The 113,600-nt window shown below is 42.7% G+C and overlaps 3 protein-coding genes and 1 pseudogene across 4 annotated transcripts; 1 reads left to right on the top strand and 3 right to left on the bottom strand.

Moving 5' to 3' along the window:
• The first annotated feature begins 5,566 nt into the window (after window positions 1–5,566).
• On the top strand, window positions 5,567–11,058 carry LOC311105540 (synaptotagmin-like protein 2). The gene is made up of 12 exons (XM_084147717.1): window positions 5,567–6,439; window positions 7,436–7,549; window positions 7,685–7,735; window positions 7,974–8,068; window positions 8,179–8,289; window positions 8,506–8,675; window positions 8,850–8,952; window positions 9,073–9,234; window positions 9,509–9,587; window positions 9,786–9,888; window positions 10,228–10,433; window positions 10,553–11,058. The coding sequence occupies exons 1-12, from the start codon at window positions 5,623–5,625 to the stop codon at window positions 10,699–10,701; spliced, it is 2,160 nt and encodes a 719-aa protein (XP_084003843.1). The 5' UTR covers window positions 5,567–5,622; the 3' UTR covers window positions 10,702–11,058.
• Window positions 11,059–15,669: 4,611 nt separating this feature from the next.
• LOC311106140 (heat shock cognate 70 kDa protein-like) lies at window positions 15,670–23,590 on the bottom strand. The gene is made up of 9 exons (XM_084148466.1): window positions 22,995–23,590; window positions 21,078–21,287; window positions 20,760–20,965; window positions 20,390–20,542; window positions 19,683–20,238; window positions 19,288–19,490; window positions 18,860–19,058; window positions 16,403–16,635; window positions 15,670–16,196 (listed from the first exon to the last, which is right to left on the bottom strand). The coding sequence occupies exons 2-9, from the start codon at window positions 21,280–21,282 to the stop codon at window positions 16,008–16,010; spliced, it is 1,944 nt and encodes a 647-aa protein (XP_084004592.1). The 5' UTR covers window positions 21,283–21,287; window positions 22,995–23,590; the 3' UTR covers window positions 15,670–16,007.
• A 10,365-nt stretch (window positions 23,591–33,955) lies between these two features.
• LOC311105497 (lens fiber membrane intrinsic protein-like) lies at window positions 33,956–35,579 on the bottom strand (the record flags this gene model as incomplete). Its single annotated transcript, XM_084147666.1, has 5 exons — window positions 35,542–35,579; window positions 35,057–35,244; window positions 34,555–34,704; window positions 34,262–34,396; window positions 33,956–34,017 (listed from the first exon to the last, which is right to left on the bottom strand). The coding sequence occupies exons 1-5, from the start codon at window positions 35,547–35,549 to the stop codon at window positions 33,956–33,958; spliced, it is 543 nt and encodes a 180-aa protein (XP_084003792.1). The 5' UTR covers window positions 35,550–35,579.
• A 22,174-nt stretch (window positions 35,580–57,753) lies between these two features.
• LOC311106176 (roundabout homolog 2-like) lies at window positions 57,754–112,774 on the bottom strand (annotated as a pseudogene). The gene is made up of 26 exons: window positions 112,696–112,774; window positions 90,536–90,862; window positions 83,828–83,985; window positions 82,473–82,593; window positions 82,255–82,393; window positions 78,358–78,485; window positions 76,425–76,549; window positions 75,085–75,256; window positions 74,655–74,860; window positions 73,304–73,385; window positions 72,873–73,047; window positions 69,313–69,479; window positions 69,006–69,127; window positions 68,657–68,873; window positions 68,249–68,367; window positions 67,338–67,521; window positions 66,882–67,100; window positions 66,336–66,378; window positions 66,084–66,226; window positions 65,404–65,859; window positions 65,047–65,185; window positions 61,390–61,748; window positions 61,008–61,124; window positions 60,428–60,598; window positions 58,413–58,552; window positions 57,754–57,818 (listed from the first exon to the last, which is right to left on the bottom strand). The product of its transcript is annotated as a roundabout homolog 2-like (transcript).
• Window positions 112,775–113,600: the final 826 nt, after the last annotated feature.

Below are 113,600 nucleotides of genomic sequence, written 5' to 3'. Positions count from 1 at the left end.
AGGTAGAGAAGACAGAAAAACAGTTATCCAATGGAAATCAAGAGGCTGAGAAAGCATCTGATGCAGGTTAGAGTGCAGTGCATATACCTTTTTACACAATCAAGCATTATGTAAACATAGAGGTACATTGTAGAATAGGAGGTTGAGTCAAATCGAGTAACATGATCTTTCAGGATGCTATGAGAACTTATTTTGGCTGATTCACAATAGTGATTTACAGATGTAGGATCTTCATTTGGTCATTATTTTGTTGCTGAGAATGTTCCTGCACTGCAGATGAGCTTTGTGATTTACATTAATTCAGAAAAAACACACAGTTATATTAACAGTATTGCACTTTTCATGTAGCCTACTTTTGGCTAGCTAATAGCATAATCACGATCAAGCAACATTATGGACTAAACGTTCAAATCCTGTTGCTGCAGGATTCTTTTTGCTGTGGCAATATAGGTCAAATTAAGATCCTACATCTGTAGTAAGGTGATACTGATGCCAACCAGGCCTGTGACATGGCAAGAACTTATCACAGTAAATAATCATAATCTCCTCATGTTCCACCATTGTGGTCTCACACACACAGAGCCCTTATCTCCCCTGAAGATTCACATGACAGCAGACTCCACCAGTCACAACTCAGCAGGCTCTGCCACCTCCGAAGGGTCCTCTCTAGGATTCAGGCCCGTGCCCAAGAAGAGAACCTTCCTCTCCCGGCGCTCTCAGAGCTCTCTCACAGGCAGTGATGCCTCCATCCCTGGGCAGCAAAGTCATCCAGCTGGGTCAAAGGTTACCGCCCCTGCCCCTCAGGGAAGTCTCCAACATGGCTCCAGCTGTGGCTCCAACCAGTCCAGCCAGGGGGCATTGGACGTTCAGTCACAGAAAATTACTCCATCTCCCATCTCTGAGATACAGAACAATGCAAATCCAGTTTCTCCCTCCAGTCAGCAACTGAACACTTTGAGTCACCTCTCCCATAAGCCACTGAAGGATTTAACCATAGTCTCCACCAATACTGAGCTGGAGAGAGAGAAAGAGGCCCATGAGAGAGAGAGGACAGCAGAGGAGCCCTCAGATAACTCACTTGTCAGACCACCAGTGAGGACTCCCTCTCCTCTTAGGGAAACTGAGAGTTCCAAAGTTCAATTGAGGCCCCTGAGTGAGCCAAAGCCTCTCAGACTATTGGACCTTAGACCAGTCACACACTCTGATAATGACAGACACACAGATAAATCCTACAGAGGTGGTCAGAAGAGTAGCGATGGTCTCATCCAGAGAGAGTTTGTCAATGTGCGTCCTCCTCAGGGCAGAGAGAGGTCTGATGGTCAATTTTCAGAACCTCTGTCCATATCACTCTCTCCGAGTTCAGAACTAAAAGCCCCTACTCACCACCAGCCTTCTCAGCACGCAACCTTTCAACTCATTGAGATGCAGGACAAGGAGATGATAAGAACCCGCAGGATGGGCACCGCAATCAGACAGGAGGACCTTAGTCTGCCTCCAAGCACTGTGGGTAAGTCCAAAGACAGAAAGTGAGAATAAATGGAGCCCACACTACAATCTAAAACCAGTGTGAAAATATATTCAAAGTCATTCAAGTTCTTGGCCCAAGGGTACTGTTTATACAGTTGAAGTCGGAAGTTTACATACACTTAGGTTGGAGTCATTAAAACTCGTTTTTCAACCACTCCACAAATGTCTACTTTGTGCATGACACAAGTAATTTTTCCAACAATTGTTTACAGACAGATTATTTCACTTATAATTCACTGTATCACAATTCCAGTGGGTCAGAAGTTTACATACACTAAGTTGACTGTGCCTTTAAACAGCTTGGAAAATTCCAGAAAATGATGTCATGGCTTTAGAAGCTTCTGATAGGCTAATTGACATAATTTGAGTCAATTGGAGGTGTACCTGTGGATGTATTTCAAGGCCTACCTTCAAACTCAGTGCCTCTTTGCTTGACATCATGGGAAAATCAAAATAAATCAGCCAAGACCTCAGAAAAATAATTGTAGACCTCCACAAGTCTGGTTCATCCTTGGGAGCAATTTCCAAATGCCTGAAGGTACCACGTTCATCTGTACAAACAATAGTACGCAAGTATAAATACCATGGGACCACGCAGCCTTCATACCGCTCAGGAAGGAGACGCGTGTCTCCTAGAGATGAACGTACATTGGTGCGAAAAGTGCAAATCAATCCCAGAACAACAGCAATGGACTTGTGAAGATGCTGGAGGAAACAGGTACAAAAGTATCAATATCCACAGTAAAACGAGTCCTATATCGACATAACCTGAAAGGCCGCTCAGCAAGGAAGAAGTCACTGCTCCAAAACCGCCATAAAAAAGCCAGACTACAGTTTGCAACTGCACATGGGGACAAAGATTGTACTTTTTGGAGAAATGTCCTCTGGTCTGATGAAACAAAAATAGAACTGTTTGGCCATAATGACCATCGTTATGTTTGGAGGAAAAAGGGGGTTGCTTGCAAGCCAAAGAACACCATCCCAACTGTGAAGCATGGGGGTGGCAGCATCACGCTGTGGGGGTACTTTGCTGCAGGAGGGACTGGTGCACTTTCACAAAATAGATGGCATCATGAGGAAGGAAAATTATGTGGATATATTGAAGCAACATCTCAAGACATCAGTCAGGAAGTAAAAGCTTGGTCGCAAATGGGTCTTCCAAATGGACAATGACCCCAAGCATACTTCCAAAGTTTTGGCAAAATGGCTTAAGGACAACAAAGTCAAGGTATTGGAGTGGCCATCACAAAGCCCTGACCTCAATCCTATTGAACATTTGTGGGCAGAACTGAAAAAGCGTGTGCAAGCAAGGAGGCCTACAAACCTGACTCAGTTACACCAGCTCTTATTGTGTGAAGCTTCTGGAAGGCTCCCCGAAACGTTTGACCCAAGTTAAACAATTTAAAGGCAATGCTACCAAATACTAATTGAGTGTATGTAAACTTCTGACCCACTGGGAATGTGATGAAAGAAATAAAAGCTGAAATAAATCATTCTCTCTACTATTATTCTGACATTTCACATTCTTAAAATAAAGTGGTGATCCTAACTGACCTAAGACAGGGAGTGTCAGGAATTGTGAAATTAAATGTCAGGAATTGTGAAAAACTGAGTTTAAATGTATTTGGCTAAGGTGTATGTAAACTTCCGACTTCAACTGTACATGAATGTGATCAGTCAATGGAATTCTCACTAATGATGAAGGGTATTACTAGGCCACTGTTGAAATGTCTAATCTTGAGTTTTTCAGCTTATTTTTTCATTCATCATAACACTTTTATTAACTTTCTTTTTTCAGATCAATGGACGCATCATGAACTCCATAACTCTGGGGATAAGCCTGATAAGCATGTTCATAAAAAACCAGTAGGGCGCAAACCTGCCTCTAAATCAGCCCCCCGTAGTCCCCAACCCACAGGGGAGGAGGGCGACTCCATCTCTAAAGTCTTAGAGTGGTTCAGCCGCAGCACAGACAGCAACGACTGGCTGGAGACTGAGAGCGATCAACCAGACATAGAGGAAGACGTGATTGGCTCTGTGAAAACAGATACAGATGATCAGCCTACCTTTGAGAGCAGGTCTCAGCAGATGGAGAGGAAAGCTCCAGAGGTGAAGAGAAAGCTTCTACATGTTGACCCCAGACTGGATATACAAAGTATTGGAGAAGGAATGTCAGTGTGTTTAACACCAGAGGTAGAGGATGGATCTCAGTCTGAATCCTCTGTGGATCAACCTCCGGACCAGTCACCTCTGAATACAGAAAGATCATACCAGCCCAAGAGACGCTTGTCTGAGGCTGAGAGGCTGAGAGCAGCATATAGGAAGGAGTTCAAGCAAGTGATGTTAGATAGAGAACAGGATGTGGTAGATAGGCAAGAGGATGTGAAGGTCAGTGGCCCTCCAGCCAAAGCTGCTGGTCCACAGGTCACAACACAGGAAGTAAAACAGAAGGAGGAGGTCCAAGATGAGAACCAACCACCCAAAATCTCCCACCTGAAGTCCTTCTGGGAGAAGGGCAACACCGGTCCCAAGATACTCATCAGCAGATCAATCATTGACAAAGGACAGAAACAAATGGAGAAAGAGAAAGAGAGAGAACTAGCAGAGAAGTCTCATAGAACTGTTCCTGGCCCAGAGTCATACGGTGTAGAGGAGTCATCCAGGAAGAATCTTGGGGATGGAAAAGAAAATGAACGGTTAAGCCTAGATACTCAACAAAACCCTGCTAGTCAAGATGTGAGAAGTGTACAGCCGAGTGTTAGCCCTTACAAACAGGAGGTATACACACCCCAAAAGAGTGTTGTTATTGCTCCCTCTGTAGAGATATGTACACTGCCAACCTGGGATGTTAGCTACACTCCTGGGGCTCAAAGTGAGGAGGACGATTTGACTTTAAAAGAAGAAGATCTCAGAAGATCCCCAATGACAGTAGACAGAAGAAGCTCAGAGGCAGAAATAGTCTTCCTAACTAGACTCCATCCTCAGCCTGACACGCTGTCCAAGTCCAGACTCAGCCCAGAACCTCAGAGATTCTCCCCATCCACACTCAGTCCTCAGCCTGAACTGCTCCTCCAGCCCACAGTCAACCCCCAGCCTGTGAAGCTCTCACCTGCCACACCAAAACCCCAGCCTGAAATGCCATCCAGGGCCAGGTCCAAGTCCAGTCCCAATCCACTGCCTGAACTACTCGTCCAGCCTGCAACCAGCCCAGACTCTAAGAAGTTCCATCAGTCTAGACACAAGGTTGAAAAAGAAAGTGAACAGTTTGCCCCCAAAACTCAGCAGAGCAATGTCAATGAAGAAACAAAGGGGGGTAAAGAATTGAAAGGAGATTTTGTACAGTCAAGTGTGTCCAGTAAAAAACAAGACCACACCATTAAAGATCAAGGAAATAGCCCACACACTCTGAAGCAGGTTCCCCCTCGGCAGGACAGCAAGGCAGTCAAGATAAAGCAGCTCAAGTCCTTCTGGGAGCAGGAGAAGAACAGGCCTATATTTTACACTGGTAAATCAAAAGAGGCAGGGGACTCCAGCGTAACTCAAATTCCATCATCGGCCCCAGGAAAGCTGAATAAAAGGTTTACCAAGTCAGAGTTTGACCTGAGGTCAATCTGCAAAGAATCTGACAGCGACCACGAAGGGGATTCCAACCTTTCCTCTGACAGAAAAATACAGAATTTCACAGTCTTCACGATGAATCAGAGACTGGAGAAGTCGTCCCCAGGTCTCGGAGCAAACCGCTCACAGTTTAAGAATCTCCGTAACTTCTGGGGTGAGGCCACTTCGAATAGCAGAGGGCCAATCTCTTCTGACGAACCCAAAAGCCCCAAAAAGAAGGAGCCAATGGATGCCCAGAACTCAATGCTGGAGTTAAAGCAATGTGTTGACCCTGATTTCTATAGCAAATCTGCCCCCAGCCAGTCACAAAAGGTCAGTGCTAGACCACCTTTGGATGAGAGCCGGCTCAAGAAAACATCTTCACCTTCTTCACCATCTTCTCCATCTTCTCCATCTCCCCCTCCATCTTTAGTCAGGGGGAACAAAGACAGAGAGCACCAGTCAAGGTCTAAATCGATTGGAGTGGGTTCAGGAGCTATGATTGACACTAAAGAGCACCAGTCTAAATCTAGATCAGTTGGGGTGGGATCAGGAGCTATGATTGACACTAAAGCTAACTTCTCACCTCAAATCACCGTAGAGTCAGAGCAGCAAAGAGTCCCTGGTGTAACAAGGGGCTCAGAACAGGACTTCACCAAAGAGGAAAAGGCCCTAAAGCCCCAAAGCACCTCAGGAAAGGAATCTTGGTCTCACAAAGCTAGAAAATACAGTTTTGGAAACTCAAGTGGAAGTGGACGTGCAAGTTCCCTTCGGCGCGCCACCAGTATGTTCACATTAGACATGAATGAAGAACAGGACCAAACTTCTCTGTTGTACCCTAAAAAGACACTGGATATTAGTCCTGTTCAAGCTAAGAGGACACAGGGTAGACGACAGAGTGCTGACAAGCAAGCACTTCCTGGTCCAAGGAGGTCCTCAAAATCATCAGACGAGTCTGAATCTCTGACCCCTCGCGCTCGGGCCTTTGTTCCCAGAGACTACCGCCATTACCTGGGCATCACAGAGAAGACCAGCGTCCACACTGCTCTGGCCCCGGCAGTGAAGGAGCAGAGGGAGGCAGAAGGCCCGCCTGGGGCTGAACTTGACCAGAGTGGTGGCCTTGTCAGGTCCAGCACCCTAGTGGGCTCAGAGGAGCGCTACAGCAGAAGGAGCAGCAAGATAACACAACGCCCCCTGGCCCTCTGGTCAAACCAGGGCAGCACTGACACCGGACGAGAGTCATCATTCAGTGAGTCTGAGAGAGCATCGAGCAGCGCGTCTGAAACTTGGTCCAACTCCAGGACCAGTTCAAGCCGTGAGTTTTGATGATCTACTGCAAGACTGCCCAACCCTGTTCCTGGAGAGCTACCGTCCTGTAGGTTTTTGCTCCAACACTAATCTAGCACACCTGATTCTAATAATTAGCAGGTTGATAAGATGAATCAGGTTAGTAACACCTGGGGTTTGAGTGAAAACCTACAGGAGGGTAGCTCTCCAGGAACAGGGTTGGGCAGTCCTGATCTACTGTATACTATAACACCCTGTTGTCTTTGTGCAAGTTTTATGTAACCTGTGTAATTTCATGAAAACATACAATAGTTATTTGTTTATCTGGATTCCCTGTGAAGTCATCTTCTTGTAGGTGTTTTTGTAGATGAGGCAGCATCCAGGATGCAGTGTCCTTGTCTGGCTATCTGTGTCAGTGTAAATAGAGTGTGTGCAGGGAATGAGCTGCCTGTGTTTAATTTGTGGGTTGGACGATACGCTTTTGGAACTTTATTGACATCACATGGTGCTTTGATAGAGCCAACAGCCAAGTAGGCAAGTTTTGTTTTGTTTGAGTTAAGCATTCCTGTTCAGGATAGACCTAGAACATTCTTGAGTTTACGTTTATGAGTGATGATATTTACAATATCGCCAGTAAAACAAATGATTTTCTACAACCTCAAATATATTTTTCTCTTCCAACTTAAAAATTCTAGCAAAGCTTTCTAAACAACAGACTATATACACTGAGTGTACAAAACATTATGAACACCTGCTCTTTCCATGACATATAGACTGACCAGGTGAATCCAGATGGAAGCTATGATCCCTTATTGATGTAATTTGTTAAATCCACTTCAATCAGTGTAACTCAATGCAACTCAATATTAGGAAGGTGTTCTTAATGTTTTGTACACTCATTGTAAATGATCAGTGTATAGAGGCCGCATGTAATGTTTTTTTTAACACGTCAATGTGTGGTCTTTGTTGAAGGCATCTCCATGTACAGTATGAGCAACTCTTTCTCTAATGTCTGATATTTTAGGTGAAAATTATGATGCGGATCAGGACCCTGTACAGAAGGCATTGAGGAGAGCTCAGGCCCGCCCACGAAATCTGGCTAAAAGTCTTGAGGACATCACAGCATCCATGCCACCACGTGAGAAATGTCCATTGTCTCTTCAACCACTATACAAGCATTATAGTGGTGCTGTCAGGATGGCTCAGGTACCAGTATTAATTCATGTTGGGGTGAAAGTGTAATGCTGTCTTTGTTTTCCACCATTCCCTACAGGACAAGATAGAAGACTAGCTCCTCTTCATGACCTCAGGCGAAGCAGTGATGGTTAAGATTTGTTTTGTACCTTTCTTAGAACTTTGATTTGCCTTTGGATTGATATTGGGTTAGACAGTTTATACCAAATATAATGTAGAATACAGGCTTTTTATTATATGTTGTAGAATGCTAGCATTGCTGGGTAATTCAATAGCTATAGTAAGTGATCTATGATAAGGTTATGAGAGTATTATGGGACCTTAAAAAATTAACCTCTCATCCATCTCTTTGTTCTGTCCTCCCTCAGCATCCACCCTCCCCTCTCCCTCCTCATCCCTCTGCTCTGACCCTGAACATTTAAAGAAGATGAGCAAATCTGTTCCCTCGTTCCTGCAGAATGAGGTAAAGCCACCGCAGCTTTATTCCATGCGAGCGCTTTAGGTCAAAGAACACTGATTGTCTGTATGTCTGTATGTGCACTGGGCATTCTAGCTCTGCTGTCTGTGTTCTAGAGCAATGGCAGAGACACTAACTCTGAGGACAGTTACCATGGAGGCAGGCAGAAGACGGGCAGATCTATGACTAACCTCAGCAGCTCCTCTGGCATGGCATCTGTGTCCTCTGTATGTTCACAGCACGCACATTTTCTGCCTAACCAAGCTGAACTTTCTATTGGCAACTATCATGATTATACAATATTAACAGTCTAATTAAATCTCTTAATTGTCCCATTAACCACACATTTTATAGTTTTTCACATCATGATTTTAATGAGAACTGCCTGAAAGGCTATGGTTTTATGTAAACTGTTTAAAAGGTTTTACCTCTGTGTGTGTTAGCTGAGTGGCAGTGTGCTGACCATGTACAGTGGGGACTATGGAGGTGTGGAGGTGCAGGGGAACATCCAGTTCTCCATCAACTACGTCCAGAAGCTCAGGGAGTTCCATATCTTTGTGGCTCAGTGCCGAGACCTGGCCGCCGTCGACCCCAAGAGGGGCCGCTCTGACCCGTGAGTACGGTACCAACTATTATACTAGGCCCCTGATAGAACTCCTTATGGTCCCTGAATATTGGGAATTCCTAATATATAGCCTTGCTTTCTTATTTACTACTCCATAATTGATTGGACACTGCTGAAATACATGGTACTTTGTGTGTATGATTCTTGTGTTTCTTGTCGTAGGTATGTTAAAAGTTACCTGGTGCCTGACAAAGCCAATCTAGGGAAGAGGAAAACTTCTGTGAAGAAGAAGACTGTCAACCCCATTTTCAACGAGCTCCTCAGAGTAAGAGAGTTTCTAAAAACTCTATATGATTTAAGTTGAATAGATAAATGTATAATTACATGTACATCAGGTCTGACATAAAGTGCTTTTAACAAAAACTCTCTCCTGTTCCTTCATCAGTATCGGCTTCGTATAGAGTACCTCCGAACTCAGACCCTCATTCTCTCCGTCTGGCACCACGACACCTTTGGCAGGAACAGTTTTCTGGGCGAGGTGGATGTGGACCTGTCCAAATGGGACTTTGACCACACCCAGATGAACTACTTAGCGCTGAAATCCAGGGTAAGACAACAACACACCTGCTTTGTCTGTGTACTGGGCTCATTCAGTACTGTACTAAAACATTAATCCAAGACTGAAATCCTTTTGCTAATTATTTCAATGGCTGTGCGTGTTAGTATTGTGTGACATGACGTGTGTGTGCTGCTATACACAGTAGGTTGTGGAGGTGTGAGTGTGGTTTGGAGTGTATCCAGTGAGGTGGTGGTGCTATATAGTAAATTGGGGTGTGCTCACTGTACTCTCTGTGCTGACTGTCTCCCCCTGGTCTCCTCAGCCCACCTCCAGTCTGCAGCCCTCAGATGACAGAGGGGAGATGAAACTGGCCATACGCTTCCTGCCTCAAGTCTCCCACAGTAAGAGTCTGCACGCCTCACATGTCTTTAACTGTCACCAGTGTCTATAAGGAATGTATTATATTGAAAAGGTATATTTTATCAAGAAAATGTGTTGCTTTCGTTAACTAGTTACCATACATTAAAATATGACTTTTGTGCAATAGAAAGATACAGGGCACACAAGTTCACTGAATCATGCTTGATTCTGACCCCTAGGCAAGGACCCCCTCTCTAACAAAGGTGAGGTTCACATTTGGGTGAAAGACTGCAAGAACCTTCCCCTCATCAGAGGGGTCACCATCGACCCATATGTCAAGTGGTACGTACGACACATGCCATAAATGATATCAACATTTGAAATGTATGAATTGCTAAATATGATCAAGGAGAACTACAGTATCTGGGGAGAACAGAAGATGTGGAGCCCTATCATAAAGCCATATCCCCTTCTTAGAACAGAAGATGTGGAGCCCTATCATAAAGCCATATCCCCTTCTTAGAACAGAAGATGTGGAGCCCTATCATAAAGCCATATCCCCTTCTTAGCCTCAATTTCCAGCCTTTCAAATTTGCTTTGCTCAGGATAGTTATAGGTAGGTATATGTCATATTTCTGAAACAATTGCCTTGTGAGACTTGTGAGACTATCTCCTCCGTAGCTTCGTGCTCCCAGACACGAGCAGAAAGAGTCGTCAGAAGACGCGGGTGCTGAGGAGGACGGTGGAGCCGGTGTTTAACCACACCATGGTGTACGACGGCTTCAGACAGGAAGACCTGAAGGAGGCCTGCGTGGAGCTGACCGTGTGGGACCGTGACAAGCTGGCCAGTAACCTCCTGGGCGGTCTAAGACTGGGGCCTGGCACAGGTACTAATGGACTATTCTATTATTTTATATTATATTCTAGATTTCTCCATACAAACACATTCATTTTATTCCATTGACTTCATTGGCTAAGCCTAGGTTCTCTCCATCTCTCCATATAGGCAGAAGTTATGGGGCGGTGGTGAATTGGATGGACTCGAATGCTGACGAGGTAGCTCTATGGGAACGAATGATGACCTCTCCAAACGAATGGGTGGAGGATGTGCTGCCACTGAGAATGCTGACCACAGCAAAGACTGTGCTGAAATGAGAACGACTCTGAGAGAGTCTTCAACCTGCCACAGTTCAAATAACTTTGTTGCTTTTTATGTCATATACTGTACATGTGATGTGTAATCTAGAATAATCAAATACATGTTATATTGAAATATATAGGAATGAAGAAGCACTTGATGATCAAATGTATCTTTAATTAATTTCTTGTTATATTAATGATAATCATAGAACCCAAATATTATTATCAGCCAAAACACACTTATTTTCTGTGTTTAATCCTCAATTACAACAAGTTTACTCACTCCATTATTTATATTTGATATGACAGAATGTTCCATGACATTAATGTGCATCCTAACATTATTAACCACAATTAAAAAATCTGCAATGATGAGTATTCAAAGTTTTGATTATTGATAGTTAGTCCAGAAGATGTGAAGAGTTTTAGTAGATCCATGTTCTGTCTGTGTGTGTTGGTAATGTACAGTCTACGCTGTACCCATCTTTTCAAACATCACTGACTTTGTACGTGGTGTGCCAGATCACTTTGGCCAGAAAGCACTAAACGCTCTGGATCAGCAGCCCCACCTGGTGGACAGATACACAAACAGCAGGCACTTATTTTACCATATATGGTCAGGAAATGGTTGGTTTGGGAACCTAATGACTGATTTTAATTCTTTATCAAACGGTTGATAAAGCCCTAGTCAAAAGTACTGCACTATAAACGGAATAGGGTGCCATTTGGGACGCAGCCAGGAGTAGGTCCCGTGTAGCTCAATTGGTAGAACATGGCGTGTGCAACACCAGGGTTGTGGGTTCGTTTCCCACGGGGGGCCAGTATGAAAAATGTATGCACTCACTAACTGTAAATTGCTCTGGATAAGAGCGTCTGCTAAATGAAAAAAAATGGCATGGGGTAAATATAAGTATGAAACTGTTAGCGGCAGAGACGCAGAGCTATATGCATGTCCTCATCTAGAAGTTTCCCACAGTGCAATATTGTATAGTACAATCTTCGTACATACGTGTATACCATCCCCTGCTACATTTTGAATTGCTTTACGTTTGTCACCTATGGGATAATATATTAACTCTCTTTGGATACCGTTTTGATGACCTTGCCTTTTTTTATTTTGCCCAAAAAGTCCATCTGGTCCTATTTGTCTTGTGGGTTTGAAGGGTGGTGGACTACTAGCTAGACTACTAGTACTTAAATCTGTTACCAAAACTGTACTTTGTTATGCTGCTGGTTTAGGTTTTCTTTAGACTTTTTACGTGTTCCTTGACTGAACTAATTTTGTATTTAGGCTACTGAATATACAGAAACCAAAAGATAGGTGCCAGGTGAAATTGATTAAATAAGACAAATAGTCTGAATAATTACCTGTGTAGATCCTGTGAAAGCTTTTCAACATGCTGTTCTTATGTCTTGTTGCACAATGGGAGAACATTCTCTACAACCAAGCTGAAGCTGCACTTGAACATTTGTATGAGACATCTGCATAACCAACCAATCAAGACTTCCGTGATACTCTCCCCACTGACAGTCCATGGCTGCTTTCCCAGTAATACAGCACCCATTGTCACAAAATACAAGATAGGAGAATGAAACTAGTACAACTATTCTTAGGTAAAGGCCTAGACTAGTGTTGCCAGTTTTGTTGGCCCAAGAGCAAACATCTCAAAATGACATGGAGGATAGACAATTATTTCACACACAATAAAATATTAATAAAATACTTTCAAATGAATCTGTCAAGCAAGTGCATACAACATTTGCTCTGGCCTTTAGCTAGCATACATTTACTCTGACTAGTTGTCAGCTATCATACAAAAGATTCTTACAAAAATCTGTACATGCCATATTTAGGAACTTTACATTTAGGTGTGTAGATGTTTACCTCTAGTCCCCTGCTGCCACTTTATTACAATTATAAAATGCTATGTTTCTGTAACATTATGCATGAAATGTTGCTTAATACTTTCTCACTAACATGTATAACATTGTAATCCATGAACTGAGAACTAACTATCCTTTACTCATGTTACTGAGAACTAACCATCCTTTACTCATGAACTGAGAACCAACAATCCTTTACTCATGTTACTGAGAACTAAACATCCTTTACTAATTTCCCTCATAACCTGCCACTGTATCATGTCTTCACAACAGCTGTCTACGTGCTCTGGGGATGTAAAGTTAGCTAGGAGACTGGTCCCAGTCTTCAGCCATGTCAGGAGAGACGGTGTCCCTAGTCCTAGACCCCATCTCATTGGAGAATGGATAACCTTCTCCTCAGGAACAGACCAATGAACAGGGCCATGGAGAGACAGATGACTGTGATTATCAAGGGAAACTTAGAAGAATGTCTTACATTGTGAAGCTGTTGGAAGACCTGTAGCAGAGGGAAACAGAATAAGATGGTCAAGAATGAAGCCTTACATTACGATCCATTTAATTACTCATACTGTATGAGCAATGAGGTGACTAATCATTTTCACTCTCATCAACTGTCATTAATTAATGTCTGATATATCATTAATGTCTGATATCATATCACACCACTGGTCCAGTATGGCCGCACCGTTGTCCTCTCTTTCTCCTGGAGAAACCTGAACAGTTCTGGGATCAAACAGGCAGACAGGAAGTCAGTTTTCATTTCCTATCGGTTTGAAACATTTGTCTATTCAGTTGGATAAGCTTAGAATATCATAGGGTTGTCTCTGAAATTAGGGTTCTTCAGAGCAGAGGGCAATATTGTCTGGGAGACTCTAGGCAACAGGTGTTAACCCAGAACATTAGAACGTTGTTGTAGGCAACCCAGATGTCTAGAGAGTCAAAGGGCAATATGATGAATGTGACCGTGACCGCTACAATGTACTGTCGCAAAATGTTTCGTTTTGTTTCTCTGAAGGCAGTGACCTGTGTGTTATTTTCTAATTGTTGATACTTACAGGCATTAAGGACGAGCAGGAGGACACCTCACAGAGTCGGGTGACAGTGCAGGTAGAAAGTGTCGACGGTCATGTTCTTGTGTTCAATGAAACGGAAGGCCTCAAAGGAGAAGTGTGCATGCTGAGACGCTCCGTTCAACTCGATCCTGGTTTGTCCATCACGTGTACACATTCGATGAGACAAGAGATATGAGTCATACACATACACGAATTAGGCGTGACCGGAAACCAAAACTACTTCCGTTTCAGTTACAGATTTATCATAAATCTACAGAAATGAAACTGGGTGAATAATACTGACTCACCCAACAAAGAGATCATAGTAGGAGCTGTTGTTGGGAACGGGATTTGTTGTTGCATAACATCGGTCAAGCAGAACCTTTAGAGGAAGAGAGGGACAGATTGTAGAATGCAGTATAGCTACAGCACTTTTTTTCTTAAAGATATTTGTTTTTATTTGTGATACATTGTACGTTTTGCAGTATGGTACTTTACAAAAGGCTTTCACACAGTTAGATTTCAGCTGCGTACTGTAGTCCTATCTCTGTTAGATTGGTGGCTTTCACCCCCACAAAGATTCTGGTATTCAGATTTATTCCATTCTCTGGGACAATTAGTTTCTGAGTGTAGTCAGTGTCATGTTTCACAGCAAAACACCAGTCTATTATAAGCACAACACAATTGCTTCATATCCTGTAGAAGTGCACTCTGTACTTCTGGCAACCATGTGCTCAAGGTAGACACAAAGACAGACCACTTACACTGTAGTGCCACATACTCAGAGCACTGACGAAGCTGCCGTTGACTCACACCCGATCTGTGGAAAATCAAGGGGAGGGAATGTTACAGAGACACAGACTGTACATGGTTTACACACAATAATGAATAGGCTAGTTGAGTCATTAGACAAAATGATGCAGAATTATACTGGGAGTTACAGTAGAGTAGGTGGTGAATTTATTAAGGATCAGACTTTTGATTTCAATTTTCGCCTAAAATGACATACCCAAATCTAACTGCCTGTAGCTCAGGACCTGAAGCAAGGATATGCATATTCTTGATATCATTTGAAAGGAAACACTTTGAAGTTTGTGGAAATGTGAAATTAATGTTGGATATAACACATTAGATCTGGTAAAAGATAATACAAACAAAAACACATTCGTTTTCTATTTTTTGTTTTGTTGCATCAGCTTTGAAATGCAAGAGAAAGGCCAGACAGTGATGTAGGAATCTAGACGTTATTTAGATGTTGTCCACAATCTGGCAGCATTGTGTGTGCAAAGTTTCAGACTGATCCAGTGAAGGATTACATCACTACACACTATTTTGTATTAAGTCTGCCAGGAGTTTTCCCAAATGTTCTGAATTTATACATTTTCAAGTACATAACTAGAGAACCTACAAAATTGCTATGGTTATAAAAAAATGATGTTCACAAACTGTAGAACCCAGTTCCTACATTTGAATATAAAAATGGATTTTATCAAACAAAACCATGCTACATTTGATCTCTGGGACCCTCAGGATTACTGAATGTAAGTACATTATTTACCTTCAGAGGTGAATGTATCAAACCAGTTGCCGTGACAAGTGTTTTGTTGTTGTGCATGATCCTCAAACAATAGCATGGTATTTTTTAGCTGTAATAGCTACTGTAAATTGGACACTGCAGTTCGATTAACAAGAATGTAAGCTTTCTACCCATATAAGACATGTCTATGTCCCGGAAAGTTGGCTGTTGTTTACAACGCCATTCTAGACACATATCGCATATTAAGCAGCAACTGTCCCGGTATAGGGACACCGATCCTGTAGAGGATATTTTTGGTTATGGAAATATATTTCAGCGGTTTAGATGGTACAATGATTCTCTACACTATACGTGCTTCACAAACTGAAATTAGGCAAACTACTATAATTTTAGCAACCAGGAAATGGCGAGTGATTTCTGCATAGCGCAGCTTTAACATCTAAATTATTAACCCTGATGGTCATCAAGACTGTCAAAGGTGTCAAAATTAAAGAAGGATCTGGAAGAATGTGATTTCAAGAGATTCTTTATTTTTTTAAAGAGTTATCTTAAGCAAACAGTGCAGTGCAAAAACATTTTGCAGTCACAGAATTCCACTTGTGAAAAACATGCTCTGTATAGTAAACATTCACTGGTTAAACTGAAAACATTTACCAATAGGTAGAACAGTGCCCATTAAAAAGATTCAATCCATGGTTGCTTTCAGCATAAAAAGATTAATGACCAAAAACAAACAAAAGTAGTCAATGCAGATTGTGAAAATAAAAGGTTCAGCCCATTCCAAGCTATAGAATGTGGACCACTATTTAGACATATCCAATCAGGAGTAAAGGAATACTCTGTATGTTTTAGTCGACTTCCTCAATGGTTGGTCCAGAGGATCCGCCTCCTCCGGGTGTGGCACCACCAGGCCCTGGCATCCCCCCAGGCATCCCCCCGGGCATCCCCCCTGCACCCTGGTACAGTTTGGTGATGATTGGGTTACACAGCTTCTCCAGCTCCTTCTGGTGGTGCTCAAACTCCTCCTTCTCTGCAGACTACAAGGAGAGATCGAGGAGAAAGGAAGAGATAGAGAGGAAGAGAGAAAGATAGACAACATTAGTGCTCCAACCTCCTTGTTGAACCACCAGATATTTGTTTAATCAAATTACAATGAAGTGAGGGACTCAGTGCTATACTTGACTTTAGATTTGAACATTAACCCACTCTATTCTGGTTGAAAGACCCTGAGCCCGTACTGTACCTGGTTCTTGTCCAGCCAGTTGATGACCTCATTGCACTTGTCCAGGATCTTCTGTTTGTCCTCGTCGCTGAGCTTGCCCTTGAGCTTCTCATCCTCCACGGTGGACTTCATGTTAAAGGCGTACGACTCCAGGCCGTTTTTGGACGCCACCTTGTCCCTCTGGACGTCGTCCGCAGCTTTGTACTGCTCAGCCTCCTGGACCATGCGCTCTATGTCCTCCTTACTCAGACGACCTGTGGAGAGAGGGACAGACAATGAGAAGGAGGCTTTGTTAAAGCAATTGTTGGAGAAGACATCCCTATTTAAAATGGTGTGCATACTTTACAATGGCATAGTGTATAAAGATACATTCTGGGATTCAGATGTTCAAGAATCAATGGGTAAATATCAATAATTGAATTGACCATGAACAGATTCCCAGATCCCAGACTATAGATTTACAAGGCAATCTGATTGGTTAATCTGTTTGGACATACATCTATACAGTTGAAGTCGGAAGTTTACATACACCTTAGCCAAATACATTTAAACTCAGTTTTTCACAATTCCTGACATTTAATTTCACAATTCCTGACACTCCCTGTCTTAGGTCAGTTAGGATCACCACTTTATTTTAAGAATGTGAAATGTCAGAATAATAGTAGAGAGAATGATTTATTTCAGCTTTTATTTCTTTCATCACATTCCCAATGGGTCAGCAGTTTACATACACTCAATTAGTATTTGGTAGCATTGCCTTTAAATTGTTTAACTTGGGTCAAACGTTTCGGGTAGCCTTCCACAAGCTCCCACAATAAGTTAGGCGAATTTTGGCCCATTCCTCCTGACAGAGCTGGTGTAACTGAGTCAGGTTTGTAGGCCTCCTTGCTCACGCACGCTTTTTCAGTTCTGCACACAAATGTTCAGTATAATTGAGGTCAGGGCTTTGTGATGGCCACTCCAATACCTTGACTTTGTTGTCCTTAAGCCATTTTGCCACAACTTTGGAAGTATGCTTGGGGTCATTGTCCATTTGGAAGACCCATTTGCGACCAAGCTTTAACTTCCTGACTGATGTCTTGAGATGTTGCTTCAAGATATCCACATAATTTTCCTTCCTCATGATGCCATCTATTTTGTGAAGTGCACCAGTCCCTCCTGCAGCAAAGCACCCCCACAGCATGATGCTGCCACCCCCGTGCTTCACAGTTGGGATGGTGTTCTTTGGCTTGCAAGCAACCCCTTTTTCCTCCAAACAAAACTAAGGTCATTATGGCCAAACAGTTCTATTTTTGTTTCATCAGACCAGAGGACATTTCTCCAAAAAGTACAATCTTTGTCCCCATGTGCAGTTGCAAACCGTAGTCTGGCTTTTAATGGCGGTTTTGGAGCAGTGGCTTCTTCCTTGCTGAGCGGCCTTTCAGATTATGTAGCTATAGGACTGGTTTTACTGTGGATATAGATACTTTTGTACCTGTTTCCTCCAGCATCTTCACAAGGTCCTTTGCTGTTGTTCTGGGATTGATTTGAACTTTTCGCACCAACGTACGTTCATCTCTAGGAGACAGAACGCGTCTCCTTCCTGAGCGGTATGACGGCTACGTGGTCCCATGGTGTTTATACTTGCGTACTATTGTTTGTACAGATGAACGTGGTACCTTCAGGCATTTGGAAATTGCTCCCAAGGATGAACCAGACTTGTGGTCTACAATTTTTTTTCTGAGGTCGTGGCTGATTTCGTTTGATTTTCCCATGATGTCAAGCGAAGAGGCACTGAAGGTAGGCCTTGAAATACATCCGCAGGTACACCTCCAATTGACTCAAATTATGTCAATCAGAAGCTTCTAAAGCCATGACATCATTTTCTGGAATTTTCCAAGCTGTTTAAAGGCACAGTCAACTTAGTGTATGTAAACTTCTGACCCACTGGAATTGTGATACAGTGAATTATAAGTGAAATAATCTGTCTGTAAATAATTGTTGGGAAAATTACTTGTGTCATGCACAAAGTAGATGTCCTAACCGACTTGCCAAAACTATAGTTTGTTAAAAATAAATTTGTGGAGTAGTTGAAAAACAAGTTAATGACTCCAACCTATGTGTATGTAAACTTCCAACTTCAACTGTACACCCCCCCACCCCCCGCCAAATTGATTCTTGAAGAATATACAACTTATAAATGCCTCATGAGCTTAGTTGAACAGTATTACCCCACCGGAACCAAAAATACAAGCTTGTTTAACTCCTTTGTTTGTAAACAATGTAATTGTAAACAAACACTGTATAGCCTCAAAATATGGTTAAAACTATAATTTTGACATCATGGATGGTCAATCCTTGCATCCATAGCTAGGTCTATACATTTGAGAGTGCTTACATTTCTACAGCCCCATCCCTCAACTTTTCCCCCAAAACAGTGGCTTTGTTATTGTTTGAAAAGCAGATTTCCCCTTTAACTGTAACTACTATTAAGTGTACCTTTGTCATTGGTGATGGTGATCTTATTCTCCTTGCCGGTGCTCTTGTCAGAGGCGGACACATTCATGATGCCGTTGGCGTCGATGTCAAAGGTGACCTCTATCTGAGGCACACCCCGGGGGGCTGGTGGGATCCCACACAGCTCAAACTTCCCCAGTAAGTTGTTGTCTTTGGTCATGGCTCTTTCCCCCTCATACACCTGAGGACAGGAAACAGACACACACTCAGGTCAACACTCATGTGCATTCATTCAAAGTATCATCTCAAGTTTTAATATAAACACTAACAAATAAATGTGTGTGGGTCAATATTGATTCAGATCCAGTTTCAAGTTAAATATCAACCAGAGTATACGCTAACATTTTGACACTGATGGACATATAATCCATTGAGGTACCTAGGAATGAGTCATAGTACGTCCCCCTCACCTGAATTAGCACCCCAGGCTGGTTGTCTGAGTATGTGGTGAAGGTCTGCGTCTGCTTGGTGGGGATGGTGGTGTTCCTCTTGATGAGCACGGTCATGACCCCTCCGGCCGTCTCAATACCCAGGGACAGTGGCGTGACGTCCAGCAGCAGCAGGTCCTGCACATTCTCAGACTTGTCTCCGGACAAGATGGCCGCCTGGACAGCTGTCAACAGACACAGGGGTTGTCACTCATTCTTAGAACAAACCATCAAAGCATTTACAATGTCCTTATCCATATTAGGGCTTCTCTGGATGAAGGTTAGAGAGGGTAGAACAGGAAAAGACAGCTGACCAGAGGGTTTACTGGGCAAAGCTTTAGATAGAAGAGGGAGCTACCATAAAAAAAACGCCTCACCTGCACCATAGGCGACAGCCTCATCAGGGTTGATGCTCTTGTTGAGCTCCTTCCCGTTGAATAAGTCCTGCAGCAACTTCTGGATCTTGGGGATGCGCGTGGAGCCTCCCACCAGGACAATGTCGTGGACCTGGGCCTTGTCCATTTTGGCATCCCTCAGAGACTTCTCCACAGGGTCCAGGGTGCCTCTGAACAGGTCAGCGTTCAGCTCCTCAAAGCGAGCCCTGGTGATGGAGGTGTAGAAGTCAACGCCCTCATACAGAGAGTCGATCTCGATACTGGCCTGGGTGCTGGAGGACAGGGTGCGCTTGGCACGCTCACAGGCAGTGCGCAGACGACGCACGGCCCTCTTGTTGTCGCTGATGTCCTTCTTGTATTTGCGCTTGAACTCTGAGATGAAGTGGTTGACCATGCGGTTGTCGAAGTCCTCTCCTCCAAGATGGGTGTCTCCGGCCGTGGACTTCACCTCAAAGATCCCGTCTTCAATGGTCAGGATGGACACATCAAACGTACCGCCGCCCAGGTCGAAGATTAGGACGTTTCTCTCCATTCCCACCTAAAAACATGTTTTATTTTAAGTGAGTTAAATATGATTTTTTTGTGAAGCTTGTCTCTCAAATCACATGGTCAATGGGCCTCAGGTATGCATTATAGTCCTGAGTTCTAAGTACAGTTGTTAGTGTTGATATATATATAAATAAATTAACCTTCTTGTCCAGGCCATAGGCGATAGCAGCAGCGGTTGGCTCATTGATGATGCGGAGTACGTTGAGTCCTGAGATAGTCCCTGCGTCTTTGGTGGCCTGGCGCTGAGAGTCGTTGAAGTAAGCTGGCACAGTGACCACTGCATTGGTTATAGTCTGCAGGAGGAAATATTTACAGAATACATTAATTAGTAATGCTTCCCTTAAAGTGACAACTAAGTGAACAGACAAGACAGTCTTAATTTTTGAAAGTCACCTCTACAGTGTGAGAAAAACACATTTATATTTTGTTAAACCATTCGGTAACACCCAAAAGAACATAACATGCGTTGCTATAAAGACAGAGTGATAGGACTGTTGTGCACATGCTCACCTTGCCCAGGTAGGCCTCTGCGATCTCCTTCATCTTGACCAGCACCATGGAGGAGATCTCCTCTGGGTAGAAGGCCTTTGTCTCTCCCTTGTACTCCACTTGGACCTTGGGCCGTGTCGAGTCGTTGATCACTGTAAACGGCCAGTGTTTCATGTCTGCCTGGACGACACTGTCGTCAAACTTCCGCCCTATCAGCCGCTTTGCATCTGGGAAAAGATAAGGGTGTAAACATCAGTTAATGCCACAGACTCTCCATGTAAAGTACATCTTATATACCGTACATGGTATTTGATCAATTTCTCTAAGTTCAATTCTTACCAAACACAGTGTTTGTGGGGTTCATGGCCACTTGGTTCTTGGCGGCGTCCCCAATCAGCCTTTCTGTGTCTGTGAAGGCGACGTAGCTGGGTGTGGTCCTATTGCCCTGGTCGTTGGCGATGATCTCCACTTTCCCATGCTGGAACACACCCACACAGGAGTAGGTGGTGCCCAGGTCAATGCCAACTGCTGGTCCCTTTGACATTGTGTCTGAAAATGAAGAGGCGATAACATTAAAACAAGCCGTGTTGTGGCAAAGTACACATTTTTAAGAGATCTAGGTATGAACTCATTGACCCAGGTGAGTGATCCTGAGGGTAGACTCTAGGGGACAACTCTGTACAACTGGTCAAGTTGGGTCTATTTTAGTATAGGCCTGTGACACATGATGCTATTTTCAGAAAAGTTCATACAATAGTAGCTAATTGTGTCATTGAAAGACCCCTGGACCACCTGTTCAAAAGGGAGTATCGCATTAGTGGACACACTGCTCTCAAGGCAGGTCTGCTGGTTTTGACTAGCAGAAGTGACTTTTCGTAGCAGGTTTATGAAAACTTAAGCAGCAGGTTAGGAGAATGAATGTGGCATGTTAGGATAATTAGATTAAGGTTAGGAAAAGGGTTAGCTAAATGCTAAAATAGTCTCAACCCCACATATCTAGCTACAAACAGGTCTGCCCTGAGAACAGCCTTGGTTTCCACTAATGAGTTTGTGTTCAAAATACTCATCCTTGTCTTGACCTTCAGCACAACAGCTGTCTTTCAACTGGACACTTAACAGCACTTTGTCTTGATACAGACAGTTATTTTAGTAGCAGGTTAGGAGAGCATTTTCGCTAACCTTAACCTCAGTCTCCTAACCTGCTATGTTAATTATTCTAACCTGCTACGAAAAAGTAATTTAGGTATCGAAGCGGCGTGAAAATAGTGTTTCCCTAGTTACAGGCTGGGAGTGGGAGTGGGCGGTGTAAAGAAGACGTGCTTTATGACAGCATTTACATTTTAGTCATTTAGCAGACACTTATCAAGAGCGACTTACAGTTAGTGCATTCATCTTAAGATAGCTAGGTGGGACAACCACATATCACAGGCATAGAAAGTATTCCTCAATAAAGTAGCTATCAGCAGAGTCAGAGCTAGAAAGAGGGGGGCCGGTTAAGTGCAAGTGCTGATTTAGTTATATATTTTTATGTCCGCCTGTTTTAACTGAATAGCTAAAGCAACTCCATGCTTATTAACACTTTAACCAAATGAACATGATACAACAAATCCTGGAATCTATTCCTCACTATCACCTATTCAAATATAAAACAAAAATGTTGCCGGGAGTTTGTGTCACTGAGGGCGCGCCCCAGCTCCGCCGCGGGTGGGTTGGGAAATTGCTGGAACATTCCGTTCAGCTTCATCAACATCCAGCACCAGCCAACATAGGCTAGAATAGGTAGGGTTGCCATTAAAATAAGTTTCACACGCAATTATTTAAACTCGAACATATTTTACCAGTACATTAGGCTACATCGATCGAGCAAGCCAATGGTTCAACTGAATAAGTTAATGTTGGAAGGCAAGCCCATGCCTTCTTCACACACTGTGTGACACAGTTAGCCTAACAAGAGACGGTCTTTTTAAACTGCTAGCAAGCAAACTGAAACTGACATCCGATGATGCAATCGTTGAAACTATTGTTGCATTAAAAAAATGATGTAACCACTTTTAAATCAGAATCTGGGTTTACAGGAGACGTTGAATATGAAACCCAACCGTTGGTAACGTTTCCTGTAAACCCAAATTATGCCTAATATAGCCACCTATGCTTGCTGTTTCAGTATTGCTTCAAGCTTGTTAGCCTAATTTACTGTTCATCATTTCCAACTATTGTAATGGTGATATTCAACAACCTCCATTTCAAAATGCTTACCTTGTTAAAGATTACAAAAATCAGCCAGAAAATGTCGCTTAACCCTGAACAGTACAGAAGGGCTCTGCCTCTACCGTATCCTCGTGGAAGCTGTCCGGGCTGGTGATTTCTGAGGAATATGAAGATTTCCGCAGAACAGTCTAGAACAAACTGAGCGATGTAGCCAATCAAGTGCCAACAGTTCTTTCACCACGAGCTCAAATAGTACATAAAATAAGTTAGTCGCTACAGTGTTACCCATTTTTAGAGAAACAATGTTGGGCCGTTCCACCAATTGGGTGTCTTTTGAGTAGTGTAACTTGGTGAATTTTTTAAAATTGTATTTCACCTAATTATAACATTCGATCATAAAGATCACATGTTCCACTTAATAAAAAACACATTTTCCTATCTCAAGAGATACAAAAAAAAAAAAAAGACTATAGCAAGTGCCTAATAAAGCAACAAGGTTGACTAACTCTTCCTGGGGTCCAGCAGAATTAAGGCAGTTATATCCAATTAAAAACATTACATTACATTTCACAACACATTAAGGGTGCGTTCATAAATTCACTCTGGTTATCTACTCCGATTTCAGAGCACTCTTGTCTGAGTGTGCCAGAGCGCAGAATAACTGATGAATTTATGAACGCTCAACACCTGTTGAATATAGCCGGTGTCAGCAAAAAAAAAAAAAAAAAAAAAAAAAAAAAAAAGGGTAATTAAATTGTTGCGAGCAGCACAGTTACATGCTGACCAGATCACACACGCATGTTGATTTTGTCCACCCACACCAGACGCAATCAGGACACGCAGGTTGAAATATCAAAACGAACTCTGAACCAACTATATTCATTTCGGGACAGGTCGAAAAGCATTAAACATGTATGGCAATGTAGCTAGCTAGCTTGCTGTTGCTAGCTAATTTGTCTTGGGATATAAACATTGGGTTGTTAGTTTGTTTTTGTTTTTTTTGTCATTTAGCAGACGCTCTTATCCAGAGCGACTTACAGTTAGTGAATACATATATATTTTATACTGGCCCCCCGTGGGAATCGAACCCACAACCCTGGCGTTGCAAACGCCATGCTCTATCAACTGAGCTACATCCCTGCCGGCCATTCCCTCCCCTACCCTGGACGACGCTGGGCCAATTGTGCGCCGCCCATGAGTCTCCCGGTCGCGGCCGGCTGCGACAGAGCCTGGATTCGAACCAGGATCTCTAGTGGCACAGTTAGCACTGCGATGCAGTGCCTTAGACCACTGCGCCACTCAGGAGACGAAATGCACAAGGTCCTCTACTCCGACAATTAATACACAGATAAAATGGTAAAAAGTTTGTTTTCTAGTGTTCTAGGCTTCTTCTTCTTTAGACTTTATATGGCGGTTGGCAACAAACTTTATGGCGCATTACCACAACCAACTGGACTGGAGCGTAGACCTCAGTTCATCTTGCAATCACCCACGTGGGTAGATGCTCCTAAAAACCAATGAGGAGATGGGAGAGGCAGGACTTGCAGCGCGTTGAGCGTCACAAATAGAACCGACTTATTTTTAGCGCCTGGCCACGCAGACGCTCATTGACGTAAGCGAGCAGTGTGGATGCAATGATTGAATAACATGTTCGTGTACGTTTGTTTTGCAACGCTCGCGCACGCGACGCTCCGAGAGCGAAACGCTCTGAATTTACGAACGGACAATCTGACAACGCTCTGAATACCTGTGTTCGTGAATTCAATCCGGAGTGCCAGAATAGGCTCAGAGTGTACTCTTGGCGTTCGTAAATTCAGAGCGTTGTCAGATTGTCCGTTCGTAAATTCAGAGCGTTTCGCGCTCGGAGCGTTCAAAGCGCACACTGAACGCTCTGGCAGAGGAGTAGGGTTGACCGGAGGGTTCTGACCTCACAACGGCAGTCATGCACCAAAGCTAACTGGCTAACGTTGGCTAGCTTGCTAGCAATTTCCAGAAACAAATGAGAGAACACTTCACTCTGACCATTATATTCGCCCTAGCTGAGCTGGATGGCTGTTTTTATTTTATCCAGAGCGTTGGTGACTGTAACTCGGCTGTTGGCAACAATTTAATAACGCTTTTTTGCCGACGTTTACTGACACTGGCCATATTCAACTGGTGTTGAGCGTTCGTAAATGCGTCAGTTATTCTGCGCTCTGGCACACTCAGACGAGTGTGCTCTGAAATCGGAGTAGATAGCCAGAGTGAATTTACCAAGTGTGTGCCCTCTGGCCACTACTCTACTATTACATATCTACAACACAAAATCCATGTGTAGATGTGTGTATAGTGCGTATGTTATCATATGTGTGTATGCGTGTGCCTGTGTGTGTCTCTATTCACAGTCCCCGCTGTTCCATAAGGTGTATTTATATCTGTTTTTTAAAATCCGATTTTACTGCTTGCATGAGTTACTTGATGTGGAATAGAGTTTAATGTAGTCATGGCTCAATGTAGTACTGTGCGCCTCTCATAGTCTGTTCTGGACTTGGGGACTGTGAAGAGACCTCTGTTGGCATGTCTTGTGGTATGGATGGGTGTCTGAGCTGTGTGCTAGTAGTTTAAACAGACAGCTCGGTCCATTCAACATGTCAATCTCTCTTCTTACTTTGGGCCAGGAGAGATTGACATGCATATTATTGTTAGTTCTCCGTGTACATTTAAGAGCCAGCCGTGCTGCCCTATTCTGGTCCAATATTAATTTTCCTAAGTCCCTTTTTATGACACCTGACCACACGACTGGACAGTAGTCTAGTTGCGACAAAACTAGGGCCTGTAGGACCTGCCTTGATATCGATGTTAATAAAGCAGAGCAGCGCTTTATTATGGACAGACCTCTCCCCATTTTAGCTACTCTTGTATATGTTTAGACCATGACCGTTTACAATTTGCACATCTTCTTCTGCACATCTATCACTCCAGTGTTAATACTAAATTGTAATTATTTTGCACTATGGCCTATTTATTGCCTTACCTCCATAACTTACTACATTTGCGCACACTGTATATAGATGTTCTATTGTGTTATTGACTGTATGTTTTGTTTTATCCCATGTGTAACTCTGTGTTCTTGTTGTTTTTATCGCACTGCTTTGCTTTATCTTGGCCAGGTTGCAGTTGTAAATGAGAACTTGTTCTCAACTGGCTTACCTGGTTAAATAAAGGTTAAATAAAAATAAATAACAAATAAAAAACAATCCAGGGTTACTTCAAGCAGTTTAGTCTCCTCAACATGCTCAATTTCCACATTATTCATTACAAGATTTAGTTGAGGTTTAGTGAATGATTTTTCCCAAATACAATGCTTTTAGTTTTATAAATATTTAGGACTAAGGTATTTATTTGAAGTTATGCTCGACCCGCTCAGATTTCCACCACAAAACACAAAAAAAATGTGCCCAAAACAGTAAAACCAGCTCACCTGCTTTTACACTATGATTTGACACAGGTTTCCATCTAACCTTTCAATGCGAGTAAAGTCGGATAAAAAATGTAATTACAGGCCTGATGGAAACAACATTTTTCGGTAAACTTTCCAAATGTCGACAAAACAAAATATGCTAGACGAGGTGGGATCTTTTTGTGTCGGTAAAATGAATTATGCGAAAAATGTCGGTGTAAACGCTTTTATGCGCAAATATTGATATAGGTTAATAACCATCATATCAAAGTAAATTTGGAGTCAAGTGATGACGTCTGTTCCTCCAACAACGACTCATCGGGAAAGCATGCAGTTATAGGTTACAGATTAATAAATAAATCAGTTGGTAGAGCATGGCGCTTGCAACGCCAGGGTTGTGGGTTCGTTTCCCACGGGGGGACAGTATGAAAATGTATGCACTCACTAACTGTAAATCGCTCTGGATAAGAGCGTCTGCTAAATGACTAAAATGTAAATGTAATGAACTTCACAGGGTGGGGAAAGTGCAAGGTGATGAGCCTTATTCTCCTTTCCAATAAATAACGATGGTCTTATTCTGGTGACATGATAATCGATGCTTGGCTACCGTTTGGAAAATACAAATAATCTCGCTCTTTTGTCCATAATAATCTCATCATATAGGCTATACATTCACTCTAGCCAACAGCCCGCAGATAGCGCTGTGGCTAGAGCGCACGTGCCAATACCAGAGTGGGCACACTCGCTATATAACACAACATTTGTTGTGAGAAAATCAGTAGAGATTTAACTTGTATTTTTTTATTCGGTACATTGGAATTGAACTGCAAAAAGGTATTTTTATGTGCACTACGTCATCACGCACAGTCTTAGTAAACGTAATGGAAACACATCTTTGGTGCGAAAATTAGCATATTGTTTTAATGCAGATTTTAGAATATTCGCATGAAAATCTGTCACTAATTGGATGGAAACCTAGCTACTGAGATAAATATTGAAAAAAATAATATTAAAACGAGAGTTCAGTTCACATAACAGGGTTGACCTTAAAATATTATATTATTATTATTATTATATTATATTATTATTATTATATTATTATATTATATTAAAATGAGGGACAGGTTGTTTAAAAAAAAAATATATATATATATATATATATATATATATATATATATATATGAATCACTAATACCATTAAATAAATAATAATCTTCAGAAATGACTTTGTCAAAGCAACAAAATAACTAGGGCTTTACAATGATGGTAAAAACTTAGAGAAATGTTGGGCTTAAGTGGGTGAAAATCTTACTAGTGGTCACAGAGGATGCAAAGAGGGACATGTCAAAATGCAGAATTTCTGCACTTTAGCAAGTCTTTGTTCGGAGTTATTGAATTTTCCATGCCATGTGGTCTATATTAAAGGGCACTTCATTTAATATAACAGGCTTTAAAAATGCAATATTTGTGCACAGCTTCTACTTAAAATACCAAAGGGATGCAAAATACACTCATTTCGTGGAATGACCCTGTGGTGCCCTTTTCACCTCTCATGGTCTTCACTTTAGTTGTTTGATTTATACTGTCAGCAAAGAGTATAGGCCTATCATGTAAATGTAATATGCATTGCATTTTGCATATCAACAACACAATGTGAGTCTGGTTTTATATAATTAATGACACTGAACTGAATGAATAATATTTATTGTTATTCTACCGTTCGAAAGGTCAGGTGTCATATCATGAAAAAGGAACCGAAGCAAGCCAAAAACATGTAAACAGTCCCCTGTTGCTATTTGGGGTTTGTTTGTCCATTGCTCATGTTGTTTGTGCTTGGATGGAATGGAACAGGCTAACTAGAGTACACGAAATGAGAGCAGAGAACACGTTCTTGCTTTGTCTCCTCTCCTGCCATCTGCTTGTATCAAATGTATATGTCTCTGCTCCCATGGGAGGTGTGAAGTATAGTTTACTGGCACAGGGGAGCTACAGCTCACAGTACAGTAGCCTAGACATTATTGTACTGTGGGAGAGATACATTCCTTAAATAAAGGACAGCTCAGCAGAAACCTCGACACAAGACAGAGAGCGAGAGAGAGAGAGAGAGAGAGAGAGAGAGAGAGAGAGAGACAAACACCATTGTAAATACAACCCATATTTATGTTTATTTATTTTCCCATTTGTACTTTAACTATTTGCACATTGTTACAACACTGTATATATACATAGTATAACATTTGAAATGTCTTTTTTCTTTTGAAACTTCTGAGTGTAATGTTTACTGTTAATATTTATTGTTTATTTCACTTTTGTTTACTATCTACTTCACTTGCTTTGGCAATGTTAACACACGTTTCCCATGCCAATAAAGCCCTTAAATTGAAATTGAATTGAGAGAGAGAGAGAGAAAATCACATCACTCTGTGAAAGAAGGTTGGGATTGCTGCCAATTGGCCTTTGTGTCTGGCCTGGAACAGGTTGTTAGAGAAAGCCTGCAGAGAAATAAGAAATAGTGCTAAGCATAGCTACAGAGCGGAGCACTGTTATCAGAGAACCCTTCAAATTATAGACAGTGGTGTAAAGTACTTAAGTAAAAATACTTTAAAGTACTACTTAAGTAGTTTTTTGGGGTATCTGTACTTTACTTTACTATTTATATTTTGGACAACTTTTACTTCACTACATTCCTAAAGAAAATAATGTACTTTTTACTCCATACATTTTCCCTGACACCCAAAAGTACTTGTTACATTTTGACAGGAAAATGGTCCAATTCACACACTTATCAAGAGAACATCCCTGGTCATCCCTACTGCCTCTGATCTGGTGGACTCACTAAACACAAATGCTTCGTTTGTAAATTATGTCTGAGTGTTGGAGTATGCCCCTGGCTATCCGTCAATAAAAAAAAGAAGAAGATTGTGTCCTCTGTTTTGCTTAATATAAGGAATTTGAAATGATTTATACTTTTACTTTTACTTTTGATACTTCAGTACATTTTAGAAATTCCATTTACTTTTGATACTTAAGTATATTTAAAACCAAATACTTTTAGACTTTTACTCAAGTAGTATTTTACTGGGTACTTTCACTTTTACTTGACTTATTTTCTATTAAGGTATCTTTACTTTTACTCAAATATGACAATTGAGTACTTTTTCCACCACTGATTATGATGAAAAATAATGAAAGACACATGACAGATACATGATGGTGGGCAGTCCTATAAATGTGTTGTTTGTATATGGTTTTTATGTAACGGTAAAAACATCTCTAGGCAACAGTAAACAACACCAATGGCCTTGGAGAAAAATAGATGTATAGTCAACAAAGGCAAGATCCAAACTGATATTTATCCTTGGATACCTCAAGAGTAATCTAACATGTCTTTATTGGGCTGTCCTCATACAGGCTATTGTAGTGCTGTCTCTGGCGGATCCAGGGATGTTAGAAGTCCCTTTCATGTTGGGGTGCCACACAAAAGACCCTGGCTCTCTCTCTTCAATAGTTGTGTCTTTTATTCCTGGACAGGGAGAAAATTGAAAGATTTTCTACATAAAATGTAGATGCCTAACCGCAAAACCTGACACATTACGAAAACCATGCTGTAACGAATAATAATGACATGTTTATCACCATACAAAAACATCTCATAGGAGAACACTTGGCAGACTAAATAGCCTTGGTTTCTCAAATGACTGCCTCGCCTGGTTCACCAACTACTTCTCAGATAGAGTTCAGTGTGTCAAATCGGAGGGCCTGTTGTCTGGACCTATGGCAGTCTCTATGGGGGTGCCACAGGGTTCAATTCTTGGGCCGACTCTTTTCTCCGTGTATATCAATGATGTCGCTCTTGCTGCTGGTGACTCTCAGATCCACCTCTACGCAGACGACACCATTTTGTATACATCTGGCCCTTCATTGGACACTGTGTTAACAAACCTCCAAACGAGCTTCAATGCCATACAACACTCCTTCAGTAGCCTCCAACTGCTCTTAAACACTAGTAAAACTAAATGCATGCTCTTCAATCGAACGCTGCTAGCACCCGCCCACCCGACTAGAATCACCACTCTCGACGGGTCTGACCTAGAGTATGTGGACAACTACAAATACCTAGGTGTCTGGTTAGACTGTAAACTCTCCTTCCAGACTCACATTAAGAATCTCCAATCCAAAGTTAAATCTAGAATCGGCTTCCTATTTCGCAACAAAGCCTCCTTCACTCATGCTGCCAAACATGCCCTTGTAAAACTGACTATCCTACCGATCCTTGACTTCGGCGATGTCATTTACAAAATAGCCTCCAACACTCTACTCAGCAAATTGGATGTAGTCTATCACAGTGCCATCCGTTTTGTCTCCAAAGCCCCATACACTACCCACCACTGTGACCTGTACGCTCTTGTTGGCTGGTCCTCACTACATGTTCGTCGTCAAACCCACTGGCTCCAGGCCATCTATAAATCACTACTAGGCAAATCCCCGCCTTATCTTAGCTCATTGGTCACCATAGCAGCACCCACCCGTAGTCTGCGCTCCAGCAGGTATATCTCACTGGTCATTCCCAAAGCCAACACCTCCTTTGGCCGCCATTCCTTCCAGTTCTCTGCTGCCAATGACTGGAACGAATTGCAAAAATCTCTGAAGCTGGAGACTCTTATCTCCCTCACTAACTTTAAGCATCAGTTGTCAGAGCACCTTACCGATCACTGCACCTGTACACAGCCCATCTGAAATTAGCCCACCCAACTACCTCATCCCTATATTGTTATTTATTTTGCTCTTTTGCACCCCAGTATCTCTATTTGCACATAATCTCTTGCACATCTAGCATTCCAGTGTTAATACTAATTGTAATTATTTTGCACTATAGCCTATTTATTGCCTTACCTCCATAACTTGCTACATTTGCACACACTGTATATATATTTTCTGTTGTATTTTTTTGACTTTATGTTTTTTTTACCCCATATGTACCTCTGTGTTGTTGTTTTTATCGCACTACTATGCTTTATCTTGGCCAGGTCGCAGTTGTAAATGAGAACTTGTTCTCAACTGGCTTACCTGGTTAAATAAAGGTTAAATAAAAATAAAATAAAATAAAAAGAACACGCAGTATCAAGAGTGGAATGTTCCTCTTTGATATGCAATGGCAACACAATATCTGATGACATCACTCTGTACCCATTCCGTCTGCTGGTCCCGGGGATCAAGAGCATAATTACGATAATCATTGTAGAGTGTAGAATGTCCTTAATATATACTTGAATTGAATGTGCTTGTTACATTATGCCCAAGACTATTCATTATGTAGTCTTTACATAACACCATTAATGGCTACTCACACCTTCATAATAACACCTTCCATCCCACCTACCATCACGTCACCCTTTCCCATGGACAGTATGTGCTTGGTGTGGACTCAATTGAGACAGACATAAAATTACATGAATTATGTCATCAAGTTGTTCCTCGAGCACTGAGCTTATCCTGTGGCTATCTATCTCAGATCCACAACTCTGTTGAAGTCAATTGGCTTTAATCCACACAAAATCATACAATTACTGTCAGAGGATATGTAATGAAATTGTCTGACTTTAAAGTGCATCCGTGCCCTTCATGTCACCCCATGTTGATAAATCACTTTTAGTCTTGCATTCTAAATCAACATTGTAGGTATGTCTACTGACAGAGATCATTGCCAAAATATGAAACATTTATAATAAAAATACTTAATAATCTAAGTAAATAGCCATGTTGAAAATACAACAACATACAGTAGTGAGATGTTTCTGAACATCCATATCTCATGTTACTATGTCTTTTGTTAGGGATATTTGCTCTCACCCCCCTCTGCTCCTAAGGAGGCCAGTATAAATACAGGGAGCTGGAGAAAGCGATAAAGACAAGACAAACACTTACAGGTGAGTCTTTGACATCTTTCTTTAGCCATATCACTGGAATGTCATCAACCAGAAGAATATTAGCTTATTTTCTTAATAATATATGTATACAAATGTGTGCTTTTTAATTAGTGCACAAATGTAAGAAGCGTGTTTGTCTTTAATCTATCAATGTACAAGATTATTTCGTAAAATCTATAATTTTCTGTTTATTTGGGATTTTGTAATTGGCTAGCCTTTTCAAAAGTGGATTGTGAGTTTATAAACAAAGTCATATCAATGTGTGATGTTTTTTCAGATAATGGCCTCAGAAGAGGTTGGTGAATGCCTTGGTCCTCATTGTGGTGTGTCTTGTACTTACAGACTAAGAACAATGTGGTTGCCCCTGCTACTGTGCCAGCTTGGCATGATTTTGCAGAACGAGGCCCAGACACCCAGCACTTTTTGCAACACACACTCAACATTCAGACCACCAGGTTAGAGAATACACTGCTCAGGTGATACAAGTACTTCCATCCCCTCTTATTTCAACAGAGGTTAGGGTGATGATAAAACAAACTTTTCACACACATCAACATCACCAAAATGTCAGGTAATTACTATTATAGTATTACAGTATTATTGTACCACATTGTACACTATTCCTTTGTCTTATCTAATGGTTCATATCTCTGGTCTTTCCCAGTGAACTCTGACATCACAGTGACCTGTGGTACTAAGGTTATGGAGATGAGTATCTTGTTATGCCCAGTCTACTTTGGTGGATACAACGAAACCCTGATGGCCCTCAATGCCCAGTTCATCCTCCCAGAGTGCAATGGAATGCCTGACTGGAACGTTGACCCTCCGATCCTAAAATTCAATCTGTCAATAACTGCTGATGCTGTGGCTGTCTGCTCCAACACATTCCGGGTAAATAAACTACAGGAATGTATTTACCTGCTTGGTTAATTAGAGGATATCAGTTTAACTTCAGTATGGTGAGACAAAATTAGTATTTGATTCTGATTCATCGAGTTGCCCCTATTGTTCTAACTGGGTGTTTTAAATCTCTTTGTCTTGACTACACATAACCAATGAAGTTGGGACTGGGTTATTTTCTGACTTCTCAAATGTCCAGTTAGTTAATATATCTGGCATCATCAACTCGTTGGACCCCAGTGTGACTATTGTCACCTACCGCCAGCAGATCATGTACATGTTCTCCTGTCGCTACCCTCAGCAGTATCTGGTCAACAACAGTAAAGTTGCAATGTGAGTACTTTGAGAGGATATTCAGCTGTTTAAAGCTGGTGTACAAAACTGAAAGTAAAAGAGCCAAAAATAAAACTTAAAAATGGGAAGCATAGAAATGGTGCAAATAGAACAGATTGACAAATTCTTAGATTTGCATTGAATGCGAATGACTGATCTATAACTCACATTTCTATGTGAATTTGGTCGGGTCACCCAAAAAGTGACATATTGCAGCTTTAATGAAACGTTGTAACTTATAACTGAACATAATCATAACTGTGGTGTATACCACTCAATAGAAAGAAGAAACAGACAATTGGTTTGACCCTTTTTATTATGGTTATTCAATAGTGGTCAGGGAAACAGGAAATTACGTAGCTAGGTGTGTAAACCCAGGTGTGAGCTGTGTGTTTTCTTTTTTTGTCAGATCAGCGGGAGTTGGAGTTTCTCGGGCATTCATGCATCCTGTAGGCACACATGTAGAAGATACCTGTAAAAAAAAAATAGGAAGACATTACCATTCAGTTCATGGACATAGGATTATCCACTTATGTGAAAAATGTTTTTCTTCAAATGAATTGTGTTGGACTGAGCCATCTCAAATGGCAGCCTACTCCTTATATAGTGCACTACTTTTGACCAGAGTAGAACACTAAAGGGAATAGGGTGCCATTTGGGACACACAATAGTAAATGAAGTGCTTTAGCTCTATAGGCAAAACCACATCATCCTACCTGAGAAGAAGGTGAGGACCACGGCCACCCAACCCATGATGTAGGACCAGGAGAAGCGCCAGTTTCCATATCGTTTCCCGTAGTAGTTAACCGTCACCCCAGTGTACACAGCCATCGCCATCAGTACAAAGAAACCTGTGGAGAGTAGTCAATCAAATGCTGCTTTATTCTTTTCATCACATCCCTCAACAGAGACTTGATAGCATAGAAATAGAATGAATTCATTCTATTTCTATGCTTGATATAGAGAGTGATAGGGAGAAATGACAGTAGGAGGAGGAGGAAACACTTACAGGAGATGAAGAAGAGGATGCCGGCAGCAAACGTCTTGTCAAACCCACTGAAGGAGGAGGAGCGTATGAAGGCCATGACGCCGATCACGATGCCAATGAAGCAGGCCAGCAGGGAGAGGATCATGAAGGCACGGGTGGCATCCCAGTATGCTGGTGACAGAGCGAGAACAGAGAGGACAATGCTGACACTCAGTAGAGTACAGGTACTTACCCAATAAGCATTACTACTATTCCTGTCTACAACTGAATTACTTTTCACACTTTACTCAAATGTGACATCATTTTCTTATTACACAATATTCAATATATTGCACCAAATATTGAAATATGGTGATTTATTCCCATCTAAACCTGCTCAAATAAAAGGAGCTTATTCCTTTCTTGTGGAAATGATTTTATACTAGATATTCACAGCATGAAACAAATTACTGAATGTGACCTCATAAAGACCTTTCTTTCACTTATAGTACATTTGATGACAAAGGGGACATGTTGCTCTTACCAATGCTATCTGTGTGTGTCATGCATTTCCCAGGCACACAGTAGCGCCACAGGCCCTGATGCATGTAGTTGTTAGATTGACGATACTGCATCCAGTAATCGGTTGTCGTGGAGATAATAAGGAGTATGTTCCCGACTCCTGCGCAGAACAACCCACCGCCCATGAAGCTGTACATCCTGCCAAGCACACTGACAGAGGAGACAGTTAGCCTACAGCACAACTGGCTGGGACACTGAAGCATCTCTATACACTACCATCTCATGGCTGGTGAATACAGCATAGAGTAACACAACATATAGTACATTGTTTGCTTTGAATAGTTGAAAGGGTCTGAATCAATTATATTTTCCAACGAATAATCTTACAAGGTACACATTCATATTCCACTTGTTTTACCACAGGCCTACTGCTTTTAGACAGTTTGTTAGAGCAATGTCTTTTCAAATGGCCATCACATAGTTATAGCTTTGATACGCTGTATTTACCCTGACATGACTGATCTGTCTCTCTTCTGTCCTCTCTCTTCTGTCCTGTCTATGAAGAAATATTAACTTTAAGTCACCTACATTATGTCAAAGCACACATTACGTCACATTTTACTTACACCACTCAGGTAAGTAATAACTTACCTTTATTACCTTTATTATCCAGAGATTCCAATAATACAGGGGGGTTGTCAAAGCACTCCGGAGCCCAATATTGCCCAGGCTGGCAGTAAAGTTTTGTTTGTGCGTTGAAAACCCGACGAACAAACGGCCTTGAGGCACAATAGAGCATGCTGAGCTACAACCAATCACAGGGGATGAGTTTTGTGTTTTAGGGAATCTGCTGAAAATACAAAACTATTAAAGTGCTGGGTAAGTCACAGTAAAACTGATGACACAGGGGTTTCAATTCAAAATGCTGCACTACCATCCACAGTGGACATGGGTTGGTAATAGGCTCCCACACTATGCAGTAAAAGTTAATTTCACATAGTTATTTCACACAGAAAATAACAAAAGTATAGTTGGGGAACTCATGTTGGATAAGTTCATTTGAGATCATCTTATCTCTCACAAGATCAGATGTTAAGGTATTAAAATCTTTATCAAAACTACAATTGAACTCCCAAAATTGCTTTCAATTCATTGAATTGAAACTGGCCAGTAATTCTCCGACCATGATCCAAAAAGCAGCTTCAAACACACAATGTGATGAATATGAGTCACTATCTAACACTTTCCTCTGCTAGGGTAGCAGGTGTCTTGAACAAATTATGGTAAATGTATTTTATAATCACAAAACAGTGACTAAAGTTATTCAGTGCTATTCCATGATTAATAATTCATAAATTTTCAGTAAAAGCAATCAATAATTATGCATTCGACATTTTCGGTGGAGAGTTAAGTCATTTGGGAGGCGGGAACATAATCAGGAGAAACTTTATCAGTGAGTGTTTTTTATTTTTATATACACAGTTGGGTCTGAAATTATTGACAGCTTTGATAAAGATGAGCAAAAATGACTGTATGAAATAAATAAATCAAATACTGAGCTATGCTCAAATAAATGGTGAAATTATATTATTTTAAACTAATACAATTGCTCAGAGAGAGATTTTGTTTAACAAGTAATACTTTTTTTCTCAAAAAGGCAGGGGTCAAAATTATTGACACCCCTGTTTTCAATACCTCGCCTTGCGAGTAACAGCGCAAAGTATTTTTCTAAAATGTTTTATATGTTGGAGAACACATCAGGAGGGATCTTAAGGCCATTCCTCCTTACAGCATCAAATCAAATCCAATTTTATTTGTCACATGCACCGAATACAATAGGTTTAGACCTTACAGTGAAATGCTTGCTTACAAGCCCTTAACCAACAATGCAGTTTTAAGAAAGAATACCAAAAAATATATAAAAAAATAAGAAGAAAGAAAAGTAACAAATAATTAACGAGCAGCAGTAAAATAACAATAGCGAGGCTATATACAGGGGGTACTGGTACCGGGTCAATGTGCGGGGGCACTGGTTAGTCGAGGTAATTCAGGTAATATGTACATGTAGGTAGAGTTATTAAAGTGACTATGCAAAGATAATAAACAGAGAGTAGCAGCAGCGTAAAGGGGGGGGGCAATGCAAATAGTCTGGGCACTGGATTAGATGTTCAGGAGTCTTGTGGCTTTTGGGTAGAAGCTGTTTAGAAGCCTCTTGGACCTAGACTTGGCGCTCCGGTACTGCTTGCCGTGCGGTAGCAGAGAGAACAGTCTATGACTAGGGTGGCTGGAGTCTTTGACCATTTTTAGGGCCTTCCTTTAACACCGCCTGGTATAGAGGTCCTGGATGGCAGGAAGCTTGGCCCCAGTGATGTACTGGACCGTACGCACTACCCTCTGTAGTGCCTTGCGGTCGGAGGCAGAGCAGTTGCCATACCAAGCAGTGATGCAACCAGTCAGGATGCTCTCGATGGTGCAGCTGTAGAACCTTTTGAGGATCTGAGGACCCATGCCAAATCTTTTCAGTCTTCTTAGGGGGAATAGGTTTTGTCGTGCCCTTTTCATGTCTGTCTTGGTGTGCTTGGACCATGTTAGTTTGTTGGTGATGTGGACACCAAGGAAGTTGAAGCTCTCATCCTGTTCCACTACAGCCCCGTTGATGAGAATGGGGGTGTGCTTGGTCCTCTTATTTTTCCTGTAGTCCTTGACCTCCTCCCTATAGGCTGTCTCGTCGTTGTCGGTGATCAGGCCTACTACTTTTGTGTCATCGGCAAACTTAATGATGGTGTCGTGCCTGGCCATGCAGTCATGAGTGAACAGGGAGTACAGGAGGGGACTGAGCATGCACCCCTGAGGGGCCCCCGTGTTGAGGATCAGCGTGGTGGATGTGTTGTTACCTACCCTTACCACCTGGGGGTGGCCCGTCAGGAAGTCCAGGATCCAGTTGCAGAGGGAGGTGTTTAGTCCCAGGGTTCTTAGCTTAGTGATGAGCTTTGAGGGTATAATGGTGTTGAACGCTGAGCTGTAGTCAAAGAATAGCATTCTCACATAGGTGTTCCTTTTGTCCAGGTGTGAAAGGGCAGTGTGGAGCGCAATAGAGATTGCATCATCTGTGGATCTGTTGGGTCGGTATGCAAATTGGAGTGGTTCTAGGGTTTCTGGGATAATGGTGTTGATGTGAGCCATGACCAGCCTTTCAAAGCCCTTCATGGCTACAGACGTGAGTGCTACGGGTCGGTAGTCATTTAGGCAGATCACCTTAGTGTTCTTGGGCACAGGGACTACGGTGGTCTGCTTGAAACATGTTGGTATTACAGACTCAGACAGGGAGAGGTTGAAAATGTCAGTGAAGACACTTGCCAGTTGGTCAGCGCATGCTCGGAGTACATGTCCTGGTAATCCGTCTGGCCCTGCGGCCTTGTGAATGTTGACCTGTTTAAAGGTCTTACTCACATCAGCTACGGAGAGTGTGATCACACAGTCTTCCGGAACAGATTATGCTCTCATGCATGTTTCAGTGTTACTTGCCTCGAAGCGAGCATAGAAGTAATTTAGCTCGTCTGGTAGGCTCGTGTCACTGGGCAGCTCGCGGCTGTGCTTCTCTTTGTAGTCTGTAATAGTTTGCAAGCCCTGCCACATTCGACGAGCGTCAGAGCCAGTGTAGTACTATTTGATCTTAGTCCTGTATTGAAGCTTTGCCTGTTTGATGGTTTGTCGGAGGGCATAGCGGGATTTCTTATAAGCTTCCGGGTTAGAGTCCCGTTCCTTGAAAGCGGCAGCTCTACCCTTTAACTCAGTGCGGATGTTGCCTGTAATCCATGGCTTCTGGTTGGGGTATGTACGTACAGTCACTGTGGGGACGACGTCTTCGACACACTTATTGATGAAGCCAGTGACTGATGTGGTGTACTCCTCAATGCCATCGGAAGAATCCCAGAACATATTCCAGTCTGTGCTAGCAAAACAGTCCTGTAGCTTAGCATCTGCTTCATCTGACCACTTTTCTACTGACCGAGTCACTGGTGCTTCCTGCTTTAGTTTTTGCTTGTAAGCAGGAATCGGGAGGATAGAATTATGGTCAGATTTGCCAAATGGAGGACGAGGGAGAGCTTTGTACGCGTCTCTGTGTCTGGAGTAAAGGAGGTCTAGAGTTTTTATTCCCTCTGGTTGCACATTTAACATGCTGTTAGAAATGAGGTAAAACGGATTTAAGTTTCCCTGCATTAAAGTCCCCGGTCACTAGGAGCGCTGCCTCTGGATGAGCGTTTTCCTGTTTGCTTATGGCCGTATACAGTTAATTGAGTGCGGTCTTAGTGCCAGCATCGGTTTGTGGTGGTAAATAGACAGCTACAAAGAATATAGATGAAAACTCTCTTGGTAGATAGTGTGGTCTACAGCTTATAATGAGATACTCTACCTCGAGACTTCCTTAGATATAGTGCACCAGCTGTTGTTTACAAATATACATAGACCGCCACCCCTTGTCTTACCAGAGGCTGCTGTTCTATCCTGCCGATACAGTGTATAACCCGCCAGCTGTATGTTAGTCATGTTGTCGTTCAGCCACGGTTCGGTGAAACATAAGATATTACAGTTTTTAATGTCCCGTTGGAAGGATATACAGTGGGGAGAACAAGTATTTGATACACTGCCGATTTTGCAGGTTTTCCTACTTACAAAGCATGTAGAGGTCTGTAATTTTTTATCATAGGTACACTTAAACTGTGAGAGTGTCACGATCGCTACAAGATGCGGACCAAGGCGCAGCGTGGTAAGCGTACATCCTTTTATTGTGTACACACACGAACAAAAACAACAAACCAAACGATACGTGAAGTCCTAGGTTAACACACCAAAACAAACCTTACGGAACAAGATCCCACAAATAACTAGTGCCAACAGGCTGCCTAAGTATGGTTCCCAATCAGAGACAACGATAATCAGCTGCCTCTGATTGGGAACCACCCTGGCCAACATAGAAAACACGAACTAGAACACAGCATAGAAAATCACACATAGAAAATCCACACCCTGGCTCAACATATAAGAGTCCCCAGAGCCAGGGCGTGACAGTACCCCCCCCCAAAGGCGCGGACTGCGACCGCGCCAACCAAACCCAACAGGGGAGGGGCCGGGTGGGCATTCCGCCTCGGAGGCGGATCCGGCTCCGGGCGTGACCACCACTCTCTCGCTACCCCCCCGTAGCGCGTCTGGTCTGGCCCCGCTGGCCGGAGCTGGACTGGACACCGGTGGAGCGGATTGCTCAGGCTCCGGTGTGGAGCAGCACGGGCTGTGCCGGACTGACGACGCGCACCACTGGCTTGGTGCGGGGAGCAGGAACAGGCCGGACCGGGCTGACGACGCGCACCACAGGCTTGGTGTGAGGAGCAGGAACGGGCCGGACCGGGCTGGCGACGCGCACCACTGGCTTGGTGCGGGGAGCAGGAACGGGCCGGACCGGGCTGACGACGCGCACCACTGGCTTGGTGCGGGGAGCAGGAACGGGCCGGACCGGGCTGGCGACGCGCACCACTGGCTTGGTGCGGGGAGCAGGAACGGGCCGGACCGGGCTGACGACGCGCACCACTGGCTTGGTGCGGGGAGCAGGAACGGGCCGGGCCGTGCTGGCGACGCGCACCACAGGCTTGGTGCGGGGAGCAGGAACGGGCTGGGCCGGGCTGGCGACGCGCACCACAGGCTTGGTGCGGGGAGCAGGAACGGGCCGGGCCGGGCTGGCGACGCGCACCACAGGCTTGGTGCGGGGAGCAGGAACGGGCCGAGCCGGGCTGGCGACGCGCACCACAGGCTTGGTGCGGGGAGCAGAAACAGGCCGGACCGGGCTGGCGACGCACACCACTGGCTTGGTGCGGGGAGTAGGAACAGGCCGGACCGGGCTGGCGACGCGCACCACAGGCTTGGTGCGGGGAGCAGGAACAGGCCGGACCGGGCTGGCGACGCGCACCACAGGCTTGGTGCGAGGGGCAGGAACAGGCCGGGCCGGGCTGGCGACGCGCACCACAGGCTTGGTGCGGGGAGCAGGAACAGGCCGGGCCGGGCTGGCGACGCGCACCACAGGCTTGGTGCGGGGAGCAGGAACAGGCCGGACCGGGCTGGCGACGCGCACCACAGGCTTGGTGCGAGGGACAGGAACAGGCCGGACCGTACTGGGAACACACACCACTGGCCTTGTGCGGGGATCAGGAACGGGCCGGACCGGACTGGTAACACACCCCAGTACCTCTCGCCGTGCCTCTACACTCTCCTTCCCCCTCATGACCAATGGCCCCCGTAACCTGGTGGCCTCCTCTCCTAGTCCGCAAACTCGCCCTGTAGCTGCCTCCAGCAGCCCCGTCGTCCATGCCGTATGCCCCCCCCCCAAAAAATGACTTGGGGTTGCCTCTCGCCTGTCCGACGACGGCCCGGTTGGCGCCGCTTCTCCTCTCCTGCCTGGGCATCCTCCCTCATCGCCCTCCGGTAGCGGACGGCCTCCTCCTCCGTGATTCTCCCCCAACCGAGGAGGACATCTACCAGAGTAACCTCCTGTTCCATACCCGGCGTTTGCTCCTGCCCTCGCTGCTTGGTCCTATTCTGGTGGGATCTTCTGTCACGATCGTTATAGGAACCGGACCAAGGCGCAGCGTGGTAAGCGTACATCCTTTTATTGTGTACACACACAAACAAAAACAACAAACCAAACGATACGTGAAGTCCTAGGTTAACACACCAAAACAAACCTTACGGAACAAGATCCCACAAATAACTAGTGCCAACAGGCTGCCTGTATGGTTCCCAATCAGAGACAACGAGAATCAGCTGCCTCTGATTGGGAACCACCCTGGCCAACATAGAAAACAAGAAGTAGAACACAACATAGAAAATCACACATAGAAAATCCACACCCTGGCTCAACATATAAGAGTCCCCAGAGCCAGGGCGTGACAGAGAGACGGAATCTAAAACAAAAATCCAGAAAATCACATTGTATGATTTTTAAGTAATTAATTTGCATTTTATTGCATGACATAAGTATTTGATACATCAGAAAAGCAGAACTTAATATTTGGTACAGAAACCTTTGTTTGCAATTACAGAGATCATACGTTTCCTGTAGGTCTTGACCAGGTTTGCACACACTGCAGCAGGGATTTTGGCCCACTCCTCCATACAGACCTTCTCCAGATCCTTCAGGTTTCAGGGCTGTCGCAGGGCAATACGGACTTTCAGCTCCCTCCAAAGATTTTCTATTGGGTTCAGGTCTGGAGACTCGCTAGGCCACTCCAGGACCTTGAGATGCTTCTTACGGAGCCACTCCTTAGTTGCCCTGGCTGTGTGTTTCAGGTCGTTGTCATGCTGGAAGACCCAGCCACGACCCATCTTCAATGCTCTTACTGAGGGAAGGAGGTTGTTGGCCAAGATCTCGCGATACATGGCCCCATCCATCCTCCCCTCAATACGGTGCAGTCGTCCTGTCCCCTTTGCAGAAAAGCATCCCCAAAGAATGATGTTTCCACCGCCATGCTTCACGGTTGGGATGGTGTTCTTGGGGTTGTACTCATCCTTCTTCTTCCTCCAAACACGGCGAGTGGAGTTTAGACCAAAAGGCTCTATTTTTGTCTCATCAGACCACATGACCTTCTCCCATTCCTCCTCTGGATCATCCAGATGGTCATTGGCAAACTTTAGACGGGCCTGGACATGCGCTGGCTTGAGCAGGGGGACCTTGCGTGCGCTGCAGGATTTTAATCCATGACGGCGTAGTGTGTTACTAATGGTTTTCTTTGAGACTGTGGTCCCAGCTCTCTTCAGGTCATTGACCAGGTCCTGCCATGTAGTTCTGGGCTGATCATTCACCTTCCTCATGATCATTGATGCCCCACGAGGTGAGATCTTGCATGGAGCCCCAGACCAAGGGTGATTGACCATCATCTTGAACTTCTTCTATTTTCTAATAATTGCGCCAACAGTTGTTGCCTTCTCACCAAGCTGCTTTCCTATTGTCCTGTAGCCCATCCCAGCCTTGTGCAGGTCTACAATTTTATCCCTGATGTCCTTACACATCTCTCTGGTCTTGGCCATTGTGGAGAGGTTGGAGTCTGTTTGATTGAGTGTGTGGACAGGTGTCTTTTATACAGGTAACGAGTTCAAACTGGTGCAGTTAATACAGGTAATGAGTGGAGAACAGGAGGGCTTCTTGAAGAAAAACTAACAGGTCTGTGAGAGACGGAATTCTTACTGGTTGGTAGGTGATCAAATACTTATGTCATGCAATAAAATGCAAATTAATTACAAAAAAATCATACAATGTGATTTTCTGGATTTTTTCCCCACTGTACATGCTTGTAGTTCGTCCACTTTATTATCAAGCGATTGTACGTTGGCCAATAGTATCGATGGCAAAGGCTGATTAGCCGCTCCTTACCAGGCACCCCGATCTCCTTCCGCGATATCTCCTTTTCTTTCAACTGCGAATGACGGGGATGAGGGCCCTGTCGGGTGTCCGGAGCAAATCCCTCTCATCGGACTCATTAAATAAAGATTATTCGTCCAGTTGAAGGTGAGTAATCGCTGTTCTGATGTCCAGAAGCTCTTTTCGGTCATAAGAGACGGTAGCAGCAACATTATGTACAAAATATGTTACAAACAATGCGAAAAAACTAACATAATAGCACGGTTGGTTAAGAGTCCATAAAACCATCCCCTCCAGATCCTTGATATCCTTTGTCTGTGCTTATAGACTGCCCTCTTCAATTCAAACCATAGGTTTTCAATGGGTTTCAAGTCAGAGACTGAGATCCCAAGCAAAAAAAAGTATATTTTAATATATTACAAGTATACTAAAGTATTGGGTCATTTTCCTGTTGAAAAACAAATGACAGTCCCACTAAACCCAAACCAGATGGGATGGCATATCGCTGCAGAATGCTGTGGTAGCCATGCTGGTTAAGTGTGCCTTGAATTCTAAATAAATCACAGACAGTTTCACCAGCAAAGCACCCTCACACCATAACACTTCCTCCTCCATGCTTTACGGTGGGAAATACACATGCGGAGATCATCCGTTCACCCATACAGCGTTTCACAAAGACACAGCGGTAGGAACCAAAAATCTCAAATTTGGACTCCAGACTAAAGGACAAATTTCCACCGGTCTAATGTCCATTGCTCGTGTTTCTTGGCTCAAGCAAGTCTCTTCTTATTATTGGTGTCTTTTAGTAGTGGTTTCTTTGCAGCAATCCACCATGAAGGCCTGATTCACACAGTTGATGTTGAGATGTGTCTGTTACTTGAACTCTGTGAAGCATTTATTTGGGCTGCAACTTCTGAGGCTGGGAACTTTAATGTACTTATCCTCTGCAGCAGAGGTAACTCTGGGTCTTCCATTCCTGTGGCGGTCCTCATGAGAGCCAGTTTCATCATAGCGCTTGATCGTTTTGGCGACTTAACTTGAAGAAACGTTCAAATTTATTGAAATGTTCCGTATTGACTGACCTTTATGTCTTAAAGTAATGATGGACTGTCGTTTCTCTTTGCTTCTTTGAGCTGTTCTTGCCATAATATGGACTTGGTCTTTTACCAAATATGGCTATCTTCCGTATACCCCCCCTACCTTGTCACAACACAACTGATTGGCTCAAACGCATTAAGAAGGATATACATTCCACAAATTAACTTTTAAGAAGGCAACCCTGTTAACTGAAATGCATTCCAGGTGACTACCTCATGAAGCTGGTTGAGAGAATGCCAAGAGTGTGCAAAGCTGTCATCAAGGCAAAGGGTGGCTATTCGAAGAATCTCAAATATAAAATATATTTTGATTTGTTTAACACTTTTTTGGTTACTACATGATTCCATATGTGTTATTTCATAGTTTTGATGTCTTAACTATTATTCTACAATGTAAAAATTAAGAAAAACCCTTCAATGAGTAGGTGTTCTAAAACGTTTGACCGGTAGTGTACTTCAAATACGAAATGTACTTTTCTAGTATATCTTAAATATACTATAAATATACTATAATTACTCTTCAACACACTTATTAAAATCGTACTTTATATTCATTTACATTTTCATTTTAGTCATTTAGCAGATGCTCTTATCCAGAGCGACTTACAGTTAGTGAGTGCATACATCATTTTTTTATACTGGCCCCCCATGGGAATTGAACCCACAACCTTGGCGTTGCAAATGCCATGCTCTACCAACTGAGCTACATCCCTGCCGGCCATTCCCTCCCCTACCCTGGACGACGCTGGGCCAATTGTGCGCCGCCCCATGGGTCTATATTCATTGTTATTTCAGTTTTTTAGTATACTAGAAATATACTATCATCAACCTTCAATACACTTATTAAAAGTGTACTTTAAATTAATTGTTTTTCAGTCTTTAAGTATACTATATGTTTACTATCATTAAACTTACACACTCATTAAAACTGTATTTCAATTTCAAACGCTAATTGTAATTTAGTATATTCATTCAAACACACTTGGAGTTGTTTTTAAGTTGAAGCATTTTTTTATTTTTATGAAACTGCTTGTGAGTGATCAAGTACACTGTAAGTATACAGTAACTTGCAAAATTATTCTTCACTCTGTATTGTGTTACAAAGTGGGATTAAAATTGATTTAATAGTAATTTTTTGTCATTAATGAACTCAAAATACTCAGTACTGTCAAAGTAGAAGAAGTAATTAATTTTTTTAAAGATTAATACAAATTAGATAAAAATATAGTCGTTGCATAAGTATTCAGCTGTTTTGTTTAGGCAAGCCTAAATTAGTTCAGGAGTAACATTTGGCTTAACAAATCACAGCATGTGTTAAATGGACTCACTCTGTGTGAAATAATAGTGGTTGACATGATTTTTTAATGACTAACCCTTCCTCTGTCCCCCATACATATATCTGTAAAGTCCCTCAGTCAAGTATTGAATTTCAAGCACAGACTCAACTACAAAGACCAGGGAGACTTTCGAAAGCCTCATAAAGAAGGGCAGTGATTGGTAGATCGGTGACAATATCAAATCAGACATTGAATATCCCTTGAAGCATGGTCAAGTTAAGAATAATGCTTTGTATTATGTATTAAACCAACCAGACACATCACAGATACAGTCATCCTTCTGAACTGAGCTGCAGGATAGGAATGATTTTAAAACAGTTACAGAGTTCAATGGCTGTGATGGGAGAAAACTGAGGATGGATCAACAACATTGTAGTGACTCCGCAATGACTTAAATGACAGAGTGAAAAGAAGAATACAAATATACAGAATACAAATATTCCAAAACATGCATCTTGTATGCAACAAGGCACTAAAGTAAGACTACAAAAAAACATGACAAAGGAATACACTTTTTGGCCTAAATGCAAAGCCTTATGTTTGGGGGTAAATCCAACACAACACATCACTGAGTAACTGCCTCCTTATTTTCAAGCATGGTGGTGGCTGCATCATGGTATGGGTATGCTTGACATCAGCAAATACTGGAGAGTTTTTCAGGATAAAAATAAACAGGATGGAGCTAAGCACAGGCAAAATTGTAGGGGAAAACCTACTTCAGTCTGATTTACATTAGACACTGGGAGAGGAATTCACCTTTCAGCTGGACAATAACCTACAACACAAGGCCAAATCTACACTGGAGTTGCTTACCAAGAAGACAGTGAATGTTCCTGAGTGGCCAAGTTACAGTTTTGACATAAATCTCTTGAAAATCTATGGCAAGACTTGAAAATTGCTGTCTCGCCATGATCCCCAACATCGTGAACAATTATGAAAAGAATAATGGGTTAAAATTGCACAATCCAGGTGTGTAAAACTATTAGACTTCCCGAAAGAAGACTCACCGCCGTAATCGCTGCCAAAGGTGTTTCTAACGTTTGTATTTTGTATTTATTAAGGATCTTCCTGGCGTCCTGCAACATTAAGGCAGTTATATACAATTTAAAATATTACATTACATTATATTTCAAAACACTTTACCCAATACATTTAGTGTGTTCCCTCAGGCCACTACTCCACTATAACATATTTACAATACAACATCCATGTGTACGTGTTTGTAGAGTGAGTGTCTATATGTATGTGTGTATGTACCTGTGTGTGTGTCTCTTCACAGTCCCCGCTGTTCCACAAGGTGTATTTTTACCAGTTTTTTAAAATCTGATTCTACTGCTTGCATCAGTTACCTGATGTGGAATAGAGTTCCATGTAGTCATGGCTCTATGTAGTACTGTGCGCCTCCCATAGTCCGTTCTGGACTTGGGGACTGTGAAGAGACCTCTGTTGGCATGTCTTGTGGGGTATGCATGGGTGTCCGAGCTGTGTGCCAGTATCCCAAACAGACAGCTCGGTACATTCAGCTCGTCTACACCTCACACAAAAACAAGCAGTGATGAAGTCAATCTCTCTTCCACTCTGAGCCACGAGAGACTGACATGCATGTCATCAATGTTAGCTCTCCGTGTACTTTTAAGGGCCAGCCATGCTGCCCTGTTCTGAGCCAACTGCAATTTTCCCAAGTCGCTCTTTGTGGCACCTGACCACACTACTGAACAGTAGTCTAGGTGCGACAAAACTAGGGCCTGTAGGACCTGCCTTGTTGACAGTGTTGTTAAGAAGGCAGAGCAGCACTTAATTATGGGCCTACTTCTCCCCATCTTAGCTACTGTTGTATCAATATGCTTTGACCATGACAGTCTACAATCCAGGGTTACTCCAAGCAGTTTAGTCACCACAACTTGCTCAATTTCCACATTATTAATTACAAGATGTAGTTGAGGTTTAGGGTTTAGTGAATGATTTGACCCAAATACAATGCTTTTAGTTTTGGAAATATTCAGGACTAACTTATTCCTTGCCACCCATTCCGAAACTAACTGCAACTCTTTGTTAAGTGTTGCAGTTATTTCAGTCGCTGTAGTAGCTGACGTGTATAGTGTTGAGTCATCCGCATACATAGACACACTGGCTTTACTCAAAGCCAGTGGCATGTCGTTAGTAAAGATGGAAAAAAAAAGCAAGGGGCCTAGACAGCTGCCCTGGGGAATTCCTGATTCTACCTGGATTATGTTTGAGAGGCTTCCATTAAAGAACACCCTCTGTGTTCTGTTAGACAAGTAACTCTTTATCCACATTATAGCAGGGGGTGTAAAGCCATAACAAATACGTTTTTCCAGCAGCAGACTGTGATCGATAATGTCAAAAGCCGCACTGAAGTCTAACAAAACAGCCCCCACAATCTTTTTATCATCAATTTCTCTCTGCCAATCATCAGTCATTTGTGTAAGTGCTGTGCTTGTTGAATGTCCTTTTCTATAAGCATGCTGAAAGTTTGTTGTCAATTTGTTTACAGTAAAATAGCATTGTATCTGGTCAAACACAGTTTTTTCCAATAGTTTACTAAGGGTTGGTAACAGGCTAATTGGTAGGCTGTTTGAGCCAGTAAAGGGGGCTTTACTATTCTTAGGTAGCGGAATGACTTTTGCTTCCCTCCAAGCCTGGGGGCACACACATTCTAGTAGGCTTAAATGGAAAATATGGCAAATAGGAGTGGCAATATCGTCCACTATTATCCTCAGCAATTTTCCATCCATGTTGTCAGACCTCGTTGGCTTGTCATTGTTAATAGACAACAATCATTTGTTCACCTCTTCCACACTCACTTTACGGGATTCAAAATTACAATGCTTGTCTTTCATAATTTGGTCAGATATACTTGGATGTGTAGTGTCAGCAATTGTTGCTGGCATGTCATGCCTAAGTTTGCTAATCTTGCCAATTAAAAAATTATTAAAGTAGTTGGCAATATCAGTTGGTTTTGTGATGAATGAGCCATCTGATTCAATGAATGATGGAGCTGAGTTTGCCTTTTTTCCCAAAATGTCATTTAAGGTGCTCCAAAGCTTTTTACTATCATTCTTTATGTCATTTATCCTTGTTTCATAGTGTTGTTTCTTCTTCTTTTTATTCAGTTTAGTCACATGATTTCTCAATTTGCAATACTGCTGCAGGCTGCTGCTGCCTATTGAAATCACTGGCCACTTTAAGAAATGGAACACTAGTCACTTTAATAATGTTTACATATCTTGCACTACTCATCTCATATGTATATACTGTATTCTATTCTATAATATTCTACTGTATCTTAGTCCATTCCGCTTTGTCATTGCTTGTCCATATATGTATATATTCTTAAATTCCATTCCTTACTAGATTTGTGTGTATTGGGTATATGTTGTGAAATTGTTAGATATTACTTGTTAGTTATTACTGCACTGTCGGAGCTAGAAGCACAAGCGTTTCGCTACACCCGCAATAACATCTGCTAAACACGTGTATGTTTGTCAAGTCAGGGGAACAGAGACAGCATTTTTAACCGAGTACTTTACTTGTGTTTTGATATATTATGTGTGTATTCACGTTTGAAAGAGCACATTTCTAACTAATTTAAAAGGTTCTCCCGACATAATAAGATAGCTACTCAACATGGTTCGAGCACTAAGAACCAAAGGTGAAGACACAGGCCCTGTGTAGCTCAGTTGGTAGAGCATGGCGCTTCCAACGCCAGGGTTGTGGGTTCGATTCCCACGGGGGGCCAGTATGAAAAATGTATGCACTCATTAACTGTAAGTCGCTCTGGATAAGAGCATCTGCCTTATTAGTAACTGGAATAAGCAATTTCATAAATGTGTCTGTTTGCTCCTCATTACACACCACGGACCAACATTTATTCTTTACATCAACAACATAGGAATCACTACAAAACGTATTGTATGACCTCTTATACACAATATTAGGCCCCGTTTTTGGAACTTTGGTTTTCCTAGATATGGCTACTATATTGTGATCACTACATCCAATGGATTTGGATACTGCTTTCAAACAAATCTCTGCAGCATTAGTAAAGACATGATCAATACATGTTGATGATTTAATTCCTGTACTGTTTATAACCACCCTGGTAGGTTGACTGATAACCTGAACCAGGTTGCAGGCACTGGTTACAGTTTGAAGCTTTCTCTTGAGTGGGCAGTCTGATGACAGCCAGTCAATATTTAAATCACCCAGAAAGTATACCTCTCTGTTGATATCACATACATTATCAAGCATTTCACACATATTATCCAGATACTGACTGTTAGCACTTGGTGGTCTATAGCAGCTTCCCACCAGAATTGGCTTTAGGTGAGGCAGATGAACCTGTAGCCATATTACTTCAACAGTATTTAACATGAGATCCTCTCTAATCTTCCCAGGAATGTGGTTCTGTATATAAACAGCTACACCTCCACCATTGGCATTTCTATATTTTCTGTAAATGTTATAACCTTCTATTGCTACCATTGTATCATCAAAGGTATTATCTAAGTGAGTTTCAGAGAATGTCAGAATATGAACGTCATCCGTTACTAGCAAATTATTGATTTCATGAACCTTGTTTCTTAAGCTACATATGTTAACGTGGGCTATTTTGAGCACTTTTCTTCTGGGATGCTTACTTGTTTTTATTGCTTTACTGGGAAGCTTAGCAGCAGTAGATGTGCTCATGTTCTTTATGTTAGTGCACAGTGAGCTCCACACAGTGGACTGCCTCCTCGGGTACACCAGCTCAGAGCTAACAGTATAAATCTGGTTCTTAGGCACATGATTACTGCACACAATAGCTGTAGGATCAGCGGTGGCATTCAGGGCAGTTAGAGGGACATAAATTAGGTTACTTATATTGTGACTACCGACGCCCCTGATGTACTGTACATTTGCTGAAGCATTTTGACAACTCTGTGTCACAATGGTAGGGATTAGCTGAGCTGGGCTTGGGTCATTGCTAAGTCATTGTCTCAACACAGCCTTATAATGCTGTGAAAGGATCCAGGAACCCAAATGATTTGGGTGGATCCCATCCTCATTATGAAACGTGTTTTGTTTCCAAAAGGTATCGAAATTGTCAACAAAAGTTACACCCATTGAGCTGCAATAATTACATAGCCAGTTGTGAAGAGCAAGAATCCTGCTAAAGCTTTCAATGCCACGATTCAGAGAGGACACAGGGCCAGATATGATGGATTTTTTGTTAGTGTCTAGTAGAGAGTCAATCAGTTCTTTAAAATCCAGTTTCAACTGTTCAGACCTGCCCTTCATAATGTCATTAAAACCCACATGGACTACGATAGAATCCATTTCCATGTCCTGACATTCGGGAGCAGCTTAGTAATGTCATTTACTCGAGCTCTGGGATAGGACATTGTTTTTGCACCAGGAACGGTCACATTTCTTACCATGGAGCTGCCCAAAATCACGGCTGGCGAGAAGGATGAGGAAATTCGCCCACTCCCACGCTTCACAGGATGCAGGCCTCCGACAGATGGAGAAGCCCCGCTCGATCCAGAGCAGGGACGGAAGGTTGCCGACGTCGACTTCGAAATCATATTAGTAGGCACTGCGGCCGCAGACACAGGCACCCCCAGCGACGAAGGTGCAGGAAGATCAGGCTCCAGTACGGCGAAACTATTCGTTGTTTGTATCCGCTCCGGGCCTCTCTTTGGCAGTGTAGACTGCTTTGCGGGAGGTCGCTGTCTTCGTATTGACTCAGGGAGATGAATACTTATGCAATGACTATATTTTAGTTATTTGATATCTATCAATCTTTACTAATATTTTTAGTCTACCACTTTGACAGAGTATTTTGTGTAGATTGTTGACAAAAAATTACAATTAAATCCATTTTAATCCCACTTTGTAACAATAAAATGTGAAGAAGTCCAAAGGGGTATGGAGACAGTTCCTTAGGCCTCTTACACTCATCTAACCAGTATCTGGATAACTGGTAATAAGCATGTGTGTCTTCCTCCGCATGGTAACTGACTCCGGAGTATTTAGTCAACAGTACATGGGATCATCTCTGCAAATTCGCTCCATGATGACAACCATGCTTGATTTATAATCTTATCTACGATTGAAGTCGGAAGTTTACATACACCTTAGCCATTTAATTTGTTTTTCACAATTCCTGACATTTAATCCTAGTAAACATTCCCTGTCTTAGGTCAGTTAGGATAGCCACTTTATTTTAACAATGTGAAATGTCAGAATAATAGTAGAGAGAATGATTTATTTCAGCTTTTATTTCTTTCATCACATTCCCAGTGGGTCAGAAGTTTACATACACTCAATTAGTATTTGGTAGCATTGCCTTTAAATTGTTTAAATTGGGTCAAACGTTTCGGGTAGCCTTCCACAAGCTTCCCACAATAAGTTGGGTGAATTTTGGCCCATTCCTCCTGACAGAGCTGGTGTAACTGAGTCAGGTTTGTAGGCCTCCTTGCTCGCACATGCTTTTTCAGTTCTGCCCACACATTTTCTATAGGATTGAGGTCAGGGCTTTGTGATGGCCACTCCAATACCTTGACTTTGTTGTCCTTAAGCCATTTTGCCACAAATTTGGAAGTATGTTTGTGGTCATTGTCCATTTGGAAGACCCATTTGCGACCAAGCTTTAACTTCCTGACTGATGTCTTGAGATGTTGCTTCAATATATCCACATAATTTTCCTTCCTCATGATGCCATCTATTTTATGAAGTGCACCAGTCCTTCCTGCAGCAAAGCACCCCCACAGCATGATGCTGCCACCCCCGTGTTTCACGGTTGGGATGGTGTTCTTCGGCTTGCAAGTACCCCCTTTTTCCTCCAAACATAACGATGGTCATTATGGCCAAACAGTTCTATTTTTGTTTCATCAGACCAGAGGACATTTCTCCAAAAAGTACGATCTTTGTCCCCATGTGCAGTTGCAAACCGTAGTCTGGCTTTTTTATGGCGGTTTTGGAGCAGTGGCTTCTTCCTTGCTGAGCGGCCTTTCAGGTTATGTCGATATAGGACTGGTTTTACTGTGGATATAGATACTTTTGTAGCTGTTTCCTCCAGCATCTTCACAAGGTCCTTTGCTGTTGTTCTGGTATTGATTTGCACTTTTCGCACCAAAGTACGTTCATCTCTAGGAGACAGAACGCATCACCTTCCTGAGCGGTATGGCGGCTGCGTGGTCCCATGGTGTTTATACTTGTGTACTATTGTTTGTACAGATGAACGTGGTACCTTCAGGCATTTGAAAATTGCTCCCAAGGATGAACCAGACTTGTGGAGGTCTACAATTTATTTTCTGAGGTCTTGGCTGATTTCTTTTGATTTTCCCATGATGTCAAGCAAAGAGGCACTCAGTTTAAAGGTAGGCCTTGAAATACATTCACAGGTACACCTCCAATTGACTCAAATTATGTCAATTAGCCTATCAGAAGCTTCTAAAGCCATGACATCATTTTCTGGAATTTTCCAAGCTGTTTAAAGGCACAGTCAACTTAATGTATGTAAACTTCTGACCCACTGGAATTGTGATACAGTGAATTAAAAGTGAAATAATCTGTCTGTAAACAATTGTTGGAAAAATGACTTGTGTCATGCACAAAGTAGATGTCCTAACCGACTTGCCAAAACTATAGTTTGTTAAAAAGAAATGTGTGGAGTGGTTGACAAACAAGTTTTAATGACTCCAACCTGAGTGTGTGTAAACTTCCGACTTCAACTGTATATCAGATCACATTACATTCATAATCCCATTTGTAACAATAAAATGTGAAGAAGTCCAAAGGGGTATGAATACTTTTGCAAGGCACTGTAGTTTCAGTGCCAATGAGGAGTTTTCAAGTACTTTCTGAATTCCTGTTCAGAAGAGTGCAGAGAAAGTTGACAATGATAACAATTGTTTATTTCACATAAGGAAACATGCACAGCTGAGGAAAATGCTTCCTGAGAATATACTTTCTCATATCTCAAGAAATTATACTTAAGTGTACTCTCAAAAAAGTATATTTAACTTAAATGTCCACAAAATATATTTAAAGTGTACTTTCAGAAACTCAAAAAAGATTTTTTTTGCAGGTTTTCATCAAGGATCTCTCTGTACTTTGCTCCGTTCATCTTTCCCTCGATCCTGACTAGTCTCCCAGTCCCTGCCGCTGAAAAACATCCCCACAGCATGATGCTGCCACCACCATGCTTCACCGTAGGGATGGGGCCAGGTTTCCTCCAGAGGTGACACTCGGCATTCAGGCCAAAGAGTTCAATCTTGGTTTCATCAGACCAGAGAATCTTGTTTCTCATGGTCTGAGTCCTTTAGGTGCCTTTTGGCAATCTCCAAGCGGGTTGTCATGTGCCTTTTACTGAGGAGTGGCTTCCGTCTGGCCACTCTACCATAAAGGCCTGATTGGTGGAGTGCTGCAGAGATGGTTGTCCTTCTGGAAGTTTCTCACAGAGGAAATCTGGAGCTCTGTCAGAGTGACCTTCGGGTTCTTGGTCACCTCCCTGACCAAGATCCTTCTCCCCTGATTGCTCAGTTTGGCCGGGCGGACAGCATTAGGAAGAGTCTTGGTGGTTCCAAACTTCTTCCATTCAAGAATGATGGAGGCCACTGTGTTCTACGGGACCTTCAATGCTGCAGATATGTTTTGGTACCCTTCCACAGATTTGTGCCTTGACACAATCCTGTCTCGGAGCTGTACGGACAATTCCTTCGACCTCATGGCTTGGTTTTTGCTCTGACATGTACTGTGATCGGTGGGACCTTATATAGACAGGTGTGTATCTTTCCAAATCATCTCCAATCAGTTTAATTTACCACAGGTGGACTCCAATCAAGTTGTAGAAACATCTCAAGGATGATCAATGGAAACAGGAAGCACCGGAGCTAAATTTCAAGTCTCATAGCAAAGGGTCTGAATACTTATGTAAATAAGGTATTTCTGTTTTACATTTTTAATACATTTGCTAAAATTTCGAAAAGCTGTTTTCACTTTGTCATTATGGGGTATTGTGTGCAGATTGAGGAAAAAAACTAATTTAATCAATTTTAGAATAAGGCTGTAATGTAACAAAATGTGGAAAAAGTCAAGGGGTCTGAATACTTTCTAAAGGCATTATTGCTCATCTTTATCAAGGATGTCAATAATTTCAGACCCCACTGTATATATATATTTTTAATGTGTTTCGTTAGGCTGAAAATGTCTGTCAACAGCCAGTGATTTGTTGAGAGTTCTGTTAATTTAAATGCCATTTAGAATAAATACACTTTTATCCAAAGCAACTTTCATCAGTGAGTGCATAGTTAATTTTGTTTTTTACACATTTTGGATTAATTTCCTAGTTCTTTTGCTCAAATTTCGAGTCATGCTTGAGCTAGATAAGAGACAAAAAAAGCTCCATTGTGACAGCGTCTGTGTGGCCTAATGGCAGTATTATCTGTGGATCCTATGTACAACTCATGACTGGGCTATGTACAACTCATGACTGGGCTATGTACAACTCATGACTGGGCAGAAGGGTAACGCTATGTAACAGCCACCAGATGGTGCCTTCTATCAAGTCATACATCCACAGATGGAGCCAGTTCCATAGGCCTCTTTTACTCATCTAACCAGTATCTGGCCAACTGGTAATAAGCATGTGTGTTCATTGTCATCCTCCAGATGTTAACTGGCTCCGGAGTATTTAGTCAACAGTACATGTGATCATCTCTGCAAATTCCATGATGACAACCATGTTTGATTTATAATCTAATCTATATCAGATCACATTCATAATCCCATCTTCCATTGATTTCAAACATTTTGGAATTATATATTCTTACTGTGTGTATGATGCTGAAGTGGATTCATGGTTGGCCTTTTCTATATGAATCTCTACTCAACAGATCAGTTCTCATATTTACAATCCCATCATATACAACTGATCAGGGTTGGGGTTCAATTCCATTTCAATTCTAGTCAATTAAAAAACCAAACTCCAATTAAAATGTAAAATGTTCCTCATTGAAAAGCATTGAAGGGAATTTTTATTTTAGTGTACCTCCTGAATTGACTAATTTAAAATGGAATTGACCCCAACCCTGCCACAGATATCAAAACATCTCAGTGGATGTTTATTTCTGTTCATATATTGATGATGGAAAAAAACATAACTATCGATTGAAAAACATTCTATACAGAGACATGTGAAGTGGCCTTTCACTGGTCTGTAACTGAGCCTTGCTGTCTGAGGGGGGGGTTGTGAATCATAAAAAATAGCCTAATTCACAGCACAAACAAGCATACAAACATATTTTAAGAAACAATGCCCCACTGCTTAACCCCTTCCCTCTAAATTCTGATGGATTATCACCAATCTTTCTGGGTCCCTGTGGATATTTGCTTATCATAATACACTGTCTTTCCCCCTGCCCACTCTAATTTCAACAGTCCCAGAACCAACATCCACACCAAATAACTGTGTCCAGAAAGAATGTCCCTTTGTAGTCCAGTGACATTCAACAGACATTTTAATAAGGCATTGGTCTGTTCTTCTCGTGCAATTTTTACCCAATACAAAATAAACATATGAAGATGATTGGGTGGCTTCTTCTATATCTTCCTGCTTCCCAGCGCCTCTCTGTTTTCAATAAACCCCTACATGTTCTTACCTAACAACAGGATCTCAAGCTGAGGTTTTCAGAATGGCTTGAGACCATATTGAAAGGTAACTACATGGATTTATGATTGATTCCAGTGTACCAGTCACTAGAGAGCTCTCTATGCTTAGCCAGATAATAAAGGAGGTTCATATTGTACATAGAGGAGCTTTTAGAGACCCGGGAAGAGTGTCTCAGGTGGAACAGCTCACATGCTCCTCTCTCTCCCAACCTCGTCCACAACGCTCACAGCCAGTCAGTTGATTTAACACACCTCACATATCCTGCCCAATGTTCCACACTAAATAAAAACCTCTCCCTCCTCTGGCTACCTTTTAACTGTAGCATATCACTGCCTGTTCCAGTTTTCTCTACTGTAGTTTTGTGATGGGTTGTCCCCCTCACCAACTTACTGTTAACTACTTTCTAATGTCTGGTAGAAAACACAATCTGAAATCTGTCTGGGTTTAGCAGTTAACCATTACATCAAAGTCAGTGCACAGCGGCACAATACAAAGAACACAGGAAAAAGGGCACATTTTTCTTGTAAATGTGAATCAATATAGCAGGTATTTACAATAGGATTACCTACACTAGATCGATTCCAGGAAACAGTCTAGGGAAATGTCTTTAGAGTAACAAATGTTTTATTGGTATTTTTTAACAAATCATTCCACTGATGACAGAACATAACAATTGGTGTTTAACAAGGGTATACGTTCACACATTTTCAGCATCACAACCTAAAATGACAAGGCTATTTCATCTGGTGTTGAAAAGATCGATATGCCTGTTTAGAAGAAGCAGGAGGTTGACTCCACAATGACAGCGCGAGAGAGAGAGAGAAAGAGAAACTGTAAACACACTCACCCACCCTCACAGATGCCCAACTCTCAGATGGTCTTGTTAACAGAGTTTCTGCCTCATATCCTTTCATTACACAAACATCATCATGGTTTCAGGGTAAACAATAAACATAAGGTACATTCAAACATCTGATGTATAATATCTATAGTCATTTTTAAAACGTTCTTTCCCTTTTCTCAAAATACAATATATTATCTTTATCCCAGGTCATGTTTAAAAAGTTGCAAAGATGTCTATATACATATGGAGGCAGGACATCAAATCACATACAAATTATAAATAAAGAATCAAATGATAAAAAACCCATTAACTAATATTGGAAAAGCAGGTGGCAAGCCTACATGCTTTAACTTTAGTCTTCAGCTCTTCTTTGACACCATGGCAACAGGCTGGAGTTCAGCAAAGATGGAAGCAGCAAAACAACCTTTTAAAAAACACATGGCGGAGAACTTCACGTCACATAATCTGCTTCCAGCTATATGAGGTTCTGAAAGTAAACAAACACACAACACAATCAGCGATGGGGCTGGTGCCAAAAACTAATCCTGACACTGTAATTTAGCCAAGGCTTAGCCACACAAATATGAGTATTCCATTTATGGTTGAGCTCTTATAAATCTACTGACCCCCATATTTGCCTACATCTAAGCCATTGTCAAAACATTAGTTTGACATGTACATCATCTACCCTGTGCAACATACTATAGATGGAAACACTGCAGTCTTGATTTGGAATTAATATTACCAACATGTTGGATAAACCAGACCAGATTAGTAGAACAATTAAAGCAGCGGAGAGCCAGGTATGTCTTGGGCCACTGGGTCTCTTGGCTCTCTGTGCCACACCAATCAACACTGATTAAGACCCAAAGTTGTCTTGGATCATCACCAAATCATTGCCTTACATTAACCCACTACAGTACTAGACTTTAGGAGGACAACAACCAACACTGATAACTATAGGACTAACATCATGTCTCTACTGAGCCAGTCCTGCTGTCCTTCACACTGGACTCACCTCGTCCCTACTCCGGGCAGCTCCAGGCTCTCGCTGTCCAGTTGAAACCCGCGAGGAGGCCCCTCCACCAAGGGAACCGTAGCCTGACATCTGGCCCCGGGGCAGAAAGCTGGATGGGCAGTACGGGATTACCCCCTCATCTGCAGATGACAATATGCAATACTGCAATCACTCAAAAGTGCAGCTGGAATTATATGGTTCAGAATCTAAGTGCTGGACCAGACTCCCCACCATCTCTGTCCACCTGGGTAGAGGGGATTGCTGCTAGATATGTGTGCTTAAACCGATGCGTTATATTAAGACCACGGAGGATTTGTATGTGTATGAATGTAGACGGAGCATTACTAGACCTCAATCACAATATGTGTGTGGTTGTGGCTTTTATATTACTGTACTGTGTGTATTTGCATACAGTGGGGGAAAAAATTATTTAGTCAGCCACCAATTGTGCAAGTTCTCCCACTTAAAAAGATGAGAGGCCTGTAATTTTCATCCTAGGTACACGTCAACTATGACAGACAAAATGAGAAAAAATAATCCAGAAAATCACATTGTAGGATTTTTAATGAATATATTTGCAAATTATGGTGGAAAATAAGTATTTGGTCAATAACAAAAGTTTCTCAATACTTTGTCATATACCCTTTGTTGGCAATGACACAGGTCAAACGTTTTCTGTAAGTCTTCACAAGGTTTTCACACACTGTTGCTGGTATTTTGGCCCATTCCTCCATGCAGATCTCCTCTAGAGCAGTGATGTTTTGGGGCTGTTGCTGGGCAACACAGACTTTCAACTCCCTCCAAAGATGTTCTATGGGGTTGAGATCTGGAGACTGGCTAGGCCACTCCAGGACCTTGAAATGTTTCTTACGAAGCCACTCCTTCGTTGCCCGGGCGGTGTGTTTGGGATCATTGTCATGCTGAAAGACCCAGCCACGTTTCATCTTCAATGCCCTTGCTGATGGAAGGAGGTTTTCACTCAAAATCTCACGATACATGGCCCCATTCATTCATTCTTTCCTTTACACGGATCAGTCGTCCTGGTCCCTTTGCAGAAAAACAGCCCCAAAGCATGATGTTTCCACTCCCATGCTTCACAGTAGGTATGGTGTTCTTTGGATGCAACTCAGCATTCTTTGTCCTCCAAACACGACGAGTTGAGTTTTTACCAAAAAGTTATATTTTGGTTTCATCTGACCATATGACATTCTCCCAATCCTCTTCTGGATCATCCAAATGCACTCTAGCAAACTTCAGACGGGCCTGGACATGTACTGGCTTAAGCAGTGGGACACGTCTGGCACTGCAGGATTTGAGTCCCTGGCAGCGTAGTGTGTTACTGATGGTAGGCTTTGTTACTTTGGTCCCAGCTCTCTGCAGGTCATTCACTAGGTCCCCCCGTGTGGTTCTGGGATTTTTGCTTGTGATCATTTTGACCCCACGGGGTGAGATCTTGTGTGGAGCCCCAGATCGAGGGAGATTATCAGTGGTCTTGTATGTCTTCCATTTCCTAATAATTGCTCCCACAGTTGATTTCTTCAAACCAAGCTGCTTACCTATTGCAGATTCAGTCTTCCCAGCCTGGTGCAGGTCTACAATTTTGTTTCTGGTGTCCTTTGACAGCTCTTTGGTCTTGGCCATAGTGGAGTTTGGAGTGTGACTGTTTGAGGTTGTGGACAGGTGTCTTTTATACTGATAACAAGTTCAAACAGGTGCCATTAATACAGGTAACGAGTGGAGGACAGAGGAGCCTCTTAAAGAAGAAATTACAGGTCTGTGAGAGCCAGAAATCTTGCTTGTTTGTAGGTGACCAAATACTTATTTTCCACCATAATTTGCAAATAAATTCATAAAAAATCCAAGAATGTGATTTTCTGTCATAGTTGACGTGTACCTATGATGAAAATTACAGGCCTCTCTCATCTTTTTAAGTGGGAGAACTTGCACAATTGGTGGCTGACTAAATACTTTTTTTCCCCACTGTATTTGCATTAATTAGATGGTTTGATGCATACCCTGTGAGCCCCACATGGCAGGCCCCCTCTTCTGGGGTGAGGAGTAGTCGCCTCTCCTCTGCAGAGCCGGCGAGTTGTCCGCCGACGGTGTCCGGCTGCAGCCCAGCACATCAGCCAGGAGCTGCAGGGGGTTGTCTGCTGCAGGGGGTGGGGCTGGTGGAGGGGGCAGGTCTACACAGACTGATTGACAGCTCATGATAAAAAAACACTGCCTTCACTTAACCACACAGGTGGCCTCTTTAAAGCACTGCTGTCTATCTATTCACAGTTGGATGTACACTATAGGACTTTAATGATTCGTAATGGATAAGACTGTCTGCTACATGACCAAAATGTAAATATACTGTACTGTAAGGATGTGGCTTGAATCCCATGGCGGGCATGTTACTTATGTGCATTTAAAAACCTCCTCTAGCAAAATTCCAAGAAGTTAGAGCCATTTCTAAGTTCTTGCAAATAATAAGCTGGGGTAACTTGTTATTCCAAAAGCTATGTGTGTTGCCTTGTATAAAAGCCTCTCCAAAGAGAAAATATGATATGAAGATAACATAAAAGTAGCCCACTGTCCACTATGTCTTACCTGCTTGGTCATGCAGCTCTCGTCGGTGCTGGCCCTCCTGGAGGCCTTTCTTCTTGCTCCTGGTTCTGTGCCCCTGCATAGCGTGGGCAGACTCAGCCAGGAAAGGAGGAGATTGTCCTGACAGAAAAGAACAGGATAATTATGCAATTATGGATTAGCCTGGTAGCAGATCTGTCTGTGCTTTAGCCAACTCCTCTAGTCCAGTTTGTTGTCATGCCAAACATGGACTGTATGTATGGCATGGCAACACATGACAAAGGAAGTGGCTAAAGCACATACAGTTCTGTGACCAGGCTGGTCATTTTCAAAAGGCTAGCTAAACATATAAATAATTATCCTATGCATTAGAACTATGAGAGAGGGACAGGTTTGTACAACTAACCTCTGCCACTCCTCTCTGAAGTAAAGTTCTCCCCCATGAAGGTGTCTCCCCATTGGTTGGTGTGGTATGGCCCGCTGACATCGTAGGCGCCCTTATTGGCGAACAGATTGGGGTTGGAATGGGAGACCTGGGAACCGGGCCCGTAGCAGGCCAGCAGATCAAAGTGCTGCAGCGGGGGGCGTGTCTCCTCCTGGGGGGACGGGGGAAGCGTGGCTGTGGACTGCAGGCTGGAGATGGTGCCTTGGGTCAGCTCCTCTCTTCTGGAGGAGGGAAGGCTGGGTAACTCCTCCCTGGAGCCGTCCATCAGGTAGGTCCTGGCTGGCAGCGGGGGACACCAGTCCTCCTCATCCTCATCTGAGCTACTGGGAGCAGGAGGAAGAGAAAACATGATTAGTACAGGAGGGAAAAGTGAGAAAATACCCTCTTAGTTGTTAAACCAGGGATCTGACACTGAGTGAAAAACACTGTCAGTAAGACCCCAGTATACAGTGAGGGAAAAAAGTATTTGATTCCCTGCTGATTTTGTACGTTTGCCCACTGACAAAGACATGATCAGTCTATAATTTTAATGGTAGGTTTATTTGAACAGTGAGAGACAGAATAACAAAACAAAAATCCAGAAAAACGCATGTCAAAAATGTTATAAATTGATTTGCATTTTAAATGAGGGAAATAAGTATTTGACCCCCTCTCAAGCAGAAAGATTTCTGGCTCCCAGGTGTATTTTATACAGGTAACAAGCTGAGATTAGGAGCACACTCTTAAAGGGAGTGCTCCTAATCTCAGCTTGTTACCTGTATAAAAGACACCTGTCCACAGAAGCAATCAATCAATCAGATTCCAAACTCTCCACCATGGCCAAGACCAAAGAGCTCTCCAAGGATGTCAGGGACAAGATTGTAGACCTACACAAGGCTGGAATGGGCTACAAGACCATCGCCAAGCAGCTTGGTGAGAAGGTGACAACAGTTGGTGCGATTATTCGCAAATGGAAGAAACACAAAATAACTGTCAATCTCCCTCGGCCTGGGGCTCCATGCAAGATCTCACCTCGTAGAGTTGCAATGATCATGAGAACGGTGAGGAATCAGCCCAGAACTACACGGGAGGATCTTGTCAATGATCTCAAGGCAGCTGGGACCATAGTCACCAAGAAAACAATTGGTAACACACTACACCGTGAAGGACTGAACTGACAGAATAACAACAACAAAAATCCAGAAAAATGCATGTAAAAAATGTTATAAATTGATTTGCATTTTAATGAGGGAAATAAGTATTTGACCCCTCTGCAAAACATGACTTAGTACTTGGTGGCAAAACCCTTGTTGGCAATCACAGAGGTCAGACGTTTCTTGTAGTTGGCCACCAGGTTTGCACACATCTCAGGAAGGATTTTGTCCCACTCCTCTTTGCAGATCTTCTCCAAGTCATTAAGGTTTCGAGGCTGACGTTTGGCAACTCGAACCTTCAGCTCCCTCCACAGATTTTCTATGGGATTAAGGTCTGGAGACTGGCTAGGCCACTCCAGGACCTTAATGTGCCTCTTCTTGAGCCACTCCTTTGTTGCCTTGGCCGTGTGTTTTGGGTCATTGTCATGCTGGAATACCCATCCACGACCCATTTTCAATGCCCTGGCTGAGGGAAGGAGGTTCTCACCCAAGATTTGACGGTACATGGTCCCGTCCATCGTCCCTTTGATGCGGTGAAGTTGTCCTGTCCCCTTAACAGAAAAACACCCCCAAAGCATAATGTTTCCACCTCCATGTTTGATGGTGGGGATGGTGTTCTTGGGGTCATAGGCAGCATTCCTCCTCCTCCAAACACGGCGAGTTGAGTTGATGCCAAAGAGCTCCATTTTGGTCTCATCTGACCACAACACTTTCACCCAGTTCTCCTCTGAATCATTCAGATGTTCATTGGCAAACTTCAGACGGGCCTGTATATGTGCTTTCTTGAGCAGGGGGACCTTGCGGGCGCTGCAGGATTTCAGTCCTTCACGGCGTAGTGTGTTACCAATTGTTTTCTTGGTGACTATGGTCCCAGCTGCCTTGAGATCATTGACAAGATCCTCTCGTGTAGTTCTAGGCTGATTCCTCACCGTTCTCATGATCATTGCAACTCCACGAGGTGACATCTTGCATGGAGCCCCAGGCCGAGGGAGATTGGGAGAAACACAAAATAACTGTCATTTGCGAATAATCGCACCAACTGTTGTCACCTTCTCACCAAGCTGCTTGGCGATGGTCTTGTAGCCCATTCCAGCCTTGTGTAGGTCTACAATCTTGTCCCTGACATCCTTGGAGAGCTCTTTGGTCTTGGCCATGGTGGAGAGTTTGGAATCTGATTGATTGATTGATTGCTTCTGTGGACAGGTGTATTTTATACAGGTAACAAGCTGAGATTAGGAGCACTCCCTTTAAGAGTGTGCTCCTAATCTCAGCTCGTTACCTGTATAAAAGACACCTGGGAGCCAGAAATCTTTCTGATTGAGAGGGGGTCAAATACTTATTTCCCTCATTAAAATGCAAATCAATTTATAACATTTTTGACATGCATTTTTCTGAATTTCTTTGTTGTTATTCTGTCTCTCACTGTTCAAATAAACCTACCATTAAAATTATAGACTGATCATAATATAATAATATAATAATATACCATTTAGCAGACGCTTTTATCCAAAGCGACTTACAGTCATGCGTGCATAATTTTTTTGTGTATGGGTGGTCCCGGGGATCGAACCCACTACCTTGGCGTTACAAGCGCCGTGCTCTACCAGCTGAGCTACAGAGGACCACGGTCTTGTCAGTGGGCAAACGTACAAAATCAGCAGGGGATCAAATACTTTTTTCCCTCACTGTACATCTATGGGGTCTATCTTACACAATACTTGCACTTCATCATCAAGAAAACTCTTTGAGGCACATTAACAACCATATCCAGAGACAGTAACAGTAGTTGACAGAGTTACATTTTAAAAGAGGAACCAGCAGCAATGGATTACAAAACACAAGAGTGACTTCAAATGATTTATGTTGCCGTGACAACGTCAGAAGACATCAGAGCAGATTTAATATAGGACATGTTATTGAAACAGGAAAGTGCTAATCCACACTGTCAGACAGTGGCTAATGTCATTACAAAAGACAATGTACAGTCAGAGCAGCTAGGTCCCCCCAGTTATGGCCACAATCTTATCTGTCACAATCAGTTAGAGGAAACTGTACACTCCCCTGATGCAGCCACACTAAGAGTCTCTCCTGAGCCTCCAGACAATGATGTTTAACTCCAACTTTAACCGTAGTAAACATCACTAGAGTTTACAATCTGGTTTGAATCGGAGGACAGGTTCAGGCCCTAACCTCATGAACTCTTGCTATGTAGTTCAGGTAAACTATCAGGTAAAATAGAGTGCAAGCCATACATTCAATCTAAACATAGCCCTCATATGAGGGCTTCAGAGAATAGATAAAAAGGACACATCAGGAAAATCACAATGAGTTATGGAGAAAAGGTGCAATATGTAGCAACTTCAGCACTCTTAGTTTTCCTTCCCTGTACTGCCATTTCACTCCATACACTGTTAGTTCCCTCATCTGTACTTAACAAGCTATCCCATGGGAGGGTGTCTACAGGGGATATAGCGCTGGGTGTTACCTGTTCCTCCCCTCATCCCTGTCTCTCTTGGTGTAACCCCGTTCTTTATTAGCAGGCAGTGGTAGAGACAGCACGTCCTCCCAGTTGAGTGGTGCAGGCTTGGATGAAGGACACATGGACCTCTGCTTCACCAGCTTGGCTACAGTACAGAGAGACAGCAGACAACCCACACACTTATTTAAATCAAGCTGAGGAGAACATTAGAAATGAGCTATGTGAAACATATTTATGTACATGTTTTTGTACAGCATACAAACACCCACATCAACTATGTAACAGAGTTAGCTATATCCTCACCACCTAACATTCCATGAGCCCTTAACTACAGTACATGAGAAGTGTAATAGCTGCCTGTACCATTGCTTGTCCTGGCGTACTGCAGCTTGGCGTACTCTACAGACTGTCCAGACTGGATGGTCCACTGGTCCAGGTCCTGCTCCAGACCGAAGAGGCCCGAGTTGGAGAGGACGGGGGTAATGGCGTTGGGGTCAGGGCCCTGTGTGTAGGGGGTGTTGGAGCCCTGTGTGTAGGGGGTGTTGGAGCCCTGGGTGTAGGGGGTGTTGGAGCCCTGTGTGTAGGGGGTGTTGGAGCCCTGGGTGTAGGGGGTGTTGGAGCCCTGGGTGTAGGGGGTGTTGGAGCCCTGGGTGTAGGGGGTGTTGGAGCCCTGGCTGCAGGGGGTGTTGGAGTATGTGCTGTAGTAGGCTAGACCCTGCAGGTCCTCAGCAGCAGCTGTACAGATGGTGCTGTAGATGGGACTGTCGGTGGACACTGAGCTGTACTTCTCAGACTGGCTCAGGTAATTGGAGATGCCAACTGCGGGACAGAAATAGAAAGTCTATAAAAAATGTAAAGTGGAACCCATTTCCTTGAATGAACCACTTGATCTTCCCTCTGCAATTTCCTGGTCAATCACAAAAGTTCAAATAGGTTCCATCATTTGAGCAGCATTGGCGGCTTATTACTATTAATTTTGCTTCTGTTCAAACGACTGCATTTTATCCCATCCCAAGTTGCAAGACATGACTGTGGGCTCTCACCATTGTAGTATCTGTCTGTAGAGTCCAGTTTGCCAGAGCAACAGTTGACTGAGTCTTTTCCATTGTGGGCAAGGCCAGGGGCTGGCCAGGAGTCTGCTAGCCAGGGGTAGTTCCCCATTTTGGAGCCCAGCATCCCTGGTCTACTGTAGGCAGATGGAGAGAACTAAAGGTCAGATATTACTGTAAGTTTGTAATAAAAAGAGTCCACTCATGTTTACATTGATTTCTCTGAATAAAAATCAAGATCTCTACCTTCCGTTGCTGAGACCAGATCCTTCACTGTGAGCGAATCCAACTGCACGAAAAACAACAAAAGCAATGGCTGCAATTAAAAATCTTTCTTACTCAAGGCAGTGGAGGCTGCTGATGGGAGGACGGCTCATAATAATGGCTGGAACGAACTCTTGGAATGGCATCAAACACATGGCAACCATTCCACTTATTCCGCTCCAGCTATTACCACGAGCCCATTCTCCCCAATTAAGGTGCCTCTAACCTCCTGTGTCTCAAGGGCCCAAAACAGTGTGTCCCACTTGGGATTCAGGCCTGCCAGTTTATTTTTGTCATTTCATTAAGGCTATGCTGCTGAGCTAGATACACTAAAAGGCATAGATCACATCAACACTAGGATTTTGAACCCACAGATTACAACAAGTCACATTTGAAGACACTCAGATACCCAGATTTGGCAAACGTGATGGTGGCAGGATTGGAACAGATTAGTATTGTAATATTAATGGATTTGTGTGTATGCTATGTGAATAGGTTGGGGTTGAGGTTAAGGATGTTACAGTATACCTGCAGGTGTGTAGGCAAATGAGGTGGTGTAGTGTCCCAGCTCCTTCCTCCTGCGGTGGCGACAGTACAGCCAACCACTGAAGCCCATGAGCACCAGCCACGAGGCCACGCCCAACCCAGCGATGAATGCTGGTTGGCTGACCACTCCAGTGATCTGCTCTGATAGACTGAGGCTGCTGTCTTTCTGCAGAGGGTCTGAAGGCATGTCCAGTGACAGGGCTGAATGATAGAGAGTCCAGTTTATCAGTCTGGCAAATTCATTTCCAATATGGCTTCCTGAATAAACAGACAACTAACTAACCCCATTGGCTTTCTAGCAAGAATTGTTGAAATGCAGTATTCCTCAAGCCTCGTCTTTAGTCTTTAGTAATCTACCATACTGACTGAGGACCAGGTTGACAGGCTATTAATGTTGCATCTAAGGAAGGGTCTCTTCTAGTGGTAAAGCTGACTCACTGAGGACCAGGTCTATAGGTGGGCTGTGTTGACCCACTCCCAAGATGGTGACTGCAGCCACCATCACACTGTACTGGAGGTCTGGTAGCAGCCCAGTCAGTAGGATGGACAACACTGCTCTATCCACTGTCCTGTTGATATGGCTCTCTGTCTTCATCTCAGAGTCACTCCCCAGGCACCAGACCTGGCAGACAGAGAAACAAGCTTGATACTGTGTGGTGGAGGGACAGAAACTCTGGAGGGACAGAAACTCTGGAGGGACAGAAACTCTGGAGGGACAGAAAGGGACAGAAACTCTGGAGGGACAGAAAGGGACAGAAACTCTGGAGGAACAGAAACGACCTACAACATTTAATAACACTAGAAGCATCAAGTCGATCATGTTGCCAAGAGGATGGGACAACTGAACCAGAAGTGGAGATATTTTGTTGTTGTCAGCCAGCAAGACATGGGGATACGATAGGCTTTAAAATGCCTTTCCAGAAAAGTCTGAGAAAATAAGTGGTTTTTTTGTCAACTGCAAAGCTAAACCAAGAGGAGATCCAATCGACAAGATGAGGAAAAGTGATTTAAATCTGAGGACTAAATTGGTTAAATTGTGTTTTTGCATTCTACAGAAGTGTTGCTGTTAACTGATACTAAGCAGGGAGCAATGTGCAATGTTTAATTAAAACCACTAGCACAGCATTTCTGCTCTGCACAGCATGTTTTGGCAACAAGGATAAAACCAACTGCTTAAAATCAGCACATTGATGATTCAAACAAATAATTTATTTTCTCTTTCGCACGACCAGCTGTAGTGACTAATTAACTGCCCACTTTTCACTAAATTAACATCAGACAGAGTAGTCTAGAGTAGCACTTTCCTCTAGCCAGGTACAGCTTCAACAGTCTCCACTCTGTAATCTCACCTTGTACTCCAAGACTGTACCACTCTGAACGTCAGCGGGGGGAGGCTCCCAGGAGACACTGATGCTGGAGCTGTTGCTGAGCTGGACCACTGACACAGCCTGCGGGGGAGCACTCAACACTGGAAGGATGTGAACATGGACAACTGTTAGTTAGCGAGACCCAGACGATTAAAAAGAGACTTTGGTCAATAAAATAGATTTTCCTATACGCATGTCCTGTGGAGTCCTACAGTAGCATATCACAGCATTGATTAGTAATTTTAGAAGCAAAAAAATCTTTACTAAATTCTAAGGAAAGTCGGAGGAAAATTGATTGTTACGGCCCTTGCAGCGACAATAAAGATGTAGTGAACTATGCCTACGGACTTCACAGAGAGGGACCCTCCTGCATCCCGCTGCGTGCCTTACCCTCCTCAGGGGTGCGTAGCTGCACCAGGGGGCTGTCCAGTCCCTGCAGCTCGTTGAAGTAGGGGCGGACCTTCACCTCGTACTCTGTGTCCGTGCGCAGGTCTGATAGGACAGTGCTGAGCTCAGGCCCCCCTTTCACATCCTGGACCATCCAGGCGCTGCCAGTGGAGCGGTACAGCAGCCTGTATCCCTGCACGTACTGAGACTGACGCGCCACCTGACCAATGACAGAACACAGGGGGCGGGACAGAGGTGGTTTATGATCTATTTCCTGAGATATTATAAAGTATGAAGCACAGTATAAAGTAGCGTATTGTTTCTACAGGTTATAACACTCTGTTTTACTCACAGTCCAGGAGACCTGGGCACTGGTGGGTGATATGACCACAGGCTTCTGCAGGTAGAGAGACACCTCCCCTAGTTCTCTCTGCACCTGTCTGCGGTCCATCCCCTGCTCTGTAGGACTCCCATCTACGACAACACAGAGAGAACTGCACTCAGAACAGCCTGACATACCACCCTGCGCTGAGAACAGCCTGACGTCATACCACACTGCACTCAGAACAGCCTAACATCACAGAACACTTTACTACGAAACAGTTCAAGTGATTAAGTGAGTATACACATATTATATGCTGTTCTGTGTCCATACTGACCCTGTGTCCTGATGGGTTCAGAGATTGGGCTGGGGTCACTCAGACCGTAGGAGTTGACCGCTCGGACGATGAACAGGTAGACAGTGTTTGGGTACAGGCCGATGACCGTGTGCTTCTCCTGTTTCACGTGGTCAGCTACCGTCTGCCACACACTGCCAACGGATTGGCTGGAAAAGAACGTTAATCAATTACAGGTTGAATTGTGGGAGGATTGTCTGGCCTTGTCCTTCTCCTGATATGAGAAATAACACAAAAATGAGTGTGGTTTGACAATTTGGGTCCTCTAGCATAGATGAATGCTGGGTAAATGAATGCCATTATCTCAGTCCAGTGAGGACCTATAGTACATATTACCTAGCCTATGGTATGGTTTGTCCAGTCAATTACCCAGTGAGTGATAAAAGAGACCAGTCTAAATGCGTCAGCATGCTTCAGTTCGGCTGGCGCCTAGCCGTACTCGGCTAGCCAAACCAAACGAGTGTGCTCGCATACTCCCTTAAAATACCTTCACTTGAAAAACAAGAAAAAAGCGGCAATAGTACTGTTTGTCCATTTTGAGACGCCGTAGCCAGTATACACTTCCTCAAAATAGTCAGAATGAATCTAAGATAACTCCAGAAATCTGTCATTAATTTTGACGATTCTGCAGAGGATATCTTAGTTGCGCAATTTTACCTCTAACTAAGATGTTTGGTGCAGTATTTCTCAATGACAAAATGTGCATGAAAACGAGTCGTCTCTGGTTGAATGACAACAAACACTTCATTGAAGAATCCCTACTGTTGACCAATCACTGATGAAGGGGCGTAAATGTCGGCTCCGAACTTCGGCTTGCCTCAAGAAAAAAAATGTGTGTGCCCGAACAGCCAAAAAAAAGTCCAAAACAAACAAAAACTTTACAAAATGTTGTCATAATATACAGTCGTGGTCAAAAGTTTTGAGAATGACACAAATACTAATTTTCACAAAGTCTGCTGCCTCAGTTTTGATGATGGCAATTTGCATATACTCCAGAATGTCATGAAGAGTGATCAGATGAATTGCAATTAATTGCAAAGTCCCTCTTTGCCATGAAAATTAACTTAATCCCCCCCAAAAATTTCCACTGCATTTCAGCCCTGCCACAAAAGGACCAGCTGCCATCATGTCAGTGATTCTCTCGTTAACACAGGTGCGAGTGTTGACGAGGACAAGGCTGGAGATCACTCTGTCATTCTGATTGAGTTAGAATAACAGACTGGAAGCTTAAAAAGGAGGGTGGTGCTTGAAATCATTGTTCTTCCTCTGTTAACCTGGTTACCTGCAAGGAAACACGTGCCGTCATCATTGCTTTGCACAAAAAGGGCTTCACAGGCAAGGATATTGCTGCTAGTAAAATTGCACCTAAATTAACCATTTATCGGATCATCAAGAACTTCAAGGAGAAAGGTTCAATTGTTGTGAAGAAGGCGTCAGGGCGCCCAAGAAAGTCCAGCAAGCGCAAGGACCGTCTCCTAAAGTTGATTCAGCTGCGGGATTGGGGCACCACCAGTGCAGAGCTTGCTCAGGAATGGCAGCAGGCAGGTGTGAGTGCATCTGCACGCACAGTGAGGCAAATACTTTTGGAGGATGGCCTGGTGTCAAGAAGGGCAGCAAAGAAGCCACTTCTCTCCAGGAAAAACATCAGGGACAGACTGATATTCTGCAAAAGGTACAGGGATTGGACTGCTGAGGACTGGGGTAAAGTCCTTTTCTCTGATGAATGCCCTTTCCGATTGTTTGGGGCATCCGGAAAACACCTTGTCCGGAGAAGACAAGGTGAGCGCTACCATCAGTCCTGTGTCATGCCAACAGTAAAGCATCCTGAGACCATTCATGTGTGGGGTTGCTTCTCAGCCAAGGGAGTGGGCTCACTCACAATTTTGCCTAAGAACACAGCCATGAATAAAGAATGGTACCAACACATCCTCCGAGAGCAACTTCTCCCAACCATCCAAGAACAGTTTGGTGATGACCAATGCCTTTTCCAGCATGATGAAGCACCTTGCTCTCGAGTGGTGCAGCGGTCTAAGGCACTGCATCTCAGTGCTTGAGGTGTCACTACAGACCCCCTGGTTCGATTCCAGGCTGTATCACAACCGGCCGTGATTGGCAGTCCCATAGGGTGGTGCACAATTGGCCCAGCATCGTCCGGGTTTGGCCGGTGTAGGCCGTCATTGTAAATAAGAATTTGTTGTTAACTGACTTGCCTAGTTAAATAAAGGTAAAATAAAATAAGAAATAAGGCAAAAGTGATAACTAAGTGGCTCGGGGAACAAAACATCGAAATGATGGGTCCATGGCCAGGAAACTCCCCAGACCTTAATCCCATTGAGAATTGATGGTCGATCCTCAAGAGGCGGGTGGACAAACAAAAACCCACAAATTCTGACAAACTCCAAGCATTGATTATGCAAGTATGGGCTGCCATCAGTCAGGATGTGGCCCAGAAGTTAATTGACAGCATGCCAGGGCGGATTGCAGAGGTCTTGAAAAAGTTGTCTCTTTGCATAAAATATTGACTCTTTGCATAAACTTAATGTAATTGTCAATAAAAGCCTTTGACAGTTATGGAATGCTTGTAATTATACTTCAGTATACCATAGTAACATCTGACTAAAATATCTCATAACACTGAAGCAGCGAACTTTGTGAAGACCAATACTTGTGTCATTCTCAAAACTTTTGACCACCACTGTATGCACAAATTCTTCCGAACTGTTTCGTCTGGAAAGCATGCGGACACCTTAAGGAAGCAGCGCTAGAACTCTGACCTGCTCCTTAGCTAGGTGTCAGATAAGACCTGAGTGACAATCTGCACGCTGCTGTCCTCCAACCCCCTTCAAGCATCCAACCCCCTTCAAGCATCCCCTTCTCTTCCATTCAGCCCTGTTCCCCAGCCCTAGGAGGGTGAGCGGAGGAGCAATAGGAGACATCCCCATCCAGCTAGCTCTATTTAAAGACTTTGCTCTGTTAGATGAAGTTTGAGGAAAGTAGCTAACAGCTACCCATGGGAATGTCTCGTCTCAAACTGTGCTGTCAGTCTCAGTGCCAATCAGCAGGCAGCCTGTTGGCCTGTCTGTGTGTTTGGCTCTGCCTGCCCAGAGCCTCTGCCCTCTCTGCCTCTGTGATGAGAGCTCTCTGGCTAGTCTCTCCTTCCATAGCCCCAGGTCAGTACCGTCCAGGACCACAGGGAAAATGCAGCTTTTTTTCTTCATACAACTGATTCTATGACTCTCTGCTCCAGAATGCTTCATGGTTTTATTGAATCTGCCATGGCTCGGTTTCCCTTCACGCCGTTATTTCCTGCCACTGTAGCACATGTATGAATGGCTTAGTTAAACCAAATTGAAAATCTCTGTATGTGAATACAAATCAAGGACACAACTGATATAGCAACAGACCTAGAAAGACCCCAGTACCTAGCATTGAAATATAAATCCTCTAGTTATATGGTACCCTGCAAAGCCATGTATTAAGATAGGTTGGAAAATGCAGTTTCTAAATATATGGCTCTGGTACCCAGTCCTTGTATACATTACCTGAAGGCCTCGATGATGTATGCGGTGACAGCGGCTCCACCCTCGTGGGGGTTGGACTGCCAGGTGAGGGTGACTGTGTTCCTGGTCACATCTGTCACCACAGGCTTCTGGGGCGGCCCTGGCAGCTGGATGGACTCTGACACCCTGGGAACTGATGACCCAGGGGCTCCGTCCTCTGGGACGCAAACAGGGATACGGCATGAGATAACATGAGACACAGTGGTGGTATGTGATAATGGTAACTTGGTGTACTGGGATATAGTATGAGTTTGACTGTTTATTTTTCAAGTCTATTGATTTCCACACACAGTAGTGATGAATCCTGTAGCTAAAGCAGGAAAGTAGGTTTCCATAAGGTGTAATGTATCTTTTGAAACCAATGGTGTTTGTTTGGTTTTGTGAGGCGCTGAGAGGAGTGTGTATATGTTTACCTCTCATGGTGAGTGTCCCGCTCCAGCTCGACTCGCCCGTGGCGCTCAACACCACACACGTGTACATTCCCGAATCCGTATCCTAGCAACAGAGAGGCGCATTTGAGCTCCCTTTCACGAGGAGAGGGGACCCAAAACATTGGAACCACAGTGCTTTAGATCCTTTCTGTGTTTGCTCATCCGAGTGGAGCAGCGGATCTCCTCTTTTTACTTATTAATTGCTTTGTTCATTGCTTTGCCGCCGTCCTGAGACTCACTTTTAGAGTTTAAAGTTAAAAGCTTTTACGAAATGCCACTTTGCCACAAAGCAGACATCACTCAGCCACAGTAGCAGTAGGAGTCTAAATGGGATTCATCTCCCCATATGCATGGTCTACCTCACAGGTGTCAAACTCATTCCAGGGAGAGTTGGACACCCCTAGTCTACCTGCTCTCCTTTTCCACAGTACTGTATACATGTCCACACGCTTCACTGGTCTAATAGTGTTACTAACACTGGGCTGGCGGAGTGCCAGTCTACTGTAACCAACATCAATTCATGTTAGATCATTCACCACAGCATTGATCTCTGGTTGGTGGACTGATAGTATGTGGACAGATGAACTGTGTGAGTTGAACCACTGCTGAAATATTGAAGACTAGGATCCCAAGGCTAAATATTTGTAGCCCCTCTTTCTCCCTCTACATCTCATCCTCTCCATTCCTCTCCCTCCCTCCCTCTCTCTCCATGCCAAGCTAATGCATCTCTTCTGTTCCATTGAGCGCAGTGACATGGCAGATTTCCCCTGCCTCAATGATGCATTGGACCTTGTGTTAATGCTCCAAGTTTGCTGAGCACCACTGCTGAGACAGAGACACAGAGAGACAGAGAGACAGAGCGAGAGAGCAAGAGAGAGCGAGTTGTGCCAGAGATGTAATTAAAGGCTATGAAATCGTTAATCATGCGTGACCACAGTCAATCAGCACAAACTATGCTGCTCTCCCCACTCCGCACGCTCACCTCCAGGTGAGGCCACAGCACAAAAAAGGGCCACTGACTGCTCTTTCATCAAAGCAGAACACATTTACATTTGCAAACAAGCGCCTTCATTAACATTACAATTACACACTGCATAGGCACGTAATCGCGCCGGAGAGGTCAGTTTGAAATTCAGTTTCACCTTCATTTTTATAATGGAGGAGAACATAAAAACGTTTGTTGGTTACCCTCTGGCTTTGGAGAAAGTAAAAATGTAACGATGATGGATGGCAGGCATTTCTGTACAGCTGCGCGATACTAATTTATTCATGAGGATCAAAAGACAAAATCAGATCACAGCCATATTTTTATTCCATGACATCATACACGTACCTCAACGTTAGTGATCTGCAGCGTCCCGTTCTCCATCAGGGTCATGCGAGGGTTGTCCCCCACAATCCGCTCCCCGTCCTTTTCCCACACAATCCTTAGTGAGGGTCCACCAATCGCATGACACTGCAACTGGGCAATGGACCCCAGAGCCAACGTCTGATTGGCTGGGCCTTGGCGGATGATTGGAGGAACACGGTCTGAAGGACCTATGGGTGAGAGGGAAGAACAGACAGGATATTATGTCAGTGGGTCCTGTCACACACACTAATGTCCACTTTATTTGACAGTGGTTATGGTAGAGCTGTCAGAGCCTATCTGTCCATCCATATGTGTGTGTTGTAATGTCAATGTATTTTTGCTGGGCTCTCTTCTCCAGAGTACCATATTCCTTCCTCATCCCAAAGTTACCCCCTCCATCCCTCAAACTCACCCCCTTCCACCTCCAGCAGGGCTTTGGTCAGGACACTTCCTGCTACACTGATGGCCTGGCAGATATAATACCCAGAATCCTCTAGGTGCACGTCTGTGATGGACAGTTCACCACTCATGGACACAGAGTAGCGGCCGGACTGGGATAGGGGCTGGCCAGGAAACAGCAGCATCTACACACAAACAAACACACGCACGCACACACAGAGAGAAAGAAAAACTTGCATCTTAGCTAGTGATGAGAGATTGTGTATGCATGCATTATATGGCCATCACTTTTCCAACACAATACAGAATAGCAGGAGATCTTGGGACTTTTGTTTTGGTCTGTTGGCTTGATGTGAGCTGACAGATGCTTAACACATGGCCAGAGTGATGAGAGGGGGAGATGGGCATGAATAGGGGAAAGGGACATCCATCCATCTATCTCCCCATCCATCCATCCATTTCATTCCTCTAAGAGGCTTACACTGAGTGAGAGGAGGACCAGGGTTATAAGGCCACAAGATAATCCCAAAAGTACAGCAAACCGCTTCCCAAACAGGGGACCAGGCACCACAACTATCACAGACTGGAACAAATTGAAACTTATTCGGAAAGCCTCAGGCCAACTTCCCCCTGCCTGGCGGACCTGAGGGTTAACTCCTCTACTAGAACCATCTAGACTAAGTGATCTTGATTGTTCCCCCGCTGTTATCAGAAGGTATTTATAGTAAGTTATAATGATAGAAGGCGTTAAACATTGTGTTTCTGTACCTATTTCCCGGGGAGGCAGCTCCTCTCCCACCTGATGTAGCTCATCTACCCTTCCTCCCCCTCTCTTCATCTGTCTGCAGGTAACAGCGACTTCCTCGCCAACGCATTTCCCGTGATTCCTTCCAACACCTATTGGTCGTCGCATCTCACAGCCAAATGCAAACGAGCTCCCTCCCTCATTTCACCTTGGCCAATGTCTCTTCAAGAGCACGGCAATCGAGAAAAATGTGGGAAAAGCGTTGTTTAATCTAACGATTCCCCGGCTTGTTTCAAGCTGAGAGAAATCAAATGAGTCACCACCAAACAAACATGGTGAGAAAACTATGTCTGCTGCTGATCAAAATAACGGCCTGTTGAGTACAAATAAGGCTAAAACACATCAAAATCCTACTTAAATGTGACATAACATCATTACTTTGTTGATCAGTTTAAAGAGCCATTTATCTGACAACACATGTTGTAGTGTCTACATAGTTGGAATTTTGTTTAAATTATTTTAACCTCTTTACAAAGGTATTAGTCTTTTTTTTAAAGTAGTCTTTATTGACCGCTCTCTTCCTGTTTGTCAGGAAGTGACATTCTTACCTGGCTTCCTTCTTTCTTCCAGAAGATGGCGGGTGAGGGGTTTCCTCGGGTGCCACAGCGGAAGGTGACGCTGCGCCCCTGAGCAGAGATCTGGTCCTGGGGTTTAATGGTGATCTGTGGAGGCACTGGAGAGGACAGCAGAGACACTCGGTTAGGAGATTCAGATTTTAGGTGTTAAGTTTTAGCATTTAAATTGACAATTTTTCTGCATAATCGATACTTACTAAGTAATGCCAGAACAGTATTGATTAAACATTTAGCATATAGAACTACCCTTTTTACTCCATGATTTGACTGCTGTCACCCTCAGCCAGTTGATATATGGTTTCCCTTTCTGATTAATCTGCCCTCTCATTTTCACATTATCGAGTGAAGACATTGATGCCTATCTTTTATACTGACACAGGCCATCATCTAATTCCAATCTTAAACTATTGTGACGGTATTTGTGGGTTTACTTTGGAGTGATATCAGTGGAAATGAACTGGCAGTCAGGTTGTGTGTTGTGGCCACAGCTTGCTTCTGATCCCACCACATCCTATCTTCCTATAGACTTTGACTGCACAACGACAGCATTGACTCCCCTTCCATAGACTCTGAGCTCTCCTGCTGTTTACTCTCCTCAGCAGGCTTCTTCCCTGTCTTCATACACACACACACACACACCGCACACACACACATGGGATCAGGCTAAATCCTCAAGGGAACTGAGTCATCTGTGTCGTGTCTTGATTTTCCCTCTGAGGGAGAACACAGCAGATCTTCCCACATCAGAGATGGCGCACGCACACACAGCCACAGAGAGCGACTGACTTCACTACACTAACATCACTAACCAGCCAGCAGGGGGGATGTAACTATGACAGGGAACCGTGCAGAGAAACCATGTTAATAAACATTAATGTGGTTTATGTTCAATTCAAATAGAGTCATGATCAGAGTGAACATGTATTAGCAGTTCTGTTACCTTCAGACATTTAGATATTATTTTTTTTGGGGGGGGTAAAAAAACAAACATCAAATGAATAGTGGTATTTTCCATTGGAAAAATGTCGCATTCATCAATCATGGATTTCTATGGTAACAAACAAAGAACAGTATGTCAGTGAATGTCTGAACTTTGTGTCCTCATATATCAACACACTTCTTTAATGAGAGTAAAAACAGCAGATGTGTGTGTTTGATACCAATCCTTAATCTGGTGTACATTAAGTCACTGTGTCAGAGTACAGGCTTACTTACTGCACTGCCTGAGTGCTTCAACAGACCACTAGACTAGAGACACGACCATGCAGTAAGTCATGTTACAGGCTCTTTTAAACCATTAGGTGAAATTAATTTGAAAGAAAATCTACAAACAAAGTCAGAATGGTGTGGGGGGAAATAAAATGAAACGGAATGAGATGGCTGACTACAGTAAAATGTAAAAAATGAAAACATGACATCTCCTACATAGTCAATGAAACATGGAACAGAATGAAGGGAATGCATTGTTTGAAGAGGGTTTAGATTTTATCAGGACTGACAAAAGCAATGGAGGATGAAGTCAACCCCACTGCCCACTCAGCCAACACACACACACATACACGTCTTATTAATAGTGGTCCTGCTCTCTGGCAGTGTGTTAAAGCACACCATCTCCCAAACAGCTGTCAGAGGGAGTAATCCATACGGTTTAGCATAATCTTCTGTCAGTGGAGTTGAAGAGAGCCCAGCACAAATGCATTGATATGCCAACACATATTCCAACATACACGGATGGATGGGCAGAGCTCTGACAACTCTAAATGACCACTGTCAAATTAAGTGGACATAACAGTGTGTGACCGTACTGTACTGAATGCATGAGTGTGCCTTTGCGGGTGAGAACGCATATCAGTGGGTGTGAGTGTGTGCGAGCGAGTGAGTGAGAGAGAGAATATTTGTTTCTTACCATGGACCTGTAGCATGGCTGAAGCCTCTGTCTTGCCCACACTGTTCTCAGACATACAGGTGTAAGTTCCCTCGTCCTCCCCTCTCACCCTGGTCAGACGCAGGCTGTTGTCACTGCGGATCTCAAACCTGGAACAGACACACAGAGAGTCAAAAGTATTTTCATAAAGCAAACCATAGAGACGGAAAGACCATGGTTGTGTCGGAATACCCATACTTGCGTTCTAAATAGTAGGCATTTTAGTTATGCGAAAATATAAAGTTTTATAGTATGTGACATTTCAAGAATCGAGTAAGCTTTACATGCCAGGATGTTATAATCATTTCGGGTTTTCATCTAGTACAATTCAATGCACACTTTTGAAGAAGAGAATCGTCATTCCAGACTCACGTGTGATAATCAGCTGATAATGAGATAAGGGGACGCGCTGTACCCAAATGAACGAATGGCAGGAATCAACGGAATTGTGCATTAGATGACACATTCTCAGTAGGATGAACCCAGTATGTTGATATTTGTTGCTTACTGCATTTGTTTTTACTAAACAGTATGTTCTAAATAGTATATAGTACGATTAGTACACAGTATGTAGTTTTAGTAAGTAGTAGGCAAGACAGATTTTGGATACGGTCAAGGTGTGAGAAGCACTGCCTTTGAACTATGTAAAAGTGACCTTGAATGTACCTGACCCTCTGACCCATCAAAATGTAACTGTATGAAGTAATCTGAATAAAGAATTAGAGTCAACCCTATAACTTAATACATCTGCAGAGAGAGATGCACAAGTCAACCGTGTCAGAGTCAAACAGCCAATCAGAATGGGCAGAGTGAGTCACCGCCGTCACCATGAGACCATCTTAGAGTAATACTTTTTTTTTTTTTTTCTTACCCCCCCCCCTCCCCATAGTTACAGTATAATCATAATAATATAAATATGTATATTTTGTGCACCCGGATGATCTTCCAACTGTATAGTGAAGTTGCAGAGTCACAGGAGGTACATGTTAACTAATGAATCCTCACTGGCCTTCCATTCATGAATTTGTATTGGCTGAGGGAAGGGAAGGCATAAATAAATGAGTAATTACTGTAGCTGGGCTTTCTAGGTCACATACTTTAATCCCATATGTATCCCTGCTGAATGGGCTTCCCTAATTCTGTCAGTCTGTCTGTACCTCCAGCACGCCATCAATCAATATGTCACATACTTTAATCCCATATGCATCCCCAGGATTAGGGGAGGGTTTGGCCGGCCGGGATTTCTTTGTCCCATCACGCTCTAGTGACTCCTTGTGGCGGGCCGGGCACCTGCAAGCTGACTTCGGTCGCCAGCTGGACGGTGTTTCCTCCGACACATTGGTGTGGCTGGCTTTCGGGTTAAGCGAGCAGTGTCAAGAAGCAGTGCGGCTTGGCACGGTCGTGTTTCGGAGGACGCATGGCTCTCGAGCATTGCCTCTCCCGAGTCCGTGGGGAGTTGCAGCAATGGGACAAGACTAACTACCAATTGGATATCACGAAATTGGGGAGAAAAAAAGTAATACAAAATATATTTAAAAAAAATAGCATAGCCCTATTTATTTCTGCAACAACACACTTCTCATCACAAATTGTAAGCAAGCTAGTTACGGTGCCTTCTAAACACATGATTGACATCGAAAAAGAGGGTGGGCTATCAACTGATCATTGACGTTGATGATTGATGTAAATCTGCTAGTTTGCTAGAGCGATTTATTTTACTGATTATGATTTATCTTCAACGCTCATATCAAATAAGAATAACTTCATAATATAATATTCCTAATCTTCTAACTCATATGGCTGGCTGGCTAGTGGCTTGTGTGGATATTTTAGTATATGGTGGTTAGTTAGAGTCTAGACTACCTGTGTTGCTGCTGCTCTGACACATGTGCAACTACCGACTGAAGAACGGGTGGAGTTGGGTCGGAGGGTCGTTGATGCAGCCGCTCCTCTCTACATCTTTTTGCCTCTCTCTGCTGCGTGTATCAGCCAACCAGACCCAATATTATTGATAATGTAGGCTAAATCAAGTGTTAATCAAATGTTATGCTGCTGTGGTAGTAATGTTGAAATTTAAACAACAGTGAGGGAAAAAAGTATTTGATCCCCTGCTGATTTTGTACATTTGCCCACTGACAAAGAAATGATCAGTCTATAATTTTAATGGTAGGTTTATTTTAACAGTGAGAGACAGAATAACAACAAAAGAAATCCAGAAAAACGCATGTCAAAAATGTTATAAATTGATTTGCATTTTAAATGAGGGAAATAAGTATTTGACCCCCTCTCAAGCAGAAAGATTTCTGGCTCCCAGGTGTCTTTTTATACAGGTAACAAGCTGAGATTAGGAGCACACTCTTAAAGGGAGTGCTCCTAATCTCAGCTTGTTACCTGTATAAATGGCACCTGTCCACAGAAGCAATCAATCAGATTCCAAACTCTCCACCATGGCCAAGACCAAAGAGCTCTCCAAGGATGTCAGGGACAAGATTGTAGACCTACACAAGGCTGGAATGGGCTACAAGACCATCGCCAAGCAGCTTGGTGAGAAGGTGACAACAGTTGGTGCAATTATTCGCAAATGGAAGAAACACAAAATAACTGTCAATCTCCCTCGGCCTGGGGCTCCATGCAAGATCTCACCTCGTGGAGTTGCAATGATCATGAGAACGGTGAGGAATCAGCCCAGAACTACACGGGAGGATCTTGTCAATGATCTCAAGGCAGCTGGGACCATAGTCAACAATAAATAAATCGGTAACACACTACGCCGTGAAGGACTGAAATCCTGCAGCGCCCGCAAGGTCCCCCTGCTCAAGAAAGCACATATACATGCTCGTCTGAAGTTTGCCAATGAGCATCTGAATGATTCAGAGGAGAACTGGGTGAAAGTGTTGTGGTCAGATGAGACCAAAATCGAGCTCTTTGGCATCAACTCAACTCGCCGTGTTTGGAGGAGGAGGAATGCTGCCTATGACCCCAAGAACACCATCCCCACCGTCAAACATGGAGGTGGAAACATTATGCTTTGGGGGTGTTTTTCTGCTAAGGGGACAGGACAACTTCACTGTTAAATCTTGGGTGAGAACATCCTTCCCTCAGCCAGGGCACTGAAAATGGGTCGTGGATGGGTATTCCAGCATGACAATGACCCAAAACACACGGCCAAGGCAACAAAGGAGTGGCTCAAGAAGAAGCACATTAAGGTCCTGGAGTGGCCTAGCCAATCTCCAGACCTTAATCCCATAGAAAATCTGTGGAGGGAGCTGAAGGTTCGAGTTGCCAAACGTCAGCCTCAAAACCTTAATGACTTGGAGAAGATCTGCAAAGAGGAGTGGGACAAAATCCCACCTGAGATGTGTGCAAACCTGGTGGCCAACTACAAGAAACGTCTGACCGCTGTGATTGCCAACAAGGGTTTTGCCACCAAGTGTTAAGTCATGTTTTGCAGAGGGTCAAATACTTATTTCCCTCATTAAAATGCAAATCAATTTATAACATTTTTGACATGCGTTTTTCTGGATTTCTTTGTTGCTATTCTGTCTCTCACTGTTCAAATAAACCTACCATTCAAATTATAGACTGATCATGTCTTTGTCAGTGGGCAAACATACAAAATTAGCAGGGGATCAAATACTTTTTTCCCCTCACTGTAGTTAGCTAGCTACACACACTCGAGCAGTGACCGCACCTCTCAAGCCCTATCTGTGCTCATGCCTGTGCATCCCTGGTGAATGGGCTTCCTTCATTCTGTCAGTCTGTACCTCCAGCACTCCATCAATCAATGCATCACTGAGTGTTTTGTCCATCTCTTCAGATGTCAATCAATCCGTTTATTTTTCTATTAGTGAGTGGACCTGTCCGTCAATGTGTCCTCACCTCCCACGGGGGAGCTCCCCCTCCTCTCGGCGCCAGCGTACCGTAGGGGCGGGGTCTCCGTGTACCTCACACAGGAAATCAACGGTCTCTTCCTCCATCACCACCTGGTTCACCGGCCTCCGCATCAGCACAGGACGCTCTGCATAGAGAGACCCAGACTTACACACACAAAGACAGTGTAATGCGCGCATACACACACACTGGTGTGACAGACTCACCATACACCACCAACTCAGCAGGATCACTGTCCCTCTCTCCCACCATGTTGGTGCCCACACACACATACATGCCAGCATCACTCTTCCTGGTGTGGGAGATCATCAGCTTGCCCCCACGCATCTGAAAAACAAGACAGTGATGACAGGTCATCATATCACTCCATGTATTAGCCTTTGGGCTTTTCAGAGGAGAGGCAGTACTTCCACCATCTGACATAAGCACTTCAAATGCATGTATAATTTATGATTCCACCATCATCAGCATGTATCATTAAGGATTCCACCATCATCAGCATGCATCATTAATTATATTAATGGACTTTGAGACAGTTTGGGTTGAATTGGGATTTAACTGCACTGAGCACAGTGAGCTTTGGGTTGGAACTCTAGTGTATGTAAACTCTAGAGGGTTTTACTTCTAACTCGAATGAGCTTGATGTTGTAACTAGGGGTTATAGTTCATGGGTCATACAGTACGGTGAAAAAGTATTTGCCCCGTTTCTGTTTTTTTCTATTTTTGATACTGAATGTTATCAGATCTTCAACCAAAACCTAATATTAGATAAAGGAAACAGTTTACAAATAACAAAAAATATATTCTTATTTTATTTATTTAATTGATGAAGTCATGCAACACCCAATGCCCCTGTGTGAAAAAGTAATTGCCCCCTTACATTCAATAACTGGTTGTGCCACCTTTAGCTACAATGACTCCAACCAAACGCTTCTTGTAGTTGTTGATCAGACTCTCACGTCGCTGTGGAGGAATTTTGGCCCACTCTTCCATGCAGAACTGCTTTAACTCGGTGACATTTGTGGGTTTTCAAGCATGAACTGTTCGTTTCAAGTCCTGCCACAATATCTCAATTGGGATTAGGTCTGGACTTTGACTAGGCCATTCCAAAACTTCCAATTGGTTGCTTTTAGCATTTTCATGGAGACTTGATTGTGTGTTTTAGATCATTGTCTTGCTGCATGACCCAGCTGCGCTTCAGCTTCAGCTCACAGACGGATGGCCTGACATTCTCCTGTAAAATTCTCTGATACAGAGCAGAATTCATTGTTCCTTCTATAAGTCAAGTCATCCAGGTCCTGAGGCAGCAAAGCATCCCCAAACCATCACACCACCACCATGCTTGACCGTTGGTATGAGGTTCTTACTGTGAAATGCAGTGTTTGGTTTTCGCCAGGCATAATGGGACCCATGTGTTATTTGTTCACTCAGGTTCCCTTTTCCTACTATTAGGGTTTGTTTGAAGATCTGATAACATTCAGTATCAAAAATACATGCAAAAGTAGAGAAAATTAGAAAGGGGGCAAATACTTTTTCAAAGCACTGTATAGGTGAGACTCACAGAGATGCGATCATCCTTGTTGCTGACGCGGGCATTGTTCCTCTTCCAGGAGACGGTGGGCTCAGGGTGACCCCGGGGGGGAACACACTCCAGAACCGCTGGCTCACCAGCTGCAACCACCACATCACTGGGGGCCTGGCGGAAGTCATCCCTCAGGACTGGGGAGAGGAGAGCATAGACATGGTTTAGACTATCTATTCATATTATTGTACCTTTATTTTACCAGCTAGGTAAACACATTAGGAAAAATAGACAGTCAAACTATATAGCAGATCGTTTTTATCTATTAATTTAGTACCATTATATGTATGTTATTGTGAATATATTGTCTTTCAAATGCTAACTATTAGATAGACAGATAGATATATCAGAATTGGCCTACACATCAATCTCCAATGCGGTATTCTGTCCATGTCATCACAAGTGCAATGTCAAATATTGTCCTTGTAATTAATTTGAGCATATTTAATATGTAGAGTTTCTGTTTGAAGGTTAGACGAGAGGAAAACAAGCTGATTGGGTGAGAGCAGTACATTGTGTTTTGTGCTTGTACATGACTGTTCAAATCCTTGGCAACTTCCTTGTTGTGCAGTGTTTTGATGTTTCCTGTGCCGCATCCTAGTCTGCAGTCTCTACTGTCAGAGTGGATGAATAATGCACATCTCTCAGTCCAACACAGAGTAAAAAATACAAACACATTAATAATTTAACCTGTCAGAGGGGAAAATGGCATCACATATTAGCGCAATGCTTCTGTCTCACACTGGAAACTATGCTAACTCACAGCTCCGTACTACAAATCTGACAGTGACACAATGAACGAAAAAAAAAAAAAAGGGGACGTGATCTTTATGTCACTGTCACACTGAGGTTAGCAGCCTTTACTCTGCAAATGAAGACAGGATGAGAGGCTTGACTTGGCAGCAACCTTTGTCATTAAATCCCAGCAGTGACTGACAGAGGAAAGCTACTGTATGAACGCTGATGCCTGGCCAAGGCCTCAGGAAACCTGTGCAGCACTACTATTCCAGCCTCTCTGAGGGTCTGCAGGCAACCTATGAACACTTTCCTCTGGCTTTTTCCTTCACCAACAGACACACACACACACACACACACACACACACACACTACTCCAGAATACAATATCTTCTTATACCTTTATAAATATTTTAGGTTGGCATTTTACAAAGTAAGCAATCAGACCGTCTGCCTGCCTGTCAAACTATCCATCTGTTAGCACGGTAATGCATCAACACCCAATCAAATCAATTAGCACTGCAAATATGCTGTGAATTAGTCCAATCTCAAACATCAGTTAATCTATACTAAACGCATTAGTGAACTCATCACCTGTCGGTCAACTGGACGTCTCTCCAGCTAAGCCACACTACCCCCATCACTTATCACCTCACGTGTGTTTGACAGATCCCTCCTCATCAACACAGTAGCTACCTGTGTCTTAACATGGCATTTATATTCACAACCACAGTGACTGACTGACTGATTACCATCTCATTTAGTTTATCACAGCCATCTAGAGCATAGCGACTGGCTCCCCTCTATCTTGAGTTGTAAGGGCTGCAATTATCTTGGGAAACGTGTTGCTATGAATATTCTAATCTCTGAGAAGCAGACAAATGGTGGCTGGGCCATCGCTGATCCGGCTGTGTTTCAGATCCGCTGTCAGGATTGAAGTGGTCATCTGTCGATCTGTCTGCTCAACCTCCCCCCTCCCTCTCGCCAGCCCCCCAATATGAGAATCTGTCACACACTCTCTGCCTGCCTGAAGTCGCTGCCTGTTCAAATGCAGCAGTAATCTCTACTTTTGATCATTTGGAGGCATTTTTTCTGTATTATAATGAAGCACATTTAATTCCCCAGCTGAGGCTTTTGTCATTGACGTGACATTTAAACTTTTAGAAAAGTCGAATTCTGTTACCCATTTGTTTCAAAAGTAAAGTCTTGTTCAGAACATTAAAAAGCTTGTCAGAATTCCTCATCACATTCAACTGGAGTTTTTCTCTCTCAGATTGTAATACATCCACCACATCTGAATCTAAGATACACAAGGCCTATCAGTTCATCCAACTAGTAGGAGTTGCGCCCCTACAGTCTGGGGTGAGTTAAGTACATAGGTAGGGGGGCAGTTTAAGGGAACATTTACAGGCATGCGCTGCCTGGACATCTGTCCCTTCAGGGGTCTAACGGAACCCCCTGACGTCCCATCCTACTCGCCCCCAAAACCCAACAAAAAGGGACCCCAACACAATTAAAGAACCACCCTCTAGACGATTGATGGATGAGCTATAACCTGTCAAAGCACACACCCTTCCCAACAGTCTGTTCAGTAGTCCCAACTCAGCTGGCTGCTTGTTTGAAAAGCTTCAGAGAGCTGAGGGCTAATTGAAAGTGGTGTATTATTTTTTGAGCTCCGTCTGTAAAGGGCTGGTGCAGAGACGAGACCGGGAGCACACCCAGCCATGTTGAGGGAACTGAAGAGAAGTCATGGTTATAGAGCCAATGAGCTAATCCCATAACCACACACACACACAAACACCTCTCCACTCTCACCCACACATTCAACCACAGAAGTCCCAGAATGTGGGCCATTTGAGGGCTTGAAACACGTGTCAGAGAGCGGAATGTAGCCTCAGATAATTTCCCCCCCAACACTGTGCAGTGCGAGCAGCCAAGAGCAACTCTTTGAAGCTGTTGGAAGTTAATACGATCCCTCCTTCACCCAGGCTTTAAAGGATGCCATGCTAAAAGTCGTTTCATAGAATTCACACACTGTTATATTTTTATGAAATTATAAATGGCACCACAGGAATCTCCTGATATTCTCAGACAGACAGATGGCCAGGGGACTTCCTGAGGTAACGTCCAAAACACAGTCTTTGTACCAAACATGACTCACACTGATTCCCACTGGTGGTGAATAAGTACCAGAACATCCTGAATCTGAACTATCCCTACATCACCTTACGGTGACAGGAGTGGAGAAGAGGGCACCTAAGGGCCTAGCCTGGCCTGGGGATAACTAAAGACCATATTGACTGTAAGTCGCTTTGGATAAAAGCGTCTGCTAAATGGCATATTATATTATTATATTCATCTACCTCCTGCTATTTCTTTAGCTCAGCTTTAACAATGTGGCTAAATGACTAACCATTATGCTCTATGGTTACTACTGTAATAAATTGTTACATTTACATTTTAGTCATTTAGCAGACACTCTTATCCAGAGCGACTTACAGTAGTGAGTGCATACATTTTCATACTTTACTGTTACTACTACATTCCAATCCTTCGACAGTGCCATTTATTTTCATAATTTTAATGTTTCAGGGATATACAGATTAAGAGATTAAGAATATCCTCAGATATTCACTGTATTTTTAAGTGACATTAATCTCAATATTTAGCATTTAGCAAGAGTGCAGCTTTAGTGCAGTCGTAGTGGCCATCTGTTAGTGTTTTAAAGGGGGGAGATGGGAGAGTAGTCATGGCAATAATGGGCTGCTTTGCATCGTGTTGCCATTGTCAGTCAGTTCACTATGGACACCATTAGACTAAACATCAGTCAGTGATCAGATTCATTGAACAGTCTCAAGGCAGGATGGAGGAGTAGGGTTGACAGGATTGGGGAGGAGTGTAGGGAGAAGGTGAGGATGGAGGGGGCACTCTAAAGGTGGTGTGTGGGACAGGGTTGAAAGGTTGGGCAGAGTTTGGGAGGGACAGAGTGCAAGTTGACTTTAATTGGGATGAGTCTTGCCCTTGAGGCAGAACTGAGTGATATCCGCTAGATGGGCCAGCTGCAAAGTCAAAATTGTCTATATTGTAAAAATGCATGAAAACAAAAAATTTGATTTTTGGTCTTAATTTAAGGTTAGAATTATGCATTAGGGTAAGCAGTGTGGTTAAGGTTAAAATATGACTTTGTGGCTGTGCCAGCTAGTGACCACTCTGCAGAGCTTCCTCCAGAACAAGATTCATGATGAAAAAACGCTAACCAGCAGACACAGTCGTGAGCTGTGAACAGCAGCACAAGGCAGCTCCCGCTCAGCCCAGTCAGAGCTCTTCTCTGTCCTGGAACCCTCCACCACTTTCCTACTAGCACTGCCTTTGCTGATAACATATTTACTGAGGGAAAATGTACTTGCTATGATTGTGATATGTAGTCGTCTTACCTAGCTATCTTAAGATAAACACACTAATTGTAAGTCGCTCTGGATAAGAGTGTCTGCTAAATGACTAAAATGTCAATGTAGATGAAGAGGTGTGTATGGGATGGGAGCCTAGCAGGCAAGTGGAAGTGTTCTATCTGAGAGCAGGTCCTAGAGTAAAGTGACCTGATTGTCAGTCAGTCATTTTACTTTTGTCTAAGTGCAGTAGGAGTAAACCCATTAGAGGTGGTCTAATCCTCTCTCTCTGCTACTGCCGTGTCACGGCTAATAGAGCCAGCTGGCGCCTGTCGAGAGGAGAGGAGGGATTGATTTAATCCAGCCATTGTCTGTGTTTACCAGGTCTCCTGAGCCTGTTGTGTTTCAATGGTTGGACGAGTGGTCAACTCATGCCTACAAATTCATCCTTAGGCACTTGTTAAAGCCAACTAAATTATTCAAAATCTCTAATCCTTTATGTAAATGATTATGACCAAAAAAATGAATAACGTATTGTAGTAACAATAGAGTTCAAATGAACAGTTTGGGCACTGTGATATCTGTCCATTCAGGGTTTAAAGAGACCAGTGGCAGAATTGTTGTGTAGAAGAGGCCAAGAAACAAGCTGCAGCCCAAAATGTCATTCCTTCATAATCCCCCCATCAGGAGAAAGAGGGACATCTGGCCCAAAAGCCTTTTAAGCAAGTTTTATTTTTTATTTGTCCTACTTTATTTTAATCCAGCTCAGAGAACGCGGCTGTTTGCTCCCTCAGACAGACATTCACGTCTTTGAAATAGATACCGCTTTCCTCTTCTTCTTACATAAAGGCTATCTGACAGAGCAGAACACTGCTATTTTTGGGAGGAATATGTGAATGGATTCATACACAATATCTCATTAACTAGGCGCCTCAACAGCCCTGCTATTCAGCTGGTCGCTTGCAGCTTATTCATGCCAACAACAAGAACACAGGCAGCAATAAATCACTGTTTAGCATTTCCATACCCAACATTAAGCTTATTCTGAGGAAGTCAAATGAAGCAACACTGTCTAGCTATACTGAAGCCTGAGTTGTGGACCCCGAAGGCGAAAAAGCATTTAAGCATGAAATACATGTCACTTCCGATGCATTTGTGCTGTGAAGGGACTGATTGTGTGGAAGGAACTAACTGTGTAGAAATATATCTATCTAAATTCCACAACCCTGTTGCGGTAATACTCTACTTTAGCCAATCCCCATTACAGTCAGGGCAGGGTGAGGTGTCATGGTTCAGATCTATGCGTGCCTACATACCACAGAAATTCAATGGATCTTTCCTCTGAGCTACTCCCAAGCCAGGAGTTGCATTGATCTCACTGTGACATTTCACTATCGTTACCATGGTAGCAATTCAGTCCTAATCAAGACATTTAGTGAAGCTAAGACCACCAACACCCTACTGTCTTAACATATTCCCCAGCTACCCAGAGGCACCAGACCTAGGACAATACAGTCATTACCGCAGTTAGTCACCGAGAGTCTGCATCTAGGTGATACATAGCCTTACTGGTATGACTGCGTCATCTCCAGCTACATCGCCACTGGCTGAGGAGAATTCATCATCAAAAACAACAATATAACTGTGGCGCTTAAATGTTTTTCTATGGAAGCTGTTCTGTGCTAATATATTTAGTTTTTCTCTAATATTTGATGTTCTGCCGTTTATGAGTGTGGATATATCACTCAGTGTGGAAGCTGAACTAAAGCTGGCCCTATTTTTGAACATGAGCTGTGGAGGAGGTCCGTGAGCCATGAGCAGTTAGAGGCTGAGGGTGAGGAGGCCTGGCTGGCTCTGTGCTCTGGTGGAAGATAAGATGCAGGCAAATTGCTGTTTTATGTTTTTAAACGAGGAGACATTCCTTAATCTGTTATGCTCCTTTTCCTAATTAACACACTCCGCTAATCCATTTCCTAACGCCAGAAAGGGCCTGCGTTCAGCCCTGGGTCATGCCACACTGCCACAATTAGAAGGGGAAAGAGAGAAAGTGGCAATTTTTTATGTTTTGTTTTACCCCTTATGTAACTCTGTGTTGTTGTTTTTAATCGCACTGCTTTGCTTTATCTTGGCCAGGTCGCAGTTGTAAATGAGAACTTGTTCTCAACTGGCTTACCTGGTTAAATAAAGGTGAAATAAATAAAATAAAAATAAATAAAGTGATATGGTTGTTACTAGTTACCACAGCCACAAAGTCATTTGGCTATATCGCAAAACAAAAAAAGAGATTTTTGGTCTTAATTTAAGGTTACTAGTGTGGTTAAGGTTAGGGTTAAAATCAGATTTTAAAAATATAAATTGTAGAAATAGGCGGGGTTTATGACTTTGTGACAACTAGTGACGACCACGTGATACTGAGGGCTACAATACATGGTCATATTTTCAGAAGTTCAAGATAGCAGCTGAAAGCCTGTCCTCTTCACCTGTTGTGCTTTGAGAGAGAGCGAGCGAGACAAACACACACAGGTCATGGGTGACATATACAGCAAGTAAAATTACAAAGACTTACTGGCCACTTCCAGTGAAGCGTTGCGACTGACAGCCTCTCCAAGGTAGTTACGTGCCACACAGGTGTAGACGCCCTCGTCTGGTTTGGAGCGTCGTCCGTGGACGATACGCAGGAAGAAGAGGGAGCCGCTGGGAAGGAGCATTCGGTGAGACCGAGGGTCATCCCGGTCCGTTTCCACCCGCTCCCCGTCCTTGTACCACTCCACAGTGGGGTTAGGCCGCCCCTCTGCCTTGCAGTTGAGGGTCGCGGGCTCCCCCTTGGACACAATCAGGTCAGAGGGGTCCTCCACGATCCGAGGTGGGCTGTCCTCAAAACGTGCACGGGACCCTGTAAGGTAAAATAGGTTTACTATCCATGCAGCTGTCTATCAGTCATTCATACTGTAGCCCAAACCTGCCATCTCTGAAAGAAAACATCATAACATAATGTAATCCCATTGAGAAAAAGGCAGTAGAAAGGCTCTGTGGCAGGCAAACCCAAATCCATCTCCACTGACATGGACGTATGGATGCATGAAGTCTGAGGGAGAGACAGATGGGTTGGACAATAATAGAGAAATACATCTGTCACTCACCACTGAGATCTGCTACCGTGATAGTAAAGCTGACAACAAGGCTCAGAACTTTAGTACTGAAGATCTCATGTTGTTGTCGTTTCTCCCCACTCCATAGAGATAAATCACATCTTTATTTTACCTTCTGGGCCTCTGTTATTCTACTGTTTAATAAAACACCTTATCAGACAGCCCCTTGAGCATAGGTAAGTAAGTATCCTGCTTGTATACTGTTCACACTGTAATGAGTGTATCATCCCATCTAGCCTTTTAACCAACGTCCATTTAGATGCCATTTGTCAGTAATGGTGGGTAGCCTGCTGAAGAAGACAGGTTTTACTCTGATCGGGTATTTTCAAAAGGAGGAAGAAGCCACAGGAGATGGTAATGGCCAATCTCAATGTCAGTCAGGATTTCAGCAGAGAAGACATGAAGGCCAGTGACATGCTAACTAAAACAAGACAGAGCTAGAAAGCCAAACGAGATTGAAGTGGGTAGAATATAAGAGAGAAAAGAGAGAGAGCGAGAGAAAGAGAATATATATATATATATATATATATATATATATATATATATATATATATATATATATATATATATATATATATATATATATATATATATATATATATATATATATGGAGAGAGAGAGCGAGCGAGCGCTCTCCCATATCCCTCCCTCTTGGGATCCATTACTGTTAACCTCTGCTGTATGGGAGAAGAGTAGTTCTCCAAGCCAAGGGCTTCAGCTAAGCTTTTAGAGTAGATGGCTCTAACTATGTGTACTACAGTTGTGTGTCTGGAATGTATATCATTAAAATTAAGAAAAAAGCAAAAGCCTCCAATTGTCACGAACGTTGACTGATGACTCGTGGAACCAAGGCGCAGCGTGATAAGCGTACATTTTATTTAGTACACAACACACGAACAAAACAACAAAACGAACGATACGTGAAGTCCTGAGGTTACAACAACACAAACCTTTACGGAACAAGATCCCACAACCTAACTGGTGCCAACAGGCTGCCTAAGTATGGTCCCCAATCAGAGACAACGAGCTACAGCTGTCTCTGATTGGGAACCACCCTGGCCAACATAGATCAACACGATCTAGAACAAAAACATAGAAAACTAAACATAGAAAATCCACACCCTGGCTCAACATTTAAGAGTCCCCAGAGCCAGGGCGTGACACCAATGTGCAGTGTATGAATAGATTGATTGTAAACAAAAAAAAAAAGACCCCAAAAAAGCTGTAACTCTATGGTTCTCCTTTGTTTAATTGTGATCTTATGCCTTCCTGTCCATCTGCTGTTTTTTTGCTTACTTGTTTGCCTGTTGTTTTTAAACCACTTCAACCGAATAGCCCAGCAATGCAACAGTTAAGATTTTCGGAATACGAATGTTCACCATGCCATTGAATATCATGTTAGAGTTATTTTTACTGCAGTCTGTCTATAATCTCCAGTGAAGTGAAAACGTTCCATTACCAGAAGCATATGGTGAGGAGGACCAAACAGTAACCTATTGACATACAGTGAGCTTCAAAAGTATTGGGACAGTGAATATTTTGTTGTTATTTTGTCTCTGTACTCCAGCACTTTGGATTTGAAATGATACACTGACTATGAGGTTAAAGTACAGACTGTCAGCTTCAATTAGTTATTTTTTATCCATATCAGGTCAACCATTTAGAAATTACATATTTTTTACATAGTCCCCCCATTTTAGGGGACCAAAAGTATTCGGACAAATTCACTTATATGTGTATTAAAGTAGTCAAAAAGTTAAGTATTTGGTCCCATATTCATAGCATGCAATGACTACATCAAGCTTATGACCACAAATTTGTTGGATGCATTTGCCGTTCGTTTTGGTTGTGTTTCAGATTATTTTGTGCCCAATAGAAATTAATGGTAAATAATGTATTGTGTCATTTGAGTCACTTTTATTGTAAATAAGAATATGTTTCTAAACACGTCTACATTAATGTGGATGCTACTACCATGATTATGGATAATCCTGAATGAATCGTGAACAATGATGAGTGAGAAAGTTAGAGGCATAAATATCATACCCCCAAGACATGTTAACCTCCCATTATTGTAATGGTGAGAGGTTAACATGTCTCGGGGGTATGACGTGACTCGTTTAAGGAAACTAGGCGTATGTCACGCGTCACTACTTAACAGGAAAGGCATTTGAAAGTAAACATTTTTTTTATCAAAATGTGTTTTTTTTGCAGAAATGCCTTCTGAAACATATGAACTTTCATGTGCCTTAATAACAAAATTGTATGCCATCTGTAAATACAAATAAATAAAATTACGAGCCTAGATGGTTTAGCCACGGAAAAAGACAGGAACCTTCCCGCTAGCCATGATTTGCTGAGAGAATGGATGGGCTGGACATGCCGAGAGATGAGTTTGGATTGGTCTGCCATGTAGCACGCTTCTGTCTATAACATGAGCTGCTCAGTATGTGTAGGTAAACCTTCTAAACATTTTAAAAGATAACGCGAAGAACTGCAAAAGTGTTGCTAATGCTCTCCACTTTCTGGAGGACAGAGTTTTGAAATCAGTGGAATGCCCGGTGGAAGCAGAGTATGATAGCTAAGGAGATGGAGAAAATTCAGGCATTTGATTGCAACTATGCGGAGGGAGTCGGAAAGAGAACACGAAGGCTGTTGTATAAAACACACCTGTCTCCAGATTACATCTTCAAACTAAGGGCTACAATGGCATCTGACAGAGAGGGAGAAGCGTTCATCCATGTACACAGGTAAGAGAGTCTAGCTAGCTACATTTTCAGATATTATACGTTTCTAATTTAGTCATAAAGTCATTTTCATTGCAAGTTAAAGCGTACTGTTAGCTAGCTAGCTAACATTAGCGGTCTGGCTGGCTGGCTCGCTAGCTACCATTATGTGTATGATCTGTAGTAATATTATTCGTATCTCAGAGCCATTTGCATTGCTAGTTATAGCCTAATGTGAGCTAGCTAGCTAACATTGAACGTAGTTGGTAAGCTTTAGCTACCTATAGATTCATGTTGGGTAGTAACATGAGTTGGGATTATGGTTAATTGTTTAGCTAGCTAGATGTCTAAACAAAAAGACTCCACTATTCAAGTAACCATTTCACTGTACCGTTTACACCTTTGTATCCTGTGCAAGTGACAAATACACTTAGATTTTATTTGATATAGTGTGCGTTTACCAGAGACGGTAATGTGAAGAACAACCGGACCTGCACCAAAGTCAAATTAGGATATAAAGTTTGGCCAACAAGACAGTGTCCAAGTTCTAAAATGCCCTGCTTTTATTTGGTCACACTCACAACCGTAAGTTATTTTCTGTAATTAGCTCGCCATTAACTTGTAAATAATGAGCTTGTTGTGAGTTTATTTTCCTGTAATAATTAATACAAATTAGCTAAAGTTAAGATGTTGTCAGCTATATGATATGGTCATTATTTGAACTGGCTAGCCAGCTAACTTAACATTAGTTAGCTAACAAGCTAGAAACAAACCAAAACAGAGAAGTTGTTTAGAAAGTTGCCTGGTTTGCTAGATTGAAAGTTGATCAACTTTCAAAGCAGAATTACTTTCCCATTGTTCCTCAACTGTAGTGTATGATATACAATTTTCTATCTTTGAGTCTCTACTTTTATCCAATGTAAAAAACACAAATTTCAAATTTTGCTACATAAGACCGAATCGAGCCGATCGGTCACATATTTGTGGGTCTGTAATTTTCAACTTAATCATGGTAGCATCCACATTAATCTAGAAGTGTTTAGAAACAATCTATTCTTATTGACAATAAAAGTGACTCCAAAATGACACAATACATTATATACAGACCATTCATTTATATTGGGCACAAAATAATATGAAACAACTAAAACAGCAAATGCATCCAACAAGTTTGTAAAGTCACAAGCTTAATGCATTTTTATATTTTTTTAAACCTTCATTTAAAAACAGGGAGTCACCATTGAAACCAGGGTCTCTTTAGCAAGGGAGCCCTGCACATACAATTCATAGACAAATCAAATCAAAAATCAGATTAACAAAACTAAAATACAGCACAACAAACAATCAGGAAAAACAGCCACATTCCTTAGCAAATAGTTCCCCAATCAATATTTTAAATTGCCCAAGCGGCATCAGAGCATCCAATTGCAGTGTATTTTGCAGTTGGTTCCAGCAATGAGATGCATTAAAACTAAAAGCGGATTTACCTAATTCGGTGGAGACCCGAGGAACCTCAAGAGTTAACCAACCCAGTGAGCGGGTTTTGTATCTAATGTTTTTTTAAATACAGTATACTTTAACAACGAAGTTAGGTTAGTTGGAAGCTTGTGTTGTAGGGCTTTGTAAACAAAAAGGGAATAAGGAAGTGCTCTACGGGACTTTAGTGAGGACCAGCTAACCTCATTGCGTGCTAGGAATATGGGACCAAATACTACACTTTTGACAACTTTAATACACAAATAAGTGAATTTGTCCCAATACTTTTGGTCCCCTAAAATGGGGGGACAATGTACAAAAAGTGTTATAATTTCTAAACGGTTAACCCGATATTTAATGAAAATACACTCAAATTAAACCTCACAGTCATTGTATATTTTCACTTTTGGAGCTCACTGTACATGCTGGCTTCTACACTATAGTAGTTACATCTGAGACGTGTATAAATCCAAGCTTTTAACTGTAAGCAGATGTGTTTTTTTTATCAACTCATTTTATGCACATCAGAAACACTCACCAACATGCCATGAACCTGAGGAAAACACCCAAACAACAATCCCACCACGGTAGCTGTCCCAGCTAAAACCCACAGGTTACACACGAATAGGGCCCTATAAAATTAGTTTTATTCTTTGCCTGATTCCGTTTAGTTTTTTCAAAAATGTGGTTTAGTTTTTCCAGGTTTCCTTTTTTCTACTTGTTGTTGTTGTATTTGTAATCAAAATCACATTTTTTTTAAATGGATGTTGTAAGTCCACAACAATGTTTAAACCACACCAGGAGACAATTTTTTAAGTCTGGGAAAAAGTTCAATAAAAATGTTACCCTTTAATGCAAGTGTGCACTAGGAAGAGATTGTTGTTTGGTTAAGCGGTGTTGCTGTAGCGCTCATGTGAATGCAGAGTTTGCAAAACAAATGGCCACTGGATAGACGCAAATAGTCATGATATCATTCTGCCTGGTAGTCGTAGGCTACTTTGTAGTTAACATTTAAGTGAGAAGATTTTTGGGAAAGCCTTTCCATCTCTACCAGAAGAAGGTTATCATTAGCATAATCGCTAACAGCTACACAAAGTGTAGACATATGCACGCACCACACACAGAAAGGTGCATGAAAATATGAATCACTGATGCATTTTGTTCATGTCTTATGATTCACTTGGGCAAATTAATGCATTTCCTAATAAGTTCAATAAAACATTTTAATATTGTTGAATTCCGTTTTGATGTCTGGATTCCACGATTCCATGCGCGTTATACGCAACAAAGATTGTATAGGGCCCTAATATCAGATGAGCTGTAGCACTTTAAATTGTCAAGCACATCGCTCAATTCAATATTATCCCAAACTATTCCACAAATTCTACTCCCTCAGGCTGATCATGTCACTGTTCAGACAGCAGAGCAAAAATGATTTTAAACAAATCCTGCAGTAGATTTTTGATACTAAGTGCATTAATTCTATTAACTGGGAAATTTACAAATATTGAAATCCAATACAATTCCAAAGATTAACTGTTCTCACAATTCCAGTCCAAACAGTCTAATTCAAATTCAATCATTTGAATTCAACATCAATGCAGGAATTTAAATGTCTAATTAAATTGGAATTGACCCCAACCCTGGTACTTACATCATAGCAGAAGCAACAGGCCTGGCCATAACGCTTTTGTGTTTTATAATTTGGTTGGAGAATAGCAGACAGCTCAGCCATAGCTGAAAGGCAAACACCTTTATCTGGCTGTGTGACAACCAGAAGCAGCAAACTCCTGTGATATGCGTCCTGTATAATCAGTGCAAACTCTGTGGCACCGAGGGCATCGCATCACAACACCTGTTCTTCTCTGTGAAGCTGCGTTGATGAATAATCAGGCTGTTTGATTTACACTGAACAAAACCATGTTTCATAAGCTGAAATAAAAGATCCCAGATATTTTCCATTCTCACAAAAAGCTTATTTCTCTCAAATTTTGAACAAATTTGTTTACATCCCTGGTAGTGAGCATTTCTTCTTTGCCAAGATGATATGCCACACCTGTCACGTGGATGGATTAAGAAGCTGATTAAACAGCATGATCATTACACAGGTGCACCTTGTGCTGGGGACAAAAGGTCACTAAAATGTGCAGTTCTGTCACACAACACAATGCCACAGATGTCTCAAATTGAGGGAGCGTGCAATTGGCATGCTGATTGCAGGAATGTCCACCAGAGCTGTTCCTTGATAACTGACTGTTCATTTCTCTACCATAAGCCACCTCCAATGTTGTTTAGAGAATTTGGCAGTACGTCCAACCGGCCTCACAACCGCAGACCACATGTAACCAAGCCAGCCCAGGACCTCCACATCCGGCTTCTTCACCTGCAGGCTCAACTGAGACCAGCCACCCGGACAGCTGATGAAACTGTGGGTTTAAACAACTGAAGAACATCTGCACACACTGTCAGAAACCGTCTCAGAAAAGCTAATCTGGGTCTTGATCTGACTGCAGTTCGGCGGCGTCATGGATGAATCCCGGTTTCAACTGTACCGGGAAGATGGTTTGGGCAGGCATAAGCTACGGACAATGAACACAATTTGCATTTTATCGATGGCAGTTTGAATGCACAGAAATACCGTGACGGGATCCAGAAGCTCATTGTCCTGCAATTCACCTGCCGCCATCACCTCATGTTTCAGCATAATGCACGGCTCCATGTCGCAAGGATCTATACACAATTCCTGGAAGCTGAAAATGTCCCAGTTCTTCAATGGCCTGCATACTCACCAGACATGTCACCCATTGCGCATGTTTGGGATGCTCTGGATTGAGGTGTATGACAGCGTGTTCCAGTTCGCGACAATATCCAGCAACTTTGCACAGCCATTGAAGAGGAGTGGGACAACATTCCTCAGGCCACAATCAACAGCCTGATCAACTATGATGTGTCGCGCTGCATGAGGCATGGTGGTCACACCAAATACTGACTGGTTTTCTGATCCATGCCCCTATTATTAAATTTTTTAAAGGTATCTGTGACCAACAGATGCATATCTGTATTCCCAGTCATGTGAAATCCATAGATTAGGGGCTAATTAATTTATTTCAATTGACTGATTTCCTTATATGAACTGTATCTCAGTAAAATCCTTGAAATTGTTGCATGTTGCGTTTATATTTTTGCTCAGTGTATGAGAAGAAGATTGTGGGGCGGCAGTTGAGTGCACCTTTTAAAGACAAAAACACAGGCAACCAACCATGCTTGCGGTTTGTGACTAAGAGAAAAACATGTCACTGAGGATAACAGAGGCTTCTAAAGCGGTACAAACATTTAAGTCGCCTTTGTTTAATTGTCATCTTATGTTTTTCTTGTCCATCTTATTTTTTGCTTCCTTATTTAACTGTGGTTTTTAAACTGCTTCAAATTAATAGCTCCGCAATGCAACAGTTAAGATTTTCTGAATCCGATTCTGAATGTTCACCATGCCATTGAATATCGTGTTAGAGTTATTTTTACTGCAGTCCGTCTATAATCTCCAGTGAAGTGAAAATGTTCCATTACCAGAAGCGTATGGTGAGGAGGAGCAAACAGTAACCTATTGACATACATGCTGGCTGCTACACTATAGTAGTTACATCTGAGGCGTGTGGACAAATCCAAGCTTTTAGCTGTAAGCAGATGTTTTATTTATGACGGGCAATTCCAAGGTAACAGAATTACGCTGAAACTCAGATCTTTCACTTTAAAATGAACACCAAACAAAAATGTATTGCAAAGTTGAACAAACCATAGGGTTTGTGTCGTTTGTGCCGTCATTCTATTACCAAACTATGCATCTGTACTGTTCAAGTAAATGTGTTTGTCAAATTTTCTGTGGAAATTGTTAGAAGTAGTCCTTGTGCATAGAGATGTATGGTTTGTGAAAAAACAATGTTTTTTGTTTGGCATACATTTTCAAGTGAAAATTCGGAATCTCAGCGTAATTCCGTTACTGTGGAATTACCCTGAACTCATTTGATCCACATCAGAAACACTGACCAACATGCGATGAACCTGAGGAAAACACCCAAACAACAATCCCACCACAGTAGCCGTACCAGCTAAAACCCACAGGTTACACACGAGGGCGGCTAATACTAATGCAGGATGCGGATGAGTGCTTGTAATATCAGATGAGCTGTAGCACCTTCAATCTCGCTCTCTCAATGCTTTCATAAATGACAAAAAGCAAGGAAAGAGAATAAAAAAAACATTTAAAAAATATTATTGCACATTTAATATTCAGCTTAAAACTATTCCCCTCTGGACTGTCATCTCTCTGCAGCCTTCATCATGCTACATTCCATCACTCTTTCCCTTTTTCAACTCTAAAACCATCCCAGCTGAGTTGTTGTTTTGACCGGTCTCATCTCCCCTTATGGTTCACAGATGCTGGGACTTGATCTGCATATTTGGCTGAGTTCCCCCACAGGAAGTTAAATCAGACAATAGAGGAGAGTCTCTGCTGCTTTTCCCATAATGCCATTCTCTGGGATTACTGAGGGCTAATGGGTACTTACATCATAGCAGAAGCAACAGGCCAGGCCATAAAGCTTATGTGTTTTATAATTTTGTTGGGGAATAGCAGACAGCTCAGCCATAGTTGAAAGGCAAACACCTTTATCTGGCTGTTTGAAAACCAGAAGCAGCAAACTCCTGTGACAAGTGCATAATCAGTGCAAACGCTGTGGCACCGAGGGCATCACAACACCTGTTCTCTTGGAGGCTGCTTTGATGTACACTGAACAAAAATATAAAATGCAACATGTAAAAAGTGTTGGTCCCATGTTTAATGAGCTGAAATAAAATATATACATTTTCCATATGCACAAAAAGCTTATTTCTCTCATTTTGTGCAAAAATGTGTTTACATCTCCTTTGCCAAGATAATCCATCCACCTGACAGGTGTGGCATATCAAGGTGGCTGATTAAACAGCATGATCAGGTGCACCTTGTGCTGGAGACAATAAAAGGCCACTAAAATGTGCAGTTTTGTCACAACACAATGCCAATTGGTAGAGCATGGCGCTTGTAATGCCAGGGTAGTGGGTTCGATCCCCAGGACCACCCATACGTAAACATTTATGCACACGACTGTAAGTCGCTTTGGATAAAAGCGTCTGCTAAATGGCATATTATTATTATTATTATTATTATCTCAAGTTTTGGAGGGAGCGTGCAATTGGCATGCTGACTGCTGGAATGTCCACCAGAGCTGTTTCCAGAGAATGTAATGTTAATTTCTCTACCATAAGCCACCTCCAACGTCATTTTAGAGAATTTGGCAGTACGTCCAACCGGCCTCACAACCGCAGACCACATGTAACCACGCCAGCACAGGATCTCCACATCCGACTTCTTCACCTGCGGGATAGTCTGAGACCAGCCACCCGGACAGCTGATAAAACTTTGGGCTTTGCACAACCAAAGAATTTCTGCACAAACTGTCAAACCATTTCAGGGAAGCTCGTCATTGTCACCAGGGTCTTGACCTGACTGCAGTTCGGCGTCGTAACCGACATCAGTGGGCAAATGCTTACCTTCGATGGCCACTGGCATGCTGGAGTAGTGTGCTCTTCACGGATTAATCCTGGTTTCAACTGTACTGAGCAGATGGCAGACCGTGTGTATGGCGTCGTGTGGGCGAGTGGTTTGCTGATGTCAACGTTGTGAACAGAGTGCCCCATGGTCGCGGTGGGGTTATGGTATGAGCAGGCATAAGCTATGGACAACGAACCCAATTGTATTTTATCGATGGCAATTTGAATGCACAGATATACCGTGATGAGATCCTGAGGCCCATTGTCGTGCCATTCATCCGCTGCCATCACCTCATGTTTCAGCATGATAAGGCACGGCCCCATGCTGCAAGGATCTGTTCACAATTCCTGGAAGCTGAAAATGTCCCAGATCTTCCATGGCCTGCTTACTCACCAGACATGTCACCCATTGTGCAAGTTTGGGATGCTCTGGATCGACAGTGTGCTCCAGTTCCCGCCAATATCCAGCAACTTCGCACAGCCATTGAAGAGGAGTGTGACAACATTCCACAGTCAACAGCCTGATCAAATCTATGCTAAGGAAATGTGTCCTGCTGCACGAGGCAAATGGTTGTCACACCAGATACTGACTGGTTTTCTGATCCACGCTCCTTTTTTTTTTTTTTTTAAAAGGTATCTGTGACCAACAGATGCGTATCTTTATTCCCAGTCATGTGAAAACCATAAACTAGGGCCTAATGAATTTATTTTAATTGACTAATTTCCTTATATGAACTGTAACTCAGTAAAATCTTTGAAATTGTTGCATGTTGCGTTTATATAATTTTTGTTCAGTGTATAAATCAGGACGTTTGCTTTATGAAGAAAAGGAAAGCTGCACACTCTAGGAGCTCAGATGCAATACATTTATTTCCAGCGCTTCGACAGCCAAGCTGTCTTCATCAGGGTATAATGCCAAACACTGCGGGTCACCAGTTTATATAGGGTTTCAAAAAGGACACACACACACGCACAGGTGTCTGTAATCATGGCCGGCTGGGCCATGATTTCATTGGTCGATTTACAAATATCAATAGTACATATAAAAAAGCATGAATGGATAACATATGATCATACAGTGCTATGAAAAAGTATTTGCCCCCTTTCTAATTCTCTACTTTTGCATATTTGTGATACTAAATGTTATCAGATCTTCAACCAAAACCTAATATTAGATAAAGGGAACATAAGTGAACAAATAACACAACAATTACATATTTATTTCATAAACAAAGTTTATGCAGAACTGCTATAACTCAGTGAAGTGTGGGTTTTCAAGCATGAACTGCTCGTTTCAAGTCCTGCCACAACATCTCAATTGGGATTAGGTCTCGACTTTGACTAGGCTATTCCAAAACTTCCAATTTGTTGCTTTTTAGCCATTTTCATATAGACTTGATTGTGTGATTTGGATCATTGTCTTGCTGCATGACCCAGCTGCGCTTCAGCTTCAGCTCACAGACGGAGGGTCTGACATTCTCCTGTACAATTCTCTGATACAGAGCAGAATTAATGGTTCCTTCTATTAAGGCAAGTCGTCCAGGTCCTGAGGCAGCAAAGCATCCCCAAACCATCACACCACCACCATGCTTGACCTTTGGTATGATGTTCTTACTGTGGAATGCAGAGTTTGGTTTTCGCCAGGCATAATGGGACCCATCTCGTCCAAAAAGTTGACTCAAGTTTGCCAAAAAGCTCCTGGATGATCATCAAGACTCTTGGAAGAACGTTCTATGGACAGATGATTCAAAAGTATAACTTTTTGGACGACATGGTTCTTTTATCTAATATTAGGTTTTGGTTGAAGATCTGATAACATTCAGTATCACAAATATGCAAGAGTAGAGAAAATTAGAAAGGGGGCAAATACTTTTTCATAGCACTGTAGATACAATTAGGCTACATCATATAGGCCTACAAACACAATATTACTTCAAATGGATAGCAAAAACACAAATCACAGGAATGGCTTCAGATCAAAAGCTACGTTAAGACCGAAGGGAGCGAGGGACTTTAAATTAAAGATCCAGGCGGCCTCTCATTTTAACAATAAATTGTCAAGGTCAACCCCTCTCCTAGGGAGTGTGATGTGTTCTATGCCGATATAGCGAAGGGACGAAATAGGGTGGTTCGCTTCCAAACAGTGGGCAGCAACTGGGTACGTTGAGTCTTTGCACCTAATGTTGCTACGATGCTCAGAGATTCTTACTTTTAATTTGCGCTTCGTTTTGCCCACATTATTTTTACCACAAAGACAAGTTATAAGATAAATAACTGCCTTAGTGGAGCACGTGATAACACATTTGATTGGGATCTGTTTCCCTGTTTGGGGGTGTTTGAAGGATCTACATTTGTAAGTGCCATTTCATTGAACACTTGTAGTTTCCATCCGGTAGTGGCGCAAGGGGTATTTTGGGGGTGGTAAATCAGAGTTTACCAATTGATCTCTGAGAGTTCTGCCCGGGAGAATACGACCAAGGGAGGGTGCGAAAACACATTACCAATACTGTCATCAGATCTTATTATGTGCCAATGTTTGTGAACGATTCCCTTAATTTGTTCAGAGCACTTTGAATAGCGCGTAGTGAGAATGCAAGAATGGTTATTTTTGCGAAGCTGTCCTTGAAAGAGATCATATCCCAATTTGTTTGGGATTTTCTCAACAGCAGTATTGATCTGACCATTTTTGTACCCCCTTTCATAGAAATGTCTTTGCATCTCAGCCATGTTTCTGTCGAAGTGTGATTGTTTTTTGCAAATTCTTTTGATTCAACAGAACTGGCTGTAGGGCCAAATGTTTTTCAAGGGAAGAGGGTGACAGCTATCAGCCATCAAACTGTTACGATCAGTGGGTTTCTTGTAAAGATCTGTGTATAGAACATTGTCCTCACAAATAATCAAAAGATCAAGGAAACTGATTTGACGTGTCAGACTGCATAGTGAATCTCAGGTGCTCAGAACAAGAGGTAAGAAAAGCATGGAACGCCTAGAGCTGTTCTGCATCACCCCTCCATTGAACTAAAATATAATCAAATAATTTTAGAGAGGATTGAGAATTGACTGTTTCTCCATATAACCCACATACATATTTGCATAGTTTGAAACATGACAGTTGTGTGAGTACTATTTCAGCCAATGTTATAATGCATTTTTTTTAAATGATTGAACCCGTATTTTACCAGGTAAGTTGACTGAGAACACATTCTCATTTACAGCAATGACCTGGGGAATTGTTACAGGGGAGAGGAGGGGGGATGAATGAGCCAATTGGAAGCTGTGGATGATTAGGTGTCCATGATGGTATGAGGGCCAGATTGGGAATTTAGCCAGGACACCGGGGTTAACACCCCTACTCTTACAATAAGTGCCATGGGATCTTTTAGTGAACACAGAGAGTCATGCACTGGAGGGTAGTTCATTTGGGTCACGTTGTAAGGCTGCTTTGATGTGTAATCAGGCTGTGTTTGATTTATGACAAGAAGATTGTGGGTGGCAGTTGAGTGCACCTTTCAAAGAGAAAAACATGAGCAACCAACCATGTTTGTGACAAACAAAAACATGTAATTGCCTATATTGAAGGCTTCTATAAAGCGGTCCAAACATTCAGCTAATACTCATGGCCCATTTGGCCTAGATAGCGTTCAACCACATGAAATAAATAGCATGGTGGGTCCTCAGAGAAATCAATGTGCATATGGAATTCTTAGAATGCTTTGGTGTGACTTGATTTGCCCCAAATTATAATTCTAGGTCAATCCTTGTTTCCAAATGAACTAAAGAAATAAAAACACAAGGGTGAACAGCTAAGGGAAGGGCATATTCATAAATCAACATTTCCACATAAATGAATACATTAAATAAACACAGAACAAAGCAAAATCTTAAATCTGTGCTATGTCACAAAATGCTCCCATCTGTGTTGATCCAATAAGTGGTTATATAAGGTTTGTGTCATTATTGTAATATGACACACTGGAGAAATAATGTAGATACACCCACTTCACAATCAGACTATTCCTTCACTGAACACACTCCACACAGAAGAAGCTTTCAGCGCTATCAGCAGGAGCCCAGGTTGTCCATAAGACTGAATTGTGGCCAACCTTGAAATGTCTTCCAGAGGGAGGGGCCTATTGAATGAGAGGCTGTTGGCCTCAAACAAGGTGATCACTCTCTACCAGCCTCTCAAGGATATCTCCACGCAGCAGTGAAGGTTGTGTACAGAGTAACAGAGAATCTGTCTGGAGCGCTGTATGGCTACTAAAAGGTTTCTGTATCTCCGGTGGGAAGGAAACTTAAAGCAAATAGCTAGCTCCTGTTATGGTTATACCTTATTAGATAGATGTTGTGCAGATTTCCAGAATGAAGCTGACATTCTCTCCCCTCGTTAGGTTAATAAAGCACTAACCTTTATGTAGTAATACAACTCCAATTCCATTTACATCTACCACTCGCATACTGTGCGACAGAATCAAGAGAGCTAATCATATTATAGATAACGAGTAACTCATTATGCAAGGATGATGGGGCTAAATAACATCCATCCTCATACACTGTAGATTTATTTAGATAGTAAAAGCTATTCACGGAGAACATGAAACATCCACAGCAGAGCAAGCAACCAAGCCCTGTCGGAGAGTGACCGCGAAACGCGAAAGAAGCCAAGCACTCTGATAGACAAGCTATTGAATTGGTCCTAATTGCAACTTCAGACACCCACCCACATGTTGGCTCATGGCTTCTCATACACTTCTGCCTTATTAAGCAGGCAGTTAGCAGGAGAAGAGCTTAGGGGAAGATCAAGCCCCATCTTTACAGCCCTGTTGATCAAGGCTATATTTGGCCTATGGCTGCTAGCTATGACATTACGTAAATTGGGCTTCTTTCATTAATTAATATTTATAAATATTAAAGCATGCGTCAGTGTCTTTCTTCCCCAAGGGCATAAATGTACCCCCGTCATGCTAACATGGTGTGAAAACAACGAAACCAGAGGGAGAACTACGTCCTGTTTCACTTCAAATCCTGTTGTTGTTCAGGGTAAGAGTACCCCTCTAGGTCGGTCCTGGGAACACAACGGACCCAAAAGCCCTTGAGAAGCATTCGAGAGTCATAAGGAGAAAAGTTTGGCTACTCTTGGCACGCTGTCAAATGGTCTTTGGAGGGCGGACTAATAGTAATGCTCTCAGTCTTAAACCTGTAGTCTTCCATTGACTCTCTGTGTGCATGTTACAGACCCGTTGACTTTGTCCACATTTTGTCTTATTCTAAAATGTTACTTTTTTTTAAATGTATTTTTATTATCTACACACAATACCCCAAAATGATAAAGCAAAAACAGCTTAAGAAATGTTTGCCAATGTATAAAAATACAAAATACACAAATATTACATTTAATAATAATAATAATAATAATAATAATAATAATAATAATAATAATGCCATTTAGCAGACCTTGGCGTGCTCTACCAGCTGAGCTACAGAGGACCACCCTCTATCTATTTACTTAAGTATTCAGACCCTTTACTCAGTACTTTGTTGAAGCACCTTTGGCAGCGATTACAGCCTTGAGTCTTCTTGGGTATGACGCTACAAGCTTGACACACCTGTATTTGGGGAGTTTCTCCCATTCTTCTCTGCAGATCCTCTCAAGCTCTGTCAAGTTAGATGGGAGTGTTGCTGCACAGCTATTTTCAGGTCTCTGTAAATCAGATTCAAGTCCGAGCTCTGGCAGAGCCACTCAAGGACATTCAGAGACTTGTCCCAAAGCCACTCCTGTGTTGTCTTCGCTGTGTACTTAGGGTCGTTGTCCTGTTAGAAGGTGAACCTTTGCCCCAGTCAGTTCCTGAGCAGGTTTTCATTGAGGATCTCTCTGTATTTCGCTCTGTTCATCTTTTCCTTGATCCTGACTAGTCTACCAGTCCCTGCTGCTGAAAAACATCCCCACAGCATGATGCTGCCACCACCATGCTTCACGTAGGGATGGTGCCAGGTTTCCTCCAGACGTGACGCTTAGCATTCAGGCGAAAGAGTTCAATCTTGGTTTCATCAGAACAGAGACTCTTGTTTCTCATGGTCTGAGTCCTTTAGGTGCCTTTTGGCAAACTCCAAGCGGGCTGTCATGTGCCTTTTACTGAGGAGTGGCTTCCGTCTGGCCACTCTACCATAAAGGCCTGATTGGTGGAGTGCTGCAGAGATGGTTGTCCTTCTAGAAGGTTCACCCATCTCCACAGAGGAACTCTGGAACTCTGTCAGTGACCATCGGGTTCTTGGTCACCTCCCTGACCAAGGCCCTTCTCGCCCGATTGCTCAGTTTGGCCAGGCGGCCAGCTCTAGGAAGAGTCTTGGTGGTTCCAAACTTCTTCCATTTAAGAATGATGGAGGCCACTGTGTTCTTGGGGACCTTCAATGCTGCAGACATTTTTGGTACCCTTCCCAGATCTGTGCCTCGACACAATCCTGTCTCGGAGCTCTACGGACAATTCCTTCGACCTCATGGCTTGGTTTTTGCTCTGACATGTGGGACCTTATATAGACAGGAGTGTGCCTTCCCAAATCATGTCCAATCAATTGAATTTACCACAGGTGGACTCCAAGTCATAGAAACATCAAGGATGATCAATGGAAACAGGATGCACCTGAACAGAATTTCGAGTCTAACAGCAAACGGTCTGATTACTTATGTAAATAAGGTATTTATTTTTTATAAATTTGCTAAAATTTCTAAAAAACCGTTTTTTCTTTGTCATTATGGGATATTGTGTGTAGATTGATTAGGGAAAAAATAATGTAATCAATTTTAGAATAAGGCTGTAACGTAACAAAATGTGGAAAAAGTCAAGTTGTCTGAATACTTTCCGAATGCACTGTGCGTGCTATAGTCTCATATTTCCCATCTGAGACAGGGCCTTTGCCTGGCAGCTGCCCTTACAGACCATGACTCAGTTCAATGATGTCATCAGTATGTCCCAGAAGCAGGACATTATTCAGTGAAATGACTCAAGCCAGGCTGTGTACTGTACAGTAGTAGGCTGTGGGCAGACACTGTTGTTGTGGTTTCATCATCCAGACCAGAGACCATTTTCATTAAGTGCAGCTCTGAGAGGCTTTGGGTGAACCTGCAGTCATGTTTCACTAGCTAAGTAACCAGGGGGAGGAGGAACTCGACACACATCTCTGTAGGCTATTTCATTAACTGTTGCCTTTAGAGGGGTGTTTAGCATTGGATTAGTATAACGCCAAGCACACCAAGTGCTCTGAATTCATTCGACTTAACTTCATTGAAATAGCAGTGATTCGTTGTTACAGAGAGTAAAGCAATTTAATTACGACCTGATTCAGATTGATCAGTCTGTACGTGTGAAATACTCTGATGAGGCAAGTTAAGTGCAGAGACTGCAATCAATATGTTAAGCAGAGACCGCTGGCTCTGGCAACTCCGTCTCGTTAAACCCGAGGCACACAATTCTCCTCCCTTTCTGCCTTCAATCGAATGCAATTTGTGGAGGATCCCTATTTTTCACGCAATCAAACAGAGGCTTAGGAGGACACATTCAACACACTGTCACAAGTTCAAAAACAACTTGAGAAAGTATTGGCATATTGATGGACTCCAGAGAGAGAATGGAGACCATGCATTAACAGCCCTGTTCTCACAATAAAGTAAGGTAGTGCTGTTTTCAGAGACTGACTGAAAGTGGAGACCAAAGTCAACCAAGACCCCTGCTGCTAACATGATGATGCTGCATTGTCCTACACGCACCCCTGTAGTACACCATTGTCTATCATTTGTGTCTGTAAAGTAAACATTTTTATTTATTTTTTTAAACATGACCGTGGTTTCAATTGTACCCGAGTAGTTCATGTTTTTGACATCAATCATCCTGTCTCAGGGTCATTATTTTCAAATCTTGTAGTACTTTTCCTTTCATCATAGGACTGTAGCCTATGACATGGATGCTCACAGTGACTGAGGCAGCTGCACTGATGTCCTATGAGTCAATTGTGAGTCCTTGTCAGTGTCAACAACACAAAACATGCATAAGAAACCTCAGGATGTGTGAAGCATATCACTCAATACACTTCACACCATATCGCACCAGCTTGATCTGACAGCGACTTAAAAAGAGTTTGATGGGAGGGGTGTCTCGGGGATAGAATGTAAATGACATACAGGCATGAAAGCATGCGTGCACACACACGCCTATGGCATCACATTTGATTAAAGAAAGTATTGGGAGTTATTTTCATGAGTCGTAAAACTATAGGATTTTTTTACGGAAAAATTTATATAGCATAACGTTCAAAAAGTATTGAAGAAACAAATAAATATTGTAAACAAAAACTGATCAAAAACGAATTGTTCTCAACTTTTCCTCACCTCTGCTTGCATTTCCAGGTCTTCCCTTCAAATCTCATTTATATGGTTACAATGTTTTTTTTCTCCTACGCTTTTACTTTTGAACCATGTTCATGTCTGGGTGAGATTTAGAAGGGGATGCGAACTAAACTGGTTACTATTGGTCAATACATTTGGAGTGACAGTTCAACGACCACACCCACAGCCCGTGAACTCAGACTTCGAACAAACCTACCCACCCATGCTGGCAGTAACAGCCTGGTGCAAGTTTCCACTTTCATCTGTGGCTAAAACTTGTAAAATATAGTTTTGTTTATTTAGATGAGCGAGGGATAATTAACTTGTAATATTGATCACCATGTATTTCATCGTGACATGCCAATTATTAGCTAACGTTACTGCTCACGGGAAGCATGACAAGCCAGTGTGAATGACCAGTTTACCCGTGTTGTATCGAGTTGCTTCCCACTGGACAGCTCTATGGTCACATGTCACCAGCAGTAGCTATAGCCAATTTGTTCCATCCCACTTGATTTTATTTTGAGTAGGATGGCAGCCTACATGAGAAATAACTTGTAATATTGGTAGTGACCATCTGGATGTCATAGTGCTGCAGTCTACCTAAAAAAAAAAGAGGTCCAATCATGACGTCAGTGATCTTCAGGTTGGAAAGTCGGAGCTCGAGAAAAATGCCAGTTTCAGAGTTGGACGATCAAAACGATTTTTCCCAGCCGGAGCGTGTTTTTGTTTAGTTTTTTTGTCTTGAACGCGGCATATGCTCTGCAAGCCGGCAGTACGACACCTGGGCACAGTGTTCCGCAGCATGGCGAGTGATATAGCTAGGTAAAGGATGACAACGTTGATGATGCGTTCTGTGGGTGTGGTCGCTGAACTCTCACTCCAAATGTATTTACCAATAATAACCAATTTAGTTCGCCCCACTTCTAAACCCCACCTAGACATGAACATTGGTTCAAAAATGAAAGCGTAGCGGGAAAAAAAAGTGTAACCTTACAAATGTGATTTGAAGAGACTTGAGAAATGCAAGCAGGGGTGAGGATAAGTTGTGAACAAAGCTGAGCAGATTGCTTGTAAGTAACCAGGTTTCCATCCAACCTTTTTATGCAAGTAAAGTACGTCGGACAAAACATTTCATGACAGGCCTGATGGAAACAGAACATTTTTCGGTAAAACAAAATGACGACAAAACAAAATACGCTAGACAAGGGCTATTTTTGTGTCTGTAAAATGAATTATGCGAGGAATGTCTGTGGAAAGCTTTTATGTGCAAATATTGATATAACCATCGTATCAAAGTAAACGTGGAGTCACGTGATGACGTGTGGTACTCCCACTACAACTTGTCAGGAAAGCAAGCAGTTTATTAAGCTACAAATTAAATAAATTATGATGAACTTCACAGGGTGGTGAAAGTGCAAGGTGATGAGCTTGATGCTCCTTTCCAATAAATATCTAGGGTCTTATTCTGGTGACATGATGATCGGCTGCCGTCAAATAAATAAATAATAATTATTATAATAATTATACTTGTTCTTTTGTCCATTTAACCTCATTATATAGGCTACACTAGCGCTGTTGGCTAAAAGGCTCTGCATGGTCAATCTGACGTCTGCAGCGGCGGTACAGCATTTACTGTAATGCGGCCTCCGAAGAAGTCAGAGCATTCATACTTCTTGTGCTTCGCGGAGCAGAGCTGTTGTGAAGGAAGTGAGTTTGTGTTTATACAGGACCTCCAGCCCCCACCTACCGTCAACCAATCATGTAAATGCGTAGCTATACGGAACCCTCCGCATTGTTACAAATTTCCACAATTGCGTCACACCTTCCGTACTGAGCCTCCGGACCATATTACCACAGCAAGGATAAATTGGCTTTAAAGCGCACGTGCCAATACCAGAGTGGGCACACTCACTATATAATGCAACATTTTTTTGTGAGAAATCCATCAGCAGAGTTGAAAATGCGATGGAAACCCATTTTACTTATTTTTTATTCTGTACATGGGAATTTAACCGCAAAATGTATTTTTATGTGCACTACGTCATCACACACAGCCTTTTATCTGCAACAAGTCAATTTGATGGAAACATCTCTGGTGGGAAAATGTGCCATATTGTTTTTATGCGGATTTGGATGGAAACCTTGTTAGTGAACATATTCAATTGAAAAGAAAAATCCTGTTTCTTTTTTTTATCATTGATATCATTTATTTCTGGCTTGCAATACCTTTTGATTAGTTTTTGTTTACAATTATAACGTTTTTGTTTATCATATTTACTGTTTTCCTCTCAATATGTTTTGGACTTTACAATATATTACATTTTCCATTTACAAATTAAAAGTTTTATGATTCATGGATTTTTTTTAAATGTATTTACATTTTAGTCATTTAGCAGACGCTCTTATCCAGAGCAACTTACAGTTAGTGAATGCATACATGTATTTATTTTTTATTTTTCATACTGGCCCCCCGTGGGAAACGAACCCACATCCCTGCCAGCCAAACCCTCCCCTACCTTGGACGACGCTGGACCAATTGTGCTCCGCCCATGGGTCTCCCGGTCGCAGCCGGCTGCGACAGAGCCTGGACTCGAACCAGGATCTCTAGTGGCACAGCTAGCACTGCGATGCAGTGCCTTAGACCACTGCGCCACTCGGGAGTCTCTTTATCAAACGTGATTCAACACACGCCACACGATAATGCTATGTTTTGGATAAAAGCAGTGTTTTACAGTGTAATACATTGATTTGCATAACCTTGTGATGCATTCCCTTGTGATATAGCCTTTTAAAATAATAAATATAATGTAAAACAAAAATAGAGAAATCAACAGCTTGCATTACTTTTAATTGAATATGAATCCCATCAACACATTGTTCCATAGCCTAGCCTACAGGTAAATGCCAAAATAAAGGAAACACCAACATAGTATCTTAATAGGGCGCTGGGCCGCCAGAACAGCTTCAGTGCGCCTTGGCATAGATTCTACAAGTGTCTGGAACTCTACTGGAGGGATGCAACAACATTCATCCACGATAAATTCCATAATTTGGTGTTTTGTTGATGGGGTTGGAAAACGCTGCCTCCAGAATCTTCCATAAGTGTTCAATTGGGTTGAGACCTGGTGACACACACACACAATTCTCCTTTGAGAACCTCTTTCAAAGTCACAGATCTCTTGTAGATAAAATAATGGGCAAATGGGCATTTTTGTACATGACCCTAAGTATGCTGGGATGTTAATTGCTTCATTAACTCTGGAACCACACCTGTGTGGAAGCACCTACTTTCAATGTACCTTGTATCCATAATTTACTCAAGTGTTTATTTTATTTTGGCAGTTACCTGTACTTGACGCATCCGCTACACGTACAAGTTGAGAAGAGTTCATATTGTAATTTCTCTCTTACCCGAGACGGTACAGATGATTGATACCGTCAATAGCAGGACATGGGTGGTATGTGTCTCCATATTCTTGTAGCTTGTCATTTTAGCGTAGTGACAGGTCCGTCTATGTCCAAACTGGTTTTCAATCCTCCGTCACATTCGGTATGCAAATTTAACAGAGGTAAACAATTACAGTGCTTACTACGAGCTCAGCTGAATTTTTTTCAAGCGGTTAAAATCACCCCGCAGAACTTATGACAACAGCTCTCCGGACCCCGTGACAATTTCGCCCGAAGAAATACATCGCAACATCACTTCGCCCCCGCACATTATGCACGCAAAATCATAATGAAATCATCTTGTAGCGAATCGTTCTACCGTAAAACAAGATATCGATACGTAAATATATTAATCTTCTATCAAATATAAACAAGACAGCTTCGTCCAGAGAAGTTGCGGTCCCGCTCGCATCTCTGTATGCGTGCCCTGTGATTGGAATAAGAGACCACCACTTTACGAATGGCATCCGACGCACATGCTGAATGAACTACGTGCACACAGCTTTCGGCTACAAAACCATCCCCAATACAAGGATGTATTCTTAAAGAGACAGGAGCGACATCTTCAAATCCATTTGCTGCGCTACGCATGGCTAGATGACTGCAGATGACGGTGAGATGATTCACAACCTAAAGATCTGCGTTTCAGCCATGTCAATCTTTACAGTAATTGCAGGTGTCAGTTTCCTTCGACCCCAACTCATATGGGCCTAACATTGTATGGCAAAGCAATTATAGGTAATTCAATAAACATAATCCTAGCCTGTCAATTGGCTGAAATGATTAATGTCATGTGTTGCCTATAAGTAGGCTAACACAAATTGATGAAAACTACATCACAGAGGGCATATGTTGCTATTGACCAACAG

Source organism: Coregonus lavaretus (assembly GCF_964263955.1).
Source record: "Coregonus lavaretus genome assembly, chromosome: 30".
Lineage (NCBI taxonomy): Eukaryota > Metazoa > Chordata > Actinopteri > Salmoniformes > Salmonidae > Coregonus > Coregonus lavaretus.
Note: the sequence above shows the minus strand (reverse complement) of the source record. Positions and strands in the feature narration are given on the sequence as shown.

Excerpts from the sequence above, each read along its gene's own strand:
- LOC311106140 (XM_084148466.1), bottom strand. The coding sequence starts at position 21,282 with ATGTCAAAGGGACCAGCAGTTGGCATTGACCTGGGCACCACCTACTCC. Across the intron at positions 20,543-20,759 it reads CAGAGGCCTACCTGGGCAAG|ACTATAACCAATGCAGTGGT; the intron begins GTGAGCATGTGC and ends TTCCTCCTGCAG. Across the intron at positions 16,636-18,859 it reads CACCATCACCAATGACAAAG|GTCGTCTGAGTAAGGAGGAC; the intron begins GTACACTTAATA and ends CTCTCTCCACAG.
- LOC311105540 (XM_084147717.1), top strand. The coding sequence starts at position 5,623 with ATGATTGACACTAAAGAGCACCAGTCTAAATCTAGATCAGTTGGGGTG. Across the intron at positions 9,235-9,508 it reads ACTTAGCGCTGAAATCCAGG|CCCACCTCCAGTCTGCAGCC; the intron begins GTAAGACAACAA and ends TGGTCTCCTCAG. Across the intron at positions 9,588-9,785 it reads CCTGCCTCAAGTCTCCCACA|GCAAGGACCCCCTCTCTAAC; the intron begins GTAAGAGTCTGC and ends TCTGACCCCTAG.